The 142,941-nt window shown below is 38.5% G+C and overlaps 10 protein-coding genes across 16 annotated transcripts; 7 read left to right on the top strand and 3 right to left on the bottom strand.

Moving 5' to 3' along the window:
• Positions 1–307: 307 nt before the first annotated feature.
• tsc1a (TSC complex subunit 1a) lies at positions 308–22,321 on the top strand. Of its 4 annotated transcripts, none has more exons than XM_084113480.1 (22): positions 308–435; positions 3,190–3,387; positions 3,649–3,752; positions 3,892–4,044; positions 7,203–7,347; positions 7,482–7,633; positions 7,733–7,806; positions 7,887–8,047; positions 10,738–10,850; positions 13,077–13,239; positions 13,329–13,441; positions 13,539–13,596; positions 13,684–13,767; positions 13,878–14,361; positions 14,452–14,522; positions 16,111–16,283; positions 16,623–16,805; positions 16,970–17,080; positions 17,229–17,351; positions 17,607–17,794; positions 19,742–19,906; positions 20,066–22,321. In XM_084113480.1, the coding sequence occupies exons 2-22, from the start codon at positions 3,279–3,281 to the stop codon at positions 20,559–20,561; spliced, it is 3,423 nt and encodes a 1,140-aa protein (XP_083969606.1). In that variant the 5' UTR covers positions 308–435; positions 3,190–3,278; the 3' UTR covers positions 20,562–22,321. The 4 variants fall into 4 exon arrangements, with proteins under 4 accessions (XP_083969606.1, XP_083969609.1, XP_083969607.1 ...); XM_084113483.1 differs by having other exon boundaries at positions 14,452–14,495; XM_084113481.1 differs by lacking the exon at positions 308–435 and adding an exon at positions 533–608.
• Positions 20,939–30,800, bottom strand: spaca9 (sperm acrosome associated 9). Its single transcript, XM_084113487.1, has 4 exons — positions 30,703–30,800; positions 30,304–30,466; positions 22,905–23,107; positions 20,939–22,720 (listed from the first exon to the last, which is right to left on the bottom strand). Exons 2-4 carry the CDS (start codon positions 30,445–30,447, stop codon positions 22,423–22,425), a joined length of 645 nt encoding a protein of 214 aa, XP_083969613.1. The 5' UTR covers positions 30,448–30,466; positions 30,703–30,800; the 3' UTR covers positions 20,939–22,422.
• A 20-nt stretch (positions 30,801–30,820) lies between these two features.
• On the top strand, positions 30,821–54,618 carry ak8 (adenylate kinase 8). 2 transcript variants are annotated; one of them, XM_084113488.1, is made up of 14 exons: positions 30,821–30,896; positions 31,630–31,715; positions 31,795–31,879; positions 32,201–32,250; positions 32,686–32,793; positions 33,896–33,964; positions 37,983–38,064; positions 38,229–38,300; positions 38,721–38,924; positions 41,560–41,691; positions 42,139–42,228; positions 45,461–45,602; positions 53,569–53,649; positions 53,762–54,618. In XM_084113488.1, exons 2-14 carry the CDS (start codon positions 31,632–31,634, stop codon positions 54,018–54,020), a joined length of 1,458 nt encoding a protein of 485 aa, XP_083969614.1. In that variant the 5' UTR covers positions 30,821–30,896; positions 31,630–31,631; the 3' UTR covers positions 54,021–54,618. The 2 variants fall into 2 exon arrangements, with proteins under 2 accessions (XP_083969614.1, XP_083969615.1); XM_084113489.1 differs by having other exon boundaries at positions 30,864–30,896; positions 31,582–31,715.
• A 1,783-nt stretch (positions 54,619–56,401) lies between these two features.
• Positions 56,402–77,438, top strand: ddx31 (DEAD (Asp-Glu-Ala-Asp) box polypeptide 31). The gene is made up of 20 exons (XM_084114829.1): positions 56,402–56,765; positions 56,884–57,200; positions 57,285–57,360; positions 57,462–57,505; positions 57,587–57,657; positions 57,947–58,011; positions 58,396–58,440; positions 58,585–58,626; positions 58,726–58,790; positions 59,374–59,493; positions 59,767–59,873; positions 60,251–60,465; positions 61,356–61,520; positions 63,093–63,152; positions 66,671–66,721; positions 66,929–67,068; positions 67,537–67,621; positions 68,142–68,253; positions 69,242–69,437; positions 76,922–77,438. Exons 1-20 carry the CDS (start codon positions 56,664–56,666, stop codon positions 77,061–77,063), a joined length of 2,220 nt encoding a protein of 739 aa, XP_083970955.1. The 5' UTR covers positions 56,402–56,663; the 3' UTR covers positions 77,064–77,438.
• Positions 77,439–78,231: 793 nt separating this feature from the next.
• Positions 78,232–82,661, bottom strand: barhl1a (BarH-like homeobox 1a). Its single transcript, XM_084115194.1, has 3 exons — positions 81,806–82,661; positions 80,703–80,925; positions 78,232–79,213 (listed from the first exon to the last, which is right to left on the bottom strand). The coding sequence occupies exons 1-3, from the start codon at positions 82,200–82,202 to the stop codon at positions 78,934–78,936; spliced, it is 900 nt and encodes a 299-aa protein (XP_083971320.1). The 5' UTR covers positions 82,203–82,661; the 3' UTR covers positions 78,232–78,933.
• Positions 82,662–83,184: 523 nt separating this feature from the next.
• On the bottom strand, positions 83,185–101,033 carry cfap77 (cilia and flagella associated protein 77). The gene is made up of 8 exons (XM_084115497.1): positions 100,331–101,033; positions 99,983–100,185; positions 99,743–99,823; positions 92,545–92,644; positions 89,369–89,597; positions 86,234–86,339; positions 86,028–86,129; positions 83,185–83,416 (listed from the first exon to the last, which is right to left on the bottom strand). Exons 3-8 carry the CDS (start codon positions 99,803–99,805, stop codon positions 83,294–83,296), a joined length of 723 nt encoding a protein of 240 aa, XP_083971623.1. The 5' UTR covers positions 99,806–99,823; positions 99,983–100,185; positions 100,331–101,033; the 3' UTR covers positions 83,185–83,293.
• A 1,003-nt stretch (positions 101,034–102,036) lies between these two features.
• On the top strand, positions 102,037–106,452 carry LOC311082605 (uncharacterized protein). 2 transcript variants are annotated; one of them, XM_084113539.1, is made up of 4 exons: positions 102,037–102,450; positions 102,842–102,927; positions 105,404–105,823; positions 106,052–106,452. In XM_084113539.1, exons 2-4 carry the CDS (start codon positions 102,888–102,890, stop codon positions 106,156–106,158), a joined length of 567 nt encoding a protein of 188 aa, XP_083969665.1. In that variant the 5' UTR covers positions 102,037–102,450; positions 102,842–102,887; the 3' UTR covers positions 106,159–106,452. The 2 variants fall into 2 exon arrangements, with proteins under 2 accessions (XP_083969665.1, XP_083969666.1); XM_084113540.1 differs by having other exon boundaries at positions 102,092–102,450; positions 105,407–105,823.
• A 3,819-nt stretch (positions 106,453–110,271) lies between these two features.
• thy1 (Thy-1 cell surface antigen) lies at positions 110,272–112,613 on the top strand. Its single transcript, XM_084113541.1, has 4 exons — positions 110,272–110,541; positions 111,323–111,407; positions 111,626–111,946; positions 112,171–112,613. Exons 2-4 carry the CDS (start codon positions 111,344–111,346, stop codon positions 112,269–112,271), a joined length of 486 nt encoding a protein of 161 aa, XP_083969667.1. The 5' UTR covers positions 110,272–110,541; positions 111,323–111,343; the 3' UTR covers positions 112,272–112,613.
• Positions 112,614–112,764: 151 nt separating this feature from the next.
• Positions 112,765–119,321, top strand: usf1l (upstream transcription factor 1, like). Of its 2 annotated transcripts, XM_084113537.1 has the most exons (11): positions 112,765–112,839; positions 113,345–113,390; positions 113,641–113,687; positions 114,043–114,161; positions 114,237–114,362; positions 116,178–116,325; positions 117,078–117,132; positions 117,235–117,293; positions 117,387–117,481; positions 118,098–118,226; positions 118,561–119,321. In XM_084113537.1, exons 2-11 carry the CDS (start codon positions 113,386–113,388, stop codon positions 118,645–118,647), a joined length of 870 nt encoding a protein of 289 aa, XP_083969663.1. In that variant the 5' UTR covers positions 112,765–112,839; positions 113,345–113,385; the 3' UTR covers positions 118,648–119,321. The 2 variants fall into 2 exon arrangements, with proteins under 2 accessions (XP_083969663.1, XP_083969664.1); XM_084113538.1 differs by lacking the exon at positions 112,765–112,839 and having other exon boundaries at positions 113,323–113,390.
• A 9,446-nt stretch (positions 119,322–128,767) lies between these two features.
• On the top strand, positions 128,768–140,122 carry f11r.2 (F11 receptor, tandem duplicate 2). Its single transcript, XM_084114590.1, has 7 exons — positions 128,768–128,979; positions 136,518–136,580; positions 136,835–136,951; positions 137,070–137,210; positions 137,601–137,803; positions 138,329–138,431; positions 139,313–140,122. Exons 1-7 carry the CDS (start codon positions 128,937–128,939, stop codon positions 139,525–139,527), a joined length of 885 nt encoding a protein of 294 aa, XP_083970716.1. The 5' UTR covers positions 128,768–128,936; the 3' UTR covers positions 139,528–140,122.
• The last annotated feature ends 2,819 nt before the right edge of the window (positions 140,123–142,941 follow it).

Raw genomic sequence — 142,941 nt, forward strand, 5'->3', positions numbered from 1 at the left:
TTATCAGTAGCAGTAACTGTATGCACACTGCAAGACAACAAGCCAAACTCTTAAACAGAGTTGTTTATTATTATTATTATTATTAATTGTTGTTAAATAATAATAGTTGTAATAATAATATAATTTTTTGCCATGTTCACTGTCATATGCTGTATATGATGAAATACGTTTTAGTATCATGAACTGCAAACTACTATCTGACAGTATTTTTAGTTATAGGATATATTTTAGTACTCTGATATATTTTAATATATCTTAGTACGCTGGCTCTCTTGCAAATAAACATGTTTGTCCTTTAAATCCCCGCGCATGCGCTGTGAGCTTCTGTCACGCTGAAGCCGCTACATGCTTAGCTAGCTCTCATATTGCACAGCAGCACTTCACACTTTTCTGTTACTCATGCCGTGATCTTGTGACAGCGAGACAGAAGAGTCGGTCAGTATCCTTTCTATAATTAAACATAAACCCTTTAACCCTCACCACTGGATTGCACTTACACTGGCATCGTCACAGATCTTAAGTTTTTCATCTGCGCAAACAGCTCTGTAGTGTAAAAGGTCGTGAGGCGTTCAAGATGGCGACTGTTTGAAGTTCGCTCTCTCTGTACGGTAATACATTGTTTTTGAGTCGCCTGGTATATGTTTAATGTGTCACATTTGTCTTAGAGTAAGTCAGGTTTTAGTAAAAATAAATGGCGAAAGCTGTCATAGACGTGAGGTAGAGTTAAAGCCCTCGCTTGCCAGCAGTGATGAATGCGCTGCTGTCACGTAGTAGCCTAACGTTACATGGCGTTTACAATAGCTACTTTGCTTTACTCGTTGAGATTAACACTTACTGTAAGACTGAGGGTAACCGTTAAATGTCTTAGATTAATATTAGGTTTAGTATTCGTGAAGTCAAAAGTCTAATTTCCTTTATTTTTTATTCAGTCTTTATGGACACTCGCAGCTCAACTTTCTTCGCTGGAGAATCTGACAGGCTACAGTTGATTTTCATAATGGCTGCGTCTCAACACTTAGTAAGCTGACTACCTAGACAGCATTTTTGGGCATCGTGGACGAGTGGGTTGTTGAGATTACACACTCACAAAATACTACTGTTTTGTGATGGTCTCAGATTGTTATACCAGGGTGCTGAGTGAATACCATGTTCATGTACTATGGTATTTACGTGGTGGTACTTTAAAGAATAACAATGTTGCATTCCCAGACAGTATTACCATGGCACATGTCCAAAAAATAAATAAAATGGTGATAAAAGCATTGATTTCAACAACAAAAAAATCGTACTAATCCCAGACATTTTAAAAAGATTGTGTACAGTATGCATACAGGCGTTGGACAAAATAATGGGAACACCCATTATCATGGGGGTTAATATCATTTGTGTCAGATACAGTAAAAAATAAACACTGCGATTATCTTTTATTTATCCTTTTGTTGTTTTATATTCTCTAATTTGTATATCAGTGCAGTATAAGTGGTTTTCGGCAGTGTTTAGTACAAACTGGCAAATCATCAGAGTCTGTTTAACAAGAGTATCTGTAACCTTAACCACCTAGTTGTTGTGTGTTTTAAGAACAGCAGTCATCATGATTACAGATGTGTACACAAAGCATGGCAAGGCTTTATCAGCAAAGAAGAATAGAGGGCAAAAACCGAAAGTAAATAATAGGGACGGTCGAACACTAAGAAGGATTGTGAACCTCAATATTCCTCAATATTCACCCTGAAGACCATGATTCCACAAAAACTGACCACAGAAAACTTAGCAAAGTCAACATAAATGAAAGAGCTGCACTTGCTAAAAATGTAATCTCAGACACCACTGCTAAAATGTGAAAAAGATGGTGTTATGATCATAAAACCTCGACAGTTGGAGCGCCGAGATGATCTTTATCTGCCCTGGTCAGCTTAATCACCTGACTTGAATATTTTTGAACTACTATGGGCAGTTTTGGAGAGAAGAGTGTGAAGCAGATTCCCTCGTTTATCATCTCTGAAGCAACTGGCAGATGTTCTGATAGACGACATTCAACTGGAGACTATTCAAAAGTTATATTGATCTATTTTAATAAGTTTGGAAGCTGTATTAAAGGCACATTTTGGTATAGACATTAGTAAAAGCAATATTGTGTATTTCCCCAGTGTTCACATTATTTTGTCCAACCCCTGTGCATGTATATATACACAATACCATACAAAAGTTTGGGATCGGTAAGGTTTCTAATGCTCAGCGAGACTAGTTATTTGATCAAAACTACAGTAAAAACAATAATATGAAATATGTTTATAATTTAAAATAGCTGTTTTCTATGTGAATATATTGTAAAATATAATTTATTCCTCTGATCAAAGCTGAATTTTCAGCATCATTACTCCAGTCTTCAGTGTTACATGATCCTTCAGAAATCATTCTAATATGATTATTTGCTGCTCAAGAAGCATTTCTGATTATTAACAATGTTAAAAAACAGCTGTGCTGATTAATATTTTTGTGTAAACTGTTTTAACAGTGTAAACCATTTTGCAGGTATAATTTTTAAATACTCCAAACCTTTGAATGATAGTGTACACTACTGTTCAAAGGTTTGGGGTCAATCTTTTTTTTAAGATCTAATATTTCTATTCAGCAAGGATGCATTAAATTGATCAAAAGTGAGAATAAAGATTTCTGTTTCAAGCTAATGCTGTTCTTTTGAACTTTCTATTCATCAAAGAATCCTGAAAATAAAATGTATCATATATTTCACAAAACAAATTATGCAGTACAACTGTTTTCAAATATTAATAATAATCAGAAATGTTTCTTGATCTGCAAATCATCATATTAGAATAATTTCGAAGGATCATGTAACACTGAAGACTGGAGTAATGATGCTGAAAATTCTGCTTTGCCATCACAGGAATAAATTACATTTTACAATATATTCACATAGAAAACAGCTATTTTAAATTGTACAAATATTTCACAATATGAACAAATAAATACAGTCTTGCTGAGCATAAGTCTTATTTCTACAGCATAACAAATCTCACCAATCCCAAACTTTTGAACACACATGCATGTATTATGTGTGTATGTACAGTATATGTATACATGTAGATTTAGTAGCAAGTTTGTCGTCATACAAATTATTGTCTTTTATTTTTTTAATAGTGATTGTGTTTTGCCAATTTTTGTCTCTAGTTCATGCATAGACACCCCATGCTGACACCACAGGGCATCGGTTTATGCTGTGACAAAGGCATCAGTCCTGCCCACTGTCCTGCACAGCTATGGCCAAAGACCAGCCAAATGTGTTTGACCTCATCCCTCTTCTGGGGTCCACTGACCTGCACGAGTTGGAGCAGGTCAAAAACCTGCTACAGGAATCTCTTAGCGCAGGTTAGTCTTGTCTTGAGCTTACGTCATTACTCGGGTACATTGGGCAAATTGAGAAAATTGTATCACTACACCTGTTCAACTCCTGTTTGAATTTCACTACTTTATATGTTTGTAATTAGTTGTCAGTATCAGTGGATACATACATACACACATATATATATATATATATATATATATATATATATATATATATATATATATATATATATATATATATATATATATATATATATAATTATTTTTTTACAATTTAATCTGTAGAAAAAGGGACCATGTTGCTGAATAGCCTTGTGGACTATTTCCTGGATACAAGCTCATCTCAAGCTTTGGACATCTTGTCTTCTGTCCGGGAGCCCCATGATAAGGTGAGGGAAAATAGCCACCATCTTCAGTTGTCTTCCGTATATAGTATACACATTGATGAATACTGTTTGATGTCATCATGGATTACAGAATATCAGCGATAGATGAATAACAGCCTTATCTGGATTCTTTTCTCTGTAGTATCTTTTAGATAAGATGAATGAATGCATGGGCAAGCAGAGCTGCCGTCTGTCCACTATCACTCTCCTTGGCCATGTTGTTCGCAAGCAGCCACCATGGATCCACAAGATCGCACGCTTCCCTCTTCTTGCCTCACTGCTCAAATGCCTCAAGGTACCAAACTAAAAGCCAGTCAAATGTAATGGGGGTTACAAATGGGTTGTTCTGACCTAAATACATACACTAAATACAAATTTGCCATGTATTGTTCTGACAACACCTTTATGTTGTTCTTTTGTTTTCTAAATGAATATATATATGTGTATACAGTGAGGAAAATAAGTATTTGCTATTTTGCAAGTTCTCCCACTTGGAAATCATGGAGGGGTCTGAAATTGTCATCGTAGGTGCATGTCCACTGTGAGAGACATAATCTAAAAAAAAAAAATCCAGAAATCACAATATATGATTTTTTAACTATTTATTTGTATGATACAGCTGCAAATAAGTATTTGAACACCTGTCTATCAGCTAGAATTCTGACTGTCAAAGACCTGTTAGTCTGCCTTTAAAATGTCCACCTCCACTCCATTTATTATCCTAAATTAGATGCACCTGTTTGAGGTCGTTAGCTGCATAAAGACACCTGTCCACCCCATACAATCAGTAAGAATCCAACTACTAACATGGCCAAGACCAAAGAACTGTCCAAAGACACTAGAGACAAAATTGTACACCTCCACAAGGCTGGAAAGGGCTACAGGGAAATTGCCAAGCAGCTTGGTGAAAAAAGGTCCACTGTTGGAGCAATCATTAGAAAATGGAAGAAGCTAAACATGACTGTCAATCTCCCTCGGACTGGGGCTCCATGCAAGATCTCACCTCGTGGGGTCTCAATGATCCTAAGAAAGGTGAGAAATCAGCCCAGAACTACACGGGAGGAGCTGGTCAATGACCTGAAAAGAGCTGGGACCACCGTTTCCAAGGTTACTGTTGATAATACACTAAGACGTCATGGTTTGAAATCATGCATGGCACGGAAGGTTCCCCTGCTTAAACCAGCACATGTCAAGGCCCGTCTTAAGTTTGCCAATGACCATTTGGATGATCCAGAGGAGTCATGGGAGAAAGTCATGTGGTCAGATGAGACCAAAATAGAACTTTTTGGTCATAATTCCACTAAATGTGTTTGGAGGAAGAAGAATGATGAGTACCATCCCAAGAACACCATCCCTACTGTGAAGCATGGGGGTGGTAGCATCATGCTTTGGGGGTGTTTTTCTGCACATGGGACAGGGCGACTGCACTGTATTAAGGAGAGGATGACCGGGGCCATGTATTGCGAGATTTTGGGGAACAACCTCCTTCCCTCAGTTAGAGCATTGAAGATGGGTCGAGGCTGGGTCTTCCAACATGACAATGACCCGAAGCACACAGCCAGGATAACCAAGGAGTGGCTCTGTAAGAAGCACATCAAGGTTCTGGCGTGGCCTAGCCAGTCTCCAGACCTAAACCCAATAGAGAATCTTTGGAGGGAGCTCAAACTCCGTGTTTCTCAGCGACAGCCCAGAAACCTGACTGATCTAGAGAAGATCTGTGTGGAGGAGTGGGCCAAAATCCCTCCTGCAGTGTGTGCAAACCTGGTGAAAAACTACAGGAAACGTTTGACCTCTGTAATTGCAAACAAAGGCTACTGTACCAAATATTAACATTGATTTTCTCAGGTGTTCAAATACTTATTTGCAGCTGTATCATACAAATAAATAGTTAAAAAATCATATATTGTGATTTCTGGATTTTTTTTTTTAGATTATGTCTCTCACAGTGGACATGCACCTACGATGACAATTTCAGACCCCTCCATGATTTCTAAGTGGGAGAACTTGCAAAATAGCAGGGTGTTCAAATACTTATTTTCCTCACTGTATGTATGTATGTCTACATACACTACCATTCAAAAGTTTAAGAAGTTTTTGAAAGAAGTATCCTATGCTCACTAAGGCTGCAGTTATTTGACCAGTGAAAAAGTTTTCTATTTTGCTTTAATGTAACTTTTCCTGTGATTTCAGTCTTCAGTCACATGGTCCTTCAGAAATCATTCTAATATGCTGATTTAGTGCTTCTTATTATTAGTTCAAAACAGTTGTGCTGCTTAATATTTTGTGGAAACCACGATATTTTTTTCAGGATTCTTTGATGAATAGAAAGTTCAAAAGAACACCTTTTATTTGAAATAGAAATATTTTGTAACATTAATGTTACAAATAGTCTTTACTAGGGCTGGGTAAAAAATATCGATTTCTCGATTTTAATCAATTCTCATTTTTACGAATCCGATATCGATTCTTAAATCCTAAGAATCGTTTAGGCTAGTCATCCTGTTTTCAGTTGATGAATGAATGGAATAGTTTAGCGCACATCCCATCCAATAAATCGCAATAATCTTTGTGTTTTGTTACTATTGATATTAAACAAAGTCTCAGATTTCAAATTACATCCATTTTCTTACGAAATTCAAAAACATAAATACTGTTTTGACGCTGTGGCGTGAGATCGCTCAAGAGAAGCACATGATCTTCTCTTCCGCCTTAATAATACAAGTTACAGTGTGAAATAAACATGAATGAGCATCTGAAAGTGTGTTAAAAGATAGAGTACAACTTATCGAAATCCGTATCATGTCACATGGAATCGCTCAATCTGTGTTTCAACCGTGGAAAGACGTCAGTAAAACAGCTTGTAAACGATGTCATGTAATGTCACATTTACCTCAGAAAAACCATATCCAGTGACCATAAACTGATTAGTCAGCTAGAAAAATTAACTCTAGAGAGGAGCATTTTGCAAAATATATGCACCATATTACATATTCATTATCATTTTTAATGTTCTTCAATATTTAATGCATGTTTGAATAAATCTGGCAAGTTTTTATGACAGCCACCATTTAAATGTTTATATTTCATATAACATATAAAAATAAATAAAAGTGTAATTTAAGTGTTTGTATACAAATCAGTTCATTTTTACCTTCAATAATAGTAGGCTAATGAAGCCTAGTAGGCTACAACTGACTCCCATAGTTTACAGCATTAGTTAAGAGATTTGTTTTCCTTGAGAAAATTTGCCATGTATTGTACCTGATATCCAAAATAATCAATATCGAATCGGAATCGAATTGCAAGCTTGTGAATCAAAATCGATTCGAATTGTGACATTTGAGTCAAGACCCAGCCCTAGTCTTTACTGCAAAATAAAATAAATAAAAATCTTGAGCCCATACTTTTAAATGGTAGTGGTTAATTTTTTTTTTTTGAATTTTCTACTTCCAGGCTGACTCAGATGTAGTAATTCTCATAACTGGTGTGCTGGTGTTGATTACTTTACTACCCATGATTCCTCAAACCAACAAACAACTTCTGTGCGAGTACTTTGATATCTTTGGACGGCTTGCTGCATGGAACCAACGTCACCCAGGTACTCTGGCATAAACATTGCAAACAAATTTGTCTTTTGTAATTCTTTTAGCTATAGATCTTTGAAGTGTTATGTTTAGATGGTAGAAACATAACTTGGTGTAAAGGTACTCTTTCTATGGATGTGTCCTGTAGGTGCTCATGGTGTGTTTGCAGTCCATCTACATGCCAGCGTGTACTCACTTTTTCATCGTTTATATGGGATGTATCCTTGTAACTTTGTTTCATATTTACGTGCCCACTATAGTATGAAAGAAAATGTTGACACATTTGAGGAAGTGGTGAAGGTGAGCTCACAGTTTTTAAGAATTGTCACTTAAAATTATACACAATTATTTTTACTATTCCCAAAACCTTTCTATAATTTCCTTCTGTTTTTATGTCAGCCCATGTTAGAGCATGTACGGATACATCCTGAGCTCATCACTGGAACCAAAGACTATGAGGTTGATCCAATTAGGTATGTAAAATTAAATAATATGATTTTTTGTTAGATTATAATGTGAATGTTCATACTTCACTGTTTTTAATTTTCTGTAGATGGAAGAGATTTGAGCCACATGATATTGTGATTGAATGTGCCAAAATTTCGCTGGATTCTAAGGAGGCATCATCTGAAGAGGGATACTCCTCTCTGTCAGATCACATACCACGGCGCCCTGTAGACAATAGCCGATCATCCTCAGAGCTCAGTATCCATGGTAAAATGACATATAATGTGCAGTGATCTTTTCTGTTATTAATTCAGTGATGTCCTGTTTTGTTCTTTCCTGTAAATCTTACTAATGGAAAATTGGAAATTGTATTTAAAAAAAGGCTTTTCCGCACACAGGCCCTCAACACAAATAAAGATCAACAAATATAATTATCAAAACAAATACATACACCTATGAGACAAAACATTATGACCACCTGCCTAATATGCTGTTGGTGCACCGTGGGCATCAAAACAGTAGACCCACCGAACCATGGATTCTACAAGACTCCTGAAGGTGTCCTGTTGTATCTGGCACCAATACATTACCAGCAGATCCTTCAAGTCCTGTAAGTTGCGAAGTGGATTGGATTTGTTAGTCCAGCACATCCCACAAATGCTCAGTCAGATTGAGATCTGGGGAATTTGGAGGCCAGGGCAACACCTTGAGCGCTTCACCATGTTCCTCAAACCATTCCTGAACAATGTGTGCAGTGTGACAGGGTGCATTATGCTGCGGAAAGAGGCCACTCCACCAGTGAACACTATTGTCATGAAGGGGTGTACCTAGTTTGCAACGTTTAAGTAAGTGGCAGTTGTCAAATTTACATCCACATGAATGGCTGGACCCAGGGTTTTCCAGCAGAACATTGCCTGGAGCATCACACTCCCTCAACCGGCTTGTCGTTGTCCCACAGTGCATCCTGGTGCCATCACTTCCCCACGTACACAGCCGTCCATATAATGCAAAAGAAGATGGGACTGATAGAACCAGGCTACTTTCTTCCACTGCTCAATGGTCCAGTTGTAGGTTACCTCTGATATGACCCCTGACAGTTGGACAGGGGTCATCATGGGCACACTATCATGGGTCTGTGGCTATGCAGTCCTATACGCAGCATGGTGCGATGCACTGTGTGTTGTGACATTCCTCCCATAACCATCATTTAAAAAATATCTGTGACTTGTGCCACAGTAGACCTTTAGTCGGTTTGGACCAGATGGGATAGCCTTTGTTGCCCTCTTGCATCAATGAGTCTTGGATGCCCAACATCCTGTCGCCAGTTTGTGGTTTGTCCCTCCTTGGACCACTTTCGTTATGTTCTCACCACTGGTGACCAGGAGCCACCAACATGCCTTGCTGTTTCAGAGATACTCTGACCCATTTGTCTGGCCATAACAATTTGGCCCTTGTCAAAGATACTCGGATCTTTATTCCTCCTGCCCATTTCTTCTGCATTCAACATGTTGACTACGAGAACTGATTGTTCGCTTACCATCTAATTAACCCAGACCTTGTCATGTGACCTTGTTAGGAGATCAACATTTTTCACTTCACCTGTGAGTGGCCATAATGTTTTAGACCATGTGTGTGTTTGTGTATATATATATATATATATATATATATATATATATATATATATATATATATATATATATAAATATATATATATATATATATATATATATATGAAGAGTTCAGATGCAAAAGCCTCTAAGTGCCATCTGAAATTTTCTTCTAGAATAGCCGCTTTCCGACCAAGTAGTTATAGGAACTTAGTTCTAGGAACTGTCCACTTCTAAACAGTTCTAAGAACTACTCTCCCCCAAACTCGGTTTTTCTGTTTGCGTTCGCACTGGCCAAGTGGCCATAGGAACTGGTAGGAGGGGTAAGGGAGTGACGCAAGCACGGTGACTTTTATTTTGGCGGCGCTGAGAACGCCAGAGCAAACAATGCTCGCATTCTCTGTGTTTATTAGTTAGCAATCTGTCTAACAGTACTGTTTAATATCTTATTAGATAGAACTGTTATAGAAAGTAGACAGTATATGAAAAAAGGTTATTAGCCTATGCCGTGTGGTTGATGTCCAGTGTTGCTAGCTGGGCAGATAAATTAATCATGTTTGGCTTGGTCCCCTCAAAGTTGCGTTGGATTTTCTCTTCAGCATAAAGGTTTAGAGACCCATCTATCACTGTTTTCCATGTTTGTATAGTTAGTTTATGGAGTAAATATATAGGCTATAATCTGTGTGTTTACATTCTAGCTGTTTTAAAAATGGCGGATGCTGGTGTTCCGCGTGCGTTCGGTCAATCAGCGTACACTAACGTCACGGGTAGTTCCAATAGTGCTGGTTTAGACCCTACTCTGAAGTAGGACCTAAATTAGTTCCTACAAATGGAGTTCCTAGAACTAAAATCGTTCCTAGTTCCTGCGGTGCGAACACGCCGACATCCGGGTACTTTAGCCAATAGTTCTAGGAATTGTGAAAAGGTTCCTCCGGTCGGAAAGCGGCTAATGATAATTTTTATAAAGCTTGTATATCTAAGTTCAGTAATTTCACTTAAATGACAATTAATAGGTAATTTGCATTGCCATTTAAATGAAATTATTGAACTTAGATATACGAGCTTGATAAAAATGAAAAAATAAAAATGCATCTGAACTCTTCATATATATATATATATATATATATATATATATATATATATATATACACACACACACATACATGCATACATACATACATACATCAACTAAACAACAATATTAATTATTTTATTACCAACTCTTCATCTCTAAAGGAGATCAACTTTTTCTTACAATGACTTTTTTTGTGTATTTAATAGTTAATACAATCTTCACATTTTTCCTGTGAGAATACTGATTGTGAATCATACCTACTTTTTTCCTAACAGAAATCACATCTGTCACACCAATGGCTGCTGTTCATCAGTCTCTTTCTCTGTCACTACCTTATCTCACTGTAACCCAAGACTCAGGTTCCAGCGCACAGGCCTCCAACCATCAAGTAAGCATTTTCCAATTATTGGTCCAATAATGTATAAAAATTTTACTATGGTGTGGAAACGATTCTGTACATAGTAGGGTTGGACAATATGACCAATTTCTTATATTACCTAAAGCTCTTGCCTGATCATAATTCTTTTTTTTCCAGTGATATTCCAGGGGTGGGCGATATGGCAAAAATATCATATCACAATCTTTTTCAGGAAATTCACGATTTTATCACGATTCTTTTTCATGTTGGTTTTACTATTTTGCAAGTGACTGAGCATTACAGCCAAACTAATGTCCCTATTTTAAAAACAAAGCCTTAGGTAACAAAATATCAAATATAAATAAATGACAGACATTTAGGCCAAAGTGGCGATGATAAAAATATTTGTTCTTATTTTTTTAAAACAAAGAAAATAATGACAAAGATACACATAATCAGTGCTTTATTTTTTCAGTTACAGTAAGTGTATTTAACAGTAGCATTGAAGAAAGTAATTAAATGAACAAATATGAAAATAAAACACTACGTAGACCTCACTGTATAATTATACATTGATTCTTATTAAAGCTACTATTAAAGTTCTCAGAGCAGTGAGTGATTTTCTCTTTGTGTTTTGTTGTTTTATTAACATTAAAGGGATACTTCCCCCCTGAAATTAAAATTGTCATCATTTACTCTCTCAAGTTGTTTTAAAGCCGCACAAGTTTCTTTCTTCTGTTGAAAATAAAAGTTATTTTGAAGAATGTGGGTAACCCAACAGTTGCTGGTCCTCAGTGACTTCCATAGTATATTTATTCCTCCCATGTAAGTCAGTGGGGACCAGCAACTGTTTGATTACCCACATTCTTCAAAATATCTTCTTTTGTGTTCAGCACAAGTAAGAAATTAAGACAGGTTTAGAACAACATTTGAGTGAGTAAATAATGACAGAATTTTCATTTTTGGGTGAACTATCCCTTGTATCACAAATGGCAGCATGTTTACTATTAGGCTTCTGTCACTTTAAGAACGGCACGCGCCGCGCCTAATATACACTCATGTGACACACCAGATTTTCTCTCAAATGTTTGCTTTTACTTTAGACATAACCAATTGTTTTTATGTAAACACTGTGTGTTTGACAGTTTTAGCACAATAAGACTCTAAAGATAACTTAGTTCAGGGGCTGTTTGACAGGTTTTTAGTGCCTGTGTGCTTCGGGTGTACGCGCTCATAAAAAAGCACATGTTAGAACAGCGCATCAGCATGTGAATGAAATGTTTAACTGGCAAGGCTTTAAAGCACATGTAAATAATGAACTTTTGTGAATTGCAGTGTCCCGTACCTCTGCGTTAACATGATGTGATGTGAATGTACGTCGCGTTGTACCATATGTTGAGATGGAGGCGCCAGAACTGAACTGATATAATGCACTGTTGCACGATACATCGATATTTCTTCTAAAGCAGATCGTGGAGACATTTTAATCGTCCACGATCAAAAATCGTCATATCGCACACCGCTACTCTGCTCTAACATTTTCTCTTTTGTAATGACTCTCAGCCATCTCTCTTTCGACAGTCTTTCTTCAAATCTCCCTCTTGCTCACTCTCTCTTCCCCCATCATGAGTGTATACACCCCCTACTGCTGATTGGCTTCAAGTTTGTTGCGGTGCTCAGTCCAATCCACTTTCAACAGCGTTTTTCAGAAATCGCTTACTGCACCTTTAAATTATTCAGGTAGATCTCGGCTGTTTCACAGAAGTAAGAAATAATGCAGAAATTAAATGGTGAAATGTAAAAATAAAACACTGCATTGTCTTCACTGTATGAATTAAATATACTGTTTGCTGATTCTTATTAAAGCTACTAAAGTTATTCAGTCAAGAGAAGTGAGTGATTTTTCTCTTTTTCTTTTGTTGTTTGATTAAAATTAAGGACACAGACAAGTATATCAGGCTGCTGTCACTTTAAGACCTAATGCACAGATTAAATGTACTGATATAGTACATCCAATTTGATATGCATATGATATGAATTGATGTACATCCAATTTCTTTCTCAACTTACTTTGTTCACTTAAGACATAGCTGACTGTTTTTATGTAAATACTCAGCAAGGAGGGCATTTTGACAGAACGGTATATTGCTTACCCCTAGTAAATAGTTATCCAAAGTAAAAACAGCCTCTAAATATAGATTTGCATTTATATGATCCGTTACTGCATGAATGTTCGTATGTTTGGTCCATAAACAGAATGATGAGATGAACTCCTCAGGGACAAAGGAGGAGATGTGGAGCCCTTCCTCAATGTGTGGGATGACCACCCCTCCCAGCTCTAGAGGAATGTCCCCCACCACAGTTTCTGACATCTCACATAGTGCCTCCCACCTCTCAGGACGGAACCCCAGCACTCCAGGTCAGCCAAATGCATATCTATAAAGCAGAATGGTTCTTTTTATTTGTTTGGTCTCTCGGATGGCTTCAGGTTTTTTTTTTTTTTAACAGGGGATGGAAAATGGGCCCTATCTCCCTCCACGCCTTCAGGGTCATCTCCTCTCCCATCACTTTCAGAGGACATAGGGCAACCTACCCAAAATACCAGCAGTACTCAGGCTAAGGTACATTGACGTATAAAGCATTTACTTTGTTACTTATTAAACTCATTCAGAGTGTTCATGTTTTCATGAAAATGCTTTACTGTCTAAAACTGCTCAGGTGATTCAGACTGGCAAAGAGCTGAAAAAATTAACACCCAGAAGTATTAATAACAACGGTGAGAATATTTGCTGAGATTTATACAGAGTCATTTCATTGAGTAAGTGACACACATATTAATATGCTTTGCTTTTGCCACTTTTAGGAGGTGTAGTTGATGCCAAGACACCAGCGTCATTGGCACAGCTCTCTGACATTGTCAAAAGGACAGACGGGGAGAGAGAGGATGGTGAGGGTGGTGACATCATGCATAACAATCAGCTTTTCAAGTGTTTTCAATCATCCCTTGTTTTTCAATGAGCTCTGCTCTCATCAACATCTCTAACATTTTCTTTCTAGACACCATCAATGAGGAGATTTTGAGTCTGACCCACAGAAGACTGGACTTCGGAATGACGCCAGGCCTGGATTGCTCTTTTTCCGGCTCCTTGGACACACTTCTCTCATCTCACCCCAGCCATGAGCAGAATTTAGTGTCCACACCAGACAGGGTTGAATGCTCTGCCAAAGGTGGAGAGCAGCAACCTTCCTGGTCCCACTGGCCCGCTTTCACCCCCATCGAGAACGGGAAGAGCAGTAAAGTCTCTTTGTCTGATCTGACGAAGGAATCCATGCCTTATGAGCCGCTCTTCGACCTTGCCCTGCCTAAGGTGGCATCTTTGTTTTTGGAGAGGAAGACCGCAGAGGCCTTTCAAAGGGCTGAAGGAGAAAAGGAGGACCGAGAGGAGCTGGAGGGGGAGGATCTTTCTGCCACCTCCCCTCTGGAGGTATTGGACCGTATTATTCAGCAGGGTCACGACACTCATGAGAAAGTGCTGAAGAGGTATGCTTCTGTTCTTCTGACTTCTAATATGACCAGTGAAAGCGTTTTAGAGGAAATGTGACGGAACGATGTCCGTTTGCTCTCTCACAGAACCCTGTCCTCTCCAAGCCAATCAGCAGACCCACACTCTGGAGGTAAACAGCATAGCAATAAAGGAAAAGGTATTTAGAAATTTTACTAATTTATAGGCTCTCCGTGCTCAAGACGATTGTGTCCTCCAACTTTTCTCCTACAACCGTTCCTGTGTTTGTTTTCCTGACACTTTCCTTTAAAAACTCTTTTTTTTTTTGTTTCTCATTCTTCTACTGTCTTCTATGTAGTTCACTATCAAATCCTTAGAAACAGCTTTGTGGTGGTCCTGTTCAGCTATAATCTGAATTCCTGTAGATTCTTAGTAGAGCTGCATGATATAAAAAAAAAAAATATATATATATATATATATATATATATATATATTATTGCTTGATCTTGTGATTTGATTGCGATCTTGATTCAATATCGATTCATTTGGATAAATATTAGGTACAGTAGATACATGTTAATTTTTCTCAAGAAAAAAAAATATCACACCTAATGCTGTAAACATACAGAGAGCCCTGTCAGCTGCTATTATTATTAAAGGTTAAAAATAACTCAAATTAAATATTATTTGTTTTTACTAGGCTATAATAACAACGTTACAATATTTGAATGATATAATTAAAAATATAATAAATATTTAATATAGTGCACATATTTAGCAAAATACTCCTCTCTATATTTAATTTGTCTAGCCACCTAACGTGCTATCAAATGGTTTTCCTGAGGTAAATGTAACGTAATGTGACACAGCCTTTGTTGAAAAACACTGATTGATCGATATTACGTATGAGGCATAAACATTTCGGTAAGTTGTACTGTATCTTTCAACACACCTATTGTTCATTCGTGTTTATTTACTATTAACTAGTATAGAGTACGAGAGGTTCGGTTCACGACCACGATCTGTCACGTCACATTTACAAGCCCCAAAATGCTATTGTTTGAATTTCGAATTATTGTTTCAATTGACAGAATCTGAGAACTGATGATTTGTTTCATATCAAAAGTAACCTGCTCTGTCTTGTCTGTCAGTGTCAGTGTCCTCTTTGCTTCGCGATTTTTTTCTGCGTGAGAAAATGGATGTGTGGCGTGAGAGCGTGTGAAAATTGTCATTTGCGTGAATCTCACGCTGAATGAGTGAGATTTGGCAGCCCTACTCTCTGTGTTATATGGCGATATTTTGGCTATAAGATAACCAACACTGAGCAGAGGTAGATTTTTTCAGTGTCCGTCTGCTCGGCGTCCATCTTCACCTGTTCTCCTTGCTGCACACCGGAAAAAGTCATGGCGTGAGGATACGCGCCACACGTGCCACTCCCTAAACTGAAACTGACTGGTCTTCTTTTTGTTAGCTGTGTAGAAAATGGGCAAACAGCTCTCAGAGAGAATGGGTTGTCATGTCCACACATGCATTTATTTATTTCATAAAATCGCAGCATTTTGCATCATATAATTGCATAGGCTTGACATCGCGATTGCGATATGATTAATCGTGCAGCACTTATATATATATGCTGTGTATATTGCTTTTTGCTTGTATTGCAGTATACATCGTAGAAAATCTAAATATTGAAATGTCAGTTTCTTATATGCAGCCCTAATGCATTTTTTTTTTCTTTACAGCACTTTTTATGTTGTTTTTTAACTGAGTGCAATGTATTTTTACAGGTCCTGTGTCTGCAGCATCAGATGAGCTGGGGATGTTGCGCAGTCAGCTGCTATTGCTGCATAACCAGCTGCTGTATGAGAGACATAAGAGAGAGCAACACGCGCTTCGTAATCGCCGTCTGTTTGGCCGTATCGTCAACACTACTGCACTGGAAGAGCAAAACAACTCTATGGTAATACATGAAACTGGATGGATTATCCAGGCCTGTGCAAAATTCTGCATACAATTCAAAAGCCTCAGTTATTAATTTGCATACTAATTAAATAATACTTTTAGCTCCATTTATCACATTTTACCTAATCCATTCGGATAAATTCTGTAAATGTTTCTCTATAATCAGTGCAGAAAATGTGAGAGTGTTCAGATCTTGGCATAACTAGAGACATTACCATGATAAAACCCCTCAAAAGTTAATGAGGATGGTGATGCACAGATGCTATGAAGTTGTTGTTTTTTGCAGGTTGTTACTTAGAATTTTTGGTGTTGTTTTGTGTGTGTGTATGTGTTGCAGAAAACACAACTCAAACTTCAGGAAGTTGAGATCAAGACTGTGCAGGTAAGCCTGCAGGAGGAGCAGCGGCGCTCCAGACGGGTACAGGAAGACAGGGAGGCTCTAGTGAACCAATTGCAGACTCAAATCCAGCAGCTACAGAAAGAGCGGAATGATTACTACTCAAAGATGCAGGAGCTAAAGGTGATCATAGGGTTATAGGACATGAATAATTGCATGGTTACTCTTATTCACTCATAATACAGCAACAATAATTGTCCATGTTTGCCGTTTTGTTGCTGGAATGTAGAAAATAATGTGTGACATCTGTGTTAAAGGCTAATTGTTTTATCTGGTATCATTTTCAGAGTGATTTGCAGGAGAATCAGAAGAAGGTTGGAGAAATGGAAGCAGGGTTGCAGAAAGCCAATAACAAAGTGTGTAATATGGGACACATGCTCACCCAGCTGTCCATCAAGGTTAGACATGTTTGTGACAAAAATACCGGATATAAACACTATCCATTACAGTGGAAGAATATTTCAAGTTTTAAAAGCAAATTTTATGTGGCCCATATTTATTGATTTGGTTGGATTCATTTTGATTTGTGTTCCTGATCAACATCAGCTAAACAATAGTGAAAACATGGAGCAGCAGATGGCTTTCCTGAACAAGCAGCTGCTGCTTTTGGGTGAAGCCAACAAGTTATGTGCAGAGGAAATTGAACGTTTGGGGCCTGAAGCTAGCAAGGTAGTCATGATTATTTACTTTTGATGACTTAAATCACATCATTGCTTAAACTCAGCAGATCTCTATTTTTTTTTTGTTTTTTTTTATCCAGCAAGAAAGTTATACAGCAATCCATGAAATAGTGGCTAATGTGATCAATTGTTCCATTGATATCAAGACATTAGCACCCAATCATAAGAGCTTTAAACCATTGAACTTGAAAATGACTTTGGTCTGCTCAGATCAACTCAGACTTGATCTTTTTGTGACTTTTAGGAGCTGAATATGCTGCAGGCATCTTCACTGCGTGAGGTTGAGCGTTTGAGGCAAAGCTCTCTCCAGCAGAGTCAAAGACTTGATGCCGCCCAACAGCGCATCACAGACCTGGAGACCCAACTCACCAAGAAAGAGCAAGTCATCCGAGAACAAAAGAAACTGCTGGAGAATGTCAAAAGCCAGGCCACGTATGTGGTTATCCCTGCTTTCGTAGTCCTGAATCTTATTGAAAATCCTATTGAATCTGAATCATATTTCTATGCCCAAACACAGGGTATTATATATTTTATAATATAATATAGTGTATTATATTATCACAGGGATCCCCAAACTTTTTATCAGCCGAACCCCTATAACCTAAAATATTTACTTAAAGTCCCCCATGAGATTTAAAGTTAGTATTTCAATCATTTTAAGTGCCCCTATTATGCTTTTTCAAATATTCACTTTCATGCAGAGTGTAATATAGCTGTCTGTGAATGTAAACGGTCTGCAAAGTAGTAAAGTCAAAAAGTGCACGATAAATAAAGTTATTGTCTCCCAAAATAAATAATCGACTCCTTACCGTGTAAACAAGTCGTCAGGAATTCTAATCTCACTTCCGTGACCTGCATACGTAACATGGTAAAACATTTGCACAATGCCCACCTATGGTCTTCATTGTCTGTCCACGGGCAACATCTAGTTCATGTTGTGTACATGTCAAGAAAATGCAGTTTTCTGCTCTGCAAAAGCAAATTCACTTTGCATACACTTCCAAAGGATGAGGATGTGAAGGGTCAGTGGTTACAATTACCACAGTAATACAACAGCAGTATAACCTTTTGACAATTGCTTTTTTTTAAATCTCTGTGAGGTCTAAATAGGATTTACAAAATGCTTATCCATCAAAGATTGGACAGTATCCACTTTATTTGGACCAAGTTACACCTCAGAATCACAACCTGTAAGTATGATTAATTATTTATGTATATATTTTCTACCGGATGTTCAAAATACATAGTTTTGTGTTTTATATTGTGTAGATCTCCGGCTAACCTGCTAACTCTTGTCATTACTGTCTCACCAAAACACTTCTGCTAAACAGCTGTGGGCCCACTATTACCTAAAGTTGTGTCCATTAAATATCTGTTGTTCTTACTACTTTGATTAATGATAAAGTAGATTTGTTTTACAAACAGTCATTCACGTTAGTGCTCGGCTGACGTATGCGCTGTAATTGGTACAGTTAATGATGCAGTTCCCACATGTGCACCGCAATAAATTAGATGGACATACACTTGTTAATGCTGATGGTGAGGAATTACAGTTGCAACATCTCATAATGTACGTCAAACTGAGTTGCGTATCACTGAGAAATGTCCTGCTCAAGTCATTCTTGCGATGGAGGTTTGGGTTGAATGACTAGTTCTTCCAGTGTTTCATCATCAGACTCGAGCTCGGATTGATATGGTAAAGTCGATGCCATTGTTAATGTAAGGTTTATAAAATAATAATGTAATGTCTGTAAGAATAATGTATTTACAGTGTGTACAGTCGCTAAGTTGTAGGAAGCCTCCGGAGCTGAAGTTCAGTTATGGTAATGGCCGTTTTGTTTCCGACACGCTATGTAAGCTGTTGACCAATCACAACAGACTGGGCTTTCTGACCAATCAGAGCAGAATAGGCTCGCGGAAAGGTGGTATTTAGTGAGACTGAATCATCGGACGAGTCGTTTGAGAGTCATTGAAAAATTTAGATTTTGAGAAAATGAAAGGGTTTTTTGACCTTTGATTCATGTAAACCTGTTGTTGGAGACCTCCAAAACAAACTTAGGAACCTTTAAAATAGCATAATAGGGGCACTTTAACAACACAATCACATGTTCACAGTTTTCTGATCTTTATTAATGGTCACATGACATGTAAGTAAATAATATATTTAAAATTTATTTTAGTTTTATTTAATTTTACATTTTTATCAGCTCTTCATCAGCTCATGAACTTGTAATGTTTGCTAATGAGTAGTTGTTGATAGATCTTTTTGCTTTATTGTTTATCATCAGGTTCTGTTCATCTCTTCAACCAATTCTTAATGTAAAATGTACTAATTTAATCCTTGTCTGCATTGTTTTTTTGTTGTTGTTTTTTCTGTAGGGAGCAGCTGCAGGCTTCAGAAAACAGATATTTGGCCCAGAAGCACATCACTCAGGCATTACAATCTGAGCTGCTTGAGCTCTATAGCCAGATAGAGCTCAAAAACCTGAATACTAAAGCACCAGCAAAGCCCACTTCTGAGCCCAGCAGTCCCACCAACCAGAGGTGTGGTCCATATTATTGTCATGCACTGATGTTTTTCCTCCACGTACTGATTTACAAATGCAAACAATGTGTTCTGTAATGTATTTTAGACTTTTCAAGACCGAAAGATGATGGGTTGCGGAATTTTGTAGAAGAATTATATTTTCATTTGTGTTTCAGGCCAAATGGAAACAGTACAGGCCCATCTGCTCCATCTCTATCAGTTGACCCAATGAAAAGAGAGGAAGGCACGCACATGTGCGTCAATGGTGAAATATCTGACGGGCCTCCGCAAACACCCACGGCATTCAATAATGGCAGCCAGGAAGAAGATCTTTCCGCCCTTACCCGTTCATTTCCTGCCCTCCCTTGTGACTCCCCGCTGGCAGTTGGCTCTTACCCCAGTACCGGAAGCTTTTTGGGTAAGCGAGCCAGAGAGATGTTTCGCAATAAGAGCGAGAGCCACTATGATGGCGAGCCGGCTGCCCTCACCTGCCTTTCCAAGGATCTTAAGGTTCAGCCAATCACAGACCCCACAGAGAGCATAGAGCTTGAAGGGGCTACTGACCAGGCTGACCTGCAGCCCATGGACAGACCTCGAGCGTATAATATTCAGCGGCGGAGGCAGCAGGATTTGCGGATCATGGACTACAACGAGACCCTCCATGAGCATTGATTGTACACTGCTGACATGATTGTCCGCAGTTAGAAGAGGATAATTTTGGACCCAGTATTAGAACGCAACGCTCTTTTTGTTAGAGTGGTTTGCAATGTTTTAGTTCATTTTAAAAGCTCTTGTATTATGAAACGGCCAAAAAAAGGTTGTCGCTTGGCAGTTGCCATATAGTTACCACAGTGGCAAGAGAACATCTTGTCAAAAAAAAAAAAAAAAGGTTCACTTATCTCCTGTCTAATATGAATTCATTGTAATTCAGTCTATTTTTGTTTTGTTTTTTATAATTGGCATTCAGTAAGCGACCGTGGTGATTATATTTAGTGGTGGCTGGATATTATTTGGGCCTCTTTACTGTACTTTCCAGCAAATGTATTGACTTAATCACTGTATTTGCTCTTGTAATAGTACCGTTCAGTTTCCAATCCTCCTCAATTTGTCCACTCAAAATGCCCCTTTGAGTCACTGTGAGATGAACATCGTTAATTTCTACTGATGTGACTCAGAAATTGCACAATACAGAGTTTGATCACTGCAAACGAAGCACTGTAAATAGATCATGCCTCTGAAAAAAAAAAACAATCTATCAGTCTGATAAAAATGTGAAAAACTAAAAAGCTATGTGGCGTAGGTGAAGTAGAATGAGAAATTACATTTCATTGCTGAGGCAAGTCCGTGTGTATATGCCATAGCAGTGCTTTGTGCACTTCGCCTATAGAGAATAAGCAAGTCTTGTGTTGTATTTCTAGTAATAGATTTTATTTTTATGCATTAATGTTCTCCACTGGGATTGTAGCGCCCAGTCACCAGTGCAATACTTAGCTAATACTTCATGCCAGCTCAAAGGTATGAGTGACGATGGGAAAAAGAAACAGATTTAGATTGCTGCTTTGCAGGACCGTCAGAGCCTTATAGAACACAGGCCAGGCTGCTGTAGGTGCATTTGTCCAGTTGAGACCTATTGAGAAATGAAAATATCTTTGTGGTCTAAGATATGTCTGACGGGTTAATGTTCTTGTGTTAATAGCGTACAAAACACGGCCACTGCAATACTTCGACACACTAAACTCTGAAAGGAAGCTGCTCGCTGTAAGCCAGAAGGCTTATGTCCCTCTATTATTTTCTTTCATTTCTGTTTTACGCAGGTCAGACCCCATCTGCAACGAAAAGGCTTCGTATAATAGGCTGCAGCTGGCTGAAGCAAAAGCACTTCTTTTTTAATTCAGGCCCTCTTAAGATTGCTGAACCCTAGAAGAGCAATATACTCGTCTCTTTCTAAAAAAACTTGCCCCAGGGCTTTGTGTTCAGTGCGAGATATAAATGGAATATGTGAAGTGTTGTTGCAAAGAAAGTAAAATGCTGGCTTTGGCCTGCCAGCTGGGGAAATGGCTCAGAGAGTTTACAGTGAGAATTGAAATCTATGGAAATCACTGCTGTTTTTCTTTCTTTTCAAACTGTTCTTATCACAGCTCACCATGAGTGTGATCTTACAGCTTGTGCTTTGTTTCCCTGTCACACTGACTTTACGTTGTTTTTATACCAAAAGCCCTCTCAAACATTTTGTTGTTTCACAAAATGCCTTACTTAAAAAAAGTAGGAAACCTGTCCGTCACCTGAAGTCGTTTGTCAAAAGTTATCTGAACAATGGTACAATCAGACGGTGATGGGTGTAACGGGTAACCAGGGACTCTATTTTGAATTTGAGAAAACAGATTTGTGTTCAACTTGCTATGATCAACAAAAAATAAAATATATGTTTTGCATATTTTTTGTCATAGTCATCTGTTTTAAAATTATAATTGTATATAATACTTTTGTGCAAACATGTGAAAGCAAAAACGTGCAAGTATTGAAAAAGTATTATCTATCTCCTTGAATTTCCTGGTGGCTTCCAAGCTGGTTTTCCAGCATGCCAGCCTCCTGTGCCTTTTTTAGATCTACTCAGGTTCTCACTGGCGTCTTTATCAAGGTCTGCAACCATCCCCACATTCTTTTCCACTGTTGGTTGAGATGTTCCTGTAGCTGTTGGAGTGAGACGTTGAACACCTTCTTTACTGTAGGTGGTGAGGAAGTCTAGAGCCAGTGGAATCACGCTAACAATCCCACCATAGAAATTCCTTGCTTCATCACAGCTCAGCCGATTGATATCATTGTGTGGGTAGCTGTAAAAAAAAAAAAAAAAAGTAGTAATGAATGGTGTTGCATTGTGGCTATTCTTCATGTTACCATGTGATTTCAATCAATGAAAAGAAAAAGAAGCATCCTTATCCTGCATATAAATTTGAAACTAATAATTTAGATAGCAATTTAATTGTTGTAAATGGTGTTATTTTTCTGTCACTTAACTGTGCCCTTAGCTGGCTGATGTTGCTGTTAGGGCCGAGTAGCTCCCTGCAAGTATCCAGGCTCTCGCAGGAAGTGTTTTGGCCAGACAGTGAGGACTCGAGATGTTTTAAAACACCTCCAAGATCCGCAATAATTTCCAAAAAAAGCAAAAAGATGCGTCTGTCTGTGGAATTGCTGCAGTGGTGATTCATGTACCTTTGGACCTACAGAGGAACATCATTTAATGATTAGGTCAAACTTCACATTATGCTGTAATTATATATGTATTGAGTACAAATAATAAAAAAATATTTCATATTATGTGTGGAACTGATTATAATTACACATACACTACCATTCAAACGTTTGGGGTCATTTTTTAAATGAAAATCTATTCATACTTTGCAGTCACGTGACTACCATGGATACCTGGCCATGGCGGGAAACAAACGGGTATTTTCAACGTTGAGTCCTGTAACTGTTAGTTCCAGGTCTTTCTAGTAGCTATCAAGTCTGTTAGCGAGCTAGCTGCATAACTATGGACTAGGATTAACTCCAAGGTAGCTAAATTGTGTAAAGCAGACAAGTTTTTTTTTAAGATAATCGATAATAAAGATAATAAACCTCAAAACAACCTATCACACACTTTTGTTGTTGTTAGCAAAAGATGACAGCTGTTACTGTGCGTTCACACCACCACCGGCGAAAGCGTCAAAGTGCCCGGAAGTCATTCATTTTCAATGAATTTGCCGCTGAGCCGAGACTGAACTCAGGCGTTCCAGCGGTACAGCGGAAGTGGCAGGGAGACGTAACGTCTCCGTTCCCTACTCAGGGAACGAGGGTTACATACGTAACCGAGACGTTCCCTTTCGTTGTCACTCCGAGTTACGTCGGATGACGACGAATGGGGTTCCCAGTGTAATCACGCCACCTCTCGACTGTCTTCCAGTGCCCTGCGTAAGTCTGAGCTCCCTGTCGTGAGACTAGCACGGACGAAGGAGTCCTACTTAACACAGGAATACCAAGGTACACTGGGAAGCATATCCAGTGGAAATATGCAATCATGCCCAACCCGAAGGGGGGGACTTGGAATACACATATGACCCCGAAGGGCTGCATACGGAATAACACCGGGGTGTCCAGCCGCAGGTGGAATATTTCAACCCCAGGGGTGGCAAGGTGGCTTGCCGAGGGAAAGACACATGCTCAGAGAGGCTTACAGTGGAAAACACATGTGGGGGTCACCCAGAGGGGGAACCATGCACATGGAAGCACCTAGCCAAGCGCGAAAGCTGCCAGTGGCATAACTCTGGCGTTGACGTCGTCAGTGCTGGAGGAGACTCAGGGCTTATTAGGCTCACCTGAGAAGAATATCGCACGTATCCCGTCCGTGGAGAGGAATGGCGAGCAAGCGAAGACACCTGAGCAGAATCTCTTACCGGCTAGTTGAAGCGAGTACATGAGAAGAAACTGGCTCTACTCGGAGTAAAATCTCGCGAACGTGTTAGGTGTCGCCCAGCCTGCAGCTCTGCAGATGTCTGTTAGCGAGGCGCCATGCGCTAGAGCCCAAGAGGACGCCACACTCCGAGTGGAGTGGGCTGTCACACCAAGGGGGCATGGTCGACCTTGCTGCTGGTATGCCAAAGCAATGACGTCCACTATCCAGTGAGACAACCTTTGCTTGGAGAGAGCCTTTCCCTTCAGCTTCCCACCATGACAGACAAAGAGCTGGTCTGAGGTCCTGAAACACTGTGTTCTGTCTACGTAAGCACGGAGTGCGCGTACTGGACAGAGCAGTGCCAAGGCTGGGTCTGCCTCCTCCAAGGGCAGCGCTTGCAGGTTCACCACCTGGTCTCGAAAGGGAGTGGTGGGAACCTTGGGCACATATCCAGCCCGGGGTCTCAGGATCACGTGAGAGTTAGCCGGTCCGAATTCCAGGCACGCTTCGTCAACTGAAAATGCCTGCAGGTCCCCTACCCTCTTGATGGAGGCCAATGCAACCAGGAGCGCTGTCTTCATTGACAGGAACTTAAGCTCCACTGATTGCAGAGGCTCAAAGGGAGCACTCTGCAGGGCAGTTAAAACCACTGAGAGGTCCCAAGAGGGTACGAGGGGAGGACGAGGAGGATTCAGTCTCCTGGCTCCCCTCAGGAACCTGACGATCAGGTCGTGCTTACCCAAGAACTTACCATCAACTGTGCGGCAATGGCGGCAACATACACTTTCAGGGTGGAGGTAGACAGCCTACGCTCCAACCCTTCTTGCAGGAAGGAAAGCACGACACTGATGGGGCATTTCGTGGGTTCTAGATTTTTAGAAGAACACCAGTTGACGAAGAGGTTCCACTTCAACGTATAGACATGTCTCGTGGATGATGCTCTAGCCACGAAGTGATGGTAGCCACCACCGCTGGTGGTAGGGTACTCAAACCTGCCTCGTCCCATCCAGGAGCCACACGTGGAGGTTCCAAAGATCAGGACGAGGGTGCCATAAGGTGCCCCGTCCCTGAGAAAGCAGGTCCTTCCTCAGAGGAATTGGCCAGGGAGGTGCTGTCGCGAGGAGTACTAGTTCTGAGAACCAGGTGCGGTTGGGCCAATACGGGGCAACCAAAATGACCTGCTCCTCGTCCTCCCTGATCTTGCGCAAAGTCTGCGCAAGAAGGCTTACTGGGGGAAACACATACTTGCGGAGGCCCCGCGGCCAGCTGTGCCCCAGTGCATCCGTGCCGAGCGTGCCCTCGGTCAGGGAATAATACAGGTCGCAGTGGGACGAGTCGTGGGAGGCAAACAGATCTACCTGTGCGTCCCCGAACTGATCCCAAATCAGCTGAACCGTCTGGGGATGGAGTCGCCAATCTCCAGCGAGAGGCCGAAGCCGAGACAGCTCGTCGGCCGCCTGGTTCAGGTCTCCCGGGATATAAATGGCACGAAGCGACCTCAGATGCTTCTGACTCCATATGAGGAGGTGGCGGGCGAGTTGTGACATACGGCGGGAGCGCAGACCACCTTGACGGTTGATGTACGCTACAGTCGCGGTATTGTCCGATCGGACTAGTACGTGTTGACCCTTGAGCAACGCATGGAAGCGGTGCAGGGCAAGACGTACAGCCAACAACTCAAGGCAATTGACATGCCAAAGGCGCTGGGGTCCTGTCCAGGAGCCCGCGGCAGCATGTCCATTGCACATGGCGCCCCAGCCCGTGGTGGAGGCATCTGTTGACACAACAACATGCCTGGACACTCGTTCCAAGGGCACTCCGGCCCGAAGAAAACTGAGGTTCGACCACGGGGTGAAGGTCTGACGGCAGGTCGGAGTCACTGGGACTCGGAGCGTGCCGTGATGCCATGCCCACCTCGGGACTCGATTGCGAAGCCAAAGCTGAAGTGGTCTCATATGAAGCAACCCGAGCGGCGTGACTGCAGCTGCGGATGCCATATGCCCCAGGAGCCTCTGAAATAGTTTCAGTGGAACCACACTCTTGCCCTCGAACTGACGAAGGCAAGTCAGCAGTGACTGCGCGCGCTCGCTCGTAAGCTGCGCACACATGGCGACCGAGTCGATCTCCATACCGAGAAAAAAGATCCTCTGCACGGGGCAGAGTTTGCTCATCTCCCAGTTGACCCGAAGGCCCAGACGAGCTAGGTGCCGGAGCACAAGGTCCCTGTGTTCACAAACCTGGTCTCGAGAGTGAGCTAGGATCAGCCAGTCGTCGAGATAGTTCAGGATGCGAACCCCGTGTTCTCGTAGGGGAACAAGGGCTGCCTCGACGACCTTCGTAAAGACGCGAGGAGACAGGGCTAGCCCGAAAGGGAGAACCGCGTACTGGTATGCCTGCCCCTCGAAAGCAAACCGTAGAAACGGTCTGTGTCGAGGAAGAATGGAGACATGAAAGTAGGCGTCCTTCAGGTCGATCGCTGCAAACCAATCCTGTGGCCGTATGCACTCGAAAATGCGCTTGGCCGTGAGCATCTTGAACGGCATCCTGTGAAGGGAGCGGTTCAAGACGCGCAAGTCGAGGATTGGCCGTAACCCACCGGATTTCTTCGGTACAATGAAGTAAGGGCTGTAAAAGCCGGACCTCATTTCGGCTGGAGGGACAGTCTCGATCGCACTCTTCGCCAGTAAGGTAGCGACCTCCGCTCTCATAACCGGGGCATTGCCACCGACCATAGTGAAGCGGACTCCCCTGAAGCGGGGAGGAGACCGCGCGAACTGAATCGCGTAGCCGAGCCTGATGGTCCTCGCGACCCAGCGGGACAGCCTGGGAAGCTCCAACCAGGCTTCCAGGAACTGTACCAGCGGGGTCATACGGACCACAGACGTACCCTCGGTGGTGCAGCGAGGCGGAATGACCGGCCCAGGCGTGGGTGGCATAGCGGCCCGGTGCAGGGGCACGGTCATTAGCCGCGTCCTGCCAGAGGAGGCCAGGGGAGGACCAGCGTCCCACTGGGGCGTGCTCTGGCAGGGAACTGGCAACAGAGGGGGACGAGAGTGGCGAGGCTCGTGAGCGGCGCGTACTGTCATCCGGACACTCTGTGTGCTCAGAGATGGGGGAGTGAGTTCTTTCTTTAACCACATTAGGGTGCTGCCCGTCGTGGGACGAGCAGCGGGGTGGGGAAAACCAAGGATTCTCCCCCGGCCCTCCACCGGGGGAAGGAGCGGCCCTGCTACCGTCTCCTGGGAAGAACTCAACGCCATCTCTGAGCAGCCCGTCTCAGGAGCGCCGCTTGGCCTGGCGTTTAGCGGGGCACGGGGCGGGAGAGGGCTGTGGCGCCTTCCTACGACGTCCTCCACGACGCGACCCGGATGGAGGCTGCTGCTGGGGCCGTGCGGGAGGGGCGGGAGCCGTAGAAGGGCGCCCTCGGCGGCGAGCAGACTGAGGCACCTGTGCCGACGGCTGGGTGGAGGCAGCAGCTGGCCGTCGGGGCAGGACGTGTTTGAGAGCCTCAGTCTGCTTCTGGGCGGTCGAGAACTGCTGGGCAAAGTCCTCAACCGCCCCGGCGAAGAGGCCAGCCTGGGATATGGGAGTGTCGAGGAACCGGGTCCGCTCGGCCTCACGCATATCAACCAGGTTGAGCCACAGATGTCTCTCCTGGACCACGCAAGTGGACATCACCCGACCCAGGGAGCGTGCGGTCACCTTCGTCGCTCGGAGAGCAAGGTCGGTGGCGGCACGCAGCTCATCAAAGAGCCCTGGGTCAGTCCTCCCCTCGTGCATGTCACGCAACATCTGTGCCTGGTAGACCTGGAGTGTCGCCATGGCATGCAGTGAGGAGGCCGCCAGCCCCGCAGCTCTATAGGCCTTCGCCACAAGCGTGGAAGAGAACCTACAGGCTTTGGAGGGGTGCTTTGGGTCGCCACGGGAAGAAGCACTCTGAGGACACAGTTGCATCGCAACAGAGCGTTCAACCTGGGGAACCCCAGTGTACCCTTTGGCGGCCGCCTGTTCGAGAGGAGGCAGGGCGGAGGAGGTCGCCGAGCGATCACGAGAAGACAATGGTGCCTTCCAGGACCTCGTGATCTCCTCATGCACATCCGGGAAGAAAGGCATTGGGGACGCGCGCTGACGAGGGTCAGTGGCGGCACCCAAAAACCAATCATCCAGCCGCGAGCGCACTGGACCAGGTGGCGGGGACCACTCAAGCCCAATGGCCGCGGCTGCCCGGGAAAGCATGGCAGTCATCTCGGGATCAGACTCGGGCAATGCTGGCACACCCGAAGGTGGCAGCACAGCCGAATCCTCACTTCCCAAGGACTCTTGCCCACCCTGTGATGCAGCGATCGACATCGAATCTTCCTCTGGAGCGCCAAATGAGACCCGCGGCAAGTCAGAGGACTGTACGGCGGGCTCATTTGAAACACTCGCGGGTTGCACGGTGCTAGAGGACGGTGTGGAGCGCGGAATAGTCGGCGCTTTGTCCCACACCGTAATCCTCAGGTCACCCTGGCCGCCAGCCGAAGTACTAGCTCTCGCGGAGCCAGTAGATCGGGGTGCGGATGAGGGGACTCTACCATGAAGGTCATTGAGTCTCGACCGCAACCGTGCGATGGGCATGTTCCCGCAATGGAAACATGACTCATCCACAAACGCTGCCTTAGCGTGCTCTAAACCCAGACACACAAGACAGCGATTGTGCCCATCAGAGTCAGAAATGAGAAGACCGCAACCAGAAGTGCACGGGCGAGGCATCTTTAAAAAGACGTGCCGCGTGCAAGCTCTTTTAGAAAGGAGATTTCTCCACAAATGCTGAAGCGACCAGGGAGAGAATACACAAACACTGGCAAATCACTGCACAGATAAGCAGGGAATGTGCACTCGCTGGAACTCGCTGTCACACCAACACTTGGAGAGAGGCTCGTCTCGAAGAGAAATGAAGAGATGAATCTCAGGATTGGCTGTGGAGTGAAGTACATCAACTTGGCTCCGAAGCGAAAACATATCTGCATGTTGCCAGCGTACTTCCTTATATACTCCCAGGGTGGGGCGGAGTTACGCTATGCAAATTCCGCAGACCCATGGCATTTCTTTGCCATTGGCTCGTTTTATATACTTGAAGGTGATAGGATTTCTAAGCGAAACCCCATTCGTCGTCATCCGACGTAACTCGGAGTGACAACGAAAGGGAACGACGTTCTTGCCCGCCAGCCAGTACTTGTGACGTCACGTGCAAAGTATGAATTCAGCAAGGATGCATTAAATTGATCAAAAGTGAGAGTAAAGACTTTTAAAAAATCTAATTCAAATAAATGCTGTTCTTTTTAACTTTCTATTCATCAGAGAATCCTGAAAAAAAGTGTGCCACGGTTTCCACCCAAAAAATATTGAACCGCATAACTGTGTAGCTTCCAACATGAATGATAAAAGGAAATGTTTCTTGAGCACCAAATAATGTTACGAATGAATGCAGCCTAAACAAGGCTGGAATACACAAGGGCAGAGATTTCTTTTCAAAACATTAAAAAGTCTTACAGAGTCTACCGACCCCAAACTTTTGAACGGTAGTGTAATAATTGCTATAATGCTATTTTAAGTAATTATATTTTTTCATCATACACTGTAAAGTGTAGCCTAATTAACTATGAATGCACCGTTCATTTATTTTGGCACTGCCCTTATGTCTTTTTTGTTTGATGTTCTTTTAGGTATTATTGAAAACTCCAAAGATGATCCAACTTTATTTTTATTTTAATAGCTAAATTTCCCATACATAAATGTAAACATGTTTTATAGTATTTAAAGCATTATGTTGAGCCAATATTCAAATTCAAAGCTATTCAAAGTTTACAAGCATGTACACTCTTTAAAGTATTCTTATAATATTGTTTAAACCTCCCCCTAGCATTTGAATTTTTGTATTGTAATCGTATTGTTTTGATATTTTCTTGAATTAAAAAAAGGAAACTATGAATGCATCATAACCTGTGCGACGGTGGAGACAGGCTCAGTTTTGTCCCTGGCGTGCTCTCTCGACCTCTCGAGAGCTGTTATAAATATAAATTGCTGTTGTTTGAAACGTTTATACTTCTCCTCAATGGAAAATAACTGCTCTCTGACGTTAGCCATCTCAGTTGAAGTGCTAAACCTGTTTAAAATGGATACAGTAAAGTTAGGGTGCATAAGAACAGTACTGTTTAGAGGTAGATTGTTGTTAGCACAAAACTGTGTAAAGTTAGAGACCACAGCTTGAAAACTGAGATGTTTGGACTTGAGAAAGTGGTATTTTATTCAATATGGAAAACAATAGCGATTTTGATGGAAGATAAACAGAAATGGTATTCATCATAATAAATGACACAATTCACATGTACTAGAACTTACCTGTATTAGTGCGTACTGTAGAGGTCTAGTATCAAACATGTAAGTGTTTCTGTTGCATTGCTTAGTAACAAGAGTAGGAAACTCATGCGCCCTCTGGTGGCGGAGATGGCGATTGGCTGACCAAGTCACCAATGGCAACAAACATTAACAAACGCGTGCGCACAGCGACCTATCAACAACAACTACATTTCAAGGTAACATCAAATGTTTTTAGCGATCAGAACAGTAAACTGCATCTTGTTCTTTTAAATCAAGTTTAAAACGTTACCTACGTAGTTTCCGTAACATTCGTTAATTTTCATTTTGTTAAAGCAAAGAGCAATGCTGCATTAGAAAACCTATATTCAGTAGGCTAATTTGTTCTGTTTGACTTTGAAAGGTCAATCCGAAAACCAACAGTTTGTTTGTTTAACGCTAAGTTACTTAATCAATTTAATGAGAGTCTCTCAGCCCAGATCAGTGGTTTAGCCTCATAAAACACTCTTGATGTGTTTTATTGATTTAAAGGGTTAACAGTTAACTTAGTTTACCCCAAAATTAAAATTCTGTCATCATTTACTCACCCTCAAGTTGTTACAAACCTGTATGAATTTCTTTCTTCTGCTGAACACAAAATAGATTTTGAAACAGACAGTTGATGTACCCCATTGACTTCCATATAATTGATTTTCCATTTTATGTAAGTCAGTGGGGTCCATCAACTGTTTGGTTACCCATATTCTTCAAAATATCTTTTTCTGTGTTCAGCAGAAGAAAGAAATTCATACAGGTTTGGAACAACTTGAGGGTAACTTAAGTGATGACAAAATGTTATCTTTTTGTGAACCAAGTCACTTTAAAAAAAAAAAACAGATTTCCAGAAAAAACAGTTATTTACAGATTTCCAAGCCTTTGGTGAGTTTCTGTGTCGTGTGGTGTATACTGCAGTGATGGATGCAACTGTAAGACCCCTCAGAATCCCTCCTGAGATGGCCATTTATGCAGAGAAACATGACATATTTCATCTGGTCCAGGTATAGACATTTTACTAGACAATGTTTAACAAGTATGATCATTAAGGCAATTTTACTCAAATAAATGACTCATTTGCAGACACTACTGAGAAATTTGATGGTGGACAAGCCAGAGGACCCCATTCAATACCTGATTAACTTGCTGAAAAGGGACAGTGTTGATGGTTAGATTTTTGTAATTATACGTGTGATAAATCCTTTATTTATTGTTTTAATTATCTTCTAAAAGCAATTAATTTTTACAAAAATATATTCCATACCACAAGATGGCGCAGTCATATATAATATCATATTTTATAAGAAGTTGAAGGAGCAGCGGATATCCAACTTGTTAATATTGTTTAGATAAAAAGGCAGTTATCATAATTATAGTTTTTTTAAACACATAGAAATACATTATTAGACTTAGCTAACTATCAATGCCATCATGCATCAATAATGTATTGAGGACAGGTTATTGATTTTAACAAATAAACTTGTTTCAGTGCCAAGAATCATATTATTGGGTCCTCCTGCGTCCGGGAAAAGAACCATAGTAAGTAATTTTAAGTACAAAATTATTGAGTTGCTAAATTAACTGAACTTTGTTTTAAGCTACAATTAAACAATTCAAGCGTAGCCTATATTTTTCTTGTTTATATCTTAAGGTGATATACAGTAAGTGTTGTGCTCACTGTAAATAGCTCAGCATATAGGCCTATTTGTTTTTTGTCTGTAATTTTGTGCTTTCTTCAGTCTTGAAGTTTATATATAAATAGGCCTGTCATGTGTAAGTTTCATCAGAGTGAAATGAAATAAGATGCTCATCATAGTTACACCGTCAGGCCTCAGAGATTCCAATACTGCTTCACTCATCCGTACAGAATTACCTGTTCTGGAGCACATCATGCGCTTCTGAATATTTTCATTTTTGTCAGTGTTTCTACATTTTATATCCTGCTACAGATTGTCCTCTTTTGTCTTGCCGCAGGCTAAAAAGTTGTGTGAGCACACACAGGCTATTCACTTAACTTTTAGTGATATCTTAAAGGATGACAGTGACCTGACCAGAACTGCACAGTATCAAGACAAAAAACAGGTGGGGTCTCTCTTTCTCAGTCCTTTCTCTTGAAAACACATATAGCCTACTTCTATTAGGTTTCCCATAGAGTTTTATGACTAAATTAGCCTTTTTAGCAGGCCTAGAACACGGAAGTCTGCATGTATTTGTGTGTATTACTACTTAATTGCAAAGTATATTTAAGGAAAAGTAGTCTGGAATGCCTTGATCATTATATTCATTTTAGATGTAGGAAGTAGGAAAGGTAATGTTGTCAGCATTAGCTACACTCTCTGGATGCCGGTAATTGCGGTCTCTGTGGTATTGTAAAGACATAGAACTGATTTTGTCTGAAGTCTGATCATGCAAATGCAATGCAGGCTAGTTAGTCGATAAATCAGGAGTTGAATAGAATTAAAAGAAAAGAGAGAGATGTGCTTAGGAAAAGTGCCTCCCAATGGTTTAATTATTCTAATTATCCTCTCACTTAAACTCGCCGTGGCCTTGAGTTTAAAATAGAACGATCCAAAAGATTCCAATTATTATCATTTTCACAAAATTCACAAAGGAGAGTGAGATGAAAGCAGCAGAGGATGTCATAAATAATTAGAGATTCAACAGCATATTTGAATGTGTTTGTTTAATAATAATTGGATTGTTTTGGTGGACTGAGAACTGATATATCGCAGGTAGGTTTAGAAGGTAATGTTAGAGACACAAATGACAGTCAGTTGTTCTAAATTTCTATTCTATTATATTAATTTAAATATTTTTTTAAATGATTAAATTTGATTCAAACATTTATCCTCTGTGATTTATTGTTAATGCTGGTCTGATCAAAATACAAATGACGGAAGTCAGTTGTTTATTATCATTTGATCATCTGACTGGACAGCCATCAGTACAGAGCTGTTTTAATTTCAAATCTTTATTATTATATTAATATACAGGATTGTCATTCATTTAATTCATTTTTTTTTATATATATATATATTTTATATATATATATATATATATATATATATATATATATATATATATATATATATATATATGTGTTTGTATTTGTTTTGTTTAATAATTGAATTTGATTAAATCATTTACTCACTGCGATTTATTGTCGGTAATGTTGGTCTGATAGAAGGTCCCCAAAGACGTCTGGAGCCAGTTGATTCAGCAACGCCTTTCAAAACCCGACTGTGTTCGACGGGTAAGGACTTGCTTTTTCTTTTTCTTTACTTTTATTTCTTTTGTAATTAATTTCGAAAAATGAACACTGCGTGTTTTACTCAACCTGTCTAAAACGTGAGAAATGAAACAAGCCAGTGAGAGAAACATATTTTAATCCTGAACTTGCACGTAACCTCCACGTTTTGAACTGCGTGTAATGTTTACAAGCGCGATGCCCAAATAATTTGTCATATTTTCTTCTTTATCTACACTCAACCTTCTACGATAAACAATTAGACGCGTGCTTCTCCGCCTCCCTTGAGGACTGCTGGGATGGGTCTCGGTGAATGCAAGACTGCTGGTGAGAGTTCTCGGAGAAAACCTTTCATCACCAGCAGGCCCCTCACCGGCTGCCAGTTACATGTGATCTCAGCACTAATGCCACTTAAGAACCTCACCGCTGAGGTGTCCGTTCACGCTTACTCTCAGATCTCACACCTTTTGATTCCTCCTTTCATCTTTCAGTCAAATCACACAATCAATCACAGACTCCCTGATCGTGTGTTTTTCTGAAGTGTCAGTTTCTTCTGTGCAGCCGCACGGAGGAATATGTAAATCATCCGACTCCAAAAAAGCATCTCCTTTTATGCCTCACTAAACTCCGCAAATGGCTTTACTCAGCCAAGAATCCCATCGCGAAACTTTTTCCGTTTGGCATCCTTTAACTTTCACCTTTTAATCTCAGTAGTTTGTGATTAGCAACTCCTTTGAATCTAGTAATGGATGTTTATCCCTTCAGGCAAACTGTCTGATAGTATTTATCAGGTTATTTAATTATTTTCCATCCTGACTGATCTGCATATGAGCAGAGGATTGAGGTAGAGTTTTTCCTCTGTAGATTTAGACACCTGACAAAGCATCTCTGGCTCACCATGTGGAGCCTTCATCTCATGGTCTTTTGCTTCGCACACACTTAAATGGGCCAAAGAATGGAATGATTGACATGTCACATAACCACTGGAGCCTAGACAGCTAAGCTTAATTGCTCTGCCACTGATGCCTGCGTGTGTGTGTGTGTGTGTGTGTGTGTGTGCTTGTCTACCTGTTTTTCCAAATTAAGCAACAATGAATGTTAATCATGCCTAATCTAGGTCATCTAGTTCATCTCCGCCTGTCACTGCTTCTCAAGCTGTCTTAATTCTTTCTCTCTCGTTCTCTCATGAGGCTGCTGTTTGTAAAACTTTAGACTTGTACTCTTGTGGAAAATCAGGAGAGGGAGCATAGGTAATGAATAGCGATTTATAGTAAAATGTCAATTTAATGAGTGCCTTTCAGTCCTGAAAAAAAAAGAAGATGGACCCTAAAGTAAATGAGAAAAAAGAAGGAAGGAAAGAAAGAAAGAAAGATCATGGGGTGCATGTCACAGTCATCCGGATCCCTAATGAGGCTTCCAAATAAAGTTATGCTGTTTGAATTTGCATAGTGTCTGTAATTCTATTTTGAGGGAGAAAGGAGGAATCGAAAGGAAAGTTTGGAAATTAAATATTCATAACTTTTTGAGAGCACACAATGCAAAAAAATGCTTTACGGAGTTGTTTTATAATCATATGGTTCAATTGAACAGCAATAAAAGATTTAAGGCAATTGTCACTATGATTCAAAAGTTTGGGGTGGGTATTTGGAAATATTTGGAAAGAAGTATCTTATGCTCAGCAAAAAATACTATAAAACATTGATATTGTGAAATATTATTACAATTTAAAATAACTGTAATTTAATAAAAGTTGAACAGCATTTGTTTGCAATAGAAATCATTTGTAACATAGCTTTACTGTCACTTTTGATCATTTATTTATTGCACCCTTCCTGACCCTAAACTTAAACTGTAGCGTATATAATATGTACGTGCACATTAATTGTACTAGTTTTTAGTAGTTTTTTAATTGCTTTTCCATATAGACACACACTCGATTTTGTCGCTTTGACTGTTGTGACATGTCTAACTGTTTCTTCAGTGTTTTGCATTATGAGTGCTGTGTTAAAGATATCATATCGAGTTAAAATAATTTCTTGACCCGGGTTCAGCTCCATTTATTATTTGTTCATTTTATTTTATTTTAAAACTAGAGCAACATTAAAGCGAATCAGTGGACGGCTAATTGAGATCTGATTGTTAAAGTCAAGTGGAGTGTTTTGCAGCCGCCACTGCTGCCATATTGTCTGTCCGTTGTGCGTTGGGGTCTGTGAGTGACATGTCGGGGCGCTGCTTCTGCTCCCCTGCCTTGCCTGCTGTTGGGCTGGCTGGTGACATCTGCTCCACGCATGTCCCTCCTGTGATAGCTGGCCTCACTGCAGATGTTCCAGTCCTGGGGTCTCTGTCTGAGCCCTCTGCTACTGCACCACGGCCCCTTTTGATGTGGGGATGAAACGGAATGGAGCAAGTCGCAGTGGGGCTGTGTTCAGATGTATGTGTGGGAGTTAATGTGTGCGTAGAGCGTATGTGTGTGTACTGTAGTTTGACGGAAGCAAGTTTGGACTCTACCTAGGTTTCCTTGTCAAGCCTCTGAACATACAGATGCATATTGGTATATAATCTGCTCTTCACCTGATTTCTGTAATAACTATTGCTCTTCTAGAAATGCTGCACATCAAGAAACTGAACAGACACCACACTACTGACATTTGTCATTCAAGAGGCTGGAGTTTGCTCAACATCCACCCTGTATTTTCCCTATATTCATGGCAGTTAGATTGTGTAGGCCTTTTTCATGCATTCTGTGCGTCAGGCCCTGCTCATGGGCTTCCCAGCCACAGAGGCAATCAAATGCTTAATGGGAAAGTAAGTGGGAGGAAACTTGCGCGCTGAGTTCAGGTGAAGCAAAGGATAGGTTTGCCGTTAAAGATCAAAGCCTGAAAAAACAAAGGCTGATATCAAACAGACACTCGAAACTCAGCAGCAAAAACCCACAGCTCCTCTGATAATACTTAGATCTATAAATGTTTGTTGCATATATTTATTTATTTTAAGATTATTCACTGCAGTAATAAGTTGGCCCCTAACAAGCACTTTTGGGAGATGGTTTCTTTGACTGTTCTTTATTTTACCGCACCATTGCACAGCAAGCCTTGGGATTTAGGAGACTATTAGAGAGGAGGATTTTTTTTATGGATTTGTAGCTAATGAATGGTATGCATGCGTTTCCTTTCTTCTTATGTTATTTTTATTGCTAAGTGAGAAGTGTGGAGAGGAGCTGGAGAATTAGGCACATTTTCAAGGTTTTTATGGATTTAACCCTCCATTTGCCTCCCTGCATGAGACCCCATATGGGCCAGTTTTACTCCTTATTCATACAACAATTTATACATTCATTATTTACACTGGTACAGGGCAGCAATTTAAATGAATTATGCATATAAAATTATTCATTCAAAGCCTATTACTGTTTTTTAAAGTATTTTTTCCAGGCAGGATATTGTTTTGTTTATATGAAAACTATTTTAACCAACAATTTAAGCACAGTAGCTGACCATGGGGAAAAGCAAGTGCATTTATAGAAATGTAAACAGGAGAATTGTGTGTGTGTTTATTTAAGACAAAATGCAAGGTTTCAGCTGTGTTAATGGCAGAATGTGTCTGCATTGTCTATCACTAGCAAAGTTGGACTTCATGATGTTTTATAAACAAAGTTCTGGAGGAGCACGTTCAGATAATCAATCCAATCTACTTGTCATCAAACAATTACATCTACCCTAATCAGCATGACAAGAAGTATATATATATATCCACTCTGTCAACTCACCTAACATTCCTTGACAGTTTTCCAGCATCCCTCCACCACCCCGACTCCTCACTCTTGGCTCTTTCTTCACAGCCAGGAATACGGGGGGAGTACTCTGGGTTCGGGCCGAATACCGAGCCCGGAGCCCTCTCCTCGGACAGCACGCCAAATACGCATTTATTCTATCTGACTTATTTGTAAGTGTGAACTCGTGAATTATTGTTTAAAGCAAATTGTTTGTACCTTTTCAAGTGTGCATAACATGCATTGTATTTCCAGGGCTGGGTTTTGGAAGCCATTCCCAAGACGCAAGAAGAGGCACTATGTCTACAAGAAGCAGGCATCACCCCAGATCATGTTGGTTAGTGGCATGTTGTCCAAACACTGTGTTGTTACCAACTGAAAAACAAGAGATTTGAATCAGGACTCGATAATGAGACCGACCAAATATCTCTGTGGGACTCACTATCACTCCCCAGAGAATGTGTCAAACTCTAGTGCTTTCTTTTAACTCTTTCCTCGCAGTGATGCTGGAAGCTCCTGATGTCGTCCTGATTGAAAGGAGCTCGGGCAAGAGGATAGACCCTGTCTCAGGAGGTAATGTCTGTATGATCATTACACATTTCTTAGTTCAGAGAGTGGGACTGCGAGACAGGCAGCTAACATGCACAATTGTTAGAATGCATATCTGTGGACCTTGACAGCGCTCCACTTGTTTGCCGAATCCAAATCGGGCCCGTGTGTCCTCAGGGTTTCAGAAAGCCCAGCTATAATGAACAAAAGCCAGAGCTCCCTGCAGATTTATGATGGTGCGGATGCACCATTTCCACATAATTGCCATTTTCCCTTTTGTTTATTTATGATCCATGTTTATGAATCTTTTTCAGGACATTCGCTGTCAAAATAAAACGTTTAAAAAATATATATTTTACCCTCAATACTTTTACCACAGCGCATATATCCTGGAGTATAAATCATATCTGATGACCTTTCCCACGTTTTCTTTGCATGTCTTAGATGTATATCACGTCACCTTCATGTGGCCTGAAAGTGAAGAGGTTGCACAGCGTTTAGAAACACCCATGACACTGATGCCAGCTGATCTTATAGCCAAAAAGCTGCAGAAATACCACACAGAAGCTCATGCTCTGAGGCGCACCTACCACAGCTGCCTGAAGACCATCAATGCTGACCAGCCCCATGTAGACGTTTACTCTCAAGGTAACCATCTTCACCCGCTCTGGTACCAGTGCCGTCCATCTGCATTAAAGGGATACTTCTACCAAAAATGAAAATTCTGTCATTTACTCACCCCTCATGTTGTTCCAAAACTGAATGTTTTTCTTTTACGGAACTTATTATTATTTTAAAGAATTTTGTTAGCCAAACTGTCTTAGTGACCATTGACTACCATTGTATGGACAAAAAAAATCTTATTTTATGTTCTAAACAAGTCTAATGGTTTGAAACGACATATAAGTGAATAAATGATGACAACATTTTCATTTTTGGCTGAACTATCACTTTAAATTAGTGTTTACAAATATTCTTGTCAAGCTACTGACTTTGTATGAGGTATAAAACTGATCTTAGGTGGTATTTTCCATTGGGTGCTCATTTAATCAAGCCATTTGAATTCAAAACATAGGCTGCATTTCTAAAAATGTGTGCAGGATAGACTTAGGTAGGTCACTGAGTCACATTTAGAGCTTTTCAAACATTTCTACTAATTTCACCTACTGCGATGAACAGACATCTACCGCCCCTATTGGTCGGAGGTCAGTAGTGAAGCGGCTGCATTCAGAGACTGTGATTGACCTGCTTGTCAGGCGCTCTTCCAGTTGAGGAGGTTGCCTCAGGCAGCTCTGCAGGCACAGACTATCCCATGAGAACCTGGGCAGGGATGCGCGGTCCTCGCCAATTACATTAAAACCATCTGAATCCAACCTGTCTAAATATTATATCGCTCAACTTGACAAAATAATTTTGTCACTTCCCTTCCTTTAGTCGTGAGGTAGAGCTAGAGCTAGGCAGTGAATATTTAAACCGCTCTTTGCATACATCACTTTGACTGTAGCATTAGGCAGGTTAGCAGCATTTTGTGAAAATTCATACCACAGTTTTTTATTATAAAGATGCATATTTATCATAGGAATGAGTATACATGGAACTGATTGCCAGTCATTGTGTATTATGGGCAGCATTTTTAGAGATGTTATAAACTGACCTCTGTCTATCACTTTTACAATATTTTGCCAGATCAAGCTACATAAACATGAGCTGGGAGAAATTCAGATCCAATTTTGGACTGGTTTCTTTCCATTTCTCGATTTCTTATAGAAATTTGGCTTATCTGGGGAGAAATAAAGGCTCATTTAGTCTCATGGCACATTAGTATTAAAGCCTAAATGCTCTGTTGAATTACCTATCAAGGAAGCGATCCTCCAGCCTAATGGTTTTGCGCTGTGAGCTTGATTTGTAAATTGTACACCGTAGGACAGTGTGCCATTATGTCTAATAACTTAACTGCACCTGATTTGCTTGATATGCCTAAATGGAGGACATTAAATAAATATTTGAGATAAACTCTGCCATAAAACATTCATAAACCCATACTGAAGAGCAAACAGCAATAAGGCTGTCATCTTAAATCTGTTTAGTGCTAATTCAGCATGCGGTTTGATTGCAACGTTGTTAGTTTCCCCCTGACTTAGCCTTTTAGCGCATTAACATGTTTCGCATATTAAGCATTTATCATGTTGTTGTATAACAATTAGCAGCATAAAGGGCTTGATGAGAGGAACTCATTAGTTATGATTAGGCTGTTGTTAATCATTGCACATTAGAATGGCGGCTCAGCGCAGGTTCCAGACAAACAGCATTGTTGTGAGTGAAACCCAACTGCAAACAGATGGCTTCGATGTGGATGTCACACTACAAGCAAATGCCCCCGTGGACATGAAAGGAAGCCTCTGATGATTAATTAATCAAGTGGCTTTATATTCAGTTTAGTGGCAATCTCTGTTTATGATCTGAGCGAATAGGCTGTCACCAGCCTCACAAATGTACTCTATTATCTTACTCCATTAAACATTCAATATAGTCTACCAGTGCCTGCATTGTGTTGTTTTGTATTAAAGCATGGTACGGTGTGAACATAGGGTTGAAGAAAATGACATTTAATTTGTGTTGTTTGATTGCACAAACAAAAATGTTTTGTAATGCATATGCATATAATTTCAAATGCTGTTCTTTTTAACTTTCTATTCTTATTCTTCAAAGAATCCTGAAAAAAAGATTTCCACAATATTAAGCAGCACAACTGAGTTCAATATTGATGATAATAATATTAATAATAATAATAATAATAGCATTAATAAATGTTTCTTGAGCACCAAATCAGCATATTATAATAATTATTGAAGGATCACGTGACACTGAAGACTGGAGTAATGGTTGATGAAAATTCAGAATTGCCATATTGCCATCACAGGAAAAAATCACATTTTTAATTATGTTCAAATAGAAAAATGTCATTTAATAATTGTTCATAATATTGCTGTTTTTGCTGTATTTTAGTTAAATAAATGCAGCCTTGTTGAGAGGCTTATCATTAAAAACAAACAAAAACATTTTTTTTAAAACTTACTGACTCCACATTTTTAACAATAGTGTATCTTTAATGCATTTGTAGTGGCACTGACAGCTACATTTAAATTTCAGCTTGAACAATAGATTTTAATAGGTTTCATTTATTCACTGAAAATGTATTTATCTAAGCATTGCTGCACTTTGTTACATATCACATCAAATTTCTCATTCATTCCTATATGGTTATTTTGTATTTATACTGCAGTGCTGAACTATGTCCGTACTCCACGTCACTCTGCCTCACCCTACACTCCCAGAATCCTGCTGTTTGGACCCCCAGGTTCAGGAAAGAGTCTTCAGGCAAAAAGAATTGCTCAGAAATACGGCATTGTCAACAGTAAGCTCCTCCTCAACTCTACATCTTCTGTTAATTCGTATTAAAAACCGTCACTTTTCACCTGTACTCTTTCTCATCTGCAAGGTTCAACTAGAGTTAAAAATGGTAGTTTAGCCGAAATGTAAAAGTCACCCTCTTGATGATTCAAACCTCTATGCTCTTTATTTTTTTTCTGTAGAACACAAAAGTAGACATTTTTAAAGAATCATTATGCATCTTTTTCCATACATTGACAGTTTATAGTGATCAAGCTCCAAAAAGGCCACAAAAAAAAGAATGCACCATTTTTTTTAAATAACAGTGCAAGGGTTTAGAACAACTTGAGAGTAAATCATTTTTTATATAATTTTTGAGTGAACCATTGTCATAGTAGTGTGTTGTTAATTTAAAAGTATTATTATTATTGTTTACTTTCTTCTGTTCTATCCCATATCTCTGTTGCTGTAGTTTGTTGTGGTGAGTTTCTGAAGGCTGTGTCAGCTGATGAGAACCATATGGGGGAGCTCATTAAACCCTACCTGGAGTCAGAACAGCAAGGTGTGTCTCCTTACGTCCTCTATACCCACTGCCAAATGGGTCAATCACACAGAACAAGTCAAACCCCAGTCTGTAAGATGTAGAGTTATGTTTCCTGCTTTTGACCAGATAATTGGACCCCCCCACTCACACACCTCATAGTCAGAATAGTCCGCTCAGTGAACATGTTGTGATATTTTCACATATTCACATATATGATATTGGTTTATGATAATTGTAGTGCAAATGATTATCATATAAATGTTTGGTTACTTTCCGGATGTCTAAACAAAATCACAGTACCTGCTGGCTTCTTACCCTATAGGTTTTGCATCTATTGTAAGACAACCATTTTTTTATATAGTTATACACCATAATGCTCTAGTTGTCTTGACTTTCTGTGACCTTTCATTCATCCTCATCATTGTTATTCCCTTCTCATCTCACACGCTCTGTGTCTGCCCAACACCTCTCTGTTCTAAATCCCTCAGAGACCATAAGTAAATATATATATAGAAATATAGTCCCACCCCTCAGAGAATGCATTCAGCCATTGGGACTGCCAATCACTGCCTTTATCACCGCTCTGGCCCAAGTCACTCGCCTTGAGCAAGTTTTCATTAATTTAATAAAGATTCTCAAGGGATGCAAAGCACAGAATGTAAGCGTGCATTTGTGTGTGTGTGTGTGTGTGTGTTTTATTTAACATTTTTTATAAATCCATAGCCTTTTCATTGATAGGGATAGTACAGAGAAGACATTAAAAAATGGGCAGAAGATGGAGATTGGGACTAGGAATGACGCAAGCCCGATTCAAACTTGTATCGCCTAGATAAGCACCATGTCATGTGTTTATTTCACATCCTTAGCCTTAAATCAATAGTTCACCCAGTTTTCTGTCATCATTTACTCGCCTTTAGCTCATGTTGGTCCAAACCTGATTTTTTTCCTTCTGTGTAACACAAAAGAAGTCAGTGGGGTCCAAACAAAATTAGACTTTATTGAAAGAAAATGAATATTCAGTTTTGGGTGGGTTTGAGAATTGAATCTGAATTCAGCCAGATGTTGTTTTACCAGTTGCGTCACACTTACAAAAACAATCTTGACATGAATTAAAAGCTTGCATAACACTCTGGGAAACCTTTCATTATCAATGTGATGTAATGTAATAATATAATATAAAAGTATATTTATATTGCGCATTATAGAAAACATTGTTTCAAAGCAGATTTATTATAAACAGGAAGAAAACAGCTGCAATGTATAATTATAATTATATCATATATGGATAACCGTAACTAACATTATTAAAACAGATCCTTAGTTCATGTATATTGAAACACATTTCAACATTACATTAAAACTTTGAAACATATTTCTTTAACATTCATAGTAGAGCAAATATTTGTACATGAATTCTCTATTAAGTGTGATACAATGTTTGTGATTTATTAATGAAAGTTATTATAAAGTGCCACCATTTCATACTTCATCATATATGGAATTCTGTGTAAATAAAACCTATAATGGCTCATGCTGAAGTCTTGAGAGTTGACTCAACTAAAACAGTTTTTTTTTTTAATGATCCATCTACCTCCAATAAGTACACATGCACACCCAATGTGATTGTCATATCTGTCAGAGCATGTTAAGTATCTTTTCAGCTCTAGCAGTATCTGTCACGTGCAACTTGTGTTTGTAAATTCATGTTGCGTGTTTGTTGAAGTAGCAATGTGTGCATAAGAAATGCTATGTAAATGTTTTGTTAGCTCGTATTTCATTGCCTTGTTGAACAGGGCTCCGGTATCCTGGGAGAGGGGGATTTTTGTGCCTTCCTTTTGCTTTTCTCCCCCCTTTTTCTGCGACTGAGTATTTGAGGCAGAGAGCTTGCCTAAATAATTTACAAGTTGATTAATGGCCTCACAGGGGTATAATTAGGTGATGGAGAGATGGTGGCTAGTGTAACCAGTTCAGTGCTTCTGGGATTTGAGAAGCCAGATTATTAAGCAAACCAAAAAAAAAAAAAAGTCTTAGCAGAAGTGAAGAAGAGGAAAGAAAGAAAGAAGAGGAAGCCTCTCCAGGCTGCCTGATGTTTGAAGCAGGGCTGCAGAGATAGGCAAGAGGCTGTGCGTGTTTGATGTGGAAATTGGACAGTTTGAAACCGTCGACTTTAATTTTTCACCAGCTGCAGGGACCCCCCTGGGTGCCAGCTTGCGTTCCTTAAAGAATGCTGTTCTATTTTCTCTTTACCCTCATTATTTGTTTGTCCTCCGCCACTCTCATTAGTTTTCCCGCTGCATTACAAACGCTACCCTTCTCTACCGCACTGTCCATCAGTTTTAAGAGGTGCCATCATCCCCTTAAACAATTCGCTCGTGTTGCCTGTCAGCCAGCAGTTGACTGCTTTTGTACTCTGAGAGGGACCCGTGAAATATCTTCAAAAGACAAAATGTACATACATGAATTTAAATGACACCGTGTCTGCTAATTATTTATCACCTCACATCTGAATAAACCGCCTTGATTTGATACAGATGCAAACAAAAGGCACGTCCTTGACAATACAGCTTGATGATGAGATCGCTGATGCTTTGTATGGAGATGATGTTGTTTCAGTTCTGCTCAGACCATCTCCTTTAATTTAATCCTCTTAATGGGGCGCTCCAGCGCTCTAGATGGCCTCCACACAGTTTAAGTGAAATATTAATTTCCTTTTCTGTCCGCCTCTGCCCATGTGTTTTCGAATCAGATCAACTTTACTGTTTATTTGGGGTTTTAAACCCTTAAAACGGCACCCTATATCAACAACTTTCATATTTCAAAAAGTTCTCGTACTGTTTTTTTCTTTTTCTATAAAGTCTTCTTCATAGTACCTGGAAAAAAGTAAACAAATGAAAGGCCTTTCTCACGTCCGTTAGATCTATAACACTGTGATCTCACATCCTACAGGGAGGAACGTATGCAGTATTTCAAACAAAATGCTAAGCAGGTGTGTTTGTGTGCGTGTCTCGTGGGGTAACCCCATCTGAACACCGTGTTTACAGTATATAGGACGAGTGTCATTCAAAGGACATAGCAAGTTGATTTTCAGGAGTCTGAACCTCTTGGTTCTCCAAGTTTGCCTTAATGAGATTTCTCTTCTGCTGTTTGCATTGTTGTATTTCTGTCATGTAATTAGGAAAAAACACAACAAATGTATAAATAGATGATAACTGTATTGCGATATCGCTGTATTTATGTTTAATCCATACAGTGCCATCCAGTATAGTCCTGCAGATCCTTAAAGAGAGACTGAGCAGGATGGACTGTACCACACGAGGCTGGGTGCTCCATGGATTTCCTCAAGATGTGGAGCAGGCAGAAAAACTCCAAGAGTCTAATTTCCTACCAAACAGGTATATCAGTCACTATAAACTGATTTAAATGTCTATAAATGTTGAAACTCAGCATGTTAACTGCCATGCCATAAAAGGCATATGACTGCACAGGGATCTAAACTATTGTCACGATGATTTGTTCCAGTGGTTCTCTTTTTTTTCTCGTGTATCCTTCGATGAATATCTTTTGAAATAGAACGGTCAAAAGAACAGCATTTATTTGAAATATAACTTTTTCATAACAATGTAATTATTGTTACAATTACAGTGATCAGTCCTTGCTGAATAAAAGTTTTAATTTCTTCTTTTTTTTTTTTTTACCTTACCAACTTTTTAATGATAGTATATATCACAATGGGCATGCATGGCATATTTGAAATTAAGGAAGTACACTATATTTGAGAGCAAGGGGGTGTGCCATACTTTGAGAACCACTTTTTTACATTCAATTCATCTTTCCATTCCTGTATCGATTTCAACCTACGCATCATCTATCCGCTGTATTCCCATTCATTGACCTGTCAAACACTTTAAACCAGTGACAGGCATAGATGTAAACATTGGTGTTTAGCTAATGAAAACAAAACACTAGAGAATTTTAGAAACTGCACTGTGAATTTTATGCTTATTATTTGTGATTTGCATCTCCTCAGCTATCCTAAATAGTGAGTGTAACTGCAGGGCTCAGATTGCCCTCTCAGATTACCCTTAACTCAACTGCCCTGGAGGATCTGATGGCACTTAGATTATACAACCTGTCCTCTGTGTGTGTCCCCTCATTAGAGAGCTCACTTTGAGGGTTAGGTCATCAGTGAAAATAACGTGTCCCAATTCTGTCTCCTTTGACACAGAAACAAGAGCAGGAGCACAAATCTGTGCAGTAACCAGTGTTGGGGAAAGTTACTTTGAAAAGTAATGCATTACAATATTGCGTTAATCCCTTAAAAAGTAACTAATTGCTTTACTTAGAAAATTGCTTTCTTTTAAAGAAAAGTAATGCGTTACATTACTTTTGCATTACTTTTTATCACCTGGGATAGGCTTGTTTGTTTTTATAACAAAAAAGTTTTATTTTTGGGCAAATGTTCTTTATTTTAAGTTCTATATTTTGGTCAAAATGTAAATAATAAGGCTGAAGGAAATGCAAATTCACGTGTGTACAGTAGAGGGCGCAGCTCGAACAATCCTTTCTGTTTAAAGGTGAACTAAGTAACTTTTTTACCTTAACCGAACAGCTTCGGAGTCATTGGAATGGTTATATGACATTTTTCGGGTTGAATGGTGGTCGTCTCGCACCCCTCGAGCGCCTGTGAACGGAAAAAACACACCTGCAACTTTGGGCCGGCGAGCGTCAGGAAGTATCGCGTGATATCAGGTCTCGCGATGTAACAAATTGCTTTACGGCACTGCACACATACACTATATAAACATTTATTTGCTAGCCTTCTGTGTATCATACATACCTCAGTGGACATGGCTCCGTGCGTTCGCCGGGTTCTTTGAAAACAAATGCACATGACCAGCGGGAGAAGATGGGAGGGGGGCGAGTCGCCAACGAGTTTTGACGACAGTGTTGTCAAATACCTATTCCGAAGCTGTAGGGGGAGCTCTATTGAGAAACCCGCGATCAAAAAGCGAGAAAACAGCGAAGAAATCGGCAAAGCTGCATTGTGCTGCTTTAACTGAATCATCGAAGGTCAGCAGCAAGTACATTGGTCAATAAAGTGAGATTAAATGCATAAAATATTTGTTTTATTTAACATATTTAATTATTGGAGGTTTGCATAGTATTCTGATTTAGCATTTCACTGATTTTATTCATTTTGAGGATTTCTGAATCGTTTTTTTTGGGGGGTTTTTGCCATTTAGTCTAGAACTACAATAACCATCAATTTACTCACGATTTCTCTCAACTTGAGGACAGAAGGGTTGTCAGTCAATAAATGGGAAAACAAAGTAACTTGCTTTACTTATTTTAAAAAGTAAATCAGATATTTTGTTGTAAATTTAAATCCCCCTCTAGTCAATAATTGTATCCCTTAAAACTATCTTTGTTCACCATATTTAAAAGTTTTTTCCTTGAAAAAAAATGTCATGCCTTAAAATAGCTTGAATGTAACTCTACACCCTTGCCTCATTTGTATACGCGGTTCTATGAATATGCAAATTAGCCCAGCCTCCACTCACTCAAACCAGCTCAAAGATCCACTCGTTGATGATCACACGTTGACGTGATTGGTTACAAGGTAGTTTGTGACGTCAGAAACACCAGCGATTTCAAACCGCGTTTTTTGAGAGGGTCTTTAGATCATTGCAGTTTTGAGAAAATAGTCAGCAATGGAGTTGACTTTTAAATTTGCACATGGTTTGTCTTAAAGCACATTAAAAACACCATATAAACAACATTAAAAGCTTGATTTTCACCACAGGGGGACTTTAAAAGTAATCCGTCATTTTACCAGTTACTTGAAAAAAAGTAATCTGATTACATAAGTAATGCGTTACATCCAACACTGGCAGTAACTTTAGTAAAAATCTACTTGTTCACTGCAGGGCCCCCTTTTCAACCTGTTCTCATGTCCTGCTGTTTCTAATCATGATTTCTCATCATAATTACTAAGTTTTTATAAGCTCTCTGCTATAAAGATTTGATCCCAGATGTCAGCAAGCAGACATGGTGTCCACTTCCCTTGCCGCTTCAGCATAGCAAGGCCTTATTTCCTCCATTAACAGCCCCTGTTGTTTGGGCTAATGGCAGGAGACCTCATTTACATAGCATTAGCGTAATTGATTCGAAGGGCCGCGGTTAGCCTGGCCCTGAAACAATGGGGAGATAATGTTTCAGATGGGCCAATGATGGCCCGATGGCGGCGCTGTACCTGACAGCTTTATTAATTAACAGCTCTCTGGTTACCAGGCTTTAGTGAGGATGAATAAGTCAGCTCCTCCTGGAGCAGTGCCAGGGCATGGGCATTTAATAGGTGTCACTGGCAGAAGAGAGAGGGGACAGAGTGGATCCCTTTACCCATTTCCTGAAAGGGCTCCATTAACAGAGAGTCGCTGCCTGCGATAAGTGCCAAGACAATGTTGTTTGTGTGACTCCAGAGGCCTGTTGCATGAAGTAGCAGTTTCAGAGTAGGTTTAGAGTTGACAATACCATTCGAATCCAACCTTGTTTAGATCAAGTTCAGTGGGCTCACAACGCTCGAAATAAACATTCTCTGTCAACTCAGGGTTTGATCCAGAGTTTGTGATTAATTGTGGAGCGCGAGCACCTGAAAGTGTGACGTGCAGCGAACAGCCAATCACACGGAACATGGAGACCATCAGTTTGATTGACTTCTCAAGAGAGAGCCGGTGCAATTCACTTCTCTGATGACGATTAAGAGATCGTTATGAAATATATTATGAATTTTAAATGCATTTACAAGGCAGGAATAAACACTGCTGCTGCAGCGGAAGTTTGATAAGGTAGCTGAAAGAATATATCTGACTCTATCAATGCTAGTGAATCAACTGAATTGAAATAATAAGAATTTATATAGGCTCAAAAAGAGCTAAAAAGGAAACACGTAAGCTTAATCAGTTTAAAAGCTTGTAATTATATGTATATAATTATATTTATTTAAATGCAAAGTTCAATATTATTTGTCAATTCATATAAATATATGTATATAAATAATTAGCAGCAAAAGATAGGTAATTTTGTCACTATAAACTGCTATAATTTGAAGCAAGAGATACAGGGGTAGTGGCTTTATTGCATCAGACATGTATCACTTTGCTCACAACTGACTGGTCCAGTTTTGGTTTGCGATCTCTAACCCAGAATAAAACCTGCTCTGGTTTTATTGTATTTTGCTTTGTGTTGTTTAAATATACATACAGTAATGACCTGTTTGCCTTGCTGAAGTTGTAGTTGCAGGCGATCCAGAGTAGTGGCTGTCTGTTCCAGTTAGTGGCATAGTCTTTTGTCATGTAAAGGAAGTTACTTGATCCATGAAAGACGAAAGAGGAAGAAAAGGAAAAAGGACGCTCGCTAATGAAGTTACCTCATCAGATAAATGAAGATGCCTTTGCTCTGGTTTCTCATGCCGCAATCATCCGATCCTCTTTCAAAAGCTGATCAGTCACAGTTAGCCATGGATGTATGACACTTTGTTAAGAAGGACATCTAAAATAATTATCTATTGTTATGTACAGCAAAGTCTGAGGCAGTGGTATTCAACCTTTTGACAATATTTTAAGGCCTTTTTTGAAGATTTTTCCTGAAGATTTGTGATTTACTGGATAAGGATTTCTAAAAAAAAATATATATATTTTTATTCCCAATTTTTAACGCTAAAATATTTTAGATCTTGAAAATAACTATACAAATGTATATTCATCATTAAAAATGCCCATGGAGTTATAAGATTTTGTTCATTTCCAGGTCTAGAAATTACAATTTTGAAATTAGGCTAATTACAGTAATTAAGCTATTTAAAAGTAGCATATTTTAATGCTTGTTTTCTCTTATTTAAAATAATTATAATTCATTTAATTCCCCCTTGGAAGTTTGCTGAGGCCTGGTTGAGAACCACTGGTTCACTGGATACAGATTAATTTCAAAAGATTAAAATTCTGTCATCATTCCAAACTTATATGACTTTTTAGGTAAATATCTTGGCCACTTTTTTCATATAATGAAATTGAAATGACAAAAAGTATCATAAAAGTATTATAAATGGGTCTTTACAGCTATATTTCAAAACTTCTGAAGCTGCAGTAGATTTCCGTGAGGAACAAAAAAATTTTATCCTTTGCAAATCATGACATCTGCCCTAGTCATGAGTGAATAGGAATGTCTGATTCATCATTCTTTTAATTCAGATCCTTTCAGTGAATCATTTGATCCAGTTCAATAAACATGTCCCAATGATTCATTCATGAATCAAACTGATCCGGTTCTTGAATTCAACTCTTTGGTCTGTTTCACAAAATTATTGTTTGACTTCAAAAGACCTGAAATATAGAATACAGGCCATATGGATCAATTTTATGGGGCTTATTTTGTCATAAAGTTTGACCGCCCTTATTCATTTTCACTTTCAAGGAAAGGTAGCATAATACCTGAGCTTCTCTTTGGACCCATGTCCAAACCCCTCATACATGATCATTCTCAGACTGTACAGCAGGTAATTTTTATTTCTTTAGTTTCGCTGGTCTCACTCCCACCCCTCCTACCAGTCTTTAACTACTCTCCAGTTTGGCTAGTCATCAGCCTCTTACAGCCTTGACACACTTGCAAACAATCAGAGTCTTTGGAAGCTCTGAAATATGCATGGCTACCTGTGACAGGTAGATAAAGAAGAGCAATTAGCCATGTAATCTAAGAGTCTGGCCCATTTACCTGCTCTCGTCCCGTCCTTGCCTTGCCTTGCCCTGCCCTGCCCTCTCTCTCTCTCTCTCTCTCTCTCTCTCCCCCGAGCTCTAGCTCTCTACTAGTAAAACGTATTTCATGTGTCCGCTCCCCATCAAATCAAGCAACACTTCCTCTGATTGGCTTATCAATTATACAGCAGGGGCAGCATTACAATTTAATCAGTGGTAAACATTGCCGTGGCCACCTGTAAAGAATCTTTCCCTCATTAATTTCTTAATTTGGAGAGATAGAAAGGCAGGCAGAGGGGCCGACGGGAGCGGCAGCGCTCCGAGAGATCGGATAGACAGAGACCTTCTTGGATCACTTCAGCTCAGCGAGTAAACTGAAGAACAAAAGGGTCAAAGGTTACCACCATCTACTTAATGTATACCGTATACCAGTGGAAGAATAGAAACCACATTTTGCGCGCACACACACGTACTGACGGTAGGATATGCTAAGACTAGATTCAGGATCATTTGTAGCAGCTGAGGACTGTCAGGCTCTTGTTATCTGCCTTGTTTTAGTCAGTCATTTGTTAGAGGATCTCAAGCTGTCATCTAAGAAACATCTAATGTAAATCAATTCATCTTGTACAGCTCCCCCCACATAAAAAGTGGGGGGAATGAGAAGAAAGACGAACACAAGCCCCCACCCTCCCATCCTCCAGCCCCAGACACAACGCACCATCCTTTTGCTCCTACAGATTTATAAATATTTCATGAGGAAGCATAAATATTAATTCTAATAGCTTTGCAGAGTAGTTATTATTTCTTTTTTAAGACAAATATTCATTAAAAATTGAGAGAAACCTTTTTCTGAAATGATTAAACCCACACACACACACACACACACTATTATGGCTCTTAAACACTTCAAGTATCTAGCATTTTCAGTCCAGACTAATAGTCAGTTAAAGCACCATGTCTCCTTTGTCCATTTCAGATGGCCCCGTGGTTCACAGTGGTACTGAGAGCCAGGATCACAGACATTTAAATATTTTATCAAAAGCACCAACTTAGATCTCTTTCTCCCTTTTTCCTTAGTTTCTCAACCCCTTTTGGTTGAAAAGGAGGCCTTATGATGTACAATTCCTGTTTTTCTTTATCTATAGCTTGAATTGGTCCGAAATCGCATCTCACCACAATCTCAGTCTGTGTAAAATGTTTAGGTGGCTAAAGATTAAATAATGTGGACGAGGCTGTGAGGTCCCTGTCCTCTGGAGGCTTGGATTAAATCATTTGGGATAAGACTGGCATGTAAACCCCCCCCCACCTGACCACACCATTAGGCCCACTTTGTGTCTGGACAATGTCAAAACACAATGACCCCTGGGTAGAAACCCTAACATTCCTCTGTTGAAATCCTCTCATGACCCAGGAGAGTATCCCTGTTTTCCATTATTTCCTTCATCATTTATTTAGCTCTAATACTAGCACATTATGATGATTTCTCTTTGAATGCTAGATGGAGTCTATATGTAATAGAATAATGGATTGATATGGTTTTCGCATGACATGTTATGATTTCTGAAGACATTTTGAGAATCATAATGAGTTTGACGATTAAAGTTGCTCTTACAATTCTGGTTCTGCTAAAGGTACGCTGCTGTTCAAAAGTTTGAGGTTTGAAAGTTTTTTTCATGTTTTTGAAATGATTTTGAAGTCTCTTAAGCTCAACAAGGCTGCATTTATGTGATTCAAATATATTGTGAAATATTACAATTTAAAATAACTGTTTTCTATTTTAATATATTTTAAAATGTCATTTATTTCTAAATTGTCAGAAATCATTCTAATATGCTGATTTGCTACTTAAGAAACTTTTCTTCTTATTATTAAAGCAGTAGTGCTGCTTATTATTTTGTGGAAATCGTGGTTCACTTTTTCCGGATTCTTTGATGAATAGAATGAATTTATTTGAAACAAAAATCTTTTGTAACATTATAAAAGTCTTCACTGGCAATTTTGATCAATTTAATGCTGAATAGATGTATTAATTTCTTACAAAGAAATAAGTTTTATTAATGCCAGTCCTTTGAAAAATAGTGTATGTTTACACAGACTTAATTACCACTCTTTTGGCTGTTTTTGTAGAATATTGCATTCATTTATTATATAAAATACCACTGACAAAACGCATAATGCTTATCTTTAACTATATGACTGGTCTCACGGTTAGTTAAGCTAAGATTGGTTGATTTTCTAAAAACAAAAAGTCAGATTATACTGATTAAATTCTTTTTTGATTCATTAAAAATCATTGTTCTATTATTGGACTACACTGATCGCACCCCCCCCCCCCCCCCCCCCTTCTCTCTCTCTCTTTCTCTCTTTCTCTCTTTCTCTCTCTCTCTCTCTTTCTCTCTCTCTTTAATGGATCCAGTTCCCAAGCTTATTTGTGGGTTTTTGTCTTTCATTATATTTGAATGAAGTTGTATCAGTCTTTATTAGACCATGGTGCCTTTTGTGTGTGTGGTATATAATATATTTACCAAACAATATCTTTACTCAAGCAATTTGAGAGAATAACAGATCTCATGACAGACTTCCACGTGATCTCTGCCTCTGTCCCCTCTAGGGTCTTCTTCCTGGAGATGACTGATGACATTGCTATCGAGAGGGTAACACTTAGGAGTGTGGATCCTGTGACTGGAGAATGGTGAGAAGGACCTTCTGCTTAGCAAATTGTAAATTTGTATGCAAAGAAACCATTCCTTCAGGTTCGACTAAAAACATAAATGCGTTCTGAATGTTGCGTTTGAACTCTGCAGGTATCACACCGTGTATAAACCCGCCCCTGGTCCAGAAGTGCAGGCCCGGCTTCGGTTTGACCCGAGGAATTCAGAGGCACGGCTGCTAAAAAGGCTTAAGGATTACAGGAGCCATGCAGTGGACCTGCAGGCCTTTTACCCACAGGCAGTGTATATCAATGCTGACCAGGACCCACACACCGTGTTTGAGTCACTGGAGAGTAGGCTAGTGGGCCGACTACCCAAAGTCCTGTCTAACCGAGAAACATATGAGGGCTAATCCTCTTTAAACGCTGTTAGAGGGATACTCCACCTACAAATTTTAATTATCTCACAATTTACGCACCCTCATGCCTTCCCAGATGTAAATGACTTTCTTCTGTGGACCAAATATGGAGATTTTTAGAAAATAATCAATCTCTCTGAGGCCATATAATGCAAGTGAATGGGTCCCTCAAAGCTTCAAAACCTACACAAAACAAACACGACTGTAATCCATACGACCCCAGTGGATAAAGCAATATCTTCTGAAATGATTTATAGTGTAAAAGTTTTAAAAAGTCATTTTTTTACACACACATTTATCGTTTTGCTTCAGAAGACATCGACCCATCCTCTGCCATTGTATGGATTACCGTTGTGTTAGTTTTGCATGGTTTTTGAGCCATCGACTTTGAGGGACTTGCATTTAAATCTCTGTTTGTGTTCCACAGAAGAAAGTTAGTCATAAACATCTAAGAATTTTTATTTTTGGATGGAATATCCCTTTAAGCATACACCGCTTTAATGCAAATTCTAGATCTGTTTGTTGTGCTTTTATTTCTCTCCTGTCATTTGTACATCTGAAAGGCTACTTAATAAAATTCTTTTAAATTTGACTTTAGTTCTCTTTTCTTAGTCATAGTTATATCTTATATTTTAATGAACACTGACATGTCTCCAAATACATCATGGAAAAATACATCACTCAACTGATGTAGTCATTCTTGCCGCCTGACTGTGTGTGAGTTCATGAGAGTGCATCGCACATGCTAATTCGACGTATGATTAATTAACATAACGGGAAAAAGCAGACCGGCCAGAGCCTTTGTGGTGGGCAGTATTAGTCCCACTTCAGTGGTCTCATGCTCAAGAAACCAGTCGATGCTGCTTTGATTATTAAATTCCCTCTCCTTCTCTCTTCCTTTCTTTGAGGTCACTTGATGTTTCCCACAGGGAGGAAAGGAGTTAAGTACACTGGTTAGTGAAACATGTTAACAGGCTGATTTTCAAATTCCCCTCAGATAGTATGCTATGACAGGCAGACACTGACTTAATTATAGCAGATGAGGTCCAGAATATGTATCTCCTCTGAATATGTAAACAGAGGGCCAGTGTATATCCAAAGGGAGAGGAGGCTACAAAAATGAAATACGTCTAAATGAGAAAGTATTCCCTGAGCTCTCTCTGGTTCTGTAGCACCCTAATCTTTTTATACTCTAAACAAAGACTGATTTTTTAACAAAGGTTTTGTTATTTTGTTATTGTTGGATGGGAAGCATATGTAGAAAAAATGTCATATGATTGCTAGAAAGATTCACATTTTAGCTTTACATAATGTGCAGATAAAACACACTTAACAGCACATCTTTACATTGTAAAATTTACACAGGCATACACTGTAACGCATCTTATATTTTGCAAATAGCACATAGTTCACAACTGTGACCCTGGATCACAAAACCAGTCACAAGTCGCACGGGCAACAGCCAACAATACATTGTATGGGTCAAAATTATCGATTTTTCTTATGCCAAAAATCATTAGGATATTAGGTAAAGATCAGATGCAGCAAAATCGTGAACATAAATGGACAACTTTAAAGGTGATTTTTTCAATTTTCACATTTTTTTTTGCACCCACAGATTCCAGATTTTCAGAGCTTATTTATTCAGATTTCAGATTATGTATTAATCTCAATTTTAAGAAATTGACCCTTGTGACTGGTTTTGTGGTCCAGGGTCACAATTCATTAAAATCAAAATGGGAGTTTTAACAGGAAACAGGCAAGTATTTTCCTAACACTCTGTATTAATTAAAAATAAGCTACAGTAATAGAAGAATGTAACTATGAAGAAAAGTAGAGAAAACAATACGAAAATTTTAATAAGCTTAATTATGGTAGAGGTTTAAGATAGGAGGTGTATCTTATAATATTTTAAACAGTGGTTTCAAATAGGAGTCCTCAGGATTTAAATTAATTTATATGAACTAAAATGCTAAAATGCACAATGTGTAAACAGAATATATATATATATATATATATATATATATATATATATATATATATATATATATATATATATATATATATATATATATATATATATATATATATATATATTAATAAATTGTTTCTAAACAACCTAATCAAAACAAATTTAACAAAATTTTAGTTTAAGAAAACAGCTCTTGTGGTTAATTATTTAATATATTGACCATTTATATTAATAAAAAACGTTTGAAAACCAGCAGCTTTGTCATTTTTTACAGCAGAACATACCGGACGAAATATTATATCATATATGAAAAGGCATCAAATATTGTGATGGACAAATCAACTAGTTGAAAACCATTACTTTAACCTGCGTAATGCAGCGGGACTTTTATTTTGGTAACGTCACTACCCGGAAATCTCACGTTGAAGTGAACGGGTGAAAACACGTGTGAAACTTTACTCTGTAGACGTACAACTGTTTATGTTCTGTTTTTTACTGTTCACAAGTTAACTTCATTCGCATTTAGCTTGGAACTGACATCTCTGCTATTCAAACGAAGGATAATACGCCATTTAGCATTTTGTAAGAAGTCGGGTATCTGTGTTTAGTTTAGAATAGTTATTTAGGTACTACGCCACGTCTTAAAAAGCCTCCTGCTTACTGACATGGCTGAGGACATGCTAATGCTCAACATCTCCTCAGATCCCGTAACGTTTCACAGAAAGACAGACCGAAGTCATCTGACATCAGCAGAGAAATGGGCACAGGTGAGTCAGTCCTGCACCTTCTGTTTTCATTTTCATCACACACTGATGCACTCCGCTTTACACACGTTTCTTTTCAGCCTGATTGTGAAGTGCTGTACTGTCTGTATTGATGTTACAGAAAAAGCTACAATCAAAGAGGAAGGCTGTCTTTGAGCCCCAAGAGAGCAGCGCCTCCAAACAGAGGAAGATTAATCAAACTGGTCAACAGCACACACATAAGCAAAAGCTGCAAACCCCCAAAAGCCCCTCTCGGAGGAGTAATAATAGAGACACAGAGGAGAACGGAGACCAGAGTGAAATCACTGCAGCAAAGTCGCCATCAAAGGTGAAAACATTTCCAAAGAAAGCTCCCGAAGAGCATGGAGACCATGGCAGACCATTTATCAAGACATCGTCTCTCTTCAGAAACAACCCAGAGATCCCTGATGTCCTCAGGTAGATGCAACACATTTGAGCTTGTGTGAATGGACTCTTTCTCAAAATTGACCTCTCCATGCCATTTTTTTTTTCTCATTTCAGTCCTGCTGTAAATCTAGTAAAGGAGAAAGTCTTCACCAGCAACACATTTGAAGAACTAAATCTACATCCTCATCTGGTAAGAACAAACCTCAATATCTCTTAACAAATGTCTCAACTGAAATGCTTATCCTATCTTTAGTCTTATACATTCTTCTTCTCATCTAAACAATTTCACAGGTGGCAACGCTCCATAAGGTGTTGAATGTGACCAGTATGACGAGGTACTGAGGCTTCATCTCATCGTTGTATTGTCCTCCTCCTCTGTCTCTTGTCATTTTTCTAATTTTCATCTGTGTGTCCAGTGTCCAGAAACAAACCATACCAGTGCTGATATCTGGTAAAGATGCAGTAGTGCGCTCACAGACTGGATCAGGTGGGATTTCTGGCCTCTTTCGTGTTGAGTTTTTTTTATATTAAAATTACTAAATTAAATGTAATAAATACACCAAGAATGTCATAAATGTATTGTTGAATGATCAGTTCATGAGTCATGCCATTTACAACAATCCCACATGCAGTAATAACTCGACAGTTGCGTTATTTCTTGGCGCTGTAAAAAATAGTAATCACAAAAGTGTTTAAGTTAGATGATACAGAGTAAGAAGAAGAAAAAAAACAGAAAATAATTTTAAAAGATCTGATTATTTATATGCCTTGTACAGGAAAAACATTGGCATATGGAATTCCAGTGGTTCAGTTCTTACAAGCGATGCAACCTAAAGTGAAGGCGAGTCAACAACTGTCTAAAACAGCACACTCAACATCAGGACTTTACTGACTGATCACACAATCATTCTTAATTTATGTTTTAATATAGTTGGCTTAGTTTATTTTGAAAAAGACATGTCATTTATTGATCCTGTGTGGAGAAATTGGGGTCATTAGCAGTCATACATTCAACATTGTACATTACACACATCATAACGTACAATACTAGAAATACATGAATGTTAGAAAAGTACACAATATACATTCAAATGAATTGGCAAAATTAGTTTTGAGTCAGACTGAACATGTTACCAATAAAATAGCTAATGCACCATTAATAATGTATTTGTAGTCATGTACAACAACTTTTATATTATAAATTAAACTTAATGTACTTTTTCAGAGATCAGATGGGCCTTTAGCTGTTGTGATTGTTCCAACCAGAGAGGTATTGTATTAATTAATACAAAACCACCAACATTTTCTGATTTATCTTGTGGATGAACACATATATATTTCTTCTTGATATATACTCTTTTCTTTTTTTTCTTTTTTTCCTTCCAACATGACTCTGTCTCTGGTTGTCCCTCAGCTTGCCTTGCAGAGCTTTCAGATGTTTCAGAAGCTTCTAAAAGTGAGAATTTGCAATTTTGCTAAATTAATATGCTGTATTGACATAATTGAGTTGACGTAAATCAAATCAATCTTCACTCAATGTACTTATTCCTTTCAGCCTTTCACCTGGATCGTGCCAGGAGTTCTGATGGGAGGAGAAAAAAGGAAAGCAGAAAAAGCCAGGTTAAAAAAAACCCACAAACACACACAAAATGCATTGTCTGCAAGAGTTCATTATATCATTAATGCATTTTCAATAGATTTCAACTTTGCTGCAAATACACTTCTGTTCAAAAGTTAGTATGATTTTTTTTTTAAAAGAAATTAATAATTTTATTCAGCAAATATGCAGTGAATTGATCAAAAGTGACCGCAAAAACATTTATAATGTTACAAAATATTTATATTTCTCATAAAAGCTGTTCTTATGAAGATTCTATTCATAAAAGAATCATGGAAACAAATGTATCACAGCAGCACAACTGTTTTCAACATTGATAATAATAAATGTTTCTTGAGCAGCAAATCATATGATTTCTGAAGGATCATGTGACACTGAAGACTGGAGTAATGATGCTGAAATTTTTGCCTTTTCAGCCGCCATTACTCCAGCCTTCAGTGTCACATGATTCTTAAATGAATAAATTACATTTTTAAATATATCAAAATAAAAAACCAAACCTAACCAAACTTTTGAACGGTAGTGTGTATTTCATTCTGCAATATCACTTCAGTCTGCGCTTGTCTGTCTTTGTCTTGACTTCAGACTGAGGAAGGGCATTAATGTTCTGATCTCGACCCCAGGCCGACTGGTGGACCACATCAAAAACACTCTTAGTATAGCTTTCAGTGCTGTGCACTGGCTCATTCTGGATGAAGCCGACAGGTCAGTGTGTTTGCTGATTTGAACCGAGAATGACATTATGTGCTTTAAAAAAAGTTAACTGGTCCGCTCCCCGCTACGCTGTGCTTACATGCTCTGATAGTAATAGCTTTGTTGGACTATACTTTATTTGGATAATTGGCTATACATTTTCGATTTCGGCTCAGAATTTTCATTTTCATGCATCCCTAATTTTATCGATTAGTTCTTGCAGCCTATTTTGCAGGTGTATCAGTGTGATGTGGATTTTACCATTATATGTGTTCTGTACTGAAGGACTCTGGATTTGGGCTTTGAGAAAGATCTGACTCTGATTCTGAATGCTCTGAACGCCACTGGACTTCCCAGACAGAATGTGCTGCTTTCGGCCACACTCACCGAGGGTAAGCTCAGCGTCCGTTCACTATCACTGTCACTGTCACATAATGAGAGAGTGTGTCTGGCTGTAAAGTGAGACAGTGGCGTAAGCGCTCACTTTAGACTGTGGGAGGTACCATACTTACTTTACTCTAGTGGAAGCAGACTGGGACGAGCTGACAGGAGTTGTTGTCTCTCAAGTCCAGTCTGTCTCTGCTCGGCGTGAGAAAACAGGCTCTTTATCCCAATGAAAACTGAAAGTTTTTGAGCCTCTTATAGCACCCTTCAATTTCAAGCAGCTCTACGTCACAAAAACGTCTTGCTCTTACAACATTTTTGATCACAAAAGCATTTTTGGTGACTATCTATGGACGTACTTTGACCCTGTTCTCTGCATTTCCAGGGCTGTCCCGATTAGCCAGTATCAGTATGAAGGAGCCTGTGAGCATCCATGTGTCAGAGGGGAGTGGGGAGACAGTTGAAGCGTGTCCCCAGGCGGCCCCTCAGGCTCTGTCAGACAGTTACGCGGTTCCTGAGAGACTGCAGCAGCATGTGGTGGTGGTGCCCAGCAAACTCCACCTGGTCTGTTTGGCTGCCTTTATTCTGACCAAATGCAAGGTAGAGCACAACATATGTTAAAACCCAGTTATTAACACTCAGTGGTATTGTGTGTTATACTGTAGATCACCTCGTTTGACTAATGTGAAACATTCAAACTTTTTATAATCTGCCAAAGTTGTGAAGAAAGCTGGAGCTGTTTTAGATGATCCCTTTATATATAGTTTTTTTTTTCCTTCTAATATACACTACATATGTCAAACATCTGTATAATTTTAATTGCTGTTGTTTTTTTTGTTTTGTTTTTTTGTATTTATGCAAAATGCTTTTGTATTTTTGTAACTCCACTTTTGCCTCAGATACTGACAAGACACACAAAAAACTATACTACCTACTAATATACAATACTGTTTATGTTTTTGAAAGAAGTATCTTATGATAAACAAGGCTGCATTTATCTGATCAAAAATACAGAATACTCCAGTTTTCAGTGTCACATGATCCTCCAGAAATTAATCTAATATGCTGATTTGATGCTCAAGAATCATTTCTTATTAATATAAAAAAAAAAAATTGATATTGCTTAATGTTTTTGGAAACTTTTTACAGGATTCTTTGATGAATAGGAAGTTAAAAAGAACAGCATTTAGTTGAAATACAAATCTTTTTAACATTATAAATATCTTTACTCTCACTTTTGATTAATTTAATGCATCTTTGCTCAATGAAAGTATTCTTTTTTTTTTACTTACTGACCCCAAACATTTGAACAGTAGTGTTTACTAATTACCAAAATGTATTTTAATTCTCAGCTATTTTAACTGATAACCAACTATGTTATTACTGCTAGTTTACAGTAACCAAGAAAGTCATTTGCTCGTAACATTGCACATTAGATGCATACCTTGCTGACACTGGACTTATGTATGTTGCTGTGTTTTTGTACATAGTTTGAGCAGCGGCAGAAGCTGATCGTTTTCATATCCAGCTGTGAGGCTGTAGAGTTCCTGCTCACTCTCTTCACTGCAGTCCTCTGTGAGAATCCCAACACCACATCAACCAAACGTACCTCAGCCCTCAACTTCTACAGGCTCCACGGCAACATGAGACAGGAGGTGAGACATTATGTGCCAATCCAGAAAGGAGCTATGGGTTTTAAAGAGGTTAATTCTCACACAAGTGTATTAGACCATTAACTCCCGCATAGGACACTTACAGTTGTACTGTCGTTTTTTGCTGCTGTGTCTTTAACTCTTGACTTTACGTATGTAAATAATTGGTTATTATAAGTGACTAACCGCTTTGCATGTGAACACCTCTGAACACCTTTAAATTGGTTCTGATTTAATGTATTTTTGGCCACTACATAATTTCTGTTCTTCCATTTCAGTTATTTTTTTAATTTCTTTACTGTTCTTCAGAAATCATTCTGATATGCTGATTAAGAAACATTTCTTCTTATTATTAATAATGCTGAAAACAGTTGTGCTGCTTAATATTTTTGTGCTTAATATCATTTATTTGAAATAGAAATTTTGAACGGTAGTGTAGATACTATTTTTCATGATATATTCTCTTTAATGTATATCAGTAGAAAGTATTTTTAGTTTTCTGTGAATATATCAGGGTCCCCACGGTCATGAAAATCTTAAAAATATCAGTGAATTTTGTGATATTTATAAAAGTGTGATATTTAAGCCTGCAAAGTAATAAAATCTTAAATGAATATACATTTTTATAATCAATATACATGTTTCTAGTTATGCAAAAAATATGTTATTGGGTAGAAATTGTTTTTTGTGAGTGCAATCACTTTAAGAATATTTTTTTAAATCATCCATGAATCAAGAACAACTGGAAGAGTCTTGGTCATTCTGGAAAGGCATTGACCTCCAAACATAGTTCTATATTTAAAATTTAAATACAAAACAAATTATTTTGCATTTTTATACATTGAAGGCTAGTATGTCTATGTATCCATCATGCTTGGACAGTATATTGCCTCAGTTTTGTTATTCAGTTAGCAATTAAATATTCAGATTTTTCTTTTTCTTTTAAATGACAACATCTCTTAAAAGCATCCAGAAGCACTAGCAGCATATGACACTGGGTTAAACCATCATGGTCTGGTTGAATAGTGGGGACTGCTGGCACTCTGCCAGCTGGCGTTCAGGCAACAGCCACAGTCGGTGCCCTGTGGCAGTGTCAGGGGAACTGCATCCTGCCACTGTCCAGCCTGCACCCTCACCCCCACACAAATGGAGCTGCCGTAGGTCGCCCATATGGCACTGGTAGGGCAGAGGACTCAGGAGTCTCTTGGTCAGATGTATGGGAGAGCAGGTCTGGCTGTGGTGCTGGGCTATAGAGTGTTATGGATGGGTTTGGTAATGGGACAGCACAGGCTGAGCTCTGGACGTCTCCTCTGATGAGACGAACCGCAGGAGACGGGCAGCTGTTCCAGCACACAACAGATTGTGCTCCATGCTGAAAAAGAGAGCGGGTCTGTCGGACATCCCATTTTAAGTTGGTCTCTTATATGTGTTTCCACCTCATCTTTTGTTCTGATACAAGTGCAGATACTTCTATTGCTGTGATAATGTCTCATACAACGAATTAAGCTCAAGTGTTTCTCTTTTATACACTTTTTTTTTTTTTTTTTTTTTACTTGCCTGTTTCTCTCCCTTCAGGAGCGCACTGAGATGTTCCAGGAGTTCTCTCAGTGTAAAACTGGAGTTCTACTGTGTACAGTAAGTCATTTAGTTTCATGCAATTTGTATCTAAAGCAGTGATTCCCAACCAGGTGTGTGCATACTTGAGGGCCAACCTGCACAGTTTCTAGGAATACTTTATTTATTTAAAGGAGCATTGCGTAGGTTTTTACTTAAAAAAATCTTTAAGATAGAGTTTTCATTTGTACATGTTTGAGCCAACCATGATGTAATAAAAAGAATGACACCTCGACTGTCCACCACGGTTGCCTCTATCAGCCTGTAGGCTCAATCGTGTGTGGAGGAGTCGGGCCCGAATCGGCGCGAAAATTCACAAAATGTGACGTCATGCGCGTTCTCGTCTACTTGGGCTTACAACCGTACGGCACGGCAGCCATTATAGTAAGCAGCGGCAATCGGTGTTTTCAAATGGACTCTGCGGATGGAAAGAAGCGACCAGCCCCCAGCACAACTCAGACACCCACCGACACTCCTCGGAAGTGTAAAAAAAAAAAAAAAAAACGAATTATTTACTATGACAAGTGTTTTTAGTGCAAAATTTCATGTGGTATTCTGAATGAAAATAAAGCATGACAAGCTCATACATCAAGGTTAGAGTTCCTTTACCTTTAATACCATAATGTTATTGCTATTCTACAAAATAGTATAGTAGTACAACTATAATAGTAATTGTACTGTATCTAAAAATAAGCATAACGTCTTCAACTCAGTTATATAATTTAGCGTTACTCTACAATAGTCAAAATAAGGGGTCTGTGAGTTAGGGATGTGCAAAGCAGCCGGTATTTGTATCTGTATTTGTATTTGTTGAGGGGGGAAAAGTATTTGTATTTGTATTTGAGTAAAATTCTAAATAGGTGTAAAAATCCATTTTTTTGCGTTACACTTCTAATTTACGTTATAGTGTAAGTATTCTTTAATTATAATAATTATGGATATGCAATATTGGTTGATGTTTTTCCTTAAATCCAGCAATGAACATGTAACAACGAATGTCATTGAAAAAAATAATAATAACATAACAGCCATTACCTACGTTAACGTTACTCTGTCAACAGCCTTGTCTAAATTACCGAGCTAACAGAGCTACTAGTGTTGTCACGGTACCAAAATTTTAGTATTTGGTACCAATACCAGTGAAAATCCACGGTTCTCGGTACCAATTTTGGTACCAAAGCTTAATTTAGATTAAGTTTACATATATTAAAGTGTAGGCTATCAGTTACAAAGATGGAAACTGTAGTATTAAAAACACTTTACAATAAGATTCCATTTGTTAGATAACATTAGATAAAATGACCTAACAATAAACAATAGTTAGGCCTATATACTGTCGTAATTATTCTCCTTGGGGTTAATTTAAAAATACATTTTTAAAATCAAAAGTTAACATTATTTATGTTAACATTATTTAATGCACAATGAATGAAGTGAACAAACATGACCAATCAAGTGTTTGTATTAAATAACATTCAAAACATTAATTAATGTTGTAAAAATATATTGTTCACTCAATGTGTTGATGTAAGACAATGCATTAAGTAATGTTAATGAATGGTATCTTATTGTAGCGTTACCAAACTATACAGGAGATAAAACGTGTTTTATTTGACTTGACTGTACTTTTATTTAATCTAAAACTGCATTCATATTTCATTTTAAAAGGGCTTTTTAAACCTGTTAAGAGTTATCCAGCCAAGAATAAGCCGAGCTGCTTTTCTGACGGACTGATATTAATAACATAATGACGGCTTTTTATTTCATTTCTCATCTCCATAAATATAAAGCTAATGCAAGGGCTAGAAATCAATTAATTCTTTGCTGATACTTCCTCGTCATCATGGAGAGCGCAGTTCGCACCGCTTTCTCCTTTCCACAAGCACTTGCTCTCTGGTGGCGTCTGTCGTTGCTATGCAACCGCGCCGCTCATTTGAAATCTGCACGCGCAAAAAACGCGCTATGTGAACGGCCCCGTATGAAAACGTGACATTAGCCTAATCCAAAATATTTCCATGTGGCTCTTTCCTCCTTTCTTATCAACAAGTGGATTTACAGCCACCACATCAGCAGCACCGCCGGTCAGGAAACGCAGCTTTTTGAAATAAAGTTTTTCTTGTTCCCGAATACAAATATTTTTAAAGTATTTGTTCGAAATAAGTATTCGTAAAAAACACATTATTTGTGCCTTTCCGAATACCGTATTCGGGTTCGGCTCCACCCCTACTGTGAGTGCTGGGAGTGTGTGTTACAGTGTTGTGTTAAAATACTTTTAGAAGTAGACTTTAGTTGATAATATAAAGCAGCACTGCAACATTTTACTAAAATATGGTCTGTCAAACAATAACCTTACAGTACTGTAACTTTTCCTACCTCAAACATTATGCTGGTGAGTGGTGAATCTCGATGAGCAGTCAGTGGTTGCCGCGGCAACCCTGGTTGATGTGGTCGTGCTAGTACGAGCGTGCGCACCGAGAACGAGCATGAGACTGGCTGCAGTTCCTCTAACGGCCACTGGTGTCAGTAACGGTTAGAAATTTCAGAACTTACGGAATGCTCCTTTAATTATTTAATTATATTATAATTATTATTATTATTATTATATTATTATTATTATCATCCCCTCCACACATCCAACGGCCCTTCTTTCTTTATGACATCTGCAATCCCACATGTATCCCTCATTGATGCATTGATATAATGTATATATAATCAGTTATTTGATATATAAAGGTTTTAGGTGCAGGTGTGTGCATCTCCCTCCGTCCACCTCCTTTTCCTCCATCTTGTCACTTTGCAGAAGGGCTCCTGAAGTAAATGACTGCTTCTATTCCTGCTGACAGCCTGGCATGGCATTGTGTTGGCTCCATCTGTATCAGCTCTAAAGCTACAGACTCCAGACACCCCAACTTAGGGTTTAGGCTAGTTGAGGTTGAGTGTTGGAGATAAGATTGAGAAATGTTCAAATGAGGTGTCTCTTTCAGTTCAAATTACATCTTCAGTTACTTTTTACTATAAAGCAGCTCTCCAGTGTGTTCATGTTTTTACTACGATGGGCTGAACAGAAGAAATTAACCGGATAAGATTACCACATCAAAGACGGCAGAGCCCCAGAGCGCACCTACCTACTGTACTACATAATCACCACAGACACCACAATGGTAGTTTGAAGGTGTTTACCAACCGGAGTGAACTTTTGCGGAAAGTTCGCTTTGGCAAGGTGTTTCAAACTCTTGAAATGAACACCAAACTAACTTCGTTTTTGCCTGATTTTCTAAATGACGTCAAAGTATAGGGGCCTTAATACAGTAAATTCAGTAGAGTGAATCACAATTTTTGTATACTTTTTTTTTTCATCTAATATTTGTTTTTTAACTTCAACTTTATTTCAATTAAGTGATTTTTATTCAATAGTTTAGTTAATAACACTGGTTCCACATTTCCCTATTGAGTTTTTTGTAGACTAACAAGATGCTTTGAGTTAATGCTTAATTAAGATTAATATCTAAATGTGTTTTTATTGTTTACTTTCCCCCTAGGATGTGGCTGCACGTGGATTGGATCTGCCTCAAGTTACGTGGATTATACAGGTTAGATTTCTTCATATGTAAAATCTCGTCATTTGCATAATCACCAGTGTAAAACAATTTAGCCAGTTTTGTTACTAGAATTTCTCACCATGAAAATAGCCACAGAAGCTGGCATGGGGTTAAAAACAAACAAACATTACTAGAATTGAACTTAATTAAAATTTCCAGTTCTTCGTTTTTTTAAAATGAATATCTTTTTTTTTGCAGTACAACCCTCCCGTTTCCGCTGCGGAGTATGTTCATCGCGTGGGCCGGACGGCACGGATTGGAGCCCAGGGCAGCAGCCTGCTCTTCCTCACCCCCTCTGAGACGGCTTTTGTGGATGTGCTGGCCAATCACAACATCAGGTGTGCTGACTGGCATCTCATCCATATCAGATTTACTGATCATTTTCGATGAACTCCGACACAGCAGTAGGGGACTGTTATTGTGATTAAAGATGGTCAAACATGGTCTTGTCTCTGTTCCAAAGCCCACAATATAACAGTCAAGAGCTGGACTGATGACTCTATGCTGATCTCGGCACTGGAAGCCAGTGTGAAGAGAAAACACACTCTCAGTCTCTCTGCATGAGAGCAGAATGAATCTGTTCTGCTGGCACAAGCACTATCATATTTGGCTCACATTACAGTTTACAGTAATAAAGGATGAGCGGAAGGAGTTGGGTAGCATTAGCAAAGCTCAATATGTTGAGCTGAACAATCTAAACCAGGAAACTCACAGTCTGGAATATGTTGGTGCAATTCTTTCCCCCCATTGATACTTATTTTCTTTTATAATATGCATCTAAACCTTTTGGCTTCTCTCTCCCTCAGTTTGTCAGAGATGAAGATGGTGGACATCTTGGCCACTTTGATAAAGGACGAGCGCTTCAAAGGCAGAGGGAAATGGGACAGTAAGGTAACTTCTGACATCTAAACCTTAAAAATGGTGATCCTGACCCAAAGAGTCAATGTTGACTTGTTTGACTGCAAAACTAGTATTACTTTCCTAACTTGGTTGAAGATCACATGTTGTTGAAAATGCATGTCTAGAGAACAGCTGTGGGAGAAGAATGGCTTTCTCTTTATCTCTTTTTTACCCCTCTCTCGACAATGAGAGCCTTCTGACAACAATGAGCGAATGTTTCTGCCAGCGCTCAGTCAGTCCTAATCCTGATTTAATGTCCTTTTCCCTCCCAGCACCAATCAGCTGGTTGTAATCCTCACCCATGCCACCCCCCTTGTTAGCAGCCTCATTTGAGGGTCAAAGGTCATTGATGGGGAGGGGCGATGTCATTAGTGTGTATAACCAAACACATTTATGTTGCTCTTGTTTTTTTATTGGCTTTTAATGTAATAAAATGTGATTTTTTTTATATTTTTTTTCACTGATTTCTGTTGTTTATCTTTGATGTGTGCCTCTTTGTACATGACTGCAGAGATCAGCCGCTGCTTTTGAGCAGGAGGTGCGAGAGAGAGCCACCGTTTTACAGACTGACTTTGAGAATTATGTTCATGCCAATAATGAGTCTCTGCAAACAGCGAAGAGCGGTAAGATGAAAAACTAATTATCATGCAGGGTTACTGTGTTAAACTGATATTTTGTTCTACAGCTTTGCAGCCCAGCTACATTTCATTACCTAGAAGAAATGTAACATTTTTGACAATGATTTAACCTCTGTATCATAATTATTCATTAATAATTTTCCTTTATTGCAATTGTGATTTGTATTTAATAAAATAAACAATAAAATGTTTTAATAATACAACAACAATAAAATATTAAATAAAATGTTTTATTTATGAACAAAATGTAAAAAAATAATAATGTAATTAATAATTCATTATAATTAAGGAATATCATTAGCCTTAAGGCCCTGTTTACACCTGGTTTTAAGATGCGTTTTGGTCGATCGGATCACAAGTACTATGTATGGTGTTTTTTTCCCCGGACGAAATAAGCTCATGGAATTTACATATGATTGTGACCGGAGACACTACCGAAAAACATACAGAGATCAGCAGCTTTAGTTTCTGCTCTGACAGCCACAAGACCACGCCGAACGCGGTGAGTGTGTGTTAGAAATCAGGAATGGTGAGAGAACATTGTGCTTGATACATTTTTCGTCTTCAAACCAAACTTGGGTCTTCAGCTGACAAAGTTTAAATCCGTTCTGGCTAGAGCACTTCCCATAATGTTTACGCATTAGGTCAGTAGGAGGAGAGTAGGTGGTCTTTTGTTTCTGTTTCGACCACATGAGCGTTTACACTATGAAGGCAATCTGATCAAATGCGTTTTCGACTGCCTATGGAAGTGGTCAAAAGTGGACAAGCTCAAAAAGTTATAGACCTCGTTTACACCTGTGTTTAGCATCATCCACTTATGATCCGATCGACCAAAACTCATCTTAATACCAGGTGTACACAGGGTCTAAATTGGTGTTAAAATGAATCCTTTATTGCAATTAAAACCATTTAAGTGCTTGGAAATGTCTGCTACCTGTGCTCTAAATGCCCCTTTTTTATTTGGGTCCTGTAGCACTGCAGTCTTTCCTAAGAGCATACACCACATACCCCTCCAGTCTGAAACACGTCTTCCACATCCGCAACCTGCACCTGGGCCACGCCGCTAAGAGCTTTGGCCTGAGGGACGCACCCCAGGGCCTGGGAAGCTCCATAACCACTAATCCTAACAACAGCAAAGACTCCAAGAAGGGCAAAGACAAAGCAAAGAGGTACTGCAAGGTTTTAGAAATTGGACAGTAATTTATGAATCTGTCATACAGTTTGCGGTGCCCCATAATATCATCTAGTTCTTCTTTTAGATAAATTTAGCCGTGTTCTGTTTGATGTTGCATTTTTCTCTGTGGCTTCCGTAACATTTTCATATTTTTCCCACGTAATATTTCATATTTGTGAGCTCTTCAACAGTCACTGTTTTCACTGTTTTATTTCATTTATACATTTACATGGATTATAAATTAAAGGGAGGTGTTCTGTTTAACTCAAATCTCATGTACACTACAGTTCGAAAGTTAGGGGTCAGTACAAAAAGATATACTTTTATCAAAATTAATACTTTCACCAAGGATGCATTACATTGATCAAAGGTGACAGTAAATCCACATTTAATGTTACAACAGATTTCTTTTTTAAATGCATGCTGTTCTTTTGAACTTTGTTCATCAAAGAATCCTGGGAGAAAAAGAAATTGTATCACGGTTTCTACAAAAACATTAAGCAGTTCAACTGTTTTCAACATTGATAATAATAAATGTTTCCTGAGCACCAAATCATCATATTAGAATGATTTCTGAAGGATCATGTGACACTGAAGACTGAAGTAATGATGCTTGAAAAATCAGCTTTGCCATCACAGGAATAAATGACATTTTAAAAGTTATTGAAATAGAAAACAAATATTTTTAATTTTTAATTGTAGTTTTTTTTTTTTTTTTTTTTTTTTTTTACAATATTACTATTTTAAGCTGTATTTTTGATCAAATTAATGCAGCCTTGGTGACATGATTAAAAAAAAAAACATGAAAAAAAAAATCTTGCTGACCTCAAACTTTTGAACATTAGTGTATCCTGTTTTAGGCCAAAAGTGCATAATTATATATAGAATTGGGAATATAGCTCATTATTTAACTTATGACTGTCATGAAAGCTAAATGCATCTATTAAGTACTAACAACAGTCGGCAAAACAGCAAAAACTTCCTTCTTGCAAAAGAATGATTCAAGCGCCGTCTTCTGTTCCTCTTTTAGATAAAAAGCCAAGTCTAACTCGTTAATTGTAGCGGCCAAAGCCGTTTCAAACAACTGGTGGTGATCCATAGCCATCTTGCAATGTTTACTAATGACTTCGACGTTGCAGCGCTGTCGTCATCTGTTTAGCTCGCCTCTGGTCCGCCTACATCAGATAACCCGATGTGATTGGTGCAGCTCGGATACAAAGGCATAGTTAATGAGCATCATTACTCAATGCCAGAGTGAGTCGCTGAGCAAATTCAAATTGTGCTCTCGCGAGAACTCTGGATTTCCAGGGTAACGGACGACTGCTGTCACATATAATAAAACAAACAAAACACAAGTCCAGGCCTGTTCCTCTCTCGATCTTCACTGTCGTCGCTCCTCCTTTATGCTTCCGCTCTTCCGTGAGAGATACGAGATGCGAGGTGCTCATTATCAATCACGCCACCGGCATTGCGCCGTTCTCTCACGGCCCTCGGCCTTGTCCTGCTCGCTACATTCCTTTTAAATGAATAAACAAAGAAACAAATGCTTGATCTGCTTCTCTCAAATCAAAATGAGAACTCAAAACACAGCCACTGCAAAACTCAATTGAGTTTATAGACATGGTACTGTTTATGCTGTAGAGAGTGAATAGGAATTGTTGCGTTTTTTTTATTTTAAAGGAGCTGTATGTAAGAAATGTATTTCAATTAATCATAAAATGGCCCTGATATGTCACTAGACATTAAGAAATCATGTTCATTTCAAATACTTATATCACTGACAACAGTAGTCCGGCCAGGATATTGTCATTTAAAAGTGATAGTTGCAGCCCTCAACTGATGTTGATGTTGTCATCTTGTGATGTTGTCATCCTATCTACCAATCACAAAGTCAGTAGTGTTTCGGCATCCGGGTTCTGCTCTAGTTACCACAGCTACGAAGCAGCCTACGTTACTGCTGGATCCTGCAGCCTATCTGGCAACCTCGAGTCAGGGGGGAGGGGGAGGGGATACACCGCTCTACAGTAATTTGAAAGTGATTGCAGTACCAGTTTTGGCCACAATCTTACATACGGCTCCTTTAATATCGACAAGACTTCGAAGTACCAGTACTTTTGACTTTTTTTTTGCAAGACTATAAAGCTTGTGTTAAGCAAAACACAGCCCATGTGAAACCACCAATATCCTTTTTGGCTATAACATTCACCCACTTATCTAGTGTCACTTCTTAAAGAAAAGAGAAGAGAAATGCCTTTGAGCCATTTTTTAGGATGATGTTTTACTGTAAGTGTCCTGTAAAGGCTGCTCTGAAAATTGCCAGCACGGCTGCGCTGGAGAAAAGCCCACAGCTCTCACACACACACACACACACACACACACTCTTGGCAGCTGCAAGTCTTTCACTGTAGCAAAGCTCTTCAGGGTCAAAGAGGACTAGTCAAGTCCTGCCTTTACCAGCTGTATGTTTTACCTTTCACCTTAGATACACTCGCCCCTCTCGTTTTCCCTCGACTTCCTTTATGCTGTGATGCCCTTGCAGTGTTATTCCCAAAACATATTGAATATGACATCCTTTATAAAGAGCTGTTTTTGTTGCTTTCAATGCATACTATATTCAGGTCTGATTTACTTAAAGGGATACTTCACCGATTCGCATTAAGCTTTGTATCTCTTGTTTATATCTCTTGTATGACCGTGCTTCCCTCCCTCATGTCCCTCTGAGACTTCTGTATTGTGTGTCTGGAAAAAAAACCTCAGATGACACAAAAATCGTCATTTTGCGTCATCAGAGGCTTTTTCTGGCTAGAGACTACAGCCAGTAGTAGGAGCTAGTTCCGCATGTTTTCAGCCATCCCATAGGGGGTGGGATCTCATGATAAAACGGCGTCTTTTCAGTTTTGAGTCAACTAGTAGCCTAGTTGTATCATTTCTTCCGATACTGCCCTCTTTAACCGGTAGGCGTGGCTTGGGAGTGGCCTCGTAGGGCAGCGAAGCAAGTGCATTCTGGGAGTTGTTGTCTCTCATCCACATGAGCCAAAAATGTTCTCAGTCTAGAAGGCACCAACTTCTAAAATAATTTCACATTTCTACTACATAGATGACCCTATTTAAATACACATACATTTTTCCAGCTGTGAAATATCCCTTTAATCTGATAGCAGTCTTTGGTGTAAGTAGGTGTAATTTGTGAAAGTGATGGTGAGGTGAGGACTGTGTACCGATGATATGGCCAGTACATCACAGTATGGTTGTTAGGCATTAATATGAGGTTTGGCTAGTGCTTGACACTGCAGGGTTATTAGTGGTCATTTCCCATAGGATTGAATGTGGTGCTGCAGGCTTGGGGTCTGGTTAGCAAAGGCCATGTCCGGACTAGCCCTCGAGCGTGTATGTGTCAGATTCTCTGCAGTACACTTAATTAAACTGAGTCAGAGCCAAACTTGAACGTCATTACTGTCACATAGGGAGGTGGAGCTCTATCTATATCCGTGTGCATTTGTGTATGTTTAAAGTCCCCCTGTAGTCAATACTTGTATCCCTTAAAACTCCTCTTTGATCACCAAAATTACATATTTAAACGTTTTTTTCCTGGAAAACTGCTTTTTTGAGACTGTCTTTGATTCAATGCAGTTTTAAAAAGAAAATAATCAGCAATGGTGTTGACTTATGAATTTGTACATGGTTTGTCTTAAAGCATATTAAAAACACCATATAGACATATAAACAACATTAAAAACTTGATTTTCACCACAGGGGGACTTTAAATAATGAATATTCACATACAGGCCTCTCCTTTAGGGTATAGCATGTGTTTCATAGCTGACCCGCGCATGCAATGATCACAGTTCTCTTGTCAGACCAAAACTGTCATTTGAAAATTTCTGTTATTGTCAGTGTATTCTGCTGTATTTTATTTCCCTGTCTTTCATCCCACCTTCTGTTCTTCGGTGTGCCTTTGAGATAAAGGCTCAAAAGCCCCTGCGTGCCGTCTCTGTGCTGTGAAGGGGGTGTCAGGTACAGTTTGGTAAAACTGATGTTAAAGTTGCTTAACTCAAAGGTTAGTGACACATTAAATTTAATTGAGTAGCGTCCTTTTATTTCAGTGGAAAACAGAGTCCCAATAGTCGTTCTTTACAAAATAACTTATTCCGTTGCGGAAGGGCACTGTGAATATTCTCAACATGTAAAACTATAGGGTAAAAATCCTTTCAGGGCTTTAGGCTATTATTTTAGGCTGTCAGCGTGAGTTGCAATGTCCGAATCATGAAGAAATTATTTAAAATTCACAAAATGGCTTCAAACTCGCTTGCTCCGCTCGTGGGCCGTTTGAAGTCAGACTCACTCCATCAGTGTCAGTGAATCATTCAGAGCCGTTACTGATTTCACAGCTGGCTCCCTCACTGAACCACCAGTCATTTATCAGGTATGTTCAATTAAAAAAAAATAACTGGCAACTCTTTCTGTGATGTACTTTACTTTAGAATCTTCAGACTTGTATAAGCCAGGTTATTGACAGGTTGTTCGTATGACACATTGGCAGTGTGTAAAATAAGTATACATACTCTCAATAACCAATAATAATAAAATGCCTTTATTTCATTTATACAACTAAATCTGAATGTAAAAATTGATTTTGCTTGCTTGTTTGTTTTTTGTAATAATTAGAATTGATACTGATGAATAATAATGATAATGATAAATAAGATTTTTTTTTTATTATTCAACATTTATAAATTTAAATATGGTTTATAGTGTATAAACAATGGGAAATATGGTTTATAAATATGTACTTAAATATTATTATTTAAAAAAAACAAATATTATTGGTTATTGTTTAATGTATGAGGTCCAAGCATGGCACAAATTTATATTCAATCAGCTACAAAAACTACCTAGTTTAATTAACTTGAATCATTGTGGTCTATAAACTAAAACGCCCTGTAATCACAATAAACAGCAGTGATTGTTAAAAACATAAAAAAACATCTTTATCAAGCGATTCTTTAGTTTGTCAAAAAAAACTTGATTAGGTGCCAGTTGCTCCCTCAATTAAGCCCTGCTTATTTTGTAATTTTATATGAAGTCGTTTTATGGCTTTATTTGTACATGTGCACTTCTTTATGGTAGTGCTGAGTTTTGACTTGTGCCACATGCTGGTTCAGACACTATAGGGAGAAGCTTGTGTCTAACCACTAGTAATTGGCAGGGTGACCTGCAGCAGGACCTGTGAATGAAACCCATGGAGTGGGACAATAGGTCAGTCCCACAGGAGCTGCCCCCAGAGCAGCCCAAACGCATCTCACACTCTCTCTCCACTGCCCAGACAACAGACAACACCCGTAATGAACTTATCAGCCGCCATAGCTGACAGCTGACATCTATATTAACCAGTCATCACTCCATATAGAATATTCATGCTGCACTATGTCGATGCAACTTAACTGGTCAGTGCTTTGGCCCTATTAACATTTACCATTCCCAGCCTAATTGAGTGCGTGTGTGTGACATTGCTGTGTTGTGCTGCGCTGTGCCTTACGGTCTCAGTCGAGTCTAGCCGTCCTGTCAGGAGAGACTTCATTACAGCTGGCTGTGGTATACACTGTCCATGTCCAGGCAAGATTTCTCTAATGAGCAGATCACACCAATGTAAACACACACACACTTATGGACCCGTGACTGAACAACAAAGACCTCTGGTACACAGAAGAGAGGCCATTACAGGCAACCAAAAATACACACGCATCAATCCTTCTGAGGGTTTAATTCTATTTTTTGTTTTTGCAGGATTTTGTACACATATATATATTGGTTAATATATTTTATTTGCTCATATATTTTATGTAATATGGTGCATCTCTCCAAGGCTGCTATTATTTGATATAAAACAGTAATATTGTGAAATATTATTACAATTAAAAATAACCATTTTAATAACTTTTAAAATGTAATTTATTCCTGCTGAATTTTCAGCATCATTACTCCAGTCTTCAGTGTTACATGATCCTTCAGAAATCATTCTAATATGCTGATTTGCTGCTCAAGAAACATTTATCATCAATGATGAAAGCGGTTGAATTAACATGATTTTTTTTATAGTCTTTGCTGTCATTTTTGATCAATTTAATGCATCCTTGTTGAAAAAATAAAATAAAAATCTTACTGGCCCTGAACTTTTAAACAGTAGTGCATATCATATATATTCTTTTTGGGGGGGGGGCTAAAATTACAATTAGTAAATACAAAAGTACAAAATATCTATAAAATAGAGATAATAAATGGCTGATAAAGTCATGGGCAAATCATAGAGACTCATTGGTCAGAATGAATGGGAACCCTGAGTCTAGATCGGGATGTCCCACAGGATTGTCTTTTTGTTGTTATTTGGTCCATCTTAGTCTGGCTGTGAATAGTTTTGAGGGTATTAGTTATGGACATATAATTGTATCTGTAATGAAGTTGGTTGTTATAAGGAGGAGGAGAGGCGAAGGAGAACTGGCAAACATTCAAAGACTTTAATAACATAAAATAACCAAACAACAAAATGAAAATGAAAGTCCCTCACGGACGACTGCTGCCACGCATAAAACAAAAACACAAATCCAGGCCTGTTCCCCTCTCCTCCTTCACTGTCGTCGCTCCTCCTTTAATGCTTCCGCTCGTCCGTGAGAGATACGAGACTGGTGCGTCGCGCAGGTGTCGCTCATTATCAGTCACGCCACCGGCCTCGCGCCGTTCTCCCACGGCCCTCGGCCTCGTCACAGTATTCATTTTGTGGCCAGGCGCTTTTGTTGATTTCACTCCATTTTGTTGCTCGGCCTGCTTGCAGATCTCCCTCAATACGTTCTTTGTTTCTGAGAACTTTGATGGGTTTCTGATTTGAACTTGTTATACCTAGCTGACGGAGCGCTGCTGCTGAGGCATATATTTATGACACGTCTTTCTGTAAGTGTAAATACTGTATAGTGGCATTCTATATATAATATACACCATTGTGTATGTCTGCATACATCCTGCTTATCGCCTGTAGGGGTCCCTGTAGAGCGCTCGGGGACCAAAAGAACAATAACTGCTGTCTCATAGCTGCTCTAAGCCCTGGGGGTAGAGTGTGTCGTGTGTCACCATGAGGTAGGTGTGTGTGTATTGGATCCTTAAGCAGCCCCATGGGGGCAAAGCGCCGCTTCATTCTCCAGAGTTATTGATTAGATAAACAGTCACTAGTTTTACATCAGGCCCCCGCTGCTGTCTACGAGCCTTTTATTGACGACAGTGGGAAATTTGTTCAGCCAGATTCTTATCTCCCTCCACTCTTTACAGGATAAATCTCAGATTCTGTGCTTCAGAATGCTTTTGAAATGTTTAGAGCGATTCACACGCTTCCTGTGTATTGTGCTGTTGTTAGTTACTTTGTTTTGTTTTGATTTTGAGAGTAAAGGCTTTTTAATAAGAGTGATAGTAGCTCTTCATTTAAATGTTTTTCAGGCCTCCCAAGAAACTCACATCAAAGGAGCGGGTGTCAAACCTAATGCGCTCAGAGTATCTCAGTGGGATAGAGGGAGAATCCAAGTCTATGAAGAAGAGGAAAAAGAAGAAAGGTCAAGCAGAGGAAGAGGAATCTGCATGAGGTGGAAGATATAGGAGCGAGATCCGAGATGCTCTTTCCGGCCGAAAAGTGCTGAGGTCGGAGCCCTCGTGGCAGGTGGATTCTCATGGTTGAACTCACAGGTGTTTTTACACTGTGACATTTTTACCTGGAACAAAACGCGACTGGTCAGCAGCAGTCTGAAAACCTGCTCCATGCAGAAGCTTTGATGCAGATGGTAAAATACGCCTATTGGAGTGAAATGCATCTGGGATGTTTTAATGCTCAGTGAATTTTATTATAAAAATGTGGTGCCATAAATATGACTATTTGAGCAATGTGATGTACACCAACTTAAGCTGTTTTATAAAAATGTTGTAAAACACTGAATTTTACATAAAAATTTGTTGTATTTGATGCATGTTTCGTTATTTAATTTTGGGCTCTACGTTGAATTGAATCCTATGTCTTTTCAGAATCATGCCTTTTTCATGTTGTCTACACAATGTTACGAGAACACCGCACAGAAATAGTCTTTGTTAAAAGCTTTTTAGCTCGTTTCCCTGGCTTGAATTTCGGCTTGGTCAGGTAAATAGGGCTGGATATGTATGGAGGCTTACGCTGACCAGCTGTCCAAGCGTTGAGTCTGTCTCGCCCGGTCACCAGCTGCTGTCTTTTGGCCGAGTCTTCACTGCAAGCCCTAAAAGAAATTTGACTGGAATATTACGTTTCACGGTCGCTTTATTACGGTAAAGGCCTATTGTAAAAAAATGGATTGGTCTGTAATAATGAAACGCCTATTATGATTGGTCAATTAAACCCACACAACAAACCACTTACCCAGTTACTCTCATTTCGGTGTGGGTGAACTGCTCTTTACGAAGCGCCTGAAGAGGGCTCACAAAAGGTTTCCATTGGCAGTAGTTTGTATGGTTGTGTTAATTAAAAACGTAAATGTTGATGTAATGCAGATTGTTGTGAGAAAGTGGTATTCGCGTTTCGCAATATGAGCCCAGGAAACAGGACATTTGTATTGCGTTCTGTTCCGTTGCAGCTCTAATGCACTTATACAAATTCGATTTTTTTTTCGTGTGTATAAACATATTTCCCAATTTAATTAAAGCCCATTTTATGCATCATATATCCACAAAAAATATATACAATAATTGCTTGACCAAGAGGATATCGAAGAATAAATTACTCCCGTCATATGTGACAAATTCAGTCTTTTATTTAGAAAAGTATTTTGGCGTATGTTGAACTGGGGTTGAAAAGTACCCATAACCACAACACTATTTCCACAAAAAACAGTTTAAGTGTCTAAACAGGTTGCAGAGCCATGTTTTGCGCTGATCTGTGAATTTCATTGAGGAAACTTTTTTTTTTTTTTTTTTGTAAAACAGCCGCACAGCAATACAACCACCATCACAATAATCGGTGACAAATTACATTTCAGTTATACAACATTTGTTAATCAGTCATTTTAGTTTTATTATTTTTGTTCGTAAAATGCATTTTTAACATTAGGCAGAATAAAAAAGAAAATCCACAGTTTTTCAGTATTGCCTATGGTTCCACTGAAATTGACTACAATTATTTTATGATGTTTATTTTGGTTAGTTTGCGTCATAATTTTGTGCAAATAAACCACGCCATTTCTTAGGGGAAAAGCGAGTTCATATCAGAAAACAGTCACGAGGTTCATGGGGGGGATGGAACCTCAACAAATAATTTTCTGATAACTTCTTTCGCACGTTAAAGTTTAATAAATAGTTAGCATTCGCCTTTTGGTCAGAGTCATTTGGAAAGTCTATTATTGCGCGTTTCTATTTTCAGTTACACGGGTAGCTATTGTCCAAGCGCAACCCTTCTGTCGTTCCTGAGGTTGGAGCTGCTGTCAGGTTGGAGCAGTTCATCGCGACGTGTGTCTCGGTATCACTCCAGAGAGAGACGCTGGATCTCCGGCGCCCTGAAGACCGTGCAGGAGGATCCTCGGGACCAGAGGCCGCTGAACCGGTGGTGGAGGCACGGACGGCCCTCTGTAGAGGTACAACCCTGGTCCCGGGTCGAGGTTAGAGACCAAACTTTGTGGGTAGAAATAGGGTGATGGGAACATCCTCTGTAGAGCTGAGTAATTCCCTGCTTCCGCGAGCAGCTCCAGCCCAACTGCTGTCTGCCGTTTCCACTTCGTTCTGTTTGAAACAAACAAACATAGGCCTCATTGATTTACATTATTATAGTGTTCGTGTTTTCTTAAAATATTCTCACTAAATTCTTGGGGAGAAAATTAATTGTTCTCGTAGTTTAGCACAATAATAATAATAAAATATTTTCTGGAAAAACATGTAAGCCAGATCAAAGTGTGGAGTAGCCTAACTAACATGCAGGAAGCCATTTTGTCATGTGACACTAAAACCATAAAACGAAGACATAAAACAAAGCCTTTAGGTGCCTGTATTTTAGGTCTTTACTTTTTTACATTAATTGACATTATGAAAACGAACGTTTGTTTAGGTCATGCAAAGTAGGCTACCATAAGAAAAGTTGGTGATTTGAAAATGTTTAAAAATTAAAGTGCAGGAATATATTTAATAGGCATCTCTAGTAGCCATAAGTTGCTACTAAAGCAATAGTAGCCCAATATAAAATGTCGGTAACACTTTATTTCACAGTGTTCTTGTTACACATTACATGGAGCCTAGTTAGCCTACTGTAGTAATAACTAGCCTATAAATTATGCATAATTACATGCAACTAACCCTAAATCAAACCCTAACCTTAGCAAGTAGCATGTAGCTAGTTAAATATTAATACTAAAAAATTGTTGGTTTAACTTAAAAAAGTGACCTGGTTGCCTAAAAATTTTGAGTCCATTGAAATTAAAAATTTGAGTTAATACAACAAAGGAGATTGATTTAATAAATAGAAACTCAAAATATGATGTTCGGCCTATCCGAACCACATTAATTATATAAGTTGATTTAACAAAAGATAAAAAGTCGTGATAACAAATCATGAAAATATTTTTTTACAGTGACGGACACCTTAAAATAAAGTGTAACCAAATGTCTTAAACCAACATTATTAAAAAAATATTACAAATAGGCTATTTACTTGGCCTAGCCTATTCCAACATCGCCGTGTTCTGAATGTTAATTGGTAAACTGTGAACAAGTATTTGCCGATTCATGGAAAGTTTTGTTCGTCGAGGATGAATCCGTGTAATATCCTGTTGAACACTCATCCGTCAAATTGTCACTCAGCAAAGAGCCATTTCAGATAAATAATTCATAATTTTGGCAATTGTTTAATTACTACTCGGAAGTTAAATTATTGATACACGATGCAGTAATTTATTATTTATAACTAAATGTGTTGGACTCATGGTGTGCGAGGTTGTAGTTGTGCACAACTTTTTCCCCGTTGTGGTTTAATTTGACAGCATGACAGCAACCGCAACAAACAATTATTTTACAGTATAATATTGATATAAATAATATTTCAAAAATATAAAACCTTTCGTGTTTTTTTTATATAAAACTTTTAGGCCAATATTTATAGCCTACCTTTTAAAATGTTTCAGTCCACATTATGACTCAGCTTCTTTAATAAGCTACTTCTGTATCATTGACTGTAAAAAATAAAATAGGCTATGATGTTTCACAAGATGTTTGTATTCACCTGCGGTTCTGGTACCATGTTTTGACCTGTGTGTCAGTGAGGTTGAGAGATGCTGCCAGCTCCATCCTGTCCTGCACGCTCAGATACTTCTGACGCTCGAAGCTGCGCTCGAGCTGCGCCAGCTGGTGATCAGTGAACGCAGTGCGGGCTTTACGAGGCTTCTTCAGCCTGGAGCTGGGGCTGTCTCTACTGCTGGAGATTTCGCGATCAGCCTCGTCTTTCACTGAAAACAAATAAACCATCAACATTTGCCATTTTGACAGAAACACTTTTTTTGTTTGGTTTACTGCCTTAATTTCCCCCATTTCTTCAATTCCACATGTTTAATTATTTTAAATGTATATGGTTTAGACAGACGTTTCAACAGCACTAAAACTTTTTTTGTTTTTGATCAAATTAGGCCTATATTGTTGTAATGTTGCATTAAAATAATTTAAAACGCAGCTTAATCGAGCTGCAATGAGAACTTGAGACTCTCTAAAATGCGGATTGATAGCCTATCATGAGACGCTTTAGGATACACATTTTATCATCAGATGGCCAAATCCAAAATTATTTAATGAAACACATTTATTGCTAATCAGAGCACACAGACCCTCTCGGTTGTATCTGTATCACCAGGGAAATTTAGTTTGGTTTTGAAACCATTAGAAATTTTGACTAAAGTGACCTCCAAAACATAGATTATTTCTCATTTAAATACCTTACCTTGACAATTAATTACATTGAACTGCGTTAGAGAAACAAAAACGAAAGTATGATCATAAAAATCTAAATTTGATATATTTTTCTTTACGGGTGTAAGCAATGCTGCCTATTTATTCGTACTTATTTCGTGATCTCTTAGAAAAACCTCTTTCTTATTTTAGATCTTGATTTTAAACATAATCATTTAGCTAGGCTATATATATATGACTTATGTTTTACCTGATTTCTTAGAAATGTAAAAGCGCACAATTAATTTGAACAGAATTAGAATATAAAATGTTAAAACAAAAATGTAATTGTTTCTATTAGAAATCTTTTGAGTATATATTTAGCTTCAATATTTCTTTGCAAGATGTGTTTATAAAAAAAAAAAAAACAAGCTTAGAGTGTCTCACCCCTGTATTCACTGTCCGAGGACGAATTGCTGTGAAGTTTGTCCATACAGTCTTCAGCATCTTGTGCTAACTGTCCAGTGCTGGAATAAGGAGCACAGGCTGCCAGAGGTTTGCAGTCCGCTAATATGTCTCTGATCAAGAACGAGGACGTGACTGTTCTCGGTTGCTGGGATATTTGTAAAGGAGAGTCCAGTCCGAGGGCGCGAGCGTGTCTTTGCACTGCGTCCTCTACTGAGGTCCGTCTCGGGGAGGGAGGCGACGAGCAGCCGCTGTCCAGGTCCGACCGCGGGCTCAACTCCGCTGGAGACCCGCAGTCCCCTTTGGACATACACGGACTACTAGGTCTGTGAGAAAGAATAGACTCGATCCCAAAGCTCGACCCGTTTGATACCTCCATTGCGAGTCTAATTAATATCAAATGTGCATTTGTCCTTTCAGACACTTGTTTTGGTGATGCAGCTGAGAAAAATTGCAGATTCAAAACGGTAAAATCAGATCATAATTCTGGAAAAAAAGACTTCCAAACTCCTTTTGATACTGTCCCAGAAAAAAAGGTCCAATGTTAATGAGTGATTTTTTACCAGATCCTCCTTCTGTCTTTGATTGCAGCTCAGTTTTGTTGAAATTGCTCTCGTACAGTCCCTCAAAAGCGAATCCGTGAAGTGCACAGGTCAGTTTCAGCACCAAGGACAGGTACAACTACTCACCCGCACATAAGAGCACGGTAAGCACTTGTTATAACTATTCATTAGCTTGAAAACTTATCTGGCTTTCTTGAGGCACAACTACAACCATAACCCCCTAATGCTCTGACCTAAACCCGATGCTGATGTGTAATGTTCCAGTCCAGGTCTGCGAGGACTAAACCTGTGTAACAGAGTATAAACACTGGCAGTGATCTCCACGACCTGAAAATGACACCCTCAAGGAAACAGCCAATACCGGAGGAGGAACACGCTTTTAAAGGTGTCCATTCCGCGTTTGTCCTGAGCGCCACGTCGTTATTGGTTAAAGGGTGGGGGGGGTGATGATCACGTACGTGTTGCGGGAGGGGGAGAAACATAGTCAACCCTCCCTTTTTTTTTGTCCTAAATAAATCGCAGACACGCAATACGTGACGTGGATCCAGCACAAGATGCTGTATTTTACATTTAGCACTTTTCCACTGTTTCTTCTCCCTTTTTTTCTTCTTCAGAACAACATTTAAACCTTTTTTTTTTTTAAACATGTACAGACCCAGAGACCCCCATCCGAACCCTCAGATATCACAGGTCCCAATATAAAAAAGATCTAGATCCATTAGGTTTATTAAATATTCAAATAATGTGTGTGTGTTTGTTTTGCCAAAACTATACATACACATACATACATGCATACATACATACTAAACAACAGGAGAACAAATTTTGTCAATTTTATTATTGGGAGATTATTACTTCAAGAAGAATCCTTATAAACAGAGGCTGAGATGTAATAATCTTAGCTCTTTTAATCCACTGTGTAAGTGCCTTGACCCAGAATCCCTCTCCTGCTTGCAGACTCTGAGTAATGGGCATTCATGGCTTTCTTCCGGGCTTCAGGATCTCGAAAGGTGTCCAGAGCTGGTCCCACCTACAGAATACAAAACAGAATTTCACACTGATATTCAGTGGACTGCTGTCTGGGTAAAAACACAAGTGTGCGTTATATCATAAATGTTATTCTATATATATATATATATATATATATATATATACACACACACACACACATTTATTTTATTTATTGCAAAAGATAATGCAATATCATCTGATCTGATAAATTGTCCTAGAGATTTAGATTGATAGATCCTAGATTGAGGCCTATCGCAGTTCAACATTGAAAACAAAACAAATATGAATGACAGAGGAAAGTAACACGGATGGCACTACTGGAACATGGAAGACATTCTGTTTTGATACACAAAAGTGTAGTCAGAATAGTTGAACATTAAAAAACATAGCCCTGTAAAAAGCAGCAGAGACGCTTTGCCCACGTTTTACTTCTGTAGCATCTAAGCTGGTACGTAAAAATGTATACTGACAGCTATTAAATAATAGAACTTGTTGGCACAGCACATTTATGATTTGAACAATGGCTCAAAACTGCAGATATGTAAGCCAGGGGGTTTCAAATATGTATTTCATACATTTAAAATCTTCCAAACGCTAGTTCATGTTTATGGCACGATTCACAACAGCAAAAACGCACTGAAACTTTACCGGTGTGTCACATCATGTTTTAAATATATTTACTTGTTTATCTTTTCCCTTTTTCTACCCTAAAAAATCAGTTGCCTCCCACAAACACTTCTGACACCTCCAAACCTTTTTGAATTAAATAGGAGGAACACACGTCTCAGGAAAGGTGGAATGAAAGAGATGTAAGAGAAGGTGACAATACAAACAAACAAACAACAGGAATGAAGAAAATGAGTGTAGAATGAAGAAGAGAGTCAAGGATGCAAATGTCGAACCTGGCGCTATCAGGACAGCTACTTGACAGGCTGTAATGAGCAGAGGTAAATCTTTTATAAGGTTAACGCTCCTCTCTCTCTCCATCAGCTGTCATACAAGAGAGAATTTAGCGCAGGCGTGCAACCAAAATAACACTCTCCCTCCCTCATTAGAGCCGACTGAGGGTGGACGACAGGACAGGCAGCCACGGGAAATGTGTGTGTGTGTGTGGATGGGGAGGGGGTTGTAATTTGCAGAGGATATATTCAGACAGAGAGGAAAAACAGGATGGACGAGCAGTGCATGAAAAGAGTTAAAAAGGAAAACTAGCAGTATGAGATACCAATGTACAGTACGCGCATAATATGCATGTTTAGCCAAAAATGACATGGTAGCCAGCCATTGGATCCTAAAATAAAATATTTCTTTTAGTTTGCTAAAATTGCTTTCAACTTCTCAAAGCTTTTAAATTTAGCTTTTAACAACAGTTACTTCTCTGTGCTATGATGAAAGAACATTTTAGTGGTTTTAAATACAGTATAAATTTGATTTTATTCTCAACCAATAATATTTGTTATAAAATATTTTAAGTTTTTTAGAATAACATGATTCATTTATCCAGCAAAACTCTGTTGTGAATATATATCTTTATTTCCACGCATTAACGACATCAATAACAAATCTCACAAACGTAAAGAAAATTACTTCACCGGTTTCCAGTTAATTTAAACTAAATGACTCATTAAAAAAAAGAGTAATTCTTTCCATGAATTGCATACGAAGGCCTTGCGCTGTGTTCGTTGTTTTATCTAGAGGAAACTTCATATAGACAAAACACAAAGCTTTATCGGCTGGGTTTAAAATAATTTTACAAAAATACTAAATTATGATTTTTGTTGCATTTATTGCAACTACTTTAATCGTGTTCTGGAGCCCTGTGTAAATAAATACTGTGGCTAGTGCATTATATGTACTGTGGTGTTCTGTCAGTGCTTGTAAAGGTGTGTTAGGATGTGTGTAAGGGCCATCATTAGCTCAGCGGGAGTCTGATTCCTTCATAATTGGAAGCATTGGGGATTGTCAATGGAGAATTTGTATGTACCGCTGACAGGTAGAGCTGTCAGGTTGGTGGTGTGCTTGTCAACGCAAAAGACCAATAAAAACAAAGCACTTTTGATTTACTAGGTGCTTTTGCGTTAAGGCTAGCAGAGGGACCAAAACTGAAGGGGGTTAGTGTACATGTGAACATTTGTAAGGGCTTGAGGCAGATATTGTTACTTTTAGCATGGATTTTTCAGAAAGGATTTTTTCTTATACGACACACTGTCACAACACACACACACACACACTCAAACATGTTGGGTCTTCATGATTTATGGGGACTTTCCACAGACATAATGATTCTTATACTGTACAAAATGTATATTCTTTACCCTACCCCTCACAGAAAACTTTCTGCATTTTTACATTTTCAAAAAACATCACTTAGTATTTATAAGCTGTTTTCCTCATGGGGACCAAAACATTTCCCAACATGGATTTTGGATATTGCCATCTGTGTGGGGACATTTTGTCCCCATAAGGTAGGGTTTACCAGGACCACACACACACACACACACAGTACACTTATCCTGGTTATCCTTTCAGTGTGAGTCAACTAAACCACTGAATGAAAAAATACAACAAATAATGCATATAGTTTTGAAAAGTTGTCACAGATATGATTTTACAGAGTGTTAAGTTTTCACCTGCTGGAAACGAGGTAGTTTCCACGTGGATGGGGCCTCAGGCAAGGGCCGACTCTTGCGGAGCAGGCTGGTTCGTGTGTGCTGTATACGTCCAAGGTGAGCCTGTGAAGAAAAGGGGCAGCTTCTGTAGATGCTTACAGCTTAATCACTTTTCTCTTTGCAGCAAAGGTTAATATTAAAGTGATTTTGTGAGATCCTCCACAGACCTTCTTATGCTGATGGGCCTGTAGGGCTCTGTCCTTGGCCTGCTGCTCTTCCAGCCATCTCTGAGCGTACTTATTCTCCATGAGCTCAGAGATTGGGGTAGATGGCCTGAAATGGAACAAAACAGTTTTCTCAGGTTGCCCATATCTGAATTTGCAGAATTCTGAGGAACTGATTTATACTTGTTTTTGTACTTAAAAGCATAATCAAATTATTAGACAATATATTTAAAGGGATAGTTCGCATAAAAATGAAAATTCTGTCATCATTTACTCAACCTCATGTTGTTCTAGGTCTGTATGACTTTTCTTTTTCTGTAGAACATAAAAGAAGATATTTTGAGAAATGTTTCAGTATATATATTTTTCTTCTTGTCCATACAGTGGAAGTAAATGGTAACCAAAACTGTTTGGCTACTAACATTCTTTAAATGTCTTCTGTGTTCTGCAGAAAAAAAGAAAGTCATACAGATTTGGAAGGAAATGATGACAGAAAATTTCATTTTTTAGATAACAATCCCTTTAATATATAATATATTTACTTAAGATAATTTAGATGCAGATGTTGCATATGGCAGATGTCATATTTAGTAAGACAAGTCTTATTTTTGAGTCCTTTTCGAACGCCATAACAGACAACTCCAGTACTGCAGTACAGTTCCATTCACACAGAATGAGCCCACCGAAAAGGTGTTTGTGAGCCCTGAAAAGGTATGTGTGTGAGTTCAGTTGTAGAATGCGGTTGTCACTCTCGTAAATAAACATAACTATATTAAGCCCTCAAAAATAGGACTTAAAACTATACATGGTGTGAACATGGCCTCTATATAATAATAATGTGCACTATGTTAGTAAGCCTGTGATTTACAAGACTCATAATCTCCAGTAATATGTATACCATGCTGTTCGTGTTAATTCTTCATAAAAAAAAAATGGATGTAAGTTCTATCTGAGCCTTGTGATCATTGGCTCAACATCCTAATGATTTTAAATCGACTGCTACGAGAGCTTCCCAATCCAATTATTCTAACACTAGGTGGAGTTCCGGACACTTTCCTTTCACTGGCATTTGATACTGGATTGCCAGGTGTAAAGTTGAGAAAAAAGCAACATTCTTATTTCTCGAGGAGACATCTCTAGATGTAGTAGTGTTGCTCTGATATGTAAGTGTGTGCTGTATTTCATGTGTGTGTGTGTGTGTATTGGGATGGTGACATTTTGTGCAAGGATCCTAGCACACCCTCATTAGGGCTGACCGTGGCATTGGCAAACAGCATTTGATGGATATAGTGCAGGGCCAAACAAGTCCCTGTGGACCCCTGATCTTACCTCTCATTGCTCCAGACATCCTTCCCCCTGACTGGCTCTTGAAACACACTCTCACCCAACACTTCTCACACTGGATGTATCAACATCAAGTGTGTGTGTGCGCGAGTGTGAGTGAAAAAGAGAGTCTGGACACAAAGCTGTGTTTTCAGTTAAATAATTCAGCTCCATTTCAACAGTATCAAGGCCCAAGAGAAGGAGAACAAAAAAGAAAGCAGGTGGAAGGCAGAAGGAAGGAGTGAAGGGATCTTGTGGTGCTGCGGACCAATGTAATAATCATACCTCTGCTCTCAGCAGAGTGCTTGTGTCATACCTCAGTGGGCACAGAGCTCAAAGATGAGTACTCTCTTCTTTCCTTCTCCCTCTTTCTCTGTTTCTTACAGATATAGACATTTCTATACCTCTTTTACTCATCCAGTAAAACAAGACAGCCCAAATCACTTTCTAAACTGATCAACACTCACCCACGTCTTATTCCCACACAAAAATGACGTAAGAGAGGGTCCTGTTCTTACTCCTATTTTACAGATTTGCTCCCTCAGGAAAGTAAGAACGATATGAGAAGTGAGGGGGACACATTATAAGCCTTATCAGACTGGCTCATGAATATTAATTAAGAGACATAATATTCACCCAAGAGTCCTAAATGACTTGCTGGGTGATGGCCATATTAGGATTTATTTATTTATTTATTTACGCTAAGAAAAAAATATTGGTGTACGATTTACTTTGAAACCATTTTCAAAAAATAATGACAAAGATACGCCAAAAGTAACACTTTGAATTGAAGTCAACATGAAACTAAAGTTGTGATAGTCTTTACTTCCCTATTCTGATGTATATCTGAGTGAGATGGCTTCTCAAACAAGAAAAAATGTAGTACGAGACTTGATTGGTTGGTTGTGATTTGCTATTGCTGTGATCTCATGCGAGTGACAGGTTTTAAACACGTCATCAGAAGAGATGTCGCTGCAAGAGCGTAGGGAAGTTATTTTGATTTAAGATTACGAGGGCACATGAATTAATGGTGAAAATAATAATAACACTGTGCACGGATACATTATTTATAATAAATACTGCAATATTCCATTTTTTTTTTTAAAGTGTCAATAAGTGTCATGTTTTATTTTTTGATATATTTAAGTAGAAAGACTGAAATAGTATTTTCTTGTAAAACATACGCCAATAATCTTGCTTCTTCAGACATTTATTAACATGGCTGGGCTACAATTTGCAGCTAAGCAAAACATCATTCTTAAAATATAATGATTATTTTCCAAATAATCTTCCACAAATTACAATAATTGTTAATGTAAGAAAATGTATTAATTATTAATAATAGACCATTAAAATATAATGGTTTATAATGCCTGCTATGCTCCTGAATGTATCCCAACTTGTATTGAAATTTTTTATAGACAAGGCTTTGTGGCTGACAATGAATTCTTACTGTTCGAAGCCAAGTGTTTTTGAATGTTCTGATTCACTGCCTATTTCTGACGCGAGGGTGTGTATATGTGGGTGGCAGATGTGAACAGACAGTGGGAAAGAGACAAAGACAGAAGACAGATGGAGGTGTCATTAAGACGTATATCAATAAATAGAGATGCTGTTAATGCGCTCTATTCATCTTTATAAAAAATGATTATTGAGATTTCAAATTACATAGTAACTAATAGGAATATTAGTATTAATATTTTCCTTTAAAATTGTTAAGGATTGTTTTTATTATGACTTCTTTCCGATTCTTCCAAGCACAGCTTTGGATTGATTAAGACTAGTGAATGAGGCTGAGACCATTATTACACTCACCTGTTAGAAATACCAAATGAAGCATCTTGTGGTATGCGAGGTGGGGCAGACCTGCGAAACCCTTCTCTGGTCAATGGCTGGCGCCGAATGTCATGGGTGGCACGGTACTGCTGCAGCTCTTTAGCAGTAACCAATCCTGACTTGACCCCTTCTCGATTAAGGCCAATAAAATCCCTCTCAGCCACCCTGTTTCTGGTAGACATAGTGTGAGTGTGCCAGTTGGAGATAGCTAAAAGAGAGAGAAATCATAGTAGGAAATCACGTAAGACTCCAATGATACATACAGTTCAGCACACACAATTCCTCTGAGGAGGATTGCACTACCAATTTTTATAATTACTATTTTTTGTCTTGTTTTTCCTTAATATCATCCTTAAATGTACATGAGGAGCGAAAATGCAGAAGATGCAAAGACTTGTTTTCAAAGGATGTATCTTGAATATTAAGCATAAATCAAATAATATTTTGTTAGATTTATGTGCAAAACAAGAACAACTGTTTTCCAACAGGGTTAGAAAAACGGAATTCGAGACATATTCTCTGAAAACTCTGAAAGTCTTTTATCTTTAACAAATACATTTATCTTGTTTTAACCTGTTAATTGTGTAACCTGTTAACTGTCACCCCCTTTTTGAGCATTTAGATCTGAACTTAAATGGTTGCAATTCATGAATGCTTTGGAATACAAAAACTTTTTAAAGAATACTCAGCAGATTATTGCAGATGTGAAAACACTTCACAGATGAAAGTGTAAAAAAGTTATATAAGTTTAGTTTATGTATTAAACTAAACATTTTTTTTTATTTTTACAGAATATATATTTTACAATTGTTTTTTAACTTTTAACAAATTTGAAGTTGATAACAAAAATGTAAGCCCACTGAAAGGTTTTAAAGTACCTTTTCCATAGTCATTTCAAAACAGTTTTCAAAGAATGAATTTTGAGTGCTCGAACAATACCTAATTTATGATGATTACTAAAATATGTGATAAGAGTCAGGCAACTGTCTTGCTACCGGGATAATGACAGTTAAAATGCTGGATATTTTCACTTAAAAACAAGACAAAATACTAAAGGAAAAATTGCCTTTTTCTTGCAGTGTGGCAACTGGGTTTATAGGTATAAATAAGTAATATTTTATTTTACCAAAGGACTTGTCCTGGGGCATGTTCAAGTTCAAAACGGTGCGCAACGTTTTGCTACGGTTTCCGGGTTGAACGTCATGTTTCCTGGAAACGGCGTGCACCGGTGTGCAACCAGGGTTTGAGATACGTTTTCTCTTGTTTGGTGGGTGTGTCAGAACTGCAGTCCAATCAGCAGCAACATGTATATAAAGCACGTGGTATTAAAGTGAACTCGCACAATGGGTTCAAGGAAAGTAATTTACAAATTTGTTTGATGCAGCTCCACTGTCTATGTGCAGCTCGGTATACACAACAACTGAGGATATTAGAAGACATGTTTGTCGAAAGTTTTATTGTAAAAAATATAGAATTTCAACATAATGATGTAGTTGTTTATATTTTTAGCTTCATTGCAAGTATAGAAATAAACAATGGTAATTAAGTGTTTTTCCTAAAAATGAGAAAGAAAATACAGGGTATTAAAACAGTATGAACTACAAATAAAGTCAGTATGTGAGGCTAAATAGATGTGTTTTAGTCTGAATTAGGTGTGTGCTTCCATTTCAGTTTCAGCAATCCCTTCACTCGATTGGGATGTTCTCCTTTGTTCTGGGCAGCAAGTGCAATTACTGTAACATCGGGCATATTTTGTAGTATTAAACACATATTTATACTGACTTCATCAGGCTCCGAAAATTCTTCACAAAGAACACAAAGAATGGCCTTCTCAGCTGCCATAGTTGCAACTCTTGCGTCATCAGAACAGTGTGTTCAATGCATCACCGTTTCTGTTTAAAAAACGTTGTGCAACGTTTTGTCGGGGCTGAACGCAGCCCTGCTGTCCTGCAGAGTTTAGCTCAAACCCTAATTAAATACACCTGAACCAGTTAATCAAGGTCTTCAGGATGACTACTATATAAGTAGAGTACACTATAAAATGTGAACAGTTGAATCAACTTAATTACAATTACTTCAATTGGTAACTGATTTTTTAATTTTTAATTTTTTAATTCAGTCATGAAACTCTTGTGAGTAGCTGATTGGTTCACTTAAAGCCGATTGGTCACCCAATCATTCTGTTTGTTCTATCTACGTAACCTATTTGTTCCTGACCTTAAATTGGATCAGTTCAGTGCAGCGCACCATGGACTTTCGCTAGCCCTAGGGGAGGTTAGGGGGTAACATAGGGGGGTTCTCTCTATGTTACCTAGCAGCAGCTTGAATTCAATTCACTGTTTTCATGTGCATTTTTAGATGTATCCTCACTTATCCAGCAGCAGACGTAGCAGATCTAGTCTGCAAGACCAAGCCTATGTAGGCTATGTTCCATGTTTATTAAGAAATGCTGGTTGAATTCATTCAGAGAGTTGTCATGATTGAAATATACTTCTACCTTCTTCGGAACACTTCAGTTAGAAATATTATCATTAATCAAACTATTAGACACAGTCATAGATAGATCAGCAAGAGAAAACACAAAACTGTTCAATGGCTTTGGTGACTTGGCAGCGCCTTCCTTTGGCACCAGGTAAATAACAGTAGGCATAGGCTCCAGCAGGGCTCTGATTGACATGTTCAAAACCAAGCAGAGATCAGTTCTGGGTGTTTTCTGAAATAATAGTTACATTAGGATTTGTGATGAGTAAGCTTAGATAAGCATGACAGGGTAACTTCATCATAGTTCATGGGACTGTATAAGGGCTTGACACTTGCAGTCACTGCCTGTCGTCCGTTGGAAGTGCATAATTAAAGTGTGAGACGGGAGCCAGTGCAGAAGCCAGCCACAGTTTAGTATGCTAACAGGAGCGCACTGACAGCACAGGCTAAGTGCCTGAGGGGACACTTACTCAAGAAAACGCACTGTGACATCATCCTGTGACAAGAGTTGATGGGGAACGGGTGTGGTGTCTCATAAACAAAGGGTTTTGAGTTAGTGTATATGTAGCTTCATAGTGATGATGTTTTCAATATACAGCCAATAGTGTTAAAGTTTTAAAGGCAAATATAGAACTACTCCAGTGGCAATTTTACAAAATTGTTTTGCAACTTACCCTCTGGCACTCCTCCATCCTGAACTGTGGTCACCGTCCCAAAAACAAAGTCAGGTCCTGGACAGGACAAACCTCTCAACTTGGCCTTTCCAAGAGCTGGCTATAGAGAACAATAAATACAACTATTTCATGAATAGTGTCCTAACATTTTTTTAAATGTTATGTATTAAAGGCACACATTTTAAAGGCATGTATTTTAATACATAAAATGTATTAAAGGCATCAGGAAAAGTTTCTTCCCCCAGGCCATCTACCTCATGAACAGTTAAAATGCCCCCAAGTTCTCCCCACTGTGCAATAATGATAAAAAAAACATGCATTACCCAACACACTATTTATACTTATATTTATTTGACATCCAACCACTTTCCTTATTCACATTCCCTCGCATAACTGTATCTATAGATATTTGTGTACATGTGTTATTTGTCTAGTTTGTATTTTCACCTATGTTATTTTTTAATCTGTCTTGATATATAGGCTATTACATTTTTTTCACTGTTCTGGAAGCTTCATCATGGCTAATTCCTTTTGTGTGTAAGCATGCTAAAATAAATAGGCAATGAATTCTCTGATTCTGATTCTAAATGTAAATTAAAATGAAATCATTTTTTAAAATACATTTAATTACATCTATTTTTGCCTCCATTTTATGTGTATATTTTCTGACAGAGAACAGTAGCTGTTTTTTGTTTTCAGAACAATGTTTTTCTGAACCTATAAACTGTCAATCAAACTGTCAATCAGCATCAATTACATCACCACAGTAAAAGTGCTGTTAAACCGAAGCATTTAACGGCACAAGACAATGCATGCATCACGATGTCAAAGTTTTATGGACCTCTAGAGTGGCAGCTGATTTCGTGATTGACAGGCAGTTTTTCGACCCATACCTTCAAATTCTAGCACACCAAAAGCATCTGATTGTGTCTATTAATAAAATCATAATTATGCACAAACTTATTACCATAAAACATGCCGCAAAAGAAGCCCAAATGACTGCGGTGTCTGGCAGCTCAGTAAAAACAAATTCCCATTGAACGTTGATGCGAGTGATCTTGATGGTTGATTTCTTCAGTCAGGTCTCAGTCTGAATCACTAGCACAATGTAGTCCAGTCAGTTCATGTAAAGTATGATTTATGTCTCCAGAGTCATAACTGTAAGATGATTGACAGCTAAAGAGTTGAAAAAGGCAACACTTATCCTGCCATGTGTGTGTTGGGGGGTTGGGTAGGGGGATTTACCCCCTATCATCATCTACTCAAAAAGATTCTCTCGTGGGGCAAAAGAAAAGCCCGGTATTTTTCTCTGAGCTCTGTTAAACAGCTCAAAGCCTAGTTTTAAGAGCAGCTTAGCTTCGAAAAGGTGGAAAATTGAGAATCAAACCACGGCAAAGGTGACAACCGGATGTATCAAAAGTGATCTGTGGAATATGGTGCCTGAGCTTTCCAGAAGCACGTATCTTTGATCTTTGATGGAACATGAGGGAGGTGTGCTCATGTGTCAGTCACAGAGTTACATTAATGTCGGCGGTTCTCCTCATGCTGCCGTATGCGATTTTTGGAAGGAGAAACGAATTAGCATGGTGAGTCTGTCATCATCTCTGGAGATCTCTGTGTGTTTGCTGTGTTCTAAAGACTTAATTCTTGTTTAAAAACCCCAATCCTTCATTCTGAGCTTTGAATAGTCTACATTGAAAAATGGATTTAAAAGATATTTGTCACTGGACCCCCACCAATCATGCTGGGCAAGTAAAGCCCTCCAGAAAGCGAACACAACTGCCAAACTCGGCTCTCTTTTTTGATGGCGAATCCCTAAGTACGACCAAATTGAGAGATCCTAAATCTTTTTGGGCCTTTTTAACTCACAGACACCCAACCTCTAGTTAACATATCAGCTGAAACGTATCAAACGTTTCTTAAAAGCGCCAATCTTTTGAGTAAGTGCCACCAGGCTTCTCGGCCAGCCCTTTAATCCCCTTCGCAATTTTAATCTGCAGATTGTTTTGAGGAGATCACTTAGAGATGCCTGAAGGAACGTGTTGACCGCTGGCGTAAAACGGCTAATCAGACCCCTCGAAACATTATTGGGCCTTTCATTCACAATAAAAGGGCTGAAAGAGAAGGGGACAACAGAAAAGGCAAGTCGGGCGAAGGATTATGTTAAGCAAAAGCTCCTTTTATATTGTCATTTACTGGTGATCTGTCTCTATATTGTGTTTTCATTAACCAGGCATGGACCTGCTGAATGAACCAGAGGCCGGCATGAGAATAGGGCGGCTTCAGGAGAGGCTACACGAGGGTCAGCGGGAGCAGATTATTCGCACAGGCTAAAAGAGACAGAGAACAGGGGGACATAATCATCTCTTACTAAGGAGACCCCTTCAGTCCATTCAGGCACCCGTGCTTTAATTTCACCGTCCTTTTGTGTCTCTCTTGCTCATGTGTGCTTTTAGGATTTCGCTTGAGCTGCTGAGATTAGCTTAGCGCTGACCCTGAGAGTCTATCACTGCACTGAACACTTGCACAAGTTGCTTTTTCTCAGATGTTGCCTCTCTTTTTTTCTCCTGAATCTCACCCAGACATCATTCCCGACAGCCTCGCTACTAGATTTACACACATTTCAGAGAGGAAGCTTCTGGATAAAACTGGTCTGCACCTCCTGTCCAAGACCTACTAGGTTCGCACTGTCCAAGTGAAACCAGTTTAATCTTCTCAGGCAGCGGCACGGAGAATTGTGAGCCAGGCCTGATCATCTCATCTCATCGGCGCTGACAGACAGCTTTGCCGTGAGTTCCTCTGTCAGACTTACAAATAAATGCGCCCATGATGATGATTAGAGGATAACGGCACTAATGCTCACCGAACAATCTCCCGCTCTTCCAGCTCGGTTCAGCGCCATCTGGTGCCTGATTACGGGACAGTGGGCACACTGGCTTAAAATTAATCTCTTCATCTCAACTAAGCTAAATTGAGGAAATTCATGGCAGAGAGAAAGTGAAAGTGGGAAAGCGCTAGAACGAATGTGTATCTTTGTTGCTGTGTGATCTGATACATTTCATGGGGAGAGAATTCAAATATAGTTGCTGTCATCAAGAAGGAAACATGGTCAAAATGTACTAGAAGGGAATCTGGGAAATGTCAAGATGTTTAAGTCAGCTAAAAATACATTTATTTATAAGGATTAGGTCAAAAATGCTGAGAGGAGAGGAAGTGGAATCATAACCCTAACTTTCTCATCAGATCACAGCTTTTCTCTTCTCTAGCTAAATCCGTCAACTCTAAATTAATATCAGCCCACTTCTAAAATCCCCAGAATGTCAATGTGCGCATATGTGCAACGCAAACATACACACACACATTCATCTCCTCTATAGTCTGGCTGGTTATTAAGATGCTAACTCTCTTTATGTGTGGCAAATCCTGAAGCTTTGGGTATAATTGATGAGGCATTTCCATAAAGAGGCCCAGCTAATTGGGAGCATGTGTCTGGGCAAGCTTGTGCTACCCTTTTCCAATACAGATGAGTGTTATCCTACCTCTTTAGATGTATGTATGCTTAAGTATGGACGTGTGGGTGTGTTTAATGAAAAATGGATCACAAACTGTGTTTAAACCATGTGAATAAGCAATACAGTAATTAGACATGTCCAAGAATTCAAGCTGTCCTCAACCTCGACTAAAATTGTACATAGACAATTAAACATATGCAACTGGGTCAGTAACATCATTTTTTTTAAAGTATGAAGTCAGTAACATTTTGTTTTGAAGAAATTAATATTCAGCGAGGTCAAGTAAATTGATCAAAAAAGCAGTAAAGACATTTACAATGTTACAAAATTTCAAATAAATGCTATTCTTTAGAACTTTCTATTCATCAAAGAATCCTGAAAAAAATATTAAGCACCACAACTGTTTTCAACATTGATAATAATAATAATAAATGTTTCCTGAGCAGCAGATCAGTAGATTAGAATGATTTCTGATTTTGAAGGATCATGTGACACCGAAGATTGGAGTAATGGCTGCTGAAAATTGATTCATTACATTTAATCTCTTTTAAAAATGGCATAAAAGTTTTTTAAACCCATTTGAAACCAACATGATGACATTACTAAGGCCCTTTCACACCAAGAACAAAAAAGATAAATATATCAATAACTATATAAGCTATATATTGGTTCTGTTTATTCTAAGCGCGCACTGCAGTTATGTTGTCTGCTGCTTGAAATGCTCAAGCTCTTAAAGCAGGATGGATTCTGATTGGCTGTCAATGCTTTTATCGTTCAACAGAGGAAGAATCGTTCTGAAACTGATTCCAAGGATATCGTTTCTCTGCTATTATCGTTATAGTTGTGGTGTGGGCTGCTATTCTTTATATTTAGAACGATTTTTAATCGTTCATCGTTATAGACATCATCCTTGTAAATGTGCCTTAAGAACTTGGATTTTTCCTTATTTGTCTTTGACAGCTGTTAGTACATATAGATAACATAAACACTACAACTGAACATGGACAAGAATGATATATGCATTTTCATTCTCTTAATCCATAAATGAATGCATACAGACCCTGTTTTGACAGACTACATATGCCAAAGGTCACTTTACATATCTCATTTACATTTATCTAATATGCAAGCACTTTACAGTTATGTATTGGGTTCATGGTTATGTATCTGTCTCTCTGTGCTTGTGTCTACAGTGGTCCCAGCTGGATCACATTAATAATAAGGGCCTGTGTTGCAACCGTGAGGGCTTATGAGGCACTGTATTCGTAGGCCTAACTGTAGATGCCTATGAACAGCTGAGGTGAGTGAAGGTCAAGGTCCGGGCCAGTTCCTTTGCAATTCAAATAAATTCCAGAGGCCAATTAAAGTCAGTAGGCAACTGTATACAATTTTTAGCTTCTTTTGCCAAATCTCACACTCTGATAATGCTTTTTAAAGCACCCTGAGCCTTATTTTTTTTATTTTAAATGCCAAAGTTTAATTCTGGCAAAAACAGCTTTAGACCAGACCACATATACATAATATATTTGCGCTGCAGGCAAATAGCAGCTACAGTACAGAATTGCTTAAGAATGAACCGCAGATTGCCGTGTCTAACATTAGCTACATAGGCTGAATGAAGTGAATGGTAATGAGTGGGAAGAAGGGACTGTGAATAGGGCCCAGCCAGCCTGCTGCACAGCAGGTCTCTCTCAGACACCAGAGAACAACAAAAGCCCCAAATCTGCTCCCCTGATCTCTAATTTACTGGTCATCAGGGAATACAGGCATGAAAACAGGATTTATTGGCCATGCCTCATCAAAAAGGAATTAACAAGAGGAGAGGAGAGGCCTTTTTTGTACTTTTCTCACCATCAACTTTTTGGTCACAAACACAGAAAATGGGTTTCTGGGTGCTCGGTTCTATAGAAACTCTTGAAAATAAAAGTTCCAAAAGGTTTTAGCAGTGATGTCATAAGAATGATTTTGGGTTACCCAAAGAACCTTTAAGTGAATAGTTCTTAAACAAACCTTTTTTTGTGTGTGTGTGTGCGTGCGTGCGTGCGTGCGTGCGTGCGTGCGTGCGTGCGTGCGTGCGTGCGTGCGTGCGTGCGTGTGTGTGTGAAGAACATTTTAATAATCTGAATAACCGTTTTCCACTTTTCCAAGGTTTCTATGGATGTTCATGGAACCATCGATGCCAATACAGAACCTTTATTTTTAAGAGTGTAGATGCAGACTAATTCATCTCCTTTTCACTTTGAGGCCCATTAGCACATTACTACGATATATGTCCCTTTACCCCACGGGACAGCCATACATCAGCCCTGCATAAGCAGAGAAAACTCCAGCGATGATGAACTGCTGTGCAGGCCGACAAGAGATGCTCTCAGCACAAGGGACTTGCTGCAGTTGGCCTATTTCTTAATGAATATGAGCCTTTCACGGGTCTCCCGTTACATAGCAAGCAAGCAAAGACGGCCTCCGCTGATTGAAGGAGGATGAGGGTGAACGTTCCAACCTACAGCTCTCAAAACTAGATGCACGAGAGGGAAGAAATAGAGCAACATCAGGCAACGCCACAAGAACAAAAGCTTAAATCCTCACAGATGACTCTGTCATTGTTCCAGCACATTGCCAAAACCTGTAGCTATGACTGCTCACAATGAAAAAGAATGAGAAATCCTTGATCTCGTGGGACTATGGGAACATGCACGCAGTTCATTATCATAGTCATTTAAATACAGTAATCCTATTTTCTGCATCAGTCAAAAGGGGCATATCAAATAACCCTAGAGAACATTAGAAAGAAAGGAGGGGTGAGAGCAAGCAAAGGTCTAACGGAGGCCTCTTATCCCAGCAGGGATGGACAGGATGATTGGATGAGTGTGAAAAGAGAGAAAGGCCATGGGAGCGAGGGGAAAGGAGAAACATTGAGGATTGTGCAGGTTCATTTCATTCTCTCTTCTGCTTCAGTGGAAGACTTGATGAAGTTGAAATGAAGCAGAATTAGATGAAAGATACGCTGGAAGTACTTAGTTAAAGATTTGAGACTTGCGCTGAGTCTAACAAAGAGGGTTAACTAGAGGAGAAAGCAGAGAAAAGCACTATCTTGCATATTAACACCATTCCTAAAATCTCAGCACAGCACACTCTTAAAAATAAAGGTTCTGTGTTGGCATCTATGGTTCTTGGAAGAACCTTTAACATCCATGGAACATTTCCCTTGCACTAAAGGTTATTTGCAGTGGAAAAAAGGTTCAATGAAGTTAATTAATTAAAAGTTCTTCTATGGCATCACTGAGAAACCCCTTTTATGGAACAAAGTGACCTGAAATAAAGCAGACACCCGAAATGTGCAGTCCTGCTGGGGTTTTCCAGGAACATTTCGTTGAAACGCTGAACTAAATCACACAAGCATGACTGTCATGGTTAGATTTATCCTGAGACTAACTCTGCCACCTAGTGGTCATTTTAGTTATGGCGTTGTTGTTTTCTTGTGTTTGCAAACAATAAATGATGCCCCCCATTCATTTGTGGAACACATAAAGACTAATTATTTGTTTGGGAGACTATTAATTATTTATTAAATATATATGTTAGAAAAGAATAATTAATATATGGTGCTATGCAGAGAAATAAGTTTACAGAGTTAGTTCAATGTAGTCAAAATCAAATCCATCAACATCAGTCCTGAGACTCCTGACCTTAATTAATAGAGGACGATGCAGCATAGACTCTCTCACCACACCAATACGAGGACTTTCCATCTCGGATTCGTTGAATCCCTGGTAAAATAGAAATATTAGACAATTTCACTAAATGATGATTTGTCGGAAAATAATAATAAATTACTACAGTACAAATTGATTATATTATCGCAAAGTTATCAGCTATGACATATTTTGGCAAGCGTTAGGGTTATTATTTGAAAGAAGATCTCCAACCTGTTGGGCAAGATGACACCTTGAGAAACACGGTTCCCGGATGGTTTTGTGGATAAACAAACCTTGCTGAACCTTTTTGTCGTAATTGCAGTTCAAAAGCACTAAAATACATCAGTATGTTACATACAGCTTCAGCGATTTCGTAGGCCGTGAGGGAAACCTTCCTTTTAGTTGTCTTGCGTTGTCATGGAGATGGGACGCTTCTGGCAAGCACGAGTATGGCAGTGTTGTCATTGACGATAGTTGTTCATTTAAAAAAAAAAACACATAAATTATTTGTTTTTATAGTGATATATACTTGTTTTGAAAGTCGAAAACTCCATATAACCAAACATTCCAAGCTCATACTTAGCTATCGTACTTAGCTATCGCCTCCAGTACGATAGAGGGCAGCCTGCAAAGACTGAGACCACTCCAACATGTGAGAATAACCTGGGCTGTATCCGAAATCGCACTATTTGAAGGGACAGTCGTTTGTAGTGGTTTCCGAAACCATAGTGGGCGTAATCGAGTGCACTCATTCAACCCTACTACAATGCACAATATAACAAGTGTACAACCGTACGCTCAACAATAGATATGTATAAGTAGATGCCAGTGCCAATCCAAACACGTCGGCGCGCCCGCCATCTTGGAACAGTCAGTATGTCGTCACCCACAGTAAGAATCAATGATGCTACAACATTGCGCAGCTTCTGGTTGTGAATCTGACGAAATTTAAATTCCCGAAGGAAGACGTGTGATAAACTTTAACAGTTGAGAAAGTGTCGGTTTGTGTTTTATATGTATTAACGCAATATTACAGGTTTTATACTATGGTAACTTTTTTTAATGTGTCAGCTGACGCCTTCGATTAGCAAAATAATCTGCTGAGGTCTATTGCAGATACATGCATGCCTCTTATCTACGGTTGCAGACGCACAGTCAACTTGCTCTCCAATGTTCTCTTCAAGGACCGATCTTTGACCCTTCCAATATGGCGGACGGCTTAGACTGCCACTAATGAGGAATCTTTGTATATGTAGACTATATATCTATTATGTCGCACGCCGAATGAATTAGGCCTACCGTGTTTGACCAGAAGATGGCGCACGCAGCTGAATCATATCCATCCATTTTCCAACAGCATACAGGTATAAATTCCTTTTTAATTGATAGGCTAATTGAATTGTTTAGTTAAGGGTTATGCATAGTTTCCATGATCGAGTTCAGTATAAATCTTTATATCTTATGGAGCTGCCTGTTTGCTAAGTTTCAAATGATTATTAAACAGCAAGCATTTAAAACTCACTGCAGCGCACCCAGAGTCCGAATTCACTCGTTTTCATTCATTCACTCCTTCAAGTGAACTATATTAGTGGAGTAATGTAGGGGATAGTGAATGAGGTATAGCCTAGTGAGTGATTTCGAACACAAATATGAATCTCTTCACTTGAATTGTTATTAGCAGGATACACATTCATTTATTTATGAACATTTGATCCTAAAGTTAACAAATTAGGCGTAGCCTACTATCTGCAATTAAAGTGAAAAAAAAACACAAAAAAAACATTAGAATTGTGCATTAAATAAGCATGTTATAAGCAAGCCACCCCTAGATTTAAAGGATTAGTTCACTTCACTCCATAATTAAATTTCCTGACAATTTACTCACCCCCATGTCATCCAAGACATGTCTTTCTTTCTTCAGTCAAAAATAAATTAAGTTTTTTGGACCTTCAACCCGTTGGTCCCCGTTGAAGTCCCCTATATGGAGAAAGATCCTGAAATGTTTTTCTCAAAAGCCTCAATTTCTTTTCGACTGAAGAAAGAAAGACATGAATATCTTGAAGGACATGGGGGTGAGTAAATCATCAGAAAATTTGAATTCTGGACTCTGGAGTGAACTAATCCTTTAAGCAAACAAAACTCACAGCATCTCCTGAGTTGGTGTTGGTGACTAAAAAAATGCCATAAGACTCGCAAAGGGAGCTCTTAATTTCTTGTTTACAGCGACATCTGCTGGTAGACATTTGATTTTAACATTGGCAAGCGCGCAATTTCTTAAATCTGCTGCGTCATCATTTGCGTGCTCTCATCTAAGACTGACTAAATTCCCACGGACCAAATATAGCATACGGGTATTGTGGGATTCTTAGGAGTTACCACATCCTTATTAATGTCTGAAATGTGTTTACAATTATAGCCAAGACATAGCTTGCATGTCAGTTTAAAGCGATGTAAGAGGGTTCCCACTTATTTTAACACATCGAACAAGACAATCGCAGCTTTAGTCAGAGTCAAGGTTAATCGCCCTAAGGAGAGTTTTCGGTTGACCGTCATTCGTGCATGCAGGAGGGATCCGGTGACTGCGGCGGAGCTGCGGCTTCCTCAGCAGCATCAGCATCTCCATCGACTCTCATCTTTTAGGAGACTAGAGTGCATTGACTTGCAAGACGAGGAAACGGCCAGAATATATCGGCTTGGAGGTAACATTGTCCTTTAGCTATATGACAGTCTGCATTTGCCTGTGTTTTCAGATGCCCTATCGATTATTTCAGTAAATAAAAAAAAAACTGACCTAAACTGTCCTTGAACAGATATGGGTTGGGTCGGTATGCGGTATTCGGCAATTCATCACCTGCGATTTAACCCGACGTAATTTGTTACTTGTGTAGGCCTACTCATGATTTGAATAGACCAAATCTCTTTGAAAGCTGTATGGGTGATATATATATCCTGATATTGAAATATCAGGCTGTCACCTAAAACTGTGGGGCACATAATGACCTTTAAATCTCTCTCGGGTTCTTTATTTAATGTCTCGTAAGTAGCCTAAAATATATGTCCAACATGTTTAACATTTTTTTTTTTCTACAGTTATTCGGAGACGGAAATTGAATTTGGTCCCTGCATAGAAGAGGCAATGACGTCGTATCCATCACTAGCAGCTTGTTTTGTTTCATGTAAGTAACTTGTTCTTTAAAGTTTTAATTTTATCGAGATAATTAAGACAATAAAGACAGGTGGAAGGACACTTACTCTTCCTAAGACTTCACAAGTCTTCTTAAAAGAACAGAAAGTTTATTTACTTAAATGGTATGAGATGGTTTGAGCTTCTCAAAAAATAAAAAATAAAATAATTTTTGGCACACTGCATGGCCATTTATATTTAAATAAATTAAATTTATATAGATTATTTCTTGTGATGTTAATCCTTTAAAGGCAGCATGAAAAGAAAATTCCCCTTATCTATTTTCTAAAGGCATGTTATTGATCTTATTGTGAATGATTCATCCATGTCCTTTTAATTTTTTAATAACTTAAATTATATAAAATATTTTTTCATTTAAATTTATAATAACTTCTCTCAGGTAACGTATTCTGGACTTGTCCAATCATTTAGCCTGGTTATACTCTGCCCCTTTCTTAGAAATGCCTGCAAGCTTACATTCAGATCTGCCTCCACGTCCCCATCTTACATTCTCTAAAATCCGTTTCACTTAGATATAGGCTACCTGAAAATACAAGAAAAAAAAAAAATTCTGTTTCTACTTCTGTTTCATTGCGACTAACAATTTTAAAAACTACATTTAAAAGTATTCATACTCAATATTGCCATCATAATTTTATTTTCCCAGGCATGGACACAAATAACTCTAGCACCCATTTTTTTTTTAGAAGAAGAAAAAATCAACATGAGTAGGAAATCAACATAGGCTACCTGAGCCAAACATCCCAAGGTCAGAGAGTGCAGTACAATACTGAGCAAACGAACCAGGTCCAATTTCCCTTCCTGACATATGCATGTAAAAGACAGTCGGTGCGGTTCACAATTCTGAATTGTGCTCATAACTCATAACACTTTTTATGTCTGCACTGTATATAGTAAAAATGCATTTACAATAGGCTGCATATGTATCAGGGTTATGTTTAGGAGGGAGGGAATTCATTGAGAAGGTAGGCAGAGATGAGGATCCAAGTGCAGGGGAGTTTAATGAAACAAACAAACAAACAAAAATAAAAGCTGGAACAAAATAAAACTGGGAGACAAAGACCATGAGGAACAGCAAATATCTTACAACTGACAGAGAACAAGTGAAACACAATTAAGGGTCAATCTATACACAGATAACAATCTAAACAAGCATAACAAGTAAAAAAAGACACACCTGGGGAAGACTGAAGCCCCCGATTATACTTCAAGCGAAATCGAAGAACAAACTGATGTGACATCATTTCGAACAAAATCAGGCCAAAACTATAACTTCGTTTGGATTTCGTTTTGAGAGTTCTAAAACAGCGTGTCAAAGCGAACTTCCCGAAAAGTTCGCTCCGGCTGGTAAACACCCCTGTACTCCCATTGGTCCGTTGCGATTACGTAATATGTAGGTGTGCGTGGAGGCTCTGCCTTCTTTCACGTGGAAATCTTCTCCAGTTCATTTCTCTTCACGAGTCCGTTGAGATCAGACGTGACCGGCGAATGAAAACATGCTGCTCTATAATAGAAAATGAAGTTGTACTTCTGATGAAACGAGACACTGACACTGTTTTTCATGTTTTAAGTAAAGCATGGTAAAGCTGCTAGATTTTAAGCAACTACTAGACTTTACTAGTGCTGAATTGCAGAGCTCGTGCAAACATATCCACATTGCTATGACCAGATGCTTTTCTTATGCTTTATTAAAAAAATGCTTGCTGTTCTCACAATTTTGTTTTGTGTTCATTTTGTTATTGAGAGGAAAGCGTGCAGCACATATTTACATTCAAATAAACGCCGCTCTCAGCTGTGTGGGCAGCTTCAGATGTTTGATAACAGTATATCGCTGAAAAAGAACTTGGCCGTGAGTATATTGGGGCCTTAATCAACAGGGAAAACTACAAAACTACAAACATGGCCACAGGAAGGAACACAAAAACACTTCAACATAAAAGTCCATACAAAACAGGCACACCGGGATCGTGACACTGTCGTTGTTCATTGTTTGGGTTGTTATCCTGTTAGTTGGTTTGCACTGTTTCTAGATAATTTTCCTTTGTCTGTGTTCATTAGTTCCCATTGTTTTAGATTTCCTTCATGTGTCACACCTGTTTAAATAGTTACCATTTTTTTTGTCTGGTGTTTTCCATGTAGCCCTCAGTTTGTTCAGTTTTTGCCTTTTGTGGTCTACGCTGCCACGTGTTTTTCCTATAATCTTCTCAGTTGTGGATTATATTCTTTTTTTTTTTTTAAAAATCAAAGTGCTGGAATTAGATCCCCTTCTTGTTTTTGCCTGACCTGCTGTGACATTTAGACATATCTGAAATATATGTCTATGGGTATGCAGGGGCAGATAATTATTCTATTAAAACAACAAAATGCTCATCTTATTTTTGAAAAGGTCAACTGCTCCATGAACATTAGCAAAAACTTATTTTAAAGTGGTTGTGCTTTTCTCCCAGTAGCATGTCTGTTGTGTATGATGGGTGTGGCCACTGCAACAGACCCATACCAGAAGCCTGGCTTCTTGGATTTTGACTCCTGGTTTTGGAACACCCCTCGAGGGCCACAGATGTACTCCTGCCTTACCTACATAGAGAGAAACCTCAGAGTTGACTGTGAATTCCCAGAGACCCACAAGATCCCCGGGCCATTCTGCGAATTCAAACAGGATGGGCGACTCATGGGATCCACCTACCCAAACAACCCGGTCCACCTGATCCCAAATATAGAGACCCGACGCCGAGCCAATGTCTCTCTGGTGCCACCTAACATTTGTCGCCTCACCTGGATGCCTATGTCCGATGACCGTGCGTACACCTACACCTGCAGGGTTTATCAGGGCAACACCTGGAAGGAGAACAGCATGGCATTCCATCAAAGTGAGTTTAAACATGTCTCAGCAAGACCTCCTTAACATATGCTGAATGACAACATTACCTGGGAATTATGCAAAGCCTGTTGAAGTTTAAATTAAAGGTGTTGTCCCTGCTTGTAAGATTTTCTTCTTTCAAAATCTGGGGGCTTTCACAATCTATATGCTTTCATAATTTGTGTGTTCTTAAATCATTGCTCTGTTGCTTAATTATCTGTCTCTCTCGTTCAAACAGGAAATCTTCTGGTGTGCTCTGGATTAAGCACATTTTTCCACACTGGGCCATGGATTCTTGCAGTTGTAATATCACTACCTGTTTCTCTTGGGTTTCTGTCAGCATGACCAGCCCTACATCGAGCAACCGAAACCTCAAAGCTATTCTCACATTTAACTGCCTTTCACATTTTAATTTAAATGTTTAGTTTTTTCTTACATGGTTAGGTTGATTTTTTAAGTTTGATTTATTTATTTTTGCTTTACAGTCCCATTTAAAGTTTCTGTGGAGATCACCGTCATTAGAATCCTGAATCATCAGGATTCACTGAGAAAAGCATACGGACATGATCCACGTGACCCCTTCTAGTATATATGGCCAAAATTTTGTTCAAAATTAAGATGCTACACTACCGTTCAAAGGTAAGACCCTAAAAGAAATTAAAATTTGTATTCAGCAACAATTGATCATTAAACGGGATTAAAAGTGACAGTAAAGACATTTATGTTATAATGTAAAAAGATTTCGATTTCAAATAAATGCTGTCCTTTTGAACTTTATATTAATCTATTAATCTAAGACACCTGCAAAAAAAAAAATGTTTTATCTCAGTTTCCATAAAAGTATGAAGCATCACAACAATTATTAGAATCATTCCTGAAGGACTGGGGCCGGTTTCACAAAGATAGACTTTGACTATGGCTTAGATATAGTAGATAGTCAGACTTCAGATAGACATCTAAATCAGACCGTTGCACAAAGCACTTAAGGCTCTGACTATCTTAAGTAGGACTACACTGCAATGCATTCTGGGTCAAATAAGACACTTTTCAAAACAAAAAACATGGCGGATCGAGTAAGCGCATTCAACCGCTCAGTGCAGTTTACCCCAGTGTAAAATATGTGTTTGTTGGAGGAGTATAACAGTTACAAGGACATTTTACTTGGGAAATTTAGCGGAGAATGTAGTAACAAGAAGAAATGTTTAAATTATGAGCCATTTTCCCTTTTCTTTTGGCTGTTTGTAATGTAACTGATTGTTACTGCTGGTTGCCAAGGTAACAGAGTCTTAGACCTAAGTTAGCCGGGGTTAGGTGTCTAATTTTTTTGGTCTAAATTAAGTCAGTCTTTATTTTTGTGAAACAGTCTAACTTGCATTAGACTAGTCTATGAGCAAATTTTAGACTTGTCTAACACTATAGACCGGTCTAAAATAGCTTTGTGAAACCGGCCCCTGGAGGTAATGGCTGTTGGAAATTCAGCTTTGCCATCACAAGAATAAATTACATTTTAATATATTAAACCAGAAAACAGTTGTTTTAAATTCTAATAATATTTTACAATAGTACTGTTTTACTGCATTTTTTTAATCAAATAAATGCAGAGACAAGAGACTTATTTAAGAAACATTTTAAAAATCCTAACGACTCAAAACATTTGAACAGTAGTGTGCACTGGTTTAAAATACAAACAAGACGTTTGTAACAGCAATTATTGCAACTGTTTAATGAAATTATCGTTTACAATAAGATTAGTAATACTGATTGCTGAAGCCTGAGTTTATCAGGCATCCAAAATATTTATCACCTAAAGGATTCTCAGTTATAAGGAATATATATTATTGTTTTGACACATGGCTAGGACCTTTATACAGTCTCCAATTATGTGCTTCCTTTAAGTCAAGTCATACAATAGCTCAAAAAGACATACTTTTTATTGCTGACATTTTTGTAATATTTATAGAAATAATTGAGTGAAATCATTGTAAGAGTAAACTATAATCTCATTGATCGGTTGGCTGGTTAATCGATCCTTGCAGTTTTTCCCAATGCAAAATGCGTTATACTACTTTTTCATTGTCTTCGCACCTCTGTTTATCACCTGTATAAGGACAGCTCTGTCTGAAGGACATCACCACTGTTGACATATTATATTGCAGCACTCACACATGATGCAACTAAATATCCTGTACAACTCAAGGACTTTTTTCATTAACGTTTCAAGGGAAAGAATGATACAGGCCTGGTACAGAACACAAGTGCATATAGAATGAGACTTTCAAGATTATGACTAAGCATTTTGATGCACTCTTACAAGTATTTATGTCTTCCACTGCGCTAACATGCACAGTGCAGCTGCTGTATACACACATTTAATTTGCTTTCACATGTTTAGCTGCTTTTCGCACATGCTTCCTTGCACTAACCTTAAGTGCCTTAGGTTGACTTAAGGTATAATCTGATCTTTTGCAATGTAGTGCTTTTGTCTGTTTCATTTGGACCATAATGACTCCCAAAGGCTGCATAGCAAAATGATCAAGCAACATGCACATTTCACGCACTTATATTTGTGAGGAAAACCTTTGTCTTCCCTTCTTTCACTGTATCTCTTTCCATTGCTTTGTCTTATTTTTTGAAGGATCTATACTGAGAAATATCACAGAAAACAATAAAGGAATGCAGAGCGTAACCTGTGCAGATCTTTTTATTTATGTTGCATTCAAAACACTTTTTAGAATGTAAAAGTGCTGGGGTTTTTTTGTTTTTTTTGTTATGAACGATTTCAATTATTCTGATCGCTTTTTCAGAAATGTAACACTATTTTGGAAGAAACAGAGATGCTGTAGATCAAAAACCCATTTTTGACCCGTTTTCAAACTTTTAATGCTGAGGACCCCGAAATATGGAGATACCCTTAAGAGGGATCACCTAACTACAAATAGTAAGCATGACATTAAAAATACATGCACCTCCCCCCGATTTCAAGGACAAGGCTTGAGCTAGTCCAAGACTAAAATGCATGTTTAAAATGTTTAAACTGAAAGCAACTTGCCACTGATATATCTTAAAATATGTTAGTGCCATAGTTTTGTCTCAAGATGAAATATTTTTTTCCAAGACACGTTTATAAAAGCTACTTAAATGTCCTCATTTAACTAAGGCCTAATCCTGGCTTAATTTAAGCCCTGTCTGTGAAACCAGGCCCTTGTTTCCAAAATTAAATAATTGGGGTCCTTGTTCTGAAGCAAAAACTAGTTGTTAAAATATGATCTGGAAAATATTTATATTATGAAAATAATTAATTATATTTATAGCACTTTTCATAATAAATATAATGTCAAATCAGCTTTGCAGAAAATAGTGCAGTGCCATAACCACCAGTGACACTAAGGAGGTCACATCACATAATTTTCTGAGTGGTTGATAAAAATTTAAAAAAAGCATTCCATAAAATTAAGCGTGTATATATATATATATATATATATATATATATATATATATATATATATATATATATATATGAAGAGTTCAGATGCAAAAGCCTCTAAGTGCCATCTGAAATTTTCTTCTAGAATGATAATTTTTATCAAGCTTGTATATTTAAGTTCAGTAATTTCACTTAAATGGCAATGAAAATTACCAATTAATTGTCATTTAAGTGAAATTACTGAACTTAAATATACAAGCTTGATAAAAATTATCATTCTAGAAGAAAATTTCAGATGGCACTTAGAGGCTTTTGCATCTGAACTCTTCATATATTCTCTTACTGTTAAAATGCATTGTGTGAGAAGAATGAGAATTTAGGAGATTAAATATGTGTGCAGTGCAGAGACAAAAATACTCTTTACCTAATATGACGCAATTAAGCAGTCAGCTAAATAACCTTAAATTACTATCCACCAATAAATAACTGTAATCTGTGCATGATATTGTCAGTAAATCGTATGCATTTAATCTTACAATAAATTATTTAAATCAGCTCCAGACATGCACAAAAAGCATTATGTTTTTACATATAAGCATATTAATATATTTAAATTAATGCTTCTAGACACTAGGCCTATATTTTAACAATGTGTCTTAACTTCACACTGGTGGCGTTTTGTCTGTATAATCGGTGCGAAACGAAACATCGTTGCTTCCTTTGGGCTTTATAGGTCGAATTTGAATTTTTACTGTCAACATGAACAGGCATGTGAGGCAGAAACTCATACTACCACATTGGCAGAACCCTGTAGAAACTAGGCACCTTTTCAAAATAGGGCAGTTCTCTGAACTAACAAAATGGAGCCCGTAAGTTCTTGCCAGAACTATAAAGACTCTTTAATTAACACAATCTCGAGAGAAAAGCTAGACCAATGCTATTTTTGGCCACAATACAATACCCGAAGCACCTTTAAAGGGTGTGGCGACCTCAAATGGTGGCTCAAGTATCTTTTCATTTTTTACAATGCTGCCAACTTTAGTTACATGAATTTGTCCAGGTTACATACACAAACTCTTGTTAATTTCCGAAACAACAAATTGTACACACAAGTTTCAGCTGGTCATAAAGGGGAGGTCGTGGGTTTATTATAATGACACTGTGATATAGCCTATTTATGGGCGTGCATCCGCCCTTACTCAGTCTTACCATCTCACTCTGTCTTCATCAAGTGATCACTGAGGGAGTTGCCTTGCCTCGATAACGGACCAACAGCTCCAGCATCCGAAAACAGAAAAGATAAGGTAAGATCCGCTACAAACTCATTTGCACCCCGCTAGATAAATATTTAAGACGCCACTAGAAACGTAGCCTAACTTCCGCGTAGCGGAATTATTTTCCCATTATTCCCCAGACAAAAAATGTGACTGGTTGGGCTACCTTGGCTTCTGTGTAGAAGGCGTGAAAGTGCAATTAAGTTGGGGAAAAAAACCCGTTATCGCATTAAATGGCGGCGAAAAAACACGTTAATTTTTTTTATTATTAAACTAATTTTATTTCCGAAGCACGAACTGAATTCTTGCTGAAGAATGTCTGATGCGACATTCCATTTCAAAAGATTCTTCACGAGTTCAGTCTTGCACTAGATAAGAGATAGGGCACCGTGTAGGTTGTGTAGAGAGTTCTTAACATATCAGTCTCAAAGTGGTTTCTGACCGATCACTGTGTGTCCAAGTTTGGCTCATGTAGTAGTAGGTGCTACTATACGTGTGCTTTTGTTACAACAATAATTGTTATGCCTGTTTGTTTGTGCTCCAAAATGTCATGACCCCACCCTTATTGATACATTTTCTGCGGTGGCTGTGAAAGCTTTTTTATTGTCTGTACTAATTGCCAGGAATTTGATTACCCTCATCCCCACACCCCAAGCCTCATGCACATCAAAATTGAATAGCATTAGGTGAACACTTGAAGTCCTGAAAAGTAATTAATGCTCATGTTTTAAGCATGCTACAAATGGTATACTACTGAGGTATTCAGTATTACTTTGTGTTGTAAGTGACTTGTCATGTGTTTGTTCTCCAGGTTCTTTTGTGTGTGCGTAATATGCAGATGTGTACTGTGGTCAGGATGATGTGCTGTACTGCATTTGCCACTTTTTTCCTGTTGGGTAAATTGACACTTTCATCTCAAGCTCATAGAAAAGAAAAAAAGAACATGTATTGTTCCTATTCTTCCTTTTTTGAATTTCCTCAAAAGTTACCCCAAAGCCATATTTGCATATTAAATTATATTACAAAATGTTATCTGATCCTATTAAATGCACAGGACTGTCTTGTACCAGTTTCGGCTCAAACTTCAGCTAAGTTGGTGTTATAATTTTTCTAGGTGTTGCTTCTGGCCAGACTTCTCTTCAGATTTCATCCTGCTTGACTAAGGAGCAAAACCTGCAGATGTCCTGCAAGTTTACTCCAGCTGCAGACCCCAAGCTCCCGACTTGCTACTACGTGACTGAGGGCAAGTTGATTGGCAATAGCAACAGCAGCGTCGTACCAGACAGCACCTTCAAGAACCGTGCCAATGTCTCCATTTCGGATACCACATGCGAGCTGTATTTGAAAGGTTTCTCAGATGACAAACCCAAAATCTACACTTGTTTCATTAAACAGACTGCCTCACCAGTGTCAGTCAGTGAAACTGTGGACAAAAGTAAGACGTCTTTTCTTAAAGAAAATAGCAGTCCATATTAATAAAAAAAATAATAATCTTTTTAATCTGCATTGGTAAATAATTATCAAATTAATTGAATGGAATTGACAAGGAAGCATATTTTTGTCTTTTCTGTGTACTTTATTTCTATGGAAAATTCCACTGAATCAATGACTGATTGATGTTGATCATGCTGCTATGTGTTTTCTGTTTTGTTTTTTCAGGTAAGCTTCAGACCTGTTCTGCCTGGTGTGTTGTGCAACACAGTGGAGCAGCACTCCTGCTAGCTTTCCTCACTTTCCCACTCTTGTCAGAGCTTCTTTGAGTGTAGAATGGATCTCTCTGTATGACTCCAAATTAAAAACCAAATTATAAATCATCTAGCTTGTACTACACCATGTAACAAAAATACCATGTCAATGTAATCTGTTTCAATGTTTCCTCAGAAATCAGGGTGTACAGATATTGAGAGCAATTTTTCAATCCCGGAATATGTATGCATTGGTTCGGTTGATGCTGATGTCAAAAACACTATGTGATGCATGTCCCTTAAATCCCATGTAAAATCGTGTTCTTTTTAATCATGCTTTATAAAGTTGTCAAGTGAACCCATTGTTTGGCGTGAATATAATAAATTCTAAAATAAAATTTGTACTCTGATTGGGAACATATGTTTGGTGTGGTGAAAGTTGTGACGTTTTAGCACGTTTTGTTGATTTTTGTGAATAGCCTTACAAACATGCCCTAATAAAATAAGTTCAGCACGCAAGAAGTAAAATGACGCTGTTGTGTATGGCGCCCTCTAGTGACCAAGAGTTATATAAAAACACTGCCGCAGTGCACATGCGCAGAGAGGGTATGTCTCTTGAACGTTTGCTTCTCAGGATAAACAGGTAACTATTAAATGTTACTAAGGAATATATATATATTTGTGAAACGATAATATGCCTTATTATTAGTCATGCATTCTGAATCTTTCTGAAACTTTTTTTGTGGGATGCTTTTCACGCTTCTTTGTTTGCTTAGCTCAAATGCTAAATGCTGCTTTTTGTCAGTTTTTGTTTTGTTTGCCAGATTAGTCATAATTTTAATGGTGTTATCTAAACAACATTCATGAGTTACAAAAAAGAGCTGGTGGACAACGTGTCGGTTATCCGTTACCAAAGTGAGCTTTTTATGGCTTTCCGGGCGGTTTTTCAACAGATTGGTGTGGTGGGACTTTTAACGCAGCGGCGTAAAAACATCTCAACATGTCGGCGCCACACCTGCTTTTTGAACATTTATAAGAGTAGGATCTACTTAAAGAGTGTATTAGTGCAAAGTCGATGTATTAAATGTGCTCTTTTTCTATTCCTGTTGTTGTCTGTTGTGTTTTTGCATTGGATGTTTACGTTTGAGGACCACAAAGCTGAAGCCCAGATCACGATTCACTCCCAAATATGAGGCGAGTTTCATCTTCAGTGTCTTTGAGTCACATTTTATGCTCATTCAATTTCTGAAATCGACACTCCTGTAAAGCACAGTACAGTATTTTTTTACGCTGACATTGCATGCCCTGAAAAACCAGGACAGACCATTAGTGTTATTACATGATTATTGTATTTATATTTTGAACACACCCTTTTTTCCGCGTTGTATCATAAGCATTTCTTAATAATTATATCTAAAATGTATCTTTTGTTTCCTTTTTTTAGAGAACAGAAAAGTCATGATCCTGAAGATTCTCCCATGCTGCAGGACGGTGAGATGTTTGAATTGAACTGTCCCACAAGTTAGGTCATAGTGTATCTACGTAAATGCTTGGTAACAGCCAGTCTTTAGTTTCAGTTTAGTTGTGACAGCTTACAGCCTTTATAGCACCATATAGTGCTAAATAAAGTGCCCACAGTACACGTATCTGCAATTCAAGAAACAAACTTCACATTTTCTCTAACAAGACTGAAAACCCCCGGTATCTGACATCTCAACTGCAAAAACAACAAAAAAAACTTCCATGTTGAAATTGACACACTAAATTTATTTCCAGTTGTTTTAGGAGTTGTTGGACCAAACAGAGAGGGTCACCAAACAATAACCTCTATGTGCTGTTTTACCAGGTGTTGATGAAACGGCGGATGACCCACTGACTATCACAACCATCCAGCCAGCTACCGCATTTTCCACAGATCCGCAAATTAAGTATCATCTTTTCAAAACGGAAGGAACAGGGGGTCAGGTAAGTGGCATATGTATGCATAGTAAATATAGAAACTGAGATGTGATGATTAACCCCTTGACCTCCCTGGTTCAGGTAACCTACCGGGTAATCCACTTGGCTGATGGACAGGTAGAAGGACAGGCGGATGGAGCTGCTGCAGTCAGTGTGGTGACTGGATTTCCAACCACAACACAGGCAGCAATACCACCTGTAACCCAGGTATTACTTTTTTTTTAACGGGTGTATAAATTTGAGTTTGTTGCTGAAAACATATATATGTAAGAGAGGTAGTTGTGCTAAGCCGTTTTTCCACCATTGGGCCAAACCATTCTCTTTGCTTAAAGGAGAACGCCGGTCAATTTTAACATTGAGCTAATTTTTTTGTAAATTTGGAGTGCTGTCAGTACAGAGAACAACGACAAAAATCGGTGTTGCCTACACCGTGTTATCCTCTTTTTAAAATTTGCACCCTGTTGACTTCAATGGGGCAAGTTTTAAACCTGCTTTTAGCCTCTTAACATCCTTGATGTGTCATTACAAGTGCACAGCCAATGTGAGTGATTCCTTCAGAGTGAACACGGTGAATCTGACTGCAGTAGATGTGAAAGATATGAATAAAAATGAAGTTAATTCGGCCAGCGCTCATACCTGTATTTCTTTCCTGTTTTCGGTCGAAGTCCACAGTAGTCGATTGTCGAGTTCTCCACTGTTGCTTAGTTACCTATGATCACGTGCGTGAACTCGACAATCGACTACTGTGGACTTCGACCGAAAACAGGAAAGAAATACAGGTATGAGCGCTGGCCGAATTAACTTCATTTTTAGCTTTCCATTGGTGTATTGTTTGTTAGGACAGGACAATATTTGGCCGAGATACAACTATTGAAAATCTGGAATCTGAGGGTGCAAAAAAATCGAAACATCGAGAAAATCACCTTTAAAGTTGTCCATTTATGTTCGCGATTGTGCTGCATTCACTCACAAAAAGAAATGTTTTATATATTTATGGTAGGAAATTTACAAAATATCTTCATGGAACTTGATCTTTACTTAAAGCTGCAGTCGGCAAGTCTGGCAGATTGAGTGGACTTAGCCAAAATTTTGAATGTTTACAACTCTCATGCCCCTCCCCCACTACCAACGAGCACCCGCCCATCGTCAGTGCGTGTGTACCTGATTTTCTGTGAACGCGTCCGTCTCTTCAGCATCGATCAACACCATGGACTCGGAGGTAGGCTGCCCTGGCTAATCTATCCATAGATAGCAATAACCGAGGAATTGGAAGCTTGTTAGTAGATTTTCTCTCCGCCATCACGCTTCGTACAATCTTCAGGCGAACTTCAGGCGTGTCGTGTGCATGTGATATTGTAATGTGCGCGTCTGCGCGAGGGAGGGGGGATCTGTGGCGTGTGCACGAACTGTGATTGACAGTCAGATCTCACACCCCCCTGCGCTGATTGGACCCGATGAGACGGGAGCGGTGGATTTTTGCAAAACAAATAACATGCTCCAGGTGGAGTTAGAAGCTCGGGTTTTTTTCTAAAACCAACTTAGTTATGTTGTTCTGTCGGATTATAGTGTCAATTTCACTGAATTTGATCAAAAAAATGTTGCCGACGGCAGCTTTAATATCCTAATGATTATTGGCATAAAAGAAAAATCAAGAATTTTGACCCATACAATGTATTTTTGGCTATTGCCACAAATATACCCGTGCGACTTGGACTTGGTTTTGTGATCCAGGGTCACATATGAGATGTAAATGGCAACCGCATAATGGAGGATGTTCAGATATTTCTTTTAATTTTATTATTAATTTGTTTATGCCGCTCGAATAGCGTGCTAATAGCCAGCTACAGAGAAACTGATAGCCAGGCAACAGACAAGATCCTGAGTTGCAACGTCACTTACACGCATTCTACCAGCCTGGTTCAGCGCTGTTCCTTAACGTTCTTAGAACCGTTCGGCCCTATGGTGGAAAAGTGGAAGATGGAAAAGTGGCTTTAGTAAGTGCTTGTGTGCATGTGGTTATAGGCTGTAATCTCTCAGTCTGAGAGTCTAGAGGGAGAGACGTCTGAAACTCAATACTACTATCCTGCCACCATCTCTGACACATCTGCTGGTACCATGGTAACCAATCTCCACACAGCTGATTCGGTACTATCTCAGCCCACCCCTACAGGTAATGCCAAACTCCATTTTTACTACTGTTCAAAACTTTGATGACTCTTTTTTGTTGTTGTTGTTGTTGTTGTTGTTGTTGTTGTTGTTGTTGTTGTTGTTGTTGTTGTTGTTGTTGTTGTTGTTGTTGTTGTTGAAAGAAATGCATGCTTTTCAGCAAGGAAGCATTAAAATGATCAGTGAGTGACAGTAAAGACATTTATACTGTTACAAAATATTTCTTTCAAATACATTTTTTTCTTTTGAACTTTCTATTCAAAGAATCCTGAAAAAAGTATGAGCAGCAAAGTACGAAAGTATTATGCAGCATATGTTTTGTTTTGACATTGATAAAAAATAAGAATTGTTTCTTGATCAGCAAATTAGCATAATAGGATTTCTGAAGGATCATGTGAGACTGGAGTAATGATGCTGAAAATTCAGCTTTGCCAAATCAGAAATATTTTTTTTTTAAATAGTTCAAAATATTTAAAATTGTAATAATATTTCACAATATTACTGTTTTAACTGTATATCTTTGATGAAGACTTCTTTCAAAAACATAAAAAAATCTTTCCAACCCAAAACTTTTGAATGGTAGCGTATATAATGTTGTTTTGTTGCACAAAAGTATATGGATTTTCTACATTATATACAGCTAAAAGTTGAAAGTTACCAACTTTTAATTATACAGTATGTCTAATGATGCAAAAAAATCATCTATATATATATATATATATATAGATTCAATTACCTTTCTTCCTTTTCTTGCAGGTCAACTCTATGTAATGATGTCACCTCAGGATGTTCTAGCTACAACACAGCAGAGGTTGTCATCTCATATCACATAGCCTACATAAAACCACATGTCCAATCACTGTAATCTTTTTCTTTTCAACTTCTTCAACCAATCCTATATCCTCCTTTACAGTAAGTCAGGAACACAGCGCGTTTCCAGGGATGACAAACGGAGGGCTCAACACAATGAAGGTTATTCTGTTTCATTTGAAATCAGCAGCTCCACCTCATAATCCAGTCCCTGAATGATCCATCTTAATGTAAGCTTTCGTTTTCTGCCCTCAGTGGAACGCAGACGGAGGGACAAGATCAACAATTGGATTGTCCAGCTTTCCAAAACCATCCCCGACTGCAATTTGGATGCAACCAAGAACAATCAAGTAAGCTTTGTTAGCACAAGCACCAGTAGTATCTCGTTTGAATGTTCATTCAAAGTTGTAATGTATTTTTATTTATTTTTTTAAATGTTGTTATACCATGGTGTGTCTACTCTATTCTTATTGGCTCTGGAATGTGTGCATAAATACAGTTTAATTCAAATAAATGCTATAATTCATTAATTCAAATAAATGTAATCTTACCGCACTACTACATCTCTGTGTCTTATTTAAAGCAGGCAGAACGCTAGATCTAACGACCTGTAACTGATAAAAATGATTAAAAAAACTCGCACTGTGTAGTATAAACACATTCCTGGACACACATTAGTATTGTTGGTATTGCCCTTTGACTTATGTTCTTCTAACAATTACATACACTTACTGTACATATAATTTACTTGATTATGAAACGGACAAAATGTAACTAATACTTACAACTTTTTTGACAACTATAGCACTCGCATTGAAATGAGCCACCCACCTCACAGTTCTGTCTTTTTGTATTTTTAAACTTTTTGAATGTGACAGTTCCTTGTACATCAAAATTCTTGTGCACCAACATGTAAATAGATTGAGAGTCCTGGTTATTCAGATTTTCTTTTGCTCTTCCATGTAGAGTAAAGGTGGGATCTTGTCGAAGGCATGTGACTACATCCAGGAGCTGCGTCAGAGCAATGCACGACTGGAGGAGGAGCTTAATACTGTGGATAGACTGAGGTTGGACAATCAGCTTCTCAAACAAGAGGTATTTCATGTGCCAGCAAAAGCTTCACACTCCAAATTAAAGAGCATTCTGAACATTTTTAGTTCATTTCATAGTACTGATTTTGCAAGTATATTTTTATTATCAAGTGTTTTGTAAATTAATGAACAATACAGGATGATTACCAGCTACCAACACTTCCTCTATATCCACAAGAACAACAACAACTGCTGCTACTAATAGTAATTCTAATGTCAAACATATAGCAGTACTGCACTTTTATGTTGTGGAATGGATCTTTGAAGAGAATGGAAAATAGAGTTTTCTTACCTCTTGCAGTCATTCTCTCTCTAATCCCTCGCTTCCACCCACACAGATGGAAGAGTGGAAATCAAAGAATCAGATGATCAGAAACCAGTTGAGACAGCACGGCATAGTGGCGGCATCAATGGACTCTCAGTGAAGGACTGCAGAACCAATATACAGGATTCACAGGCTGTGGTCTTTTCATTAATTCCGTTTCTACAGGTTTGAAATCATGTGCAAGAAATCATTCTCACGGTGGACACAAACTTTCTCTTTCCCTCTTCTATTGTTTGACTTTACACACACAGCCATTGATTGTTTCAGATTCTTTTCAGGGTGATCTGGTATTACAACTGCACTGAAATTGTGTATAATTGTCAGATCTGTATATTTGTAGATCTGTGTCTAAAGATGGACTTTACTTATTTAGAACTACTGTGGAGGTGTTTCAGGTATGTTTTTGTTTTTGGAATTTGTTGAGTTTGTTGACCTTCATTGGGTTCTTTAAGAAAAAAATAAAAACTTATGTCCATTCAGTCAGAAGTTGTTGATAAAACCATTTCCTATGCACTGGACAATCAACTGGGACCAGTTTTGGTCATTTATATTGCAATTATGAAAAGTACACATCACCAGTGAATTTGTTTTTACATAACATTGTTAAAGGTTAATAGCACAATTTTTATGACATTTTAAATGGAAACCCTGGGTAAGTTTGTTGATTTAATTACCTGTCTTGGTGAACTAGCACAAGTGCACAGATTTGTTGGAACTGAAACATGATTTTAAATGATAAATATCCAAAATAAACAATTACAAATTATTAACAAAGCAGCCAATGTTGTTCTAATTTGAGCCTTAGATTTTGTCTGTTAATACAGCAGATTCAGATATTCTATTATCAAGAGCCATAGTATACATCGGGAGAGTGTGGAAGGGTTGGCTGGAGCAAACCATGCATAGAGCTTCTGTATAAGAAACTATACCAGACACGAGTAAGAGGTTTTTTTTGGTGTATATGTATAATACACCAAAATATTGTTAATATAGATATAACTGTTTAATACAGTTGTGGCCTAATGGTTAGAGGGTAACAGTTGGACTTCGGATTCGATGTAGGTGGGAGAGTGAATGAACAGCGCTCTCTTCCATGCTCAATACCCATGACTGAGGTGCCCCTGTGCAAGGCACCAATCGCTCCCCAGATACTGCTCCGGTTGTGTGTGTATCCACGGTTTGCAGTGTGTGCGTCTTCACTTTTAATGTGTGCACTGACTTGGATGGGTTAAAATATGATGAGGACAAATTTAGAGTAGGGGTTACCATACTTGGCCTTCACGTCACATCACATCATGTCACTTGTAATTATATAACACAAACATCACAGCAGAAGTCTCTTAAAGTCCCCCTGTAGTCAATAATTGTATCCCTTAAAACTCATATTTGATCACAAAAATGACATATTAAAATGTTTTTTCTGTGAAAAAAAAAAAATCTCCATGCTTTAAAATATCCTGAATGTAACTCTACACCCTTGCCTCATTTAGTAAATGCTGTTCTATGAATATGCAAATTAGCCTGCCCCCACTCACTCACACCAGAGACTTGGTTTGATTGGTTACAAGGTAGTTTGTGATGTCAGAAACACCAGCGAAACCGCGTCTTTTTTTCACTGCAGTTTTAAGGAGAAAATACTCAGCAATGGTGTTGACTTATGAATTTGCACATGGTTTGTCTTAAACCATATTAAAAACACCACATAGACATATAAACAACATTAAAAACTTGATTTTCACCATGGGGGACTTTAAGTATGTATGCAAATTCTGAATTGCATTTAATTTATTTCAATAAAGATTAAAGATTACAGAAATATTTCAGGTTAAATACCAAGGGTTATATAATGAATTAAAATATTAGTCAGAATTTGTTAATTAAATATCAAATACTTTGAAATTTATTAATTGAATTCATAATGTAATTTAAAGGCAAACTACGTTGTCCAGAAATACACAGATTTCAATCTTTTTTGTGTAGGTCTCCATGTATAAGTATAAGAGTTTTCTTTTATTATAAATTATTTGATTGATTTATTAATTATTTTATTTATGGTTTATGATTATAAATTACTTTATTTGCTATACAAGTATGTTTTCATAAATATATTTATGGTTCTGTATGTTGTATCTTATTAATGAAATAACCCTTTGTGTACAAACAGACAAAGTAGTGATGACAAAATTGCTGTAATTTAATAGAATGTTCCAAATATTCACCTAAATATTTGAAAGCAGAAAACACATTTATAGTCTCGGTTTAGTCTAGACTAGAGAAAAAGTCTAAGTCTAACCACATTTACACACTGGTTATTCTTTTTTTGTCAGGAAGAAGTGTGTTGCTGGTGTCATTTTTGTTCTAGCCAAGTTTTTTTTATACATAAGTGCAAATTTGTGTCTGTAAAACCGCTTTTTATTATTTTTTGCAAAGACCTGAAATGTGATTTGGGTATCTCTTCTTCCAGCAATGTTGTGCACAAAGAATAATATTTATGCTTTTTTTATAATGTACAAAAAAAGGGTCTTAAGGCATTTTGTTATTGTCTCTCTCTCAAATTTTATTTATTTTAATTTATATGTTAACCCTGGCTCAAGTTTTTTTATTATTATTTTATTATTTTTTTATAGTTAATTATACTGGCTCTTTGTCTAGCCTACTGTTTATAATTATATTATTGTTGTTAAATTCTTTTGAGTTGTAACTGTATGTATTTTTTTTATATGTTCATTAATTTAAAAAAAAAGTTTGTTCTGCTCCACACTATCCACAGCTAAAGATTAAAAATTGTCAGCTAGTAAAAAGAACAACAATCATATAAAAAATATATAAATCACTTTTCTTTCGTTTTCCTACGTTAGTCATCGTTCAGGTCAAGCCACAGGTTCAAATTTCATTTTGCACAAATACATTGATGATAAGCAGAGAGCTCAATACAATGATTTTGATTTTGTATGTTTGTTCCAGATCTTATCATGTGAGTTACAAAGAACTATTGGCAAAAGTTTGGACTCCTAAACAGGGTTCATTCTGAGAAAGATTTCCAATTATTTGTCTAACCTCGAATCTGTGTTTACTTCCATCGCGTCATGCAGCGGGAGTGTCCAACCAATCACACACGGTACAGGTAACACATTTGCATATCAGCCTTTCAGCTTATCTTTCTTGACTCAGTTTTGAGGGAACATAACAAATAAACAACTGCAATAAAGTTCTGCTAACATAATATAAAACTAGATATTATTTTTAAAAGAGAAACATTTACACTCGAAGAGTTTGTATAATTTCAGAGTAGATATGTTGAATTCTCTCTGTTTTAGTAAATTAATAATCAATTATCATCATACTATTGCGTAGTAAAATGTATATATATATATTTTTAAAGTAGAGTTTTAGTAGCTATAAGTCTACAAGAACAGTCACCTGTGCATCGGTCTATAATGGGGCCTAATTTCATAGTAACCAATTTGATAAACAGTTGTATTTTGAATTGGTTTTTGTCAATTAACAACTGGCCAGGGTGTCCACTCCAGTGAATATACAGAATAATATATTAGTAGATTACATGCTGCGTGTCAAAAATACTGTTTTAATACGGTTGAAGAGTAGATTTCCTTAGATGTGAACATTTTTATTTGTATAGGTTCAGGAATTACATATTTATCTTTTTCAGAGCCTGTCCAAATGAACAGCTCACATGTTGCTTTTGTTTGATAGTATTTGTCCAGGTGTTTCTATTGCATAGAAAAATAAGTGTCTGGTCTAGATGAAGATGGTGTCTGAATGTCATTTCATTCTGGATACAGCTGTTCATGTGATTTTATAATGCATTTAATGTGAATGTTTTAAGAATTATTTCTTACTGATTAGTTTGTGTAGGCTTGAATCCATCCATTTCTGTCATCAGGCCTACATGCACGTCATTTTTTTTGCACTAATGTAATTCTAGGTTTATACCTTGTCAATTTATTGTAAAGTAAATTAAATATGTACATTTATTTTGTCTGTGTGTGATCAGGAGTTCCCGAGTGTGTCTAAGCTGGATATTTCGTTCATATTTCTGTGAGGCCAGTAATGGAGAAGGCGCCCCTCAGCGTGGTGATGCAGTGCGGATGGAAGTCCGTAAGTAACATTGTCATTGCTTTCAAATAATAACTGCTCTAACATTATCACACTGTGTGGCAGTTACAGGACTTCAGAATAAGGATCACTAGATGATGTGCTCTCAATTTAAATAAATTCATATCAGTTTACTTCAGTTGTAACTGCACTATACAATTTTCACATTTGATCAGATGTAGGCTACCTCCTTTAACTTTTAAAATACAATGTAAGCAATGTAAGGGCTGGTTGCATGAACATAGTCATTAACTTAAAAGGGTGGTATAATGCCCTAGTCTGGCTATCACCAGACCAAGCTCAATCTTTTAAGATTGAACATTGGTCTGGGGAGTCTGCTATGTATTTTCTACTGCACAAGAGGCGTGATCAGCGGGCATAGCTCAAATGACTCTGTACGGCATTGGATAGTCCTTCAACCAATCAGATCAACAATCCGGATGTACTTTGCAGAGCAACGTGAAAACTCCAGGCAGGAAATGTGTAACCAAACGTGTTGATCAGCGGTTTGCAGAAGCAGCAATGGAATCGAGCAATTTTTGCAGGTTATGCAACAACAACAAAAAAACATGAAAGTTAGTGGTATTTACACCCACTCGAGCGATTTGTTTGCTAAAAAGAAGCCATTGAGCATCGTAGAGAGGTTAAAAGGAATTGGACAGATTTGATTGGATTAAACCCGCCAAGTGGATAAGCCAGTTTGTGATTGGTTCCCGCAAATTTGTAAAGGAAGCAGCAGAGATAAATGTACAGGTTTCCAGCCTGAGCTGCAGGGCGAAATCAAATCGCCGGCAGATCAGGCTGGGTTTACCCAGTCTAATAATTCCACTTTTTACAAGATGTAAAATAAGTTTCTGGTGTGTATGTGAAGTTTTAGCTCAAAATACCCCACAGATATTTTTTTAAAACATGTTAAAATTGTCCCTTTTTGAGGGTGAGCAAAAATACGTTTTGTGTGTGTCCCTTTAAATGCAAATGAGCTGCTGCTCCCGGCACAGAGCTTCAAGAGCTCGTGTGTTAGCAGGCAGCTTGCAGACAATCATTAAAATGTCAGAAACTGTTCTGCATTTTATGTTCAAACCGAAGTCGGACAATGATGAAGAGACCCAATAAGAAGTGACAACATGTAGAATGCAACAGGTCGTTTCTGAATGGTTAGTTGATGAATTTATGTAGCTGATGTGGAGTTAACTATCTTCAAGTTATTGATTAGCTTATTCTTTGATGATAAAAACGTCCAGATCCATTTTCACCTCCTGCCTCTGATCTCCAAAGCACTCGGTCTTCCTCCAGGTCTGAGAGTGCAAGTCTCTGTTAAAGGAAAGATCTTTACCTTAAAGCATTTGAGTATTCAGAGTAAATGTAGAATCTAGAAGTCCAAAGTCCATATTGTTTGTATTTCTAACCTTTCCATAACCTTTTTTGTTTGGCATGTGTTATACTTTGTTTGCTTGAATCCTACTGTGCCTCTCAATGATGGCTCTTTGTGCATTTTAAAATCCAGTGAAAAAATATTGTTGTTTTAAAGAAGAAACTGGTATGGATAAAAATTATACTGTTGTTATGACCTCTGTTGTCTTCCAGTTTATCATTGTAACTTTTTCCCCAGTATTGAAATTATTGTGTTTGGTATGTAAACAACATGTACTGTATGAAGCAGAGATTCATATTCCATATGAGTATTTATATTTTAAATGTATAAAACTATACAGGGGGATGTGATTGCATTGTGTCTTTTTCTGTCATTCTCAATATGAAGGCTATATCACTGTGTAAAATGAAGGACTTAGGTTTGACAAAGTGACGCAAGCTATGGCGGAGAGGCTGATGTCAAGGGTGAATATGATGAAAAGCCCATAAAACTCTGCACCATGCATATGGTGAGACTGTGTCCATATTGGCTTTTGAGATGTCAGAAGAAGAATCCGAGGAGCTTCCATCCACTTTTGTAAATGTCTCTGCACTTGTTTGTGGCCATAGCTACCTGCCAACCCACTTTGGTAGCCTTGTGGACAATGCCCTTGTGTACATTTCAGGGTTAATTGTTTGTTCGATTTTGAGAAAGCTGTCCTGTGATGTGTCCTGTGCAAGCCTGGTGGCTGTACCTGCGTCATTTGATCAGAACTACCACTTGCTTACACTGAAAAGCAATGGAGGGCTGATGATTCCTTCTGAAGGTACAGTGAAGATGGTCAAATCAGCTGAGTGGTTTATTTACCCGTCATCCTCGGGGAAAGCCGTCAGAGTGTCGTTGATCAATCAGTTGAGATTGGTTCAGAGGATTTTTTTTTTTTCAAATTCCAAAAACAGTTTGGAATTGACAACCGTCATTTTTCTCTTGTCATTAGTTGTGTCCATCCTCCACAAACTAAGGATCCACCACATTGCCAAATTGAACACTCTTACACTACAAAGTGGCAACTCAAGAAAATAGCTCTGCAAAGCAGTTTTGTTCAAAGGGTTTTTAGCTCTAACATCCTGCGCCCCTATATGATTAGCGATTAAGATGATTGATGGATACTATATAGCCTTTAAAGTTATTATTGTAACATGATGTATATTTTGTTATGTTCTGTTTTGTTTTTGTTTTCACTCTGTTTGCTCTGTTCCTGTTTGCCTGAGTTTCTAGTTAGTTTCCCTGGCTGTTAATTAGTTTCCACACAACCTGTTTCTGTTCTCCTTGATTATGTTCCCTGTGTATTTAAGCCTTGAGTTTTTTTCTGTACAGTATCGTCTAAGTTAAGTGTGGTTGTGTTCGTTATTCTATTATGCGATCTCCTGAGTTTTATTTGTGGATTAAATAAAGACTATTCTCCTTTGTTGTGCGGTTCACACAACCACCATTAGGTGACCATTATTACTATTAGTTATATTAGTTGTTATTAACAGCTGTAGCCCCTATTGTAATTGTTCATTTTCTTATTATTTTTCCTCCCCACTGAGAGTCTAAGCTTGCCCTATGAACCGTAAGTAGGTAAATTGGCAAACTTGTAGTGATGTAAACTCAACACCTAATACCCATAATGCACTCTGTGAGGTTTGTGCCAAATGAATTCCCACGTCTTGCAGCTGAATCATCCATCCATTTTACAAACTGCTGGTCCAACGTGGCTACAGTGTATTTTCACACAGGTATAAAGTCCTTTTTAACTGATTATTGAAGGGGTCCTATTATGCCCTTTTATGAAGTCTTGATTTTGTTTTTAGTAGAATATGTATGCTTGATTGTTGAAAAAAAAACCATTATTTTTCACATAGCCTATCTTACATTATTACAGCTCCTCTCTCCCCAGTCTGTCTCCAACACGCCGATTTCGATGAAGCCCCTCCTTCCGAAATACGAACTGTGCTGTGATTAATTAGCTGGCCCAGTGTATTGTAATTGGCAGCACTTAGCATATGAAATGTCCCGCCCCTCCATAACTGCAAGTTATTCTCTAGTATAAATATTGAGGATGGCGTCAATTTCAACCCGATTCAGCCCCTGACAATGTTAACAAACAATAGGATCATGCAGAATGGAATTTTAGCACAGACTTACAGATTTCACAGGACGTTTCAGAGTGGTATGTTTTTTGTAATATTCTTATACATTATACACTGATAAAAATGATTTTGTGGTGAAGTAAATACTACAGAAAAAAAATGTAATTTACATGAAAAAGTTAGTTCAGGCAAGAATAAAAAAAAAAACTAAGTAAATTCCATATTAGTACTCAATTCAAGCGTGTAGAAATGAAAGCGTAAATATCAACGTTATAAAATTAAGTAAAATTACTCAACTTTTCTGATACTGCGTTCCCATCATGCTCTGGGCCTTGAATAATTAATGAGGTTGATTTTTCACTGTTTTCCAGCTGTATTTACACGGTTTCATCATTGATTTTGTCGTTAGGATTAGTAACCATTTTGTGACATTTGGAGTTTATTTTCCACTCAAAATGATACATTCAAACACAAAAACGATCCATCAAATGTTATCGTCATTGTGTAGGCTATTGTCTAGCAAGTATTGAGATCTCTGCGTTCACATAACTATTGTTTTAATTACTTAATGTTTCTTAGTAATTAAGCATAATATGCATAATATACAAAGTAAATAGGGTAAATTTTGATTTAATGTAAAGTCGACATGAAATAAAAATTTACCCTATTTACTTTGTTAGTGCATATTACTAATCTTTTTCCCAAATTTGTTTAAACTGTCTTTATATACCAATACATAATTAAAATGTAAGTACTCTGAAAAGGAGAGTATAATAATCTAGTGTCTGTAGTCCTCTCAGGGCTTCAATAAACACAGCTACTTATTTCCATTCGGAACGAATGAAATGATTGGCTGGGCGACTGTCACTCTCCCTCACTACCATGGCTACCACCCCTGCTGCTACAGGAGCTGCCCACATGCGCGCACCCATTTGACTTAATCACAATTATGGCAGAGAAAGAGCAGTCAAAATTCCCAGTACCATACAGTCAGCGAAGGCAAACAAGGCAAAAAAAGGAAGACAGTATTCGAAAAGGCTATGACCAAAAAGTCTTTGGATAAAGCAAGAAGTCAGACGAGAGTCAATATAGTGTAGTCCTCATCAGAGCCAACAGTGCTTTCATCGTGGAAGCTCTTACATGCAAAACACTGTATATGTTATGAATCTTACACGAAATTCACCTTCATCACAGTGTAACTGATGGTAATGGGAAAACGTGTATCAGTGCAACCTGTTTTTAGCTTTACCTTATGTTACTAGCTCGTTACCGAATCAAACTCAATATATTTTAAACTTTACCAGTATATCGATTACTTCCGGTCTGGAATGGCGTTCCTTTTCTGATTACGTCAGTTTGACGGCTTGGGTTGAAAACGAACCACTCCCCTCAAACCGTTAGTCTGCTATGAGCAGAGATGGAGATGAGGAGCACTAGTAAAACCCTGCCCTCTGTTCAATATTCCATCTCACTTGGAAATACGTCGCAACACTGGAGAAAAGTCGTTTGCATCTTCCGGTTCACGGGGACTTTAAAAGTGTGGTTAAATCCAACATTGGTTGAGTGAAATGTCTATTGCAAAGGAGCTAAAATGAGCTCCAACTAAATAGATATATTACTCAACATATACTAACCAAGTTAAAATGGTAGGTTTTTCCTACTTATTTCCTTTGTTAGGCCTACTTTCACTTAACTTAGTTAAGTAGAGTTCACTTAATTCCGTATGTGAAATTTACATTAAAAAAATGCATGTGAAATTTACTTAAAAAATAATCATGCAAAAACTTGCCAAAGAAAAATTAAGTAAATTTTACTTCTTGTTTTTTTATTGTAGATACGATATTATCCACCATTTAATCGTGATATTTGTTGGAAAACTAAGGTAATACAAACAGTAATCGATTACAAAACCATGGTATATTTTCCTAAGAAGCAGTGAACCGTCTTACATAAGCGAGAGCTTATAAATGCTACAGAAAACAAGCTGTTCTGTTGGGATTATAATGTAAACAGTGTTTAAAATAAATTTTAACCACCTTAAGTCTTTCATCCATCACCCTTAGGAAGGTCAAACAAATGAGTTTTGGAAATAGATGAGTACATTTCATAAGTGATTTGAAACATTTCTTATGTGACTTCATAAGATCCGGAAAAATCGCGTTGAAGTCCAAGTGAGCCATATGTAGTTCTGGAGAAGTGAAATAAATAAAATATCTCCCTTTGGAGAACTTTGAGCTTTGTAACCTTGCAGATCTGTTTTTATGCTCAAACAGCAACATTACACAACTAAAGGTGAAAAAGTGGAAAAGCATAAAAGGACCTCTACATGTTAGTTTCCATGACAGAGTTCAAGATAAATCCTTTCATTGCAAGCCTGGAGCTGCCATGAAGTTTCAAATGATTGAACAGCAAGCATAAACTATATGGAAAAATGGCAAGCCCTTCCAGCGCACTCAGTAGCCGAATTCACTCACTCGCATTCACTCCTTAACTATATTAATGGAGTAATGTAGGGTAGCCTATAGTGAATGACAATAGGGGGCGATTTCGAACACAGCTTTGGTATTGCCCGGAGCTATCTAGCGGACGCGTTGACGTATCGCAGCAAGGCGGACAATGACGCGTCTTATGTCTATGACTCGAAAGGGCGTTTAGTTTATCCTGACTTAGCTTTGTGAGGGCTTAGTAATACACAGCTCCCTAAAAGTTCTAGTAACAATATTAAATCAGTTTTTTTTTTATAAAAGTGGACTATTTTGGAAGACTTTTTATCATTTCAGAGTGGATATGCTGACCTTAGTCTTTGTGTGCTTCTCTATCTCAGTCATAGGTAAGTTAGGCGTCCAAGTTTTCAATGACTGCTGTGATTATTCAGTATAAACTTTGAAAATCTTTAGCTGCTATTTTTTATATAGCCTATAGAGTGGAGTTCAGCGTTTAAATAGTTTATTTAGTAGCCTACAGGTTTGCAAGAACAAACAAAACACCATACCTGTCACTCAAATTATGTGTCCTTTAACCAATTCCATAAATCAATTTGGAATCGGCGTCAATGATCCTTAAAAACCAACTTGCAAATATTTGAAGTGGAACCAATTGAAGACGCGAATTTCATTCACATTGACTCGAATCAGCTTAACTGAGTCAATTAAGAGCCGTTCGAAATGTGTTTGGAAAGAGAAGTAGCAAAAACAGTTAACAGTCGCAGTAGAATAGTAAAAGTGTAATGTTTTTGTTATCTAATAGTAGGCTACTCAGCCAGTGACGCGGACACAGTTGATACTGCGCTCGCACACATCGAGCAGACGGGGAAACGTAGGCTACGTAGCCTATAAAATAATGATAATTGAAAAATGATGATTGAAAGATTTGTCAGAAAAACGTGTTTGAATGAATGTGAATTCATATTATATGAATTTTAATTTCATAACTTTACCTCTGTTTACCCGTTTTTTCAGAAAAGAAGATAACTTTCGGTTGTTCATCTAGTAGGCCTACAAGTAGCCTATTTCTGTGGTAGAAAAAAAATTAAAGCTTTTTGATGAATCCTCACACTCTTTAAAATGAAATGTAGCCTGTTTACATTGAAATGTTTGCTAGTGTCACAAGGATTTTGTAGCAGGTCTGATCGTTTTTTAATGGAACGAGGAAAAAATGTGCTTGTTTTAAAATAGACCTACAATTCTTTTCTTGGTCTTGGTAACCTACATCCTTTGCTGTAATGTTTGTCAAAATTGAGTCATTCAAATTACAATAATCATTTTAAAGGGTAAATAATTAAAAACAAATGTCTTCTTTTAACCTTCACATTATTGAGAAGATATCTATCTAAAACACATCTGAACACCCAATCTGAAACATTTACAGCTTTGTGCAAACCAGACTAAGGTGTACAATGAGCATAGAACACATTAGAAGATTACATGGGATGTTTGTAAACTATATGGAAAAATCCTGTGTTTGTTTTTAATACTATAATGTGTTTTCTTAAATCTTGAAGTGTTCATTATTTGCATAGTTTTGTATAGAGCCTGCCCAAATGAACAGGGTTCCATCCCACATGTTGCTTTTGTTTGATTCTTTTTTTCTATTGGATAACAAATAAATAAAATAAATAATAAAATAAGTGTCTGGCTTATATGCAGATGATGTCAGAACATCATTACACTCCGGAAACATCTAGGTTACTAATGTAACCCCCGTTCCCCGAAGAAGGGAACAGAGACGTCACGTCGGAACTGAACTGACGAAATGGGATCTCGCCTGAGAGCCCCCAGCTCGAAGTGGGTATATAAGGAAGTCTGCTTGCACTTGCACATTCAAGTTTCTCAGAGGAGCCAAGACAGTGTGTCCTGGCTGTTCAGTGGCGGTACAGGAATTGACCGTTTGCAAAGACCCGCCCCCTTTAGTTACTGTTGCTATGTCTGACAAGCCATGCCGCTCTCACATCACAGCATGTTCTCATGCAGTGAATAATACATCGCGGAGCAAATAGGACACAGTGACAACGCGCTGACAGACAAGACAGACTAGGTTACTTTTTTAGGTTACTAGGTTACTCGCTGACAGGGAAGACGTAATGTGGAAGAATACACATGTGGGATCGCCCTTAGGGGAATCACAACACATGGGCATCTAGTCTAGCACAGGGGCTAACCTTCTGGGCATACACACGATTGCTAGACCAAGTGTCTGATACCTCCGCTGCGTCTGACTCCCGAAGGTGCTGGAGGAACTCCATGCAGGGTTCACCAGGTGAGGAACTCATCTGTGGAGCAGATAGCCCACGTAAGCCGTTCACAGGGTCCTAAGTGTTACTGGCTACTTGTAGCAAGGACACAGACTCTACACTAAGATTATTAAACCTCACAATTGTGTTAGGTGTCGCCCAGCCCTCAGCTCTACAAATGTCTGCTAGTGAGGCGCTGTGCGCAAACGCCCAGGAGGAGGCAACACTCAGAGTGGAATGAGCCAGCACCCCAAGAGGGCACGGCGGGTCTTGGGCCTAATATGCCAAGACTATGGTGTCCATGGTCCAGTGGGCCAACCTCTGCTTGGAGACAGCCTTTCCCTTCTGCTGGCCTCCAAAACAGACAAAGAGGTGTTCTGAGGTCCTGAAGCTCTATGTTCGGTCCAGGTATTGGTGCAAAGCGCGAACGGGACAGAGCAAAGCAAGGGCTGGGTCTGCCTCCTCTGGGGGCAGCGCTTGTAGGTTCACCACCTGATCCCTAAAAGGAGTGGTGGGAAAATATTCACCATGGAAAGAATGACCTTTATTCTAAGATTGAAAGAAGCTGAATTTAAAGAAAAATGGGACAAATGGATAGCATATAAAATAGCATTAGAAACTGTGTAATCTGAATGTTTTTATTTTTTTTTATCACGACATCTGGTTGCTGTCTTATGTTTAATTGTTCATTTTATTTTATTTTTGCATTTTGTAAACATACTCAAAACTGAGATCACCATGTTATTTGTTTTATCTGCCTAAAACAATAAATATAAGAGTGAGAAAAAAAGGAGTGGTGGGAACCTTGGGTACGTATCCGGGCTGGAGTCTCAGGATTACTTAAGTGTTGGCCGGTCCGAATTCCAGGCACGATTCATCGACTGAAAATGCCTGCAGGTCCCCCACCCTCTTAACAGAAGCGAGTGCAGTCTTAAGAGACAGGATTTCAAGCTCTGTTGACTGCAGTGGTTAGAAGTGTGCTCTATGTAAGGCTGCTAATGCTAAGGAGAGGTGCCAAGAGGGTACAAGGTGAGGGCGGGGAGGATTTAACCTTCTCACGCCCCTCAGGAACCTGATGATCAGGTCGTGCTTTCCCACAGACTTACCATATAGCTCATTGTGATGTGGGGCGATAGTGGCAACACACACTTTCAGGGTGGAGGGAGACAGCCTTCGCTCTAGCCCTTCTTGCAGGAAGGAAAGCAGGAAGGAAAGCTCTAATTGGAATGTGAATGGTGCAAAGCTACCTCAGATGCTTCTGACTCCAGAAGAGGAGATGGCGGGCGAGTTGCGACATGCGATGGGAGCGCAGACCACCCTGATGGTACTCAACGGCCGCAGTGTTTTGTCCGACCGGACCAATACATGCTTGCCCTGTAGCAGCGATTTAAAGCGGCGCAGCGCAAGCTGTATTGCTAGCAACTCGAAGCAGTTGATGTGCCACTGCAGTCGAGGTCCTATCCATGAGCACCCCATCCCAGCCGGTGGTGGAGGCATCTGTTGAGACAACAACATGCCTGGACATTTGTTATATTGGGGAACTCCTGCCCGTTGAAATGCAAGGTCTCTGGACTCGGTCGTGAAAGCCAGTGCTGAAGCGATCTCATATGAAGCAACCTGTTGGAAAGTTTTCTTTCATCGAAGCAGAGACCAGGAGACGTTGGGATCACGTTCAAACAGAAGTTATTCTTTATTAAGACGGGCTGCGGTTCGTCCAATAAAATCTGACTAAGGGAACTTTACATGGTATCTTATAGGCAATTCAGTGGGCTGTCCTTAAAGGTGCTGAACTTACACACAGCCTTTAGGGATGACTACTGCTAAAGACAATAGAGGCAATTACCCCCAACTGAGATAATGGTACCCCCCAAATTGAATAAATAACACATGGTCACGAGAACTAAGACTAGGTAAACATTCACACATAGTTCAACTCTTAGTAGAAAGATCAAAGACTAACAAAACCCCTTCAAAGGAAACTGTTAAATCTAATCAGTAAACAGATGCCCTCATGTTCACCTTGAATGCCCAACACAGTATAGTTCACCTTAGTTTTTTATGTGATGTTATGTAAGGAAGTAGGATCAGCAGGTCTAAAACATATTCTTAAATATGTAACCCTACAAACCCGAGCAGCATGACTGCAGCTGCGGATGCCATATGCCCCAGGAGCCTCTTAAATTGTTTTAGTGGAACTGTCGTCCTGCCCTTGAACGAATTCAGGCAGTTCAGCACTGACTGAGCACGCTCGTTCGTGAGACGTGCTGTCATGTTGTCCGAGTCCAACTCCATACAGAGAAAAAAGATTCTCTGCTCGGGGGAGAGTTTGCTCTTTTCCTAGTTGACCTGAAACCCCAGGTGGCTGATGTCCTGGAACACCAGGATTTTTCTAAATAAATAAAAACACAAAACGAAAGTAAAGGCGTTAGCCCTACACGAACGACTGCGGCACACACATAAACAAAGCATAACACAAAAAGTCCAGGCCTGGTTCTCTCTCGTCCTTCACTGTCGTCGCTCCTCCTTTTATTTTTCCGTCATCAGTAATCACGTCACCGGCCGTTCTCTCACAGTTTAATGTATCATTCCAATTACATAATCAGTTCAAAGATGGAATAGATGTAGATGTAGCATGTGAGTGAAGAGATGAAATGTAAATTAAGACAACACTGAGGTGATCAACTTGGATGATTGCGTCTTGGATGGGGATGCTAATTCTGCCAGAAAGGTCCTTTGTTTTCTCAGAGAGTAGCCCAGACGGCTCGGGATCGTCCAGTTCTTAAGCCTCGTGCACACAGGGATGATTATCGCCAGCGTTTTTCGAGACGTTTTTCGACGCATCTTTGTGTTCATACCTAAGCGATTTTCACTGGCGATGTGCCGAGTGAATGTGCAAATTCACTCCCTGACAGCAGAAATACCCCGGTAGACAAGGTGGCGCTGTGGAACTTTATGCTTCTGACACTCGCTTGTCACACAGAAGAAGAAGAGAGCCAGTATTTATGTGCTTGCCAAAATTATTCACACACTGCCAGGGTTTGAAATTAAATTTTTCACCCACCGGCCAATTTGGCTACTAAATTATCGGCCATTCAGAACTTCTACTAGCCAAAAAAAGAAATTTAACAGCTTATATATTATATATATATATACTATACTATACTATATATATTAAGATTTGGATTTGGATTTCTTATTCAAACAAAATCCTATCATCCAGCAATCTCCTCCCTTCCTCATTCATTCTCATCTTTTTTACCAAAAATGTATTTAGGTTGACAGATCAATACAGTAGGCTACAAAGAACATGTAGGATGTTGGAAAATGACATTGTCTTTTCTGTTAACCAAATGTCTTTTAATCTACTACGCTATTGCTTCAATGCAAACAAGCACACCGTTATTTGTTGCGTAGTGACGTGTGTGTTCAAGTAAGACAGAAATGCATAGATTCTAAGCAATTCGCTGTATTTAATAGATCATGGTGACTCACGAGTTGAGTATTTGCACTAAATTTGCGCAGATTTGGCTTACACGAACTTCCCCAGCAAAGTGAGTAAACATAGTAACACACCAAATTGACTAGTGATTTGACAGAGTTACCCGCCAAAGTTACGGGTAGTTATTTTTACATGCATTTGGTTTTAATTTCAAACGCTGCACACTTTCTCTCCGCTTTTGTCATAAAGTTTTTTGTGTTCAGACACCAAAGAGACCAGCAGCTCTACATTCATCTTGCCTCGTTGCATCTTCTTCTTCGTCTACTTACTTCCTCTTCGTCATCTTCTTCTAGCAATGTGTGCTCATTTAGACCGTTTTGTGCTTGAGCGTCACCAAGTAGGCCTACTGTAACTTCAGCTGTTCCAGGCACGTGAACAAAAGCGCCAATCTCATTGGTCGGCCATTTTTTAACGCAGCGCGTCAAACCAAAAAAAAAAAACGAAACTGAGGCGTTTTTTCATTTATTTATTACACTTTTACGCCTGCCGTTTTGTGCGTCGGTGCATACTCACACTGGCGCCCTTTGTTTAGTCACGAGGTGTTAAATGTCGGCGATTATACTACAGGGCCGTTGAATGCTTGAATCTGATTGGTTGACGAACGTTCTAAGGTGTGCATTATTTTCAGGGAAACGCACAGCTAAAGTAGTTCCAGGCAGGTCTTGACCGCATTACAGTTCCATATCACTTCGCGTAGTTAACTGTAATAACGGAAAATAGGATACAATTCATAACAAGAAAAAGCATTTAGCCCCATGCGCTTGATCTGCAATTTTCAATGTCTAGCTTCACAATTAATAGAAACATGCAGTTTAATTTTAATAAATAAAGTATATAGTCCTATCTATATTATAATCAATAGAAAATTAAACTGAATATAGGCTAAATAAATGGATAATCCTGCAGTACGGATTTTTATTGCAGATAATAACAAATAAATAAGTATTGATAGGCCCACTTGTTAATAGCTTTGTGTTTCATTTATTTGGCTAGTCTACTGTCTGTCAATGAAAAAAAAAAAGAATGAACGAATTAATTAAAACGAACTAAATTAATAAATAAATAATAATATTGACGACGCACATGCTTTTCTGTCTCATTATTGCAACATCTCTCTCTAATAACTGCATTAATAACTGCATAAAGCCGGGGACACACTTTAAGGCCGGTTATGAATGTAATTTGATACTTATGACTGATCATGCCCAAACGCGTGTTCAGCGCGTTCAGTCTGTGTTCAAAGTCGGTGTTTAAAATATGCTGCGATGAAAACAGTCAGAGAATGTGTCAGCTAGTCGTGTGTCCCAGCATTAGTCCGCTATCAGTGGCTCAAACCTCCGTTACTAACTCTAAAATGACGTTTTGGAATTAGCAACGGAGGCATTGGATTAGATGCGTAAGAAATTAGTCCTACATACAAGAGCGTTTTAATGACAAAAACTTTACAAACGTCTTGAAATACATAATCTGAACAATGTTTCGAGGTGTGGTAACTGTAGTATAAGCGGAATAATTGACTTCAGGCCGTTGAATTATTAGAAAAATAATGCACACCGAGGTGTAACGGCCACTCCGCTTCGCGTCGTGACCGCATTACCACCTCGGGTGTGCATTATTTTTCTAATAATTCAACGGCCTGTCGTCAATTATTCCTTACTTAACGCACAAGATAATCGTCCCTGTGTAAGAAGGATCGTCCCTAGTAAGAAGACATTCTTAAAATCACATTAAACATTATAAGGATTTACACGTCATTTAAATAAACAAATATTCGATTTTTATGAGCCGAAATATTAAAATACAATATTTAAAAAAAATACCCATTCCTACTCTGAAGTGAAAGCTTGAATGTGGGAGTGCAAGCATACTTCCTTATATACCCGCTTCGCGGGGCAGGGTGCGCGATACAAATCTCGCACACCTATGTCCATTGGCTCGTTTAGTTTACACTTGAAGGTGATTGGGCTCTCAGGTGAGATCCAGTTCATAAGTTCAGTAACGTAACGTTGAGCGTGACTGACTGGGAACCTCTGTTAATGCAATTTATAATGTGTTTAATGTGATTTTAAGAATTTCTTCTTACTGATGTAATTAAAGATTGAATAAATCTCTTAACTTCTTAATCTCTTTCTGTCTGCAGGCCTACATGCCCAATTTATTATTACTGTTGCTAATCCTTCAGTAAAAGTGAAGGAGAATGAGGGTAAGTTTAATTTTTCCTTTTCTGTTTGTTTGTCTTTCAATTATAATTGTTTCTGTGTGTCATCAGCAATCATATATTACTAATGGAGAACTTTTGATGTGTTGCCTGCCTGCATAGGTTTCACACTGAAGAATAGTAATTTGTGCGGTGTTTGTTACAAATGTAACAATTTATTGGAGAGCATCTCTCTACTGGCCGGCCTAAGGACAGGTCTGCCCGTTATTATTCAAAGTACTACCTTTTTTTTATTTCAGGAGCTGATTTGAAATGTTCCTACACCGCTGACTTTGGAGCAGACCCCAGAGTAGAATGGAAGTTCAAGGATCTCAAGGGCTCTCAGTCATTCATTTACTTTGATTACAAGCCAACTGGTATGGATGAAAAGTTTACTGTTTTCATCCAGAGTCATCATTGTAACCTTGCAGTTGCATTTCCTTATTGTGTGTAAAATGACAATTTGAGGAAAGATGTGCATCTTTTTTCTTTCAGCTCAGTATGCAGGCCGTATCACTGCGTATTCTGGAGGACTGCTATTCAACAAGGTGACGCGAGCAGACACTGGAGACTATGACTGTGAGGTGTCTGGAAATGGTGGATATGGAGAGAAGACAGTAAAACTCACTGTCCTTGGTAAATCATATTGTGTTGTTTACATAATCATTACTACCTGATAGATGTCACAAATGTTTATGTCATGAGATATCCTAACCCTGAGCTATAAACAGCAACAGGGAATGGCCCAGCCTAATTTTAGCCAATCACAATGTTCGTGGGTGGTCTAATTCAGTGGCTAAGCCAATTAGAAATCACCAAAACTGCTGAAATTGCTTACAGCACCTTTAACCTGCGGTTTTAAAAGGATAGTTCACTCAAAAATGTTCCAAGTCTATATGCATTTATTTTTCTGTGGAACACAAAATAATATATTTTGAAAAGTGATACATACAATGAATGTCAGTGGGGTCCAGTGTTGTTTATTTTTAACACAATATATAGCTTTGATTAAATAATGTTCTACAGTGCCTCCTTCCAAGCCCGTATCTAGAATTCCTTCATCAGTCACAACAGGCAGTAACGTCCTTCTGACCTGCTTCGACAAAGATGGCTCCCCCCCACCCACCTATAAGTGGTACAAAGACGACACTCCCCTCCCTGACGATCCCAGCAAGTTCCCCTCTTTTAAAAACCTCACCTACAAGATGAACGCTTTCAATGGGAACCTGGTGAGTGTTGATCTACAATATTTGAAAATACAAAATATCATATACAATGAGTGTGTATGTATCCACCTTTTTTTCAACGCAGAAGTAAGCTATTTTCTTTGAATGTGACTTCTGGTTCATTAGCTGCTATAGGGAAATAACGAGAAGAATAACAAAGTGCAGTAAATGGTAAAACTGTTGCGCTACAAAACAGCGTGTTTATAACTAAGCCACTACATAAAAATAATAGGTTAAGAAACACCAGTTTGCAATATCAAGCATTTTGCAATATTTAACTGTTTTTTTTTTTTTTGTACAGCTAAAAATAACTGAAAGCGGATTACACAGGAAGTCAGACACATTAAATTTACAAATGGCTTACTTGAAAAATAAGGTTGATATAGTCACATCAAACTTTTTGGTCAAAACATTCGGTACTATACTGTATATTGCTCAAATTTGAATGTAATTTTTCACTTTATAATTCCAGGTTTATACCTTGTAAGGTATATTATTCTTGTAAAATGGTTTTGTTTGTGTGATCAGGAGTTCCCGAGTGTGTCTAAGCTGGATATAGGTTCATATTTCTGTGAGGCCAGTAATGGAGAAGGTGCTTCTCAGCGTGGTGATGCAGTGCGGATGGATGTCCGTAAGTAATAGAGATGGGTTTATCATGAATATAGCACATATTTTAAAAACTTTATCATAAAATGTATATTTATTTGTAACAATTATATTAACCGCAATATTAAGAAATTTTTGTTGTAAGAACAGCTTATTGGCTGATGGACGCAGCGACCCGCTAGGTCTCAATTAATAAACACTTACAATAGGCTTACTGAGGGCTACATACAATGAGGGTTAGACAAAAACACGTTTTGAAAGAAGGATTGATGATGTAGTGACTTAATATTTCCATTGTGTTAATTTTGAACAACAACAAAAAAAAAAGCACATAGTGAACCTTTAAAAATTTCTAGGGGGGTCCGAGGGCATGCTCCCCCGAGAAAATATTTTTTTGTTTGTTGCAAAAACAGCACCAAAACATATTTATCTATTTAATCTCATAAATCAAATTATGTAACAAACATTAATCTAAGTGTGTGCTACAGACCACAAATAGCATTTTCTTGAGCAAACTAACTAACAAGCCCCCTAAATTAACCAATGGACTCTTTTTACGTTTCTCAGAAGCGGAAGTTGTCATAGTTGGATAAACCTCTAATGGGAGATGATGGCAAATATAATTTTTATATTTCCATTTGCTCCAGTAGCAAAAGAAAAAAAAACATTATAGCATTCCCATGACTTTAAATAAGAAAGAACATGTATCCACTGTTATTCAATATTCAAAGTACAATATTGTGTTTCTGATGTTTTATGCTTTTTTTCAGTAGTTGCCTCTGTTTTAGATAGTCATCATCACTGTTTGGACTGTTTATAACTTGTTACAAAATTGTCAATAAACTAAGCTTTTTAATGTCTCCCTAGCATTGCTAATTTTTGGCTAACTTTGTTTTTGTAATATAGTTGATGTTGACAGCAGCCAAGTGCCAGCAGAGAGGGACACCTTGAGCACGGAGACATATGTTGTGCCAAGCAAGAGCACCTTAAACCACATTATGGAAAAAATGTATGGCATATTCACGTTGCAAGAGGTTAAACTAAAACTAGAGATACAAAAAATGGAATTAGAAATTACGAAGTTAAACCTAGAGCTGCAAAAACTTAGACATGAAGTGTAGATTCCATTCAACATGACTGCTTTAAGACCAAGAATTTATTTCATGCAGTGATTTGATATTTTTTCATTTCATTAATAAAATGTAATTTCATTATACTATGAGTGATTAACTAGAATTATCTACTATTATTATTTTTTGTTCTCTGTTTAATATATTCAACCACATTTTGCATATATATAACATATTCAAACTAGTCATTGTTTAAATTTTCTGTCAATCAGACAATGTTTTCTACAACAATTTGTCAAACAAAACGTCCAGATCCATTTTCACCTCCTGCCTCTGATCTCCAAAGCACTCGGTCTTCCTCCAGGTCTGAGAGTGCAAGTCTCTGTTAAAGGAAAGATCTTTACCTTAAAGCATTTGAGTATTCAGAGTAAATGTAGAATCTAGAAGTCCAAATTACAGTCATATAGTTTATATTTCTAACCTTGCCATTACCTTGGATTTTTATTTTTGGCATGTGTTATACTTTGTTTGCTTGAATCCACCTATGTCTCCCATGGCTCGTAGTGCATTTTAAAATTCAGTGATGTTGAAAAAGTCTTGTTGTTTTAAAAATGTTTTAAAAATAAACTGATATGGATAAAAACTATACTGTTGTTTTGAACTCTGCTGTCTTCCAGTTTATCATTGTAACTTTATCCCCAGCATTGAAATTATTGTTTGGTATGTAAGCATGTTCTATGAAGCAGAGATTCATATTCCATATGAGTATTTATATTTTAAATGTGATATATAGGGGGGATGTGATTGCATTGTGTCTTTTTCTTTCATTCTCAATATGAAGGCTATATCGCTATAATAAAGGACTGAGGTTTGAAAAGGTGACGCAAGCAAGATTATGGCGGAGAGGTGTCAGTAAATGGTGAATATGATGAGAAGACCATCAAACTCAGTCGTTGGTAAATTTTATTCATAATTTTTTTCACTTCCAGCTACTTTTTGGTGGTCACAAACACTCGTTACCAGAAATATTGATGCCTCTTAAGAAAAAATGCTTGTGATGTTCCTCATTTGTAAGTCACTTTTGTAAAAACAACATCTGCTAAATGAAGAAATGTGACTCCAGTTGCTTTTGTAATATATCATTTTGTATTGTTAACTCATTTTTTAAAGATGTAAAGAGGATTTTTCATATATACAGTATATAAGCAAGTTCCTCAGTTTTAGGAACCTCGCCTACAAAATCAATGTTTTTACTGTTTATACTGATTTGAAATGTAAGAAATCATTCTTGCACGTTGAAATCATATCACACATTCTCTTAATCTCTTTCAGATTGTTTATTATTAGCCAACAATGAGTTTGCAGTTTACTGTGGGACTAGACCATCAGTTTTAGTTACCTTTAACCTTTAAATGAACAGAATGTATTGATATACTATTTGAAAAAATCTTTACTGAACCTCATATAGTGCCAAGGTACACAATATTGATTATTTTAAATAGAAACATTGTAATTTTTTTGACATTTTGATTTATTTTACTCTGTTATCTTGTTGAGCAGCACAAATATTTGTTACATGATTTTAAATACTAAATATCTAGATACACTTGGTCATGCTTTATTATTAGCCATAATGTTCAGTATTAACCTTCTTTTTAGAGTGGACATCTTGCCCTCACTATTTCAGCCTCAGGTAGGATTCCATGTTTTGCTGCTTGACCAACTGTTTTGCTTTCATTTCCATCATTAGGCTATTTCCTTATACAGTGTATTCTGTCTGTCATACAATTATACTGAATTCTGTGAAAGGGGTCTTAGTTAACATGAAGAGAAGAACATGCACAGCTAATGGAGCTCCCTCCTCACCTGGCCTATAAGTGAAAATACAATTACAGATATCAAGAATTATAGTTTTTACTAGTTTATTTTGTTGAAAAAAAATACTGACAATACTGTGTTTAAAATGAACATCACTTAATATTAATAACTTTCGTTTGTTGAACTGTTGTATAAAATCAATGTCACATTTGCAATCGTGTGGATATTTGATTCATGTGATCAACCAAGACCAAAGTATCCGACACAGACACCACCGTCTCCGGAATGGACACCAAAGTCTCCGACACAGGCACCAACGACTCCGGGACGGACACTACCGTCTCCGGAATGGACACCACCGTATCCGGCATGGACATCATCGTCTCTGGCACGGACACCTACGTCTCTGGCACGGACACCACCATCTCCGGAAAGGACACCACCATCTCCGGCATGGACGCCAACGACTCCGGCACGGACACCATCGTCTCTGGGAGGACACCACCGTCTCCGGAAAGGACAACACCGTCTCCGGCACGGACACCAATGTCTCCAGCACGGACACCAATGTCTCCAAATCAGAACACCAACGACTCCGGCACGGACACCAACGTCTCCGGAACAGACACCACCATCTCTGGCACAGACACCAATGTCTCCAGCACGGACACCACCGTCTCCGGAAAGGACACCACCATCTCCGGCATGGACACCAATGTCTACAGCACGGACACCACTCTCTCCTGCATGGACACCAACGACTCCGGCACGGACACCACCATCTCCGGCATGGACACCGGCATGGACACCACCGACATCGTCTCTGGCACGGACACCACCATCTCCGGAAAGGACACCAACTTCTTTGGAACAGACACCGGCATGGACACCACCATCTCCGGCACGGACACCAACGTCTCGAATTATGAAAATCAAATTATTGATATAAAAAATTAACATTGTTACTAGTAGCAATTCAATTGTTGATATCAAGAATAGACATTTCAACTAGTGACAATTGAATTCTTGATATCGAAAATAAAGGATTTACTAGTAAGAATTGTATTTCTGATATGTGAAATTGGAATTTCAACAAGTAAGAAATCAACTGTTGATATCAACAATTGAATCTGAATGGCAGCCTATGGTGACATTTCACTACAGTAAGACGAAAGAAGTCAATGATCAATGCAGAACAGAGTAGAACATCACCAGTACTGGGGAATAAAGAATGACACACACACACAGAAGTGTAGTTCACTCAGTAGTCAGCAGTGGGCTGAAATATGGAAGTAAAATAATGGCAAATGTTTCTGAAACAAAAAAGCCTGTTGAATTGCTAGTTATTATCCAAGGAGCAACGTTGCATATGGTGTAATCATGGAGTTGTTTGTCTCTCTATGGACTCTTTCAGCGAAGCTGACAGTCTCCTTTCTTAGACTTGTTATTCTATTTGTTGGTTTCAGTATGGAAGTAAAATAATGCCAAATGTTTTTGAAACAAAAAAGCCTGTTGAATTTCACAACTTGAAAAAAATAAGCATTGCATTAACCATGCTTGCATTTTTGCATTTTATTTTCAGGGCTTGCATTTTTATGGGCTGAAATTCAACATGGTTGAATATTTAAGCTGTGGATATTTCAATTA

This window comes from Abramis brama, assembly GCF_963993115.1.
Source record: "Abramis brama genome assembly, chromosome: 5".
Taxonomy (NCBI): Eukaryota; Metazoa; Chordata; class Actinopteri; order Cypriniformes; family Leuciscidae; genus Abramis; species Abramis brama.

Excerpts from the sequence above, each read along its gene's own strand:
- f11r.2 (XM_084114590.1), top strand. The coding sequence starts at position 128,937 with ATGCTGACCTTAGTCTTTGTGTGCTTCTCTATCTCAGTCATAG. Across the intron at positions 128,980-136,517 it reads CTTCTCTATCTCAGTCATAG|GCCTACATGCCCAATTTATT; the intron begins GTAAGTTAGGCG and ends TTCTGTCTGCAG. Across the intron at positions 136,581-136,834 it reads AAAAGTGAAGGAGAATGAGG|GAGCTGATTTGAAATGTTCC; the intron begins GTAAGTTTAATT and ends TTTTTATTTCAG.
- thy1 (XM_084113541.1), top strand. The coding sequence starts at position 111,344 with ATGCAGATGTGTACTGTGGTCAGGATGATGTGCTGTACTGCATTTGCC. Across the intron at positions 111,408-111,625 it reads TGCCACTTTTTTCCTGTTGG|GTGTTGCTTCTGGCCAGACT; the intron begins GTAAATTGACAC and ends TAATTTTTCTAG. Across the intron at positions 111,947-112,170 it reads CAGTGAAACTGTGGACAAAA|GTAAGCTTCAGACCTGTTCT; the intron begins GTAAGACGTCTT and ends TTGTTTTTTCAG.
- LOC311082605 (XM_084113539.1), top strand. The coding sequence starts at position 102,888 with ATGACGTCGTATCCATCACTAGCAGCTTGTTTTGTTTCAT. Across the intron at positions 102,928-105,403 it reads AGCAGCTTGTTTTGTTTCAT|TAGCATGTCTGTTGTGTATG; the intron begins GTAAGTAACTTG and ends CTTTTCTCCCAG. Across the intron at positions 105,824-106,051 it reads CAGCATGGCATTCCATCAAA|GAAATCTTCTGGTGTGCTCT; the intron begins GTGAGTTTAAAC and ends TCGTTCAAACAG.
- ak8 (XM_084113488.1), top strand. The coding sequence starts at position 31,632 with ATGGATGCAACTGTAAGACCCCTCAGAATCCCTCCTGAGATGGCCATT. Across the intron at positions 31,716-31,794 it reads ACATATTTCATCTGGTCCAG|ACACTACTGAGAAATTTGAT; the intron begins GTATAGACATTT and ends ACTCATTTGCAG. Across the intron at positions 38,301-38,720 it reads GATAGACCCTGTCTCAGGAG|ATGTATATCACGTCACCTTC; the intron begins GTAATGTCTGTA and ends TGCATGTCTTAG.
- usf1l (XM_084113537.1), top strand. Across the intron at positions 116,326-117,077 it reads ATCTCAGCCCACCCCTACAG|GTCAACTCTATGTAATGATG; the intron begins GTAATGCCAAAC and ends CTTTTCTTGCAG. Across the intron at positions 117,133-117,234 it reads CTAGCTACAACACAGCAGAG|TAAGTCAGGAACACAGCGCG; the intron begins GTTGTCATCTCA and ends CCTCCTTTACAG.
- cfap77 (XM_084115497.1), bottom strand. The coding sequence starts at position 99,805 with ATGGAAAGTCCTCGTATTGGTGTGGTGAGAGAGTCTATGCTGCATCGT. Across the intron at positions 92,645-99,742 it reads ATCGTCCTCTATTAATTAAG|CCAGCTCTTGGAAAGGCCAA; the intron begins GTCAGGAGTCTC and ends TGTTCTCTATAG. Across the intron at positions 89,598-92,544 it reads GGATGGAGGAGTGCCAGAGG|CTATCTCCAACTGGCACACT; the intron begins GTAAGTTGCAAA and ends TCTCTCTTTTAG.
- barhl1a (XM_084115194.1), bottom strand. The coding sequence starts at position 82,202 with ATGGAGGTATCAAACGGGTCGAGCTTTGGGATCGAGTCTATTCTTTCT. Across the intron at positions 80,926-81,805 it reads CTCGGACAGTGAATACAGGG|TGAAAGACGAGGCTGATCGC; the intron begins GTGAGACACTCT and ends ATTTGTTTTCAG. Across the intron at positions 79,214-80,702 it reads ACATGGTACCAGAACCGCAG|AACGAAGTGGAAACGGCAGA; the intron begins GTGAATACAAAC and ends TGTTTCAAACAG.
- spaca9 (XM_084113487.1), bottom strand. The coding sequence starts at position 30,447 with ATGGCTAACGTCAGAGAGCAGTTATTTTCCATTGAGGAGAAGTATAAA. Across the intron at positions 23,108-30,303 it reads CTGTCTCCACCGTCGCACAG|GTCCAAAGGTACATGAATCA; the intron begins GTTATGATGCAT and ends GTTCCTCTGTAG. Across the intron at positions 22,721-22,904 it reads ATCAGCCAGCTAAGGGCACA|CTACCCACACAATGATATCA; the intron begins GTTAAGTGACAG and ends TTTTTTTTACAG.
- ddx31 (XM_084114829.1), top strand. The coding sequence starts at position 56,664 with ATGGCTGAGGACATGCTAATGCTCAACATCTCCTCAGATCCCGTAACG. Across the intron at positions 59,494-59,766 it reads ATTCTGGATGAAGCCGACAG|GACTCTGGATTTGGGCTTTG; the intron begins GTCAGTGTGTTT and ends TCTGTACTGAAG. Across the intron at positions 67,069-67,536 it reads CTGGCCAATCACAACATCAG|TTTGTCAGAGATGAAGATGG; the intron begins GTGTGCTGACTG and ends TCTCTCCCTCAG.
- tsc1a (XM_084113480.1), top strand. The coding sequence starts at position 3,279 with ATGGCCAAAGACCAGCCAAATGTGTTTGACCTCATCCCTCTTCTGGGG. Across the intron at positions 13,597-13,683 it reads CAGAAGTATTAATAACAACG|GAGGTGTAGTTGATGCCAAG; the intron begins GTGAGAATATTT and ends TGCCACTTTTAG. Across the intron at positions 16,284-16,622 it reads AAGAGCAAAACAACTCTATG|AAAACACAACTCAAACTTCA; the intron begins GTAATACATGAA and ends TATGTGTTGCAG.